General features: G+C 41.2%; 1 protein-coding gene and 1 long non-coding RNA gene across 5 annotated transcripts; one reads left to right on the top strand and one right to left on the bottom strand.

The window, feature by feature from the left end:
- Positions 1–62,200: 62,200 nt before the first annotated feature.
- On the bottom strand, positions 62,201–67,399 carry LOC103013170 (uncharacterized). The gene is made up of 3 exons (XR_451115.2): positions 67,277–67,399; positions 66,640–66,706; positions 62,201–62,297 (listed from the first exon to the last, which is right to left on the bottom strand). It is a non-coding gene; the product is annotated as an uncharacterized LOC103013170 (long non-coding RNA).
- Positions 67,400–68,261: 862 nt separating this feature from the next.
- On the top strand, positions 68,262–127,785 carry AMOT (angiomotin). 4 transcript variants are annotated; one of them, XM_057538423.1, is made up of 14 exons: positions 68,262–68,688; positions 76,826–76,903; positions 83,296–83,444; positions 85,318–86,251; positions 92,472–92,964; positions 98,186–98,330; positions 99,162–99,254; positions 101,785–101,930; positions 115,507–115,656; positions 116,391–116,581; positions 124,075–124,197; positions 124,978–125,210; positions 126,345–127,013; positions 127,366–127,785. In XM_057538423.1, the coding sequence occupies exons 4-14, from the start codon at positions 85,380–85,382 to the stop codon at positions 127,461–127,463; spliced, it is 3,213 nt and encodes a 1,070-aa protein (XP_057394406.1). In that variant the 5' UTR covers positions 68,262–68,688; positions 76,826–76,903; positions 83,296–83,444; positions 85,318–85,379; the 3' UTR covers positions 127,464–127,785. The 4 variants fall into 4 exon arrangements, with proteins under 4 accessions (XP_057394406.1, XP_057394408.1, XP_057394407.1 ...); XM_057538424.1 differs by lacking the exon at positions 68,262–68,688 and adding an exon at positions 68,725–68,770; XM_057538425.1 differs by lacking the exon at positions 83,296–83,444.
- Positions 127,786–144,179: the final 16,394 nt, after the last annotated feature.

Genomic DNA, 144,179 nt, shown 5'->3' with positions numbered 1-144,179 from the left:
ATTCAGTCTTTCACCATTAAGTATAATGTTAGCTGTAGGATTTTTGTAGATTCTCTTCATAAAGTTGAGGAAGTGCCCCTTCTGTTCCTATTTTTCTGAGAGTTTTTATCATGAATAGGTGTTGAATTTTATCAAATGCTTTTTTGGTGTCTATTGAGATGATCATGTTGTTTTTGTCCTTTATTCTAATAATGCAGTTTATTATATTGATTATTTTTGTATATTGAACCAACTTGCATTCCTGGAATGAAACTTATTTGGTCATGGTGTATAGTCCTTTTTAAATGTTGCTGGATTTGGTTACTAGTATTTTGCTGAGAATTTTTGCATCTATATTCATAGGGATATTGGTCTCTGGTTTTCTTTTCTTATAATGTCTTTGTCAAGTTTGGTATCAGGGAAATACTAACTTTATAACATGAATAGAGAAGTGTTCTGTCCTCTGTTTTCTGGAAAGGATAGTGTAGAATTGGTCTTAATTCTTTAAATATTTAATAAATTTCTCCAGTCAAACCATCTAGAACTGGAGCTTTCCTTTTGGAGAGGTGTTTTTTGTTTGTTTGTTTTTTGTTTTTTTCATGAATGTAGTACCTTTAAAGGTTGTAGGACAATTTAGATTATCTGTTTTATCTTGGTTGAGATTTTGTAGTTTGTGGTTTTCAAGGAATGGGTCTATTTTCTACCTTGTCAAATTTATGAGTGAGCACAAAGTTGTTCATAACACTCTCGTATTATCCTTTGAATGGCTGAAGAATCTTTAGTGATATCCCCAACTCATTTCTGATATTGATGATTTGTGTATTTTCTCTTCTTATTTTTGTCAGTCTTGCTAGACAGTTATCAGTTGTTTTGATTTTTTCAAGAACCAGCTTTTCATTTCATTGATTTTTCTCTATTGCTTTTCTATTTTCAATTTCATTGATCTCTGCTCTTATATTTACCATTTTCTTCCTTCTTTGTGCTGTAGGACATTTTGCTCTTCTAGTTTCTTGAGGTAGGAACTTAGATGATTAATCTTAAATCTTGCCTCTTTTTATTTAGTTCTATACCTTTTTTAAAAATAAATTTATTTATTTATTTTTGGCCGCGTTGGGTCTTCGTTGCTGTGCGCAGGCTTTCTCTAGTTGCGGTGAGCAGTGGCTACTCTTTGTTGCGGTGCGTGGGCTTCTTATTGTGGTGGCTTCTCTTTTTGTGGAGCACGGGCTCTAGGCATGCGGGCTTCAGTAGTTGTGGCACACAGACTCAGTAGTTGTGGCTCGTGGGCTCTAGAGCGCAGGCTCAGTAGTGGCGCATGGGCTTAGCTGCTCCGCAGCATGTGGGATCTTCCCGGACCAGGGCTCGAACCCATGTCCCCTGCATTGGCAGGTGGATTCTTAACCACTGTGCCACCAGGGAAGCCCCAGTTTTATACCTTTAAAACAAATTCCATTTGAGATTTCCTCTATGATCCATGGATTATTTATATTTGTGCTGCTTAATTTCTAAGTGTTTAATGATTTTATTTTGTTTTTCTGTTATTGATTTTTTATTTAAGTTTCTTGTGGTCAGAGAACATACTCTGTATAATTACAATTCTTTTACATTTCTTGAGATGGGTTTTATGACCCAGGATATCAGGCATCTTGATGAATGTTCCATGGGTGCTTGAAAAGAATGCATATTCTGCTGTTTTGAGGTAGAATACTCTCCATATATCAATTAGATTCTCTTGTTGACTGTCTTGTTTAGATCTTCTATATCCTTGCTGATTTTCTGTTTAGTATTTCTATTAGTTGCTGAGACTTGGGTTTTGAATTTCACAACTACAATTGTGGATCTGTCCATGTCTTCTTTCAGCTCTATCAGCTATTGTGTCATGTACTTTGAGGTGCTGTTGTTTGGTTCATGGACATTTAGGATCATTATATCTTCCTGGCATATTGATCTTTTTGTTATTATGCAATGCCCCTTTTTGTTTTATATATAATTTTAGCTGTTCTTAGCAGGAGGAATAGGGAATATTATGTCTAACAATTGTCCTTGGAGCAAAAAGTCTCAGAACTTACTTTTAAACATGAATAGGTTAAATTAACTTAAATTTATAGTTTATCTCAAAAAAAATCAGGAACTGTTCATTTCCATTAGTTGTTTTCAAGATAATGGGTGAAGGAAATCTACTACTACAAAAAGCAGTGCTACAGGAATATTCCCAAAGGCGCAGAAAGAGGTATGTCCAAGGTTGTCATGCACACATTGTTGTAAAGTTCTACAAAAATGAGAAATAATCTAAATGTCCATCAATAAAGGATTGATTAAATAGTTTATGGCACATTCATGGTTGATATTTAGCCAGCACGCACAAATGAAGATAAAATGCTTGGTGAGATATTAAAATATATCCAGAACAGCTTGTTAATAGTTTCTACCTTGACTCCCACACCAAGTATACCCCTCCCGCACTTTGGCCATCTTGGTCCTTTCCCCAGGACACCTCGAAGCTCTACACAATCTAACAACTAAAGGGTTAACACTTGCATAGCAGGGAGCTTCAGTGTCATGCTTTAACGCTATGATTGGTGCCTATTCTGACTGGTTTGGTCTCATGTCCTACCAGATATTAAATATTTTTTCCCTTACTCTTTGGCCCATACATATCACAGAATACCATACAGCTATTAAAAATGAACAAGGGGAGCTCCAGATAAGCATGGCAGATTTAGTGAATACATTTATCTTCACTCACTTTTGAAACCTCACTAAAATGACAGCAAAGAATTCCAAAAGGACAAAGAGAACATGAGAGGATATGACAGCAGAAGAGAAATGTCAATGCAAGTTTTGTAAGCTGGAAAGCAGATGGACAGGTGGTAACTGACTTAGCAGAGTAGATAATACTGAAACCTAAGCCTGAAACTGGGGAGAAGCCAAAAAACAAAACAAAACAGGGCAATCCATGCTCATAAAATCTTAGAATTTGGAGGCACCAAGGACCTCTAGAGTCAGGGGTGTGGGTAGGACTGAAAACAGAAAGATCATTTGGCAGTTGGTATAAAGAGTATAAAAAAAAAAGTGTATGCAACCCCTCCTCCTAAGTTCACTCTTGCACTCCATGGAGTAATTTCCCTTTGACAATGCATGCAGAAGACTGGAGGTATTTTTCTTGCTGGAAAAGTTTACATGGCTATGAACTGGAGTGAGCTGCCACACTGAAAGCAACGATGTAAAGTCTACACATTAAATAGTGCAACCTTCAGTCTCTACCCGCTCCTTTCATATATCCCAGAACATCAACAGCCAGGCTTATAACACCTTACAGGAAATTGGAATATTCCTCTCTGTGGAAACTAAATCGTCCAATACACAACACCTAAAACTACTGAAATTTTGGAGAACCCTAGTGAAAAAGCTGAATTGCGGCCTTCTCAACTTAAAGGGAAATGTACCGCATAACAGTGGCCATTCATATACAAAGAACTTCTAATCAGCTTCTTAGTCTCTTGTTATTGGATGTAAATGAGCCATCAAAAACAAGACTTTAAGGAAAGAGAGATAGAAACAACAGAACAGAAAATGTGACCGTGTAGGAAACAGATACAACGCAAGGAACAGGGAATGGAAGAAAACTTTAAAAATACTTATCTTTCAGAGAGATGAGAATATAGAGCATTCAGAACATTCAGAGAACAATGAAAATGTTTTGGGGATTAAAAATAAGATAAAATATATATATAAGTATTGGAATATAAATTGGAGGAAATCTCCTGGAAACTAGAAAAAAAGAAAATAGGGAGAAGAGATGATCTGGGGATCAATCTAGGATGTCCAACATATGGATAATAATATTTACAGAAAGGATAGAGAAATGAAAAAAGGAAATTACCAAGAAATCATGCAAGAAGATTTATGAAAACTGAAGGATATGAGTTTCCCCAACTGAAAGGGCCCATTAAGTACCTCGTATAACAAATAAAAATAGATCACACAAGGGCACATCATAGTGAAATTTCAGAACACCATGGAATGAAAGTGGCAATGTTGACTCAACAGCAGCACTGGAATCTGTACAGCAATGAACCAATGCTTTCAAAAGTTGGCGGGAAAATTATTTGCAACCTAGAACTCTATACCCTGCCAAACTTAATGGTAGAATAAAGGGATTTTCAGATATGAAAGTTCTTAATGAACAATTTCTCTCTCAAATAGTCTTGCACAGAAAGTTCTCGGAGGTTGTATTCAATCAAAATAAAGGAGTAAACCAAAAAAGAGGATGAATGTGTAGAAAATAGTATTGAGAAGGATTTTCAGGGCTTTCCCCAAGAAGCTGTAGAACCTGTACAAGGCTCCCTCCCACCAGTGGTTCAACAGGTAAAAACTATTTTAAAGAGAACATTTGGTGGGAAATGTTGAATAGGGTTGCTTTGATTAAAGGGTAAAGCACCAAGAATGCTAGGCAACAATAAGTTTTTCCAGGAAAGCTTTTCCAAAAATAGCCAGAAGACACCTAAGGAAGTTGTAAAAGGAGGAAGATGCTACAGAATTGTATTTTTGCCACCTGCGTAGGGAATATCCCATCCACGGTAGTCTTGAAAGTTACACTGGTAGATGGATGGCAGAGTGGCAACCAAGCAGTCTAACCTTATCTAGAAGTCACAGGTAAAGGCTGACTTTCAGGAAAATGGGGAATCAGGTAAAGTTGGTGTAAGCATTCTGCTATTTCTTTTTCCTGCCTGCCCTCAGATGCCTTATGCCAACATGCTTCCCTTACCTAGCTAAAACTTACCATTACTTTAAGCAGACTTGCCCCCCACTTAAACCAATATCAAATCTTGCAGCCCTGCCATTGACTTTTACCAATGTCAAATCTTGGTCTTGCTAGTCCCTTTCAGCTAATTATCAAAGGTCTGCTAAATAAATCTGTACTAAGTTGCTAATGACAGGTAATAGATTCATATGCTACCCATCCAGAGGTATTTAAATTTCAACAGACTACTCATAGAGTCCAAAAACCTTCTAATTTCAAATGATATCTTGAGGGGAATAATTTTTAAAGGTAGGAGCCCTCAAATCTCACAACATACACAACTACCTAATTAACCTATGGGCAAAACTAGCTGGAAATCTGTGTCTGAGATGATGTCAATGTATTTTCTGGGACCTGGTTATTCACATAGTCATGATGAGCCATAAACCGCCCCCCTAAAATAATAAATAGATCCAAAAAAATAGAATTGTTTTTCAGATTATCACATGGTTCTTCTGGCTTGGGGTAAGCCTTGAAATAATTGTAAACATGATCCAAGAGATGTTAGAGGTTAATGAATTTGCCACTAAAACATGCTTCAAATTTAAAATCCAATATGTTTAGGATGAAAGCACTGACAGATGATCAAGTCCACTTAAAATTGCCTTATATCAAGATGCTATATTGTAGTCTAGGACAATCAAATGTCTGAAAAGACATATAATGTTATTACAATAGAAGATACAAAGGAATTGTACGCGATCAACTCATTTATATTAGTAACCCAAATCACATAAACATGTAGACCAAGGTAACTGGCCACAGAATCATGCCCAGAATAACACTTGAGTCATATCAGGTCATTCTGAGCAAACATACTGGACAATTCCATAACTTTGGAATCTAAGGAAAGTGATAGGGGACTGAGGGCTTTCAGTAAACGCAGCAAGTACATATCTCATGTTTAGAGCTATCAAATTTGCATTGTGAACTTTAGCACAAATCTCACTGCAACTCAGGGGGCATGTTCTAATTCTGGTAGTAGCATTTACCAAAGTGTTCTACAGACTTCAACTAAATCATACCTAAGTCAAAGTATAAAATCTAAGTTAGGGCATAAGGAAGAACATGAAAATCAATACATTTGGATATATAAGGTAGGGATATTATTTAAATATTTTGCAATGTATGATGAGGCCAGGAACTCACTTTGGTATGCTGGGTACAGTGGCAAGAGCCCAATAGTCAATGCCACATTCTCTAAGGGGCAGGAGGCAACGATGCCATAAGATTCCACAAATGTCCTTTCACACGGTAAAAATATTTCTGACAGTCACTCTGCCCAAACCTTCCTATTCATAACACTGTCAGCTGGCATGTCACTCAGAGTGACAGGAAAGGAGAGGGAAAGATGATTATGGTGAAGATGGTAGGAGTTAAATCACTGCATGATGAACAAGCAAGATGCACCTTAACTGCTCACTGTCACACAGATGGCTGACACGATCCTGATCGAAAGAGATAAGGGTGAAAATATTTCACTTGCCTCATGATTGCAGTTCAAATGAAAGGCATGAAAACCAGTTAAATTAGTGTCAAAAAATGGTAAATCCTGAAGGGATCTTGCTGAAGGGGTACTTCATCCAGTGATTTTTTTTTTTTTTTTTGGCCATGATAGCCTAGCTTCAAATTGAATCTTACACAGTAGTTTGATATGTTGTTGAACAAGACAAAAAGACCTATTTCGATGGCAGTGGTGGTCTAGAACTCCCCTCTCATTTCCCATAACCACTACAGCCATCAGCCCTAAGGAATTCCAGGACTCTTCACCCTACCTTTGGATAATGACATCTCCAAGCCCCAAATTATACTGCCCAAGATCTCCTGTGGTAAGTTAGTGCTAATCCAGATTTTTCCCAATTATCCTGACTTCCGAGCCTATACAAAATTCCCAGCAATACATCATCTGCCTCATGTCATGTGGCCCTGTTAGTTTCCTCAAATGAGCACTTGGCATTGCTATCTCTAATTTACTGAGCAGCTTTAGCAAATCAGAAAAGTTTTACTCTAATAAAATATTTAGGAATATAGATTATACATAAATGTAAGTGATGTTTATTTCTTTTTTTATTGAAGTAGAGTTAATTTACAATGTTGTGTTAGTTTCAAGTATACAGCAAAGTGATTCAGTTATATAAACGTATATATATGTATATGTGTGTATGGATATATGTGTGTGTATATATATTCTTTTTAAGATACTTTTTCATTAACAGTTATTACAGGATATTGAGTATAGTGATATTTATTTCAAAGAAGTGTTCACAGTGATAGAAACCAACTATAGTCAGTGTTAAGTATAAGACATTTGCTACAGTATTTGTTTTTATGTCCTGGCTAAATTGGTTACCTGATCCAATGCAAGCTCTCAGAAAAAAACATTCTTGCTTTTTTTTGATTAGCATATAAGTTGACATTCTGTGGCATTTTCAGAAAGTATCTATGACGTGTAAACTGAAACATTGCCTTTGTTGGGTATGCATAAAATAGATGCTTTTTAGGAACTTAATTGTCTTCGTAGAAAAAAATATTACCAAAATATTTGTTGTATATTTGTTGATACTAAGCTCTGAACCATGTAAAAATATGTGTGACTAGCTGTGAAGTTTATTTTTATTTTATTTTTTTTTTAATTTATTTATTTTATTTATTTATTTATTTATTTTTGGCTGTGCTGGGTCTTCGGTTCGTGCGAGGGCTTTCTCCAGCTGCGGCAAGCGGGGGCCACTCTTCATCGCGGTGCGGGGACCGCTCTTCATCGCGGTGCGCGGGCCCCTCACTATCGCGGCCCCTCCTGCCGCGGGGCACAGGCTCCAGACGCGCAGGCTCAGCAGCCGTGGCTCACGGGCCCAGCCGCTCCGCGGCATGTGGGATCCTCCCAGACCAGGGCCCGAACCCGTGTCCCCTGCATTAGCAGGCAGACTCCCAACCACTGCGCCACCAGGGAAGCCCTAGCTGTGAAGTTTATAGTTTTTATTTACAGCAAACCCCAGAGTCTTGCATTAAGTACCTTTGTTTCAAGAGAAAAAAATGAATAGGTTTGCCTTAGGGCATCTTAATGACCAAAACAATCTCATTGTTTCATTTCAGACTCTGTTCATAAAACGTGGCAATAGATCAAATCCAGAGAGATTTTTTTCCCTTGCTATGACCATATAATAGTGGTCTCTTAAGACACAGAATCGATTTGACTGATCTTGCCTTTGCCGCTACTCTCATGTCTTCCTTCTGAATGACACTTGCTTGGCCTGTGGTCTGGAGTTTCACAACCACAGGAATTACTTTCCTCTGGAAGCTGAACTATCTTTTCTTGAGATTTGTTTTTAAGCAGCCCAAGAGAAGTTTGTGACCCTTCTGCTCTGGGTTCTTTTCTTTCATTTTTTAAAGCAGCGTTGATTTTCTGCTTTAAGTCTGTTTGGTTTTGAAGCAAGATGACAGAGGACCCAGGAGGGTATTCACATCCACAGTTGTCGGAGAGTTTTTGTTAATTCTATGCTCTCCATCTATCCCAGCTCCACTACTTCATTCTGGATGGTTTCTGCTACTTGTACGTGTCATGCAGGGTGCTTAGTTCTCTTCCCATCTATACTCCTGATGTCTGGAAAATCCTTTTACTTTGATTCAGTCCAGATAAGATTGACTCATTGTAATCAAAGCCTTTATAAGGAAAACTGAAGGAAAATAGAGCAAAATCAGAAATAGAGCAAGAAATAATATCTCAGAGCAAACATGTTATTTTTTTTTTTTAAGAGTAGCTTTTTTTTTTTTTTTTAATTTTTTTTATAGCTACTTTATTTATTTATTTATTTATTTTTGGCTGTGTTGGGTCTTCGGTTCGTGCGAGGGCTTTCTCTAGTTGCGGCAAGTGGGGGCCACTCTTCATCGCGGTGTGGGGACCGCTCTTCATCGCGGTGCGCGGGCCTTTCACTATTGCGGCCCCTCCCGTTGCGGGGCACAGGCTCCAGACGCGCAGGCTCAGTAGTTGTGGCTCACGGGCCCAGCCGCTCCGCGGCATGTGGGATCTTCCCAGACCAGGGCTCGAACCCGTGTCCCCTGCATTAGCAGGCAGATTCTCAACCACTGCGCCACCAGGGAAGCCCCAAACATGTTATTTTAACTTAAAGTCCACTTCAGCATAGTTTGGCTAGCGCAATTTTTTTAAAAAAATCTCACTTTCTTTCACCTCACTCTAGGAAAAAAACGAGTATGCTGGAATAAACTATTCAGACTTTTTTTTTTTTAATTATTATTTATTTATTTTGGCTGTGTTGGGTCTTCGTTTCTGTGCAAGGGCTTTCTCCAGTTGTGGCAAGTGGGGGCCACTCTTCATCGCGGTGCGCAGGCCTCTCACTATCGCGGCCTCTCTTGTTGCGGAGCACAGGCTCCAGACGCGCAGGCTCAGTAGTTGTGGCTCACGGGCCCAGCTGCTCTGCGGCATGTGGGATCTTCCCAGACCAGGGCTCAAACCCGTGTCCCCTGCATCGGCAGGCAGATTCTCAACCACTGAGCCACCAGGGAAGCCCATTCAGACTTTTAATCTGGAGTAGATTTGAGTTGACACCACTGTCAGATGAGCAGGATCCTTGGTTTCCCTTAGGACTTATATCCCATTCCTTTCTGGACAGTAGTCCCCTCATCGACTCTGACCCTTGCTCATGCTAGACTTCCACTTGGCAGATATCCGAACTCTCTTGAGACCTACCTCACTCAGGCCTTACCTAGTTCTTGGTGCTCTTCAAAGGAAAGTGAATTCATATTAGGTCTCAAAGATTTCTTCTTCAGCTGCATGTTGTCAATCATTGATCTTACAGTGACCTCTTTCACAGATCTCCTTAGAGATCTCTCTGTCTATAGTTTTCTGACTCATTTCTCTTCATTTAAGATGGACTCATCAACCACTTGACTTCCTCTCTTAATGGTCTAGTTGTGGTACCTCCTTCAAATTATCAGATACTATTTACCTACTTTTTTTTTGGATGGAGCTCTGTGCTCTTTTCAGGAATACCCACCAAATTCCATTTGTCCTCAACTCATTTGCAGAGTAGAGATCACTGCCGTGCCCTTGGCCCAGTAGATGGTCAGGACATTCCGGGTTAACTGGTTTCTCCATGTCCCCGGGGGCAATTTTTCAGAAACTATGACCACAATTTTATAATGACATAAATTCTTCCCACACTCATTAAATATAACACTTCCTGACAAAGCGAATGTTTCTTCGTGACTATATTTTTCATTCTACTGAAATAAGAAGTCACCTAAGCATTTGTTCATTCAAACTGTTTTGGTAACACATAAATAGCTGGATTGCAAAAAGAAGCTGGTGGAGAAAATCCACCAAGAGAGAGTTGGTTACTCTGGTTGGGGAATCACAGAAATTCCTTCTAAACTCTTTGATCCATCCTTTCCTTGAATAAGCTCTACAGAACTGAATCCAGAATGAATTCGTTAAAAAAAAAAGTACTTATTTACAAATATGCATAACCAAAATATTAATAATATGTGAACTTAGCCTTCAAAATAGAAGCTAGATAGTTAAGAAATACAACTTTCAGTAGAGTACTATGTTTAACATGTTTCATAGGCAAAAATAAGAAGCATGTTGTCACCGTTTATTAACTTGTGTAATACTATAAAAACATGTACACAAAGTCTTCAAAGAGAATGACTATGAGTGTAGTGTAGGTAAAATACAACAAAATATGGTAGTTTGAGAGCAATTTTTTTTTTTTTTTTGCCTTTCAAGGATTAATTTAGTTATTTGGGCATACTTCTCACAAGCCAGAAATTATTAGCCAACTTCTCCCGATATCCATTCTTCCCCAACTCCATCCACTGTTCACACTAAACTCAAAATGATCATTTAAAAAATGTAAATCTGATCATATTACTCCTCTAAAAACCTTTAATGGCTTTCCTTTGAATTTACAATAAAATGCAAGTTCTACAATACAGCCCTACACAATCTGGTCCCTGCCTACCATTCTCAACTCACCTCGTGCTACTGTCCTGCTCTCTCTTCAAGCTTCAGCCACACTGACATTTCAGATGCTTCAGCATGCTTTACACCTTCAAAAAGATGTTCTTTATTCATAGAACACTCTCCCGCCCACCTTCTCCATGCCTGGGTACTTCTCATTCTTCAGATCTCAGCTTAAATATTGCCTCCTCAGAGAGAGCTTCCCTTATGCTCAAACTAAATAACAAAATTAAAGTATGTAACTACAGCTATTTTCTCTCTTTGTGTACTCTGTTTCTGTCATAGAATTTATTAACATTTGTAGTTATATATCTATCTGGCCATTTAAATGCCTATTGTCTGTCTCCCCTAGACTGAAAACTTCATGAGGGCAGAGAATGTGTCTATTTTGTTGTAACAATGTAATATCTTGTATAAAACCTAGCAAATTCAATCAATAAATATTTCTCCATTAAATAAATAATAAGCAGATAATTTGTTGCCAAATTATAGTTTTCTTTACATAGGAAAAATCAGACAAAATTATCCAGCATAAAGTAAGGACCTGATTCATCCATAGTTATAAACTTGAGTACAACTGTAGAATGTTTTTGAAAAAAAAACAAATATAATTTTAGATAGCATCAACATCAAATATTTCTTGATACATTTCATTTACAAAAAGAAATATAACGTAAGGCTTTTTAAAATGCTTTGTCTTCAATTTAGTGCTTATTAGTCAGGAATAATTGCCTTTTCTTATACGGACATAATTTCATATATTGTTAATCAATTTTTTTCAAAGGCACATATTTGGTTCTATACACATTGTAGATTAAAGCAAAGGATCTGGAATTGGGATCCATTTGTGTACTTTACTTCTAAAATGAAGCCTGCCAAAAGATGACTATGATGCTACATTGTGCTGATTGGGGTAACTAATCCAAGGAAATAGAATCTTAAAATTACACTTTAAAAGATTAGATCAGAGGGTAGGAATGTGAAATACTTCGTTTTAACCTGAAACCTACAAAAAAATCAAGAGGTAGTGCTAACCTTCTAAATATTTAAGGCTGTCTGCCAAAATAAGCAATTCAACCCTTGTTGCATATACATTCACTAAAGAAGGAGAAGGAAGCATTAGAAGAAATCCTTGACCATGAAAACTATGCCCACTAACTTCCCCTAAGAGCTTACAGACTGTCAAGGACTCTGACTTTCTGGCAGTGTTCCTTTCAAAATAATCCAGGAGCGCAACATGAAAGCAACAGCTGCCACAACACAAATCCTTTCATCACTGTGTTAAAACAGGTCCAAAATAACACATACCTGAACTTGTGGTGAAACATACTAAGCTTTATTTCACTCTTTTGGGGCTCTACAGTCTGTTACATTTATTTGTTGTTTTTTTAAAAAATCTGTGTACCAGTACCATACTGTTTTAATTATTGTAGTTTTTGAACCAGTTTCTATTATTTGTCAGAGCAAGTCCTCCTCATTAGTCTTTTTCAGAATATACAATTGACCCTTGAACAAAGAGGGCATTAGGGACACCCATTCTCCCCACAGTCAAATATTCATGTATAATTTATAGTTGGCCCTCTGTATCCAGTGTTCCTCTGTATCCACTGTTTGGCCTTCTCATATTCAACCAACCATAGATCATGTAGCACTGTAGTGTGTACTATTGAAAAAAATCCGCTTGTAAGTTGTTCAAACCTGTGTTGTTCAAGGGTCAACTGTACTTATTATTCTTGACTATATACTCTTTAGGACGGAATTAGAGCCACTTCACCAAGACATGAAAATAGGGACTTCTCTGGTGGTCTGGTGGTTGGGACTTCACCTTCTAATGCAGGGGGTGTGGGTTCGATCCCTGGTTGGGGAGCTAAGATCCACATGCTTCACGGCCAAGAAACCAAAACATAGAACAGAAGCAATATTGTAACAAATTCAATAAAGACTTTAAAAAGTCTCAGAAATTAAAAATTTAAATCATAATGGTGATAGCAGTTATTTTTATCTGATTTTAATAGGAATATATCTGTGGTTTTACCATTGCATATGATGTTAGCTGTTGATTTAAGATGGTATTTACTATCCCAGTAAGGAAAATATATGATAGCCTTTGTAAATTGACGTCATCCTTCCTCTTCTAATCTTCTCCAGATTTTTTCCAAATTTAGCACATGTGTGGCATAAGAGAGAACTGTTTTACTCTTTAAATAAATCTGGCCTGTCATATTTAAATATCTTTTAAAACATTTTGAGGGGAAAGGTCAAAGCATGGTTTAAAAGCAGTCTTCATTAAACATAGGGCTAGTGAAGGTCTATGGCAGATTGGGAAATAGTAAACCTGAAGCATTATGATAATGAACCCTCTTTTTATGGACATAAGCCATTCATCTAGAAGAAGGGGAAGTCAATCGAATGAGCTGGTAACTTGGTTTCCACAGGGAGCTTTACTCTGATTAGAGGCAAGACATTTAGGAGGAAAATAAACACAAATGGGAGAGAACCAGAAAACCTTTTTTGCCATGAATATTAAAGAAAAGAAGGCAAAGAACTGCCATTGCACTCCAAATCTAATTAGCAGCACTAAAAAAGTGAATTGTTTCCAGAAAGGATAGAAAAGATAGTTGCCAGCTTTTGACACCTGTAGGACAGAGAGTGGGGCAGAGCTTGGAGATTTGACCATTGTTAGTTTGAGGATTGTTAGAATACTAGCTTAAGAAAACTGCCAGCCCTTGTCAGGATGCTGTGAAAATACAGAGTGCCGGAACTTTTCAATGCCTGGAAGCACTGTAGCTGAGAATTGTGAAAGGTTTCCTTGAACGTGGACAGAAACACCAAGCTTTATTTAATAGCAGTTGAGGCTGGTGAAAGAAAAAGCCAGCCTAAGTAGTGGTAGCATTTCTTTTTGTTTTTGTTTTTTTTAAATAAATAAATGTATTTATTTATTTATTTTTGGCTGCATCGGGTCTTTGTTGCTGTGCAGGGGTTCTCATTGTGGTGGCTTCTCTTGTTGCGGAACACAGGCTCTAGGTGCACAGGCTTCAGTAGTTGTGGCACGTGGGCTCAGCAGTTGTGGCGCACAGGCTTAGTTGCTCCGCGGCATGTGGGATCTTCCCGGACCAGGGCTCAAACCTGTGTCCCCTGCATTGGCAGGTGGATTCTTAACCACTGCACCACCAAGGAAGCCCCAGCATTTCTTTTTATTTCATACTTATTATATATCTCAGTTTATACTTACTTGTTACAATGAGTGTTAAATGTTTACCCTGCTTTTTTTCCCTTCTCGTGTACAAGATCTTTATTCATTCTAACTTAAGACATATTTCCATAAAACATAGTGGTATTTAGAAGCATTCTCTCACTCTGTATATGAACTATTGTCACTTGTAAAAGAAATAGGCATTTTAAAATATTTAACTTTAAAAGTTTAAGAACATTTATTAACATTGCCTACACTTGTATACTATTTGAATTAACACATGGGTATTATTTTTCAATTTAAAAAATGGGTCCATGGAAGGGAGATGCAAGAGGGAGGAGATATGGGGATATATGTATATGTATAGCTGATTAACTTCATTATAAAGCAGAAACTAAGACACCAATGTAAAGCAATTATACTCCAATAAAGATGTTAAAAAAAATTTTTAAAATAAAAAACGGGTCCATTTAAAAATATATTTTAAAAATAATATATATTCATTGTGACAAATTCAAAAATAGAAACGTGTATAAAGTGAAATTTAAAAGTAGCTACCATACCCTACCCAACTATCCCCAGGTAGCCACTGTTAAGGGTTTGCTGTGAATTCTTTTTCCTATGCATATGCAAACATACATACACAAGAATTTTTTTTATTTTTAATGTAGCCATACGATACAGATTTTCTGCAATTTGCTTTTTTTCCCCACGTAATTAGTATCTTTCCATATCTGCACATTAATTTTAGAAACATTCATGGTTTTGTAGAGTAAGCAAAGGAACCTAAATTCCCACATTTTTTTCTGTTTTAAGTTAGTTCTGTCTGGGTAAACTTCACAATTGTACCAAACCTATAAACCTAATCTACCACCATCACAGCTACTGGAATAGTTAGCTAAAGTCTTACAATAGTGATTCTCAAATTTTAGTATATATCAGGGTTATACCACATAACTGTCTTCTCATTCAGTCCTGGGAGGAAGGTTTATAAGTTTCTTGAGAGCAGGGCTGTGAAATTGAGAGAATAGACTCTTTCTCTTCTGAGGACTGCTGTATCTCCCAATTACACACCACAAATTGTCTATTGACAATTCACTAACACAATACAGCTGTCCTCATAAGCAGACTAGGGAGAGAACACATAAACCCTTGTCCCAAGGATAGCTCTACCAGTGGCTCTCAAACTGTAGTGTGCATCAAAAGTCACCTGGAGGGCTTGTTAAAACAGACTGCTGGGCTCCACATCCAGAGTCTTTGATTCTCAGACTGAAGCCCAAGAATCTGCATATCTAACAAGTTCTCAGATGACGCTGCTCTTCCTGGTTCCAAGATCACGTTTTGTGAACCACTGTCTCAAAGGAAATAATCAGCTTCTGTGGTGAGCATCCATTTCCCAACATATTTAACTTAAGACAAACAGACTTCACAGACCAGAATTCACCCAAAATCAGAAAAGTAGATCCAAACTAGAATTTCCCTATAAAGTGCTCCTTACTCTCCAGCTGTTAAAACCTAACTGCAGGAAGAGATGCTGAAGCCCTCATCTCTAGTCACTGGGTTGAAAATACAGTCTTTTTTTTCAGATCTTCTTACCTCCAACTTAGCTAGGTTCCCCAGTTAAGGTTGAACATATTCCATCTGAGATCCATCACTTTTTTGAAACCTATTGTAACCCTAGAGTGAACAATTTGAGCCTAAGAATGGTTAATAGCATATTTTTGTTCAGACAAAGTAGAAGATCCTAGTAAGAAATTGAGTCTTTCAAAGGAAGCCCTGCTTCACTCCCAACATTAACCCAGGCTCTTCTTCTACCCTACTGCCCAACATTCACCTGAGGAAGTGTAATGAGGGGATAAAGAGTACTGGGCCCCAGTCTTAGCATCACACTTCTTTCCTGTGTTATCTGACCTCTCTATCTCCAGTTTTCTCATCTACGAAATGGATATAATAACACCTACTTGAAAGGTTGTAAGGATTCAATGAGACAATATATGTAAATCACTTAGCCTAGTATCTGGCATATAACAAATGGTCAATGAATAGATGTTACTACTAATACTCTACTTCATAGTAAATAATTGGAATAGAGAATTGGATTCCTGGCTATATTTCTTGCTTTCAACACAAACATAACAATGTGCCGTTAAAATTCTTTTAGCTTCACAGCACTATTTACAATAGCCAAGACATGGAAACAACCTAAATGTCCATCGACAGGTGAATGGATAAAGAAGATGTGGCACACATATACAATAGAATATTACTCAGCCATAAAACAGAATGAAATAATGCCATTTGCAGCAACACGGATGGACCTAGAGATTGTCACATTAAACAAAATAAGTCAGAAAGAGAAAAATACCATATGATATCACCTATATGTGGAATCTAAAATACGACACAAATTAACATATCTACTAAACAGAAACAGACTCACAGACATAGAGAACAGACTTGTGGTTGCCAAGGGGGAGGGGGCGTGGGGGAGGGAAGTATTGGGATTTTGGGATTAGCAGATGCAAACTATAATATATAGGATAGATAAACAACAAGGTCCTATTGTATAGCATAGGGAACTATATTCAGTGTCCTGTGATAAACCATAATGGAAAAGAATATGAAAAAAGAATATATATATGTATAACTGAATCACTTTGCTATACAGCAGAAATTGATACATTTTAAATCAATTATACTTTAATAAAATTTTTTTAAAAAGAAAAAAAACTTTTCAGTGTTACATGATCAAATTTGCTTGTTGAATGATCTAATACCATTGTATTGAGAACTAAGTTTCAACATTTGAATTTTGGGGCATAAAATATTCAGTGTATAGCACCAGACATTCTGAATTTTTCATCACACTTGTAAATAGGCCTTAAAATAAATGATATTCCAATTTAGAGAGCACGCTACTCTTTCCTCACACTATTACTGAGAGAGCGATAGTTTGGCAAAGGATGTGTCCACACGTGATATCAACATCCACAAGAAAACAATGTCATCAGTAGTTCCAGCTTTCAAGAAAGACAAAATGAAACATCACTTAAAAGTAAATATCCTACAATTCCGTGACAAACTCAACATTCATCATGTGTAGGTTCCCCAACACTTTCTGAAGCAGAGATACTTTTTTGGTTGTTGTTTTCTTTTGTTTTGTTATTTTCTTAATAGGCAACATTGCCTAAGTTTTTCCACTGCTTGGTAGGTCATGTGTGAAACGTCTCAAACTCAGAGGCAGAGGGCCAGATCTTAGGGGCCTTTCCCCACTTTTGAGCAGTGGAATGGCAGTATCCCTTTGCAAACTGAAAAAGACTACTTCTGAATGGCCCATTTGGACTGGTAAAAGACTCAACAACTTTTTATGTCTGAGCACTTACAGAAACTGTTTTACTTTAGGTTCTTTCAGTTGCTTAGTTTCCATTAAACTTGCCATGCCAAATGAGGTGATTGCTTTCAGAGGCAGTCCCAGAAAATAAGTAACCCTCCATGTCGTTCTACCTTCATCCCCAGAATTGCTTCAGATGCATCACAGCAGACATGTTTTTTCTTTTTTTTTTTTCCCAGCTAACTCATGGGAGCACTTCCTTTTGAGCCAGATGCTGTATTATTAATTTGTTAGAAGACATACTATTATTAGCAAGACTGGCCTTACACAGAGATGGGGTAGGCAGCCTCTCAGTGCTATTTCAGGGACAACAGGACTTTGCTTTCTGTTTCAAAATTAGAGATAAAGATGATAAATCAGATACTCTTGGGAAAGAGAACTGGGCTCCCACAGCATTTGGCTCGTATCTTGGTAATAGCACTTAACTATGTTACTTTATAATTCATCTGTTTGCATGTCTGTCTATGCCCACGAGGTTGTGAATTCCTTGAAGGCAGTGAATATGCCTCGCTCATCTCTGACCCCTCAGGATTTTTACCAGTGTCTGACAGAAAGCAAACACACACTAAACAAAATGACAAAGGAAGGAATTAATGAATGAGCAATTTTATATTTACCATTATGTCTAAAGGACTGAAAAGAAATCATTTCCTGGAAATAGGCATGGAGGAGAAAACAAAAACACTATCAGGGCCCCAAAAGAGGTGTAGGGAGAGAATAATGAGTCATGACTATAGAATGTCCATTGTTAAAGAGACTGTTATCTTTTCCTAATTCAGGGTTGCTTCATCCATTTATTTTTCAAGGAACTACATCTGTGCTGTTTGATTTTTTTTTAAAGTTAAACCATTGTGTAACTGTTTCATTTCTCAAGAAGCCAGAAAGAGCTAGCTGAGTTTGCCCGCAAGGCTTGAGCTTTGCTGCTCCTTTAGAAAATTAGCTCTCACTGCAGGAAGTGATTTGTGAGCAGCTTGAGAGAAGACTAACATTAAAGTCAAATCCTGTATGAAATGAAAGCTTGTCCGAAGTCCAGGTCTGTGCTGGGAAAATTAAAAACCCCAGCCTGGCTGGTTCATTTTTATGTTCTGTCTTTAGAACAAGATGTGTGCTGCTCAAAATGATCCAACTGTAAAAATCAGGTAGGTTCATGAGACTAAAAATAAAAGAAAGAAAAAACCCTAACCATTAAATTTGCACCTCTTAAACATTACCAAACAACTCATGCATTTTGCAAGTATTTATTGAGCCCCTACCATGTGACAGGTTTTGTTCTAAGTGCTGGATGTACATATAATAGTGAACAAGACTAATAAGGTTGTGTCTGGACCCAGACCATATTGCCACACTTCTGATTCCCAGTCCATGAGCCTGGGTGACAAGGATGAGGTGGTGGATGGAATAAGTGCCAGGTGTGTCTGCATCATACGTTGCTTGTTAATAAAAAACAGCGTTTTTAACCCTGTTCCTTTAATAAATAGCTGCCACAAATTAGCTGTGTCATTAGGAATCAGCCTTGGTCAGGAAAAGCATAGAGGTCTTTGAGAGACTCTTTAATCCAGGCAGAAGAACCTCTGGCTCTGTGCTGGAGGTCTAGATTCTAGTCCTGGCTCTACCATTACCTTCCTGGGAGATGTAAGACAAATCGATTAAACTCCATGTACCCATTTCTTCAAAGGCAAGGTAAGAATCATCTTCATGGCTATTTCTATACCATAAGATGATTTTGATGATAATATTTATCTCAATAAATAACAGTAATAATAGTGAACGTTTGGGCAAACTTAGCATGTGCCAGACAAGTGCTAAACCCTTTGATATAGTCTCATTTAATGCTCTCAATTCTATGAGATTATTGTTACTATTTTCAATTAGTTTACAGGTGGATAACCAGCCCAGAGAGGCTACATAATTTGGTAACAGTCACACACTAAGTGAGAGATGGGATTCAAGCTCAAATCTGTCTGATTCCAGTCTGCCTAGATGTGAAAGTCTACATATGACTAGGCTATTTAACACATTAGATTGGAGTTAGATATTAACACCTTAGTATGAACTAAATTATTATATCCTGAGCTCTGGAACCTGAAGGAAGAAAATGAGTCATTTATATTCTGTTTGGTGCTCTAGACCTATACCTTATCCTTCAACTTACTCTAAGTTATCATTGGAAAAGCTCTGATCACATAATTCCCACCAAGACACTACTGCCTAATAGTTTGTAAGGGTCATTGAAATATAACAGGAGAAATGAGCAACAGGAATTGTGAAGAGGGTATTTTTAGACTTGGGAGCCTGTTTCCACACTCAATGTATTACAATCATAGGCAATCACTTACTCAGCTCATACATATAACCAACATTGCAAAGCTCCACTATAAGTATTTGTATAAGCTGGGACAAAGACTACAGATCAGAATCCAGAAGCATGGTTACAGGTCTCCTGTTCTAGAGCCATGCCTAATCTGTTTATACAGGAAACATTTCTTAAGCACCTACTATGTGCTTAAGAAACGTGTGAGGCATTTTTACAAGCAGCATTTCATTTGATGCCCAGAGCCACCCTGTGAGATAGGTATTACTATGCCCAATTTTGCAGATGCATTAACTGAGCATTAGAAAGGTTAGCTAATTTGTCCAAGGTAACACAGCTAATAAATGTACAAATCAAAATCATAGAAACTCTGGTATATGAGGTTGGTTTCCTAGCCAACAGCAATTTCTCACTCTTTCTCTCCTAACAGATTCCCAGTATTGTTCTGGCAGCAATGTGTCCAGACCTAGGGGCTGAATCCTAAATAATTTAAGCCAGCAATGGAAATCCTGTTGCCCTTTGCCAGTGACAAAAAATTGTCTGGGTCTCCTGAAAAAGGAGGAAGCTTTTTCAGTGCCACTGTTGCCCTCTTGCATCCTGCTTGTAATGCAATGATGTAATACTTGGAGCTACAGCAGCCATTTTTAAACCATGAGGGAAAATATCACTGACTCACTGAGGAAAGCAGAGTGGAAGGATCAAAGCAGCTTGGCTCCTGAATGACATTGTTATAAGATGCCAGATCAACTCTAGGGCCACCTTCTTCCTGACTGCCTTGTGGTTCAGCTTCTGTTAATTAGGTATTCTATTATTTGCAGCCCAAAGCATTTTTTTTTAATTTATGTATTTATTTATTTATTTATGGCTGCATTGGGTCTCCGTTTCTGTGCGAGGGCTTTCTCCTGTTGCGGCAAGTGGAGGCCACTCTTCATCGCGGTGCACGGGCCTCCCACTATCGCGGCCTCTCCTGCTGTGGAGCACAGGCTCCAGACGCGCAGGCTCAGCAATTGTAGCTCACGGGCCTAGCTGCTCCGCGGCATGTGGGATCCTCCCAGACCAGGGCTCGAACCCGTGTCCCCCGCATTGGCGTCCCCCGCATTGGCAGGCAGACTCTCAACCACCGCGCCACCAGGGAAGCCCAGCCCAAAGCATTTTAAACAATTGCTATAGAGTATATGATAAGAGTCAAATGAATGATGTACCAATTAAATGCTAGTTGAGAGCAAGAAGAGCTCCTGTAGGCTGAGTTTATCAGGGAGAGGTACATATAATAGGATGACTTGGAGGTGGGTCTTGAAGGATGGTGGATATTTTTAAAGATAAAGAGGAAGAAAAATGTATTTCAAGCCAGAATCACATTTGTTTTATTCACCACTGTAATTCTAATTCCTAGCACAGTTCGCAGCACACAGCAGGTGTTCAATAAACGTTTGTGAAATGACTTAATTAATAAGCAAAGACACAGGGGTAAGAAAGCATGGAGCATTTTACACAGACATGGGACAAGGAAAAGCGTATAAGACATGGGAATGGTAAAAGCTAATGTAGGTTCCAGGCCGAGGATGGAGGGTTGAGGCTGTGTGCCTTGGGAGATTTGCCTCTTCTCTTAACCATCCCTTACCTCCCCAATCCTACAATCATAACAAAATCAAACAGGAGATTTGACACGGTGACCTACAGTATATCAAGTGTACACTGGAGTGACAAAACAAACAAATTAAAAGTCATGAGTCAGAAGCATTGCTGGGTGGCCTGAGAAACCCAAATATCACGGACAGCATTAAAATAATACATTCAGCACCTGGAAAGTGACTAATTCTGCCTCTCAGCCTATATACCCAAGCCTCCACCCCAGCAACTTTTCCAAGAGACAAGAAATATGCCAGCCTTGAGAAAGGCTCTCTTTCTGCTAAGTGATTGCTTCTCTTCTGATAGCAATTTCTTGGAAAATGGAGCTCTGACACCCTTAACAGTATTCTTTTGCAGTCGCCATATCAAGTGCTCTGTTCTAAGAGACAAAATAATTTACTAGGAGCCATCACTTGCATAAATATTATAATTAACATATTAAGAATATTTTCCTCTCCGGTGCAGCCAAGAGAGCTAATTTTATAGTGTAACATGACATATAGATATAGTATAATAAACATCGTCTGGAATGAGATTTGTCCAAACTGTGGAAAAGAAAAAGTTAAGATTGAATTGGAATGCCATGAGACAGATCTAATCCTCAGAAAGTAAATTTTGTCCCTCACCATTTTCTGACCCCCAACTCTACCACACACCCTACACTGTCCTACACTATCCCTACAATCCTAGCTCAGGAAACAGTCTGAAACTTGCCTATGGCAAGAAATCAATGACTGATAATAATATTTATTGAGTGATTTTCATGGGCCAGGTACTATTCTGAGTGCTTCGTACACATTATCTTATTTAATACCTTATGAGATAGGTGTAATTATAATCTCACATTTTACAATTGAGAAAGAGAAGCTGAGATAGGGAAAGCAACTTAGCCGGTGTCACTCAGTAAGTGGCAGGGCTTATATTAGAACACAGGCACTCCAACTGGAGACCTATTAGCTCACCTACCATCTTATGCTACCTCACTCCTACATTCGTTTTGTTTTGCTTTGTTTTGTTTTTTAATGTCAGAGGTAAAACCTTAGAATAAAGAAATAAAATCCCTTAGGGTGAATTTCCAGTATCAGGTGTCGGGGAGGGTATAATTGACTTGGCATCCTAGCACCTTTCAGCTCATGCTGAGGATGCATTAACTAAAAATCCCCAGACTGAGCCCACTATTTCAGTTTTTGTTGAGTTATTTTTTTCAGAAAGATCATTTGGCTCTTTAAGTCAACCACATAATTTGGTTGGTATTGCTGGGATCCATCTTCTCACACAACCTATCAAATCGCTTACGTGTTAATTGGGTTTGAGTTTATGCTGATTTAACATGTGGTCTTCATTATCTGAGTCTCCATTATCCATGTCCCCAAAGTTAGGAGGATATGAATGAAAGCAAAATGCAAATTATTCACTAAGGAACTGATTCCCTATAAAATTATTCTCTACTCAAACATCTCTTCCTGCTTAATATGAGCCTATGTTGATCAGTATGTGGCGGATTTTCTGATATTGTCAGACAATACAATGCAAACCAGTTTCAAAGTGAAATTGCAAATCTTGCAAAGTGTTCAGGCTTGCATGCAGTTGATGAAAGTGATGCTGAAGAAGTACTCTGATCACATGCAATGCCATTGACAACTGAAGATCTGGTAGAGTAAAACCAGTGAACAAATAAAGAAAAGAAAAATAACGAGGATAATACCAAGGTAGACACAGCAAGAGAAAATGATTTGAATATCAAAGGTTTAAGAGAAGTCCTTGGAAAATTGGTCCTTGACTATTTCAGCCTTTTAAGCATTTTGTTCTAAATACAGTGTGAAACTACAAGTTTTGCCCAAGTTTTGGTACAGTTTGGTGAAAATAAACTTTATTTTTATATTTTTGTTTCCATTTCATGAAAATTGGAATACGTTGTCACTATCAAGGTTTGACTTGCACAGCCATCATTACCAGTCAAGCAGAACAGTCCTTTATTCTGCTTGGAAAATTAGCCAAACACATTGCATCTTCTAAGCCATTTTGGGAAAGAATGGTTGCATTTTGGAGGCTTCTTTGTTTATTTCAGTTTGCAAATATTCTGGCCATTTGCAGGTGCCAAATATCTGAGCTCTAAATAAGCAGGGTTGCATTCTACTTCATTTATCTCCCTCTCCAGACGCAGTACGTGGTATAATTAACTGAACATTTAGTCGGTGCTCAAAAAAAAAAAAAAGATTAACTTAATTTGAGCCCTTTCCCTGAAGATTTGCAATCGAGAAAGTGTAGCCACTTTGATTTCCCAAGCTTGAAAAATATGTCCCAATGCACTTACAACTGGACACTTGTTCAACAAAGAATAGCTAGGCTCTCTCTCAAGATGCAGTCATTCTGAAGACTTTGTGGAGGCTACAACTTGTAAGGATGGTAAGGATGGAATGAGTGATTCCTGAACAATATAACAGTTTGAGTATGTAAATGGGGATACTCTTTAGTTTCCACAGAGAGAATCATCAAGGACCAAAGCATGTAATTTGTTAATTAAGGTCAACATTATGTAGACATGGGGACTTTCCTGGTGGCGCAGTGATTAAGAATACGCCTGCCAACACAGGAGACACGGGTTGGATCCCTGGTCTGGGAAGATCCCACATGCCACGGAGCAACTAAGCCCATGCGCCACAACTACTGAGCCTGTGCTCTAGAGCCCACGAGCCACAACTACTGAGCCCACGTGCCACAACTACTGAAACCCATGCGCCTACAGCCCGTACTCCGCAACAAGAGAAGCCACTGCGATGAGAAGCCCGCGCACCACAATGAAGAGTAGCCCCTGCTCAACGCAACTAGAGAAAGCCCGGGCACAGCAATGAAGACCCAACGCAGCCAAAAATAAATAAATAAATACATTTATTTTTAAAGAATAGAATGAACGTCCTTATACATTTAAAAAAAAATCATTATGTAGACATGATCTGAATTGAAAAGAACTGAAGTGTTATAACTTCCTTTCTATCTTTCCAGGACAGTCACGTTTTTACAAATACATGGTATTTAGATGTACTGTTACTAAAGTAAATAATTTAGTACCATTGGTTAAGTACAAAAAAAATATTAATGTGGTTTTAAAAATGAAACATGTCTAAATTTATTTTACTATTCTGGATGAAGTGTCTGAAAGGACATTTTTTATCTGCAAACTTAGCACAGAGATTCATGATTACCATATTTACTTAAAAATTTCCCCCTTTGAGGATGCATTTTACCCATGATAGAGGAGACTGTGAAGGGGAATTGTGAAACCACTACTACTCCCAGAAGTATAATTTGCTCCATAGATAAATTTTTAGAAGCATGATCAAGGCAACTAAAGAGGTTTAAATAATTATTAAGTTATCTTCCTTTTGCATTCAGCAATGTTGTTTATACATTCTCAACTGCTCTGACCAAACCTTCAATGGCGCCTACCCAGGAGGTAAACCAGACAAATTAATTCATATATTTTTACTCATCACTGGGGAAAAGAAATTGTGAGGGAAGAGAATTTTATGAGAAAAAGAAATAAGGATCAAAATTGCTTATACCTTTGATAAACAATTGATGACTCCCTTCATTAAATGTATGGAGTCTTCAGGGATGTCAATATCTATGCCAGAAAGTTCTGTTAAATATAACAGTTCTCAAATTTTCTCATTCTTCAAGAAAAAACAAGCAAAACAAAGCAAAACAGTTCTTCAAGCAAAAACAAAGTCGCACCATCCATACCCATACCCATGTGCTTTTTGCATCCCCTTCAATCCATCTATATATCCACTCATGCAGCCAGCATCATTTAATGAGCTGCTTACTATTTACCTGCCATTTTAAACTGGGATCTCGAGATGGTTTAAAGATAAGTCAGTGTCCAAAAAATGTCACGTTCTCTAAGATATTCAAAACCCTTCTGATATCCAGAAAGTTCTAAGAGGTATTTCTTTCACAGGAGTTTCTTGATGCCTGACACTTTAGTTCATGTTTTACTTACTCAGAAGATATCCAAAGTAAGTGCTAATTTGAAAAAAAAGCATTAGACTCATATCTCTTTTTGGCTTTGCTGTAAAAATACAATCCTGAGAGGAATATGTACTCAGTGTACCACAAGTTGAAGAAAAGGAACATTCATCAAGTTCATTTCCTGTAGAGCAAATCCTCCCACACCATTCAGCCCAGCCACAACATCTGGATAATTGGCCCCAGCCTGGTGGGAGCCCCCAACACAGGATTCTGCATAATTCTTTTCTTTTTTTTTTCTGCCTAATTCTTGATCATTAGGCATGCAAACTCTCCTCAGTGCTCACCTTGAATGTCTTTTCTCCCTTCTGTCTCATCTACTATCCATAGTTTCAGCTGCTCACCAACAACCAAACCATCTGAAGAAATTTAGGATAGTGCTCCTTGAAATAAGCTATCTTTAATTTAAGAAAAATACAAAAACCCAGAAGTGATATGAGTTACTTTTCTTTATGGTGATGCAAATGATATTCTCTCCTCTTTCTAGGCATTACTCTTAAGGGTTTAGTTAATTCAACTCTTCCTGTACAGCTCTTTGGGGCTCCAGGAAGGAGAAAAAAATCCTAAATCCTTCTCCTACTGATCTTATAAAAAGGTAAATCCAAGGCTTATTATTTTTATATTGTCCAAATCAGTAGGATCAGAGTTTCCCATCAGCCCTGAGTACTTAACTTTCTAGATTTAAGAGGAAATTTAAGGTAGTTTCCAGCCCTCATATAATTATAGGACTAGCTTGTAAATTCCTTTAGCTCACAGGTCTTATTTTAACCAGTACTTTACACAGTGTGTGGCAATAGTAGGCTTGCAAAAAATATTTATTGAATGAATGAATGAAAGACTGACTTTAAGTGTGTAAAATTCTTCAGGATTCACCTGGTGGAAATGTATAGCTAAGGCTGATATTTAGTTGATGTGCACAGGTACGGCCTTAAAAGTTTTCAGTGCAGGGTCACCTTTGACTGTTGGTGTTCATTGTGTTCTGGTTGCTAAATATTTTGAATATCTCTCCTAGCAACAGAATGCCATAGCATAGAGAATTATATATTTTTTACTTCAAACACGTTTTCATAGAGTGTTTAGGACCCGGGCCCTTGCTTCTGAGTAACAGTGACTGGGTTTATCAGAGTTTGGAGGTGGTCAGGGATCAAGTAGAGAAATGAAACCATGAGGGAAAAAACAGGCAGGCAGTGGGGGTGAAATTATTGTATCATGCCTGGGTATTAAAAATGGAGATTAGAAGGTAGAGTTATAGTTTTCCAGAGGTGAAAGTGTCAGGGACACAGGAACTCAGAGTTTGATTACTATTTATAGGGCACGAACAAGGGAGGGCAGATATCGCTTCAAAATCTTGTTTTCATTTCCTTTGGGTATATACCCAGAAGTGGAATCGCTGAATCGTATGGCAGATCTATTTTTAATTTTTTGAGGAAGCTCCATATTGTTTTCCATGGTGGCGGGGCCAAGTTACATTCCCACCAACAGTGTAAAGGGTTCCCTCTTCTCCACAGCCTCACCTGTACCTGTTGTCTCCTGTCTTCTTGATGACAGCCATTCTAACAGGTGTGAGGTGGTATCTCACTGTGGTTTTGAGTTGCATTTCCCTGATAATTAGTGGTATTGAGCATCTTTTCAAGAACCTGTTGGATATTTTGATGTCCTTTTTGGGAAAGCATCTACTTAGTTCTTCTTCCCATTTTTTAATAGGATTATTGTATGTCCATCAACTGATGAATGCATGAAAAAGATGTAAATATATGCAGTGGAATATTATTAAGCCATGATAAAGGATATGCTGCCATCTGCGACAACACTGATGGACCTTGAGCACATTATGCTAAGTGAGATAAGTCATACAGAGAAAGACAAGTACCGTATAATATCACTTACATGTGAAATCTAAAAATTTAAACCCCTAAAAAACAGAGTATAATGGTGGTTACCAGGGATGGGGGGTGGTGGGGGATAAGATTGATGTTGTTTAAGAGTACATACTTGCAATGAGTAGTAAATAAGCCATAGAGATCTAATGCACAGCATAATGAATACAGACAACAATACTGAACTATAATTATGTAATGTAATAAATATTGCTACAATGGCAATCATATTACAATATATAAATGTATCAAAGTAACCTGTTGTACGCTTTGAATTTACACAGTTATATGTCAAATTTATTCAATCAAAAAAGAACAAGGGAGGTCAGAAGTACAGGCTAAAACTGTCCCCAGTAGAAAGTTCAGCTATGCTGATACCCAGCACCTATTCTTTATGAGCCTAAGTCAATTTAACTACTTGTTGCCCCATCAGCCTACTTGTCTTCTTGAGCCTTAATAACATCTCAAATCTAGACTGCCAGATAAATAGAAAGTTTCAGCTTGTACCCTTCAGAGGCTACTAAATTTCCTCTTCCAGGAAGCAAGTTGATGTTTCCTATGAGGTGTGTGTGTTGGGGGGAAGGGAAGGCACTCTGGTTAGTATTGTCTCTTTGCACACTCAGTGAAGTCACGTGTGCCAAGATATTCTATTTTACCATGAAATAGAGCTTTAAAATGCAGTGCCCTTGACCATTGGTAGATCGCAAACATATGCCATTTTAATACCTTTCACCTTACTAACTTCACCTGAGATCAGTATATTGTGTAAAATTCTCAAAGTACTAAGGAATCATATTTCCACCCTGGGTTCAGAAATGTACATATCAAAATCCTAATAAACAGCTCTCAGTGCTTACAACCCCAGTTGCACCATCTGATTCAATATTGCTTGATGATTTCTTAAATAATATTCTGTGGAATCACCTTGTATATGGAGGACATAGTGAAACTTTGGACTAGATTCAACTTGACATTTGTAATGGCCCAGAAAAAGCATCTAGACAGTGAAACAGCATTGCTAAATGTCTCCTAAATCAAAAAGGTAGTTACCAATATTAATCCTGCTCAAAATATGCAAACAGAGAGTTCTGACCAACTGAGTCAACATAACACAGGTGGCAGCTGTCCCCCAAAATCGACAAGTCATTTCAGATATACTAACCTTCATTCTGGCTCTGGAGAATTATATTAACACCGTGTTTACTGACTCAAGGTTATAGAGTGCAGACTCTCAAAGAGGATGGACCATTCTTGGAGTTTGCCATTCAAAATCCATTTTTCAAATGTCTTAGCAGTATCACATAATCTCACATTCCCTTACTCCAGGTAAGCATGTATGCTTCAAGATGACAAAAGACAGAAGTTGGAGCATATTCAGAGAGTTCACAGCAAGACACCTCTGAATACTGCAATACTTGCAGCGGCCATGAGTGTAAGATGGCATGCCTCTAACTTGTTAAGATACCTTCCACAACTAGGTTTCAAATAACCAGTCTCCAAGGCTATTGACCCTTCAGGAGTAAAATAATAATAGAGTCAACGTGGCTGGAAGCTTCCCCAGATATATGTAGCGTGGTTCCTCCAGAGAGATGCTTGCACCTGTAACAGTAACGGGGTGGTACAGAAACCTCTTAGGAAGTGAGTAGGAAAACTTTCATATCCTGAGAAGTGCTGGTTATAGGAGGTGATAACAAATTTCCTAAAGTGTCCTCCAGAAAACTGGGAGGTTAAAGGAAGTCCATGCTATAGACACCATTTGTATGTATTTACTTATCACCCACCTCCTTCTGCCAAGGATGTGAAGTCATAAGCATGTATAAAAGAAGGAGAAAAAACACAAATAGTTTAAAGAAACAGGGAAAATGGAAAAATAATAAAAACCAAGGGGAAGATCAGCCACCAGAAAAGTATACCTACAGTCATATGTAGTTCCTGAAAGTGAGCTTCAAATTTGGTTTTAAGCTACCTACTGGCTAAAGTGAAGAAGGAAACTTGGTCAGTTATAAAACTCACAGGATATAATTATCTGATTGCAGCCTTTGCATCTATGAGCTTGAAGGTTAAAATCGTATCTTTACACGAATAAAATGTGGTAGCATCTGAGCTTCAGGAATTCATACCCAAAGGGTTATAATAATAATGTCCATCCTAAATGTACTGAACACAAAGGACAAGTACATTAAAAAGAAATTTAAAATCCATGAAAAATAAGCTTGATAGTTGATGAATGAATTCTCAAAAATCAAAGCATCTTGCCTTAAAAAAACAAAAAGCAAAACGCCTTGAAAATCTCAGCAATCGAAGTTCAGATTTTTAACCACACATTGAAGTTTTTAAAGAATTCTACTGCTGCCAAAGAACAGAATGTAAGGGAAAAATCACGAGGAGCTGCAAGGGGAAAATATTAGCTTTTGTTATAAACTGACCAGTACAAAAGCTACACACCAACCCAGAATGGAAAGAGGAACCAACTATTAAATTTGATCCAGACCTAAAATGGCAGGACTCACAAAAATCGCTCCAAAGGAAAGAGAAGTAAAAGGAAAGAGGTCCTGAGGATGAAATATAGATGTTAAAAGCCATTGAACTCTCTATTACACTTCCTGAAAACCCTCCGAAGCCACAAAGAAAAGAAAGTCATGTTTCTCATGTGGCTGCTACAGCTGCAGAAGTAGAAACAACTAGAAATTCTTGTAACAACCTCTTGTAATAAACATCCTCCTCCATCCTTGTACTCCTCCTCCCCATCCCACACACATACACCCTTGCTGTTGTCAGGTTGCATATTTTAGAAGCCTAGTATAATTTATTTGCATGATAGAGGAGATGGGGAATACATGATTGAGCGGTTCTTAGCTGTAGTGGAGTTCAATTACTGAAATCAGCTCAGCTATTATAAAAATCCCAAAACTCTAGGGAAAATGGACCAAATCAAGTTGAAATATTTGGCTCAGATTCAGTCCTGTTGCTCCTATGCAGGCATATAGTAAATCCTTTTCTTCTGAAACAAACAAACAAAAAAAATGATGAGGCAAAAAAGTGAAAGCACAAAAACAAAACAAAAGTTACCAAAAAACTGTTTAACAAAAGGCTGATTACACTCAAACCCTGGAATCCATAGGGCTACAAATGTGATAGTGACATTTGCAAGGTGTGTGGCTATAAAACAGTAATTTACACATTTGAATTATTTCATGAAAACACTAAACCATCTCTCTGCTAGATTTAAAATGCTATTGTTTTAGTGTTTAGAAAGTACATGAAATAAAATGAATTACACTCTGCCAAGGTGGCTATTGACAATAACAAAATTCTTAGAACCCGACATCATGGTACGCCATTTTTTTAAAAGTGCTGCTTGGTTCTTAAAAGACTTATCTATATTTCTTCAAGCTTTAGCATTAGTGACTTAAACTAAATTATTACGAGTGTACAAAATTTTTTAGGAAATAATGTCAGAACCCAAGGAATACATGAAACCCTTAACCAAAGGCTAAGGCCAATCGGCCTACTCCTTCACCCCATAGATGAGAGATGGAATGTTCTGTAGAGCTGTTTTCAATCTTTCCTGTTCAAATCCCTAGGCCCACCCATCTTCTCCAACACCAAGGATACTTAAACCACCTGAAGTGATATCTCTTATGTCTCCTCTTTTCTATCTTCACATCTCACCTTTGCCACATTTTCCTAAATCACAGTATTTGTATATGGCCACCCATCCTCTCTTCCTCCCACTGGAGGATGAGGTGCCTCAATTGTACTCTATTCTTTCATCTTATTTCTCCATCCATCCTTGTTCCATCATTCACCCCTTCTCCTGGGGCCGATTCAATCTCTTTCTCTTTCATCTCTCCACCTAAAAACACGCCCCATTCCCCCATCACCTCCACATTTTTTAAAAGGCCTTTTGTTTACCCTGTGACTTCTTTCAGTTACCATCCTAATCTCCATCCTGTGTTATAACCATTTTCTCAATTGGCACCTCTCATCTTCTCATCATCCAATTTACTCTTTACATTTTGCAATCTGATTTCTGTCATGAAAACTCCATGGCAATTCCTCCTTTGGATGTCCCTTTCACTGACTCATTTAACAAGTATACATTGACCACCTACCACGAGCCAGGCAGTATGCTGGGGAAATGAATGTAAATATCAATAAAACTCAGTACTTGCTATCGAAAAGCAATCTAACCAAAATGAATAGAATTCTCAACCTAATCATCCTTGATTTCTCTGCAGAAGTATTTGAAACTCTTGACTATCCCTTCTAAAAAATATCTCTTCCCTTGAGTTTTGTGGAGGTATTCCAGCTGTACTTCTATTGGCTTTGCTAGCTCCTTCTCTGATTCCATAAATGTGAGTTTCCTCCAAGGTTGAGGCCTGAGGTCCTTTTCTCTTTCTACACTTTCCCCCAGGGTATTCTCTTTCCTCTTTTAGGTTCAGCTCTCACCTCCGTACAGCTTTCTCCTTAGTCTATTTCTCAACAATTCAATTACTATCCTAAGACACCATTGTATATTTAAAACAAATTGCTGGATGGCACTACAGAATATTTGACCAGCACATTAAACTCAATCTGCCAAAAGCAGACCCACATCTTTCCTGACAAACCAGCAGCTCTTCTTTGAGACTTCCATCTATCTGCTGATAAAATCTTTAAGATAATAATAACGGAAAAATAATAACAGAAAACATTTATTGAGTGTTTTTTCTGTGTTCCAAGCACTATTACAAAATGATTTACACTTAACATCATAATACCTCATAATAACCCTACAGAATAGATACTGTTATCATAATTTTACAGAGAAGGAAACTGAGAGATTAGAGATTAAATAACTTGCACAAAGTTAATAGCAAGTAACAGGCGTAGGCAGACTACAAGCTCAAACACAGGCTAAACTATTAAGGACCAGTTTGAATGCCAAGGACATCATGACCTAGCAGCTGGGGTTATAAGAAGTTGACTGGAGAAAGGAAGGTTATGATACTGTTTTCTTTCTTTAATGGGTACCAGTGAGGCATTCAAACATCTCCTTTATTGTACGATATAATTGCCTCTGAGTTCATCCGTTCATTCGTTTATTTACTACACATTTGTTAAGTAGCTCCGCTGAGCCTAAATTAAACTAGAATTTGAAGTCAATTTGCAATTTGCCATGAAAACGTGGAGAAGCAAACAATTGAGGAGGTGGGAGACACTTTTATGAACAGGGTGCTTTTGAATTTTCATGACCAATAAATACTTTGGCATGGTAACTCAGTGACTCTGCTTGTACCCTTTGATCATAAGGGCATTAAAGACTCCCTTTTTATGTCAATACAAGTAGTGACATATGAGCCTAACAAGAAATGTCTTCATATTTAGCCCTTTTCATACAAGGAGGAGAAGAAATACATTGAGATTTATCAAATCTATGTATATATCCCACACCCATTCTGTACTCACAAAAGCCCCAAGGGAATGGATCAGAAAGAACAAACATATCTTGACTCAGCTAAGGTGCACAATGATGATAATAATTCATATTTACATTGACACTGCAAACTTCAAAGTATGCTCACAAAGGGACATCATCTCATTTTATATAAAAGAAAATCCAAAGTCTGCCTTCAGCAAAATAATAATCTCTAGTAAGTCTATCTTTTAGGCATCTGTCCAGGCCCCCCAAGTTACACCCTCAAACTCTACCCTCACACCCTTCTGCTATGTTCTTCTCATTCGACGTATGCTTTGGATTCTTTTTTTTCTGTCCCTACGGACAATCACCCAATTCAGAAGAATAAGTCTTTAAGAGAGAACCTGTTTCAATAATTCATTCATTCAACAAACGTTTATCAAATTCCTACTTTGTGCCAGGCACTATGATAGATGTTGGAAATAAAATTGTTTGCAGAAACATACAGTACTTTCCTTACTTGGGGCTTGCTCTACCACCAACACAGAACACTACAAATTGGCCAGTGAACTGGCTCCACTTTATTGGTTCTTATCAGATTTGTCCCTTCCAACTCTGGTTTCTGTTTGTTTTTGCTCAGACTTGGAGACAGTTTCTTGACTTGGGTATCAGAGCTTGGCTCATCAGCAGCTCTACTTTTACACTACATCCAGTCTTGGTATCCTGTATCCTGTCTATAATATTCATAGAATCTGCCAATCTGGCTTTGCTATTTCTACCTCAGCAGTAAAAGTTCAACCGCTCTGCAAACCCATTATTGAAACTAAGATAGGATCCCTGCCTCCTTTCTTTGAATTCCTCCTCTTACATCTCTCTTTTGCTTTATTATCCTCTCATCCATATTGGTCTCGTTTTCCCCTTCCATCCTTCTTGCCTCACCCTCTTTGTCCTCTGGCCTGAACCCTTTAAAACCCTGGTAATCTCCCAAGTCACGCTATGAAAAGGCCTGAAAACCCATAACACATTTCTTAACGGACTGTGTATATTTTTCAGACTTCCTGGAACCCAAGGCTAACATAGCTATGATGGAATCCAGCTTGCCCAACCAAAGAAACCTAATTCAGTGAAGTCATCAGTCTCTCAAAGCCAACTGATCTTCTCTGGAATGTAGGAATCTTCTTCTGTAATCAGCTTTCCTGAAAACACCATCATCTGGATCATTTGCTCTTCATGGTCACCATTGTAGTTGGGCAAATATCCAAGCTTCCTGAATCTGTAGAAGTAAGGTTTTGGATTCTGGCTCCCTCCAAGAGGTTTTGAAAACCTTCCAAATTTCATGGCATAAGAAGATGCCCTTATTGCCTCTCTGAAATGTTGGGGACCCTAGTGCTCAAACATCTCCTAGAAACAGTGTAATGTAGTAGAATGGATACAGATTGGATGGCAGAAAATCTGGGTTCTCCTCCTAGCTATGCCACTGATTTACTTAGAGACTTTGGACAAGTCCTTTGCTGCAGGCTTCTGGTAACTCACATGCAGAACGTAGAGGCCATTCGAGGTCGTACTATGGTTGTTTCCAGCTCATCATGTCCACAAATCTATTTCTGTAGCCTCTGTAATCAATAAGAATTTCTGTAACCATTTTATTCCATTTGAAAAGCCACATGACGGCTATGGTTTCCTAGACCGTTGCGGCTGTGCTGGGTAGAGATACATAAAAACAAACAAACAAAACAAAACAGGATAAAATGTTGGCTGCAGGTGCTTCTGTTTTTCATTCAGACACAACTGAATTCCAGAAGAGCAGAGTTTGCAGTGGTCAGTGTCATGGAAACGGCCGCTTGGGAGTGTTACAAGAATACCAGTAAACTGAAAGCACCATTGCTGGTTGACGAGCTAGAAGTGGAGAGGCCTCTGCGCAGATGAGTTTCTTCTTTTAACTGATCCACCCCTGTAGCACGAACCAAACTGCAACTCCCTTAGACATTTAAATGATGTTCATATTTTAGCGCTTGAACATCAGCTCTGTGAATACCTAAAATAAGGCTAAGTGAAAACTGGATAAACATTTGCCTGACATTGTCATTGGCCTTTCTCTAATGTCAAAGATGGATTTGCATAATTATGCTGAAAGCTAAGAAACTGTACACAGCAGGAGGTTTCCTGGCTAGTGTTAGGTTTTAATCATGCTCCAGCTGTGACGCTCAAGAGGAAGAAAATCTCCTTTCAGAAATGAATAGACAGGGACTTCCCTGGTGGTCCAGTGGTCAAGACTCTGTGCTCCCAATGCAGGAGGCCCAGGTTCAATCCTTGGTCAGGGAACTAGATCCCATGTGCCGCAACTAAGATCCAGTGCAGGCAAATAGATAAATAAATATTTTTTTAAAAAGATAAATTTACTTAGAAAAAGAAATGAACAGAGTGCACACTTTCTAAGACAGTGTAGTAACAGCTTAACGACAATTTAACTTGCATACTGATTTCCAAGGTATAATTAAGATAGGCCCGATAAGCAACTGATCGACCGAACAACCTTTTGCTTGGTATCAAAAGGGCTTCAGAGAGGAGAGTACAAGCAATGTTACATCGTAAACCTCTTCTCGATTAAAATTCTTTCAAGCTGGCCAGATGCCTGATAGAAGCAAACTTCTGACGACTGCTATTGTAACAGGTGTGTGTAATTGTGCAATCCTGTCTTTCCAAGGTCACGGCAACCATAAAATGTCTCTTTTGCAAGTGTCTACAAGGGGAAAATGCTGAAGTAGGTGAGGCCTCTTTAGTTCCCAAATTTCACCCCTTCCGTGGGCGAAGTAACCTCAGGCTCTCTTTCCCCAAATGCTTTTTCATGATCCAACCCCTCTCTCACGAAAGGATTTACAGCCTCTTAGTCTAGAGGATCACTCCTTTTATACTGTCAGGAGATCATCTTTTTTTTTTTTTAATTTTCAGTTGTAAATAACAGTTCCGTTTTTTATAATCTTGAATAAGACACAAGTACTTGGAATACATTAATAAGGAAAATTTATTAGAAGAGTAAAATTCTTAAGGTCCTGGAATGAAGCGCCAACTAAAAGGGAACATGCAGATTTTTGGTCAACTAGTGGACAGACACATTTCTAAGGGCAGCAGACTCACTTGGCACCTGGGAAATCATAGCATCTGGGTAAGCAGTAAGATCAGCTTTCCAAAGGAATATTTTCATGCAGACCTAACAATATGTTGCACATTGAGATTTCGCGGGTTACAAAGTCTTACGTGCTTTTTATATAACACAATCTATATTTTTCATTATCCCATTGACTAACAGGATTTCTATGATATGTGGGTTTCACTATGCAATTGATAAATATCTAGGATTATTTCATGGGGAAAAGCAAAGGTGACAAGTAACCCTTTTTCATTCACTCGCACTTATTAGGTTCAAAACGTGATTGTTTCTTTGTTTGGTTTTCCTGCTTATATGGCATATTGAGCAGAATCTTTATATGCAGTTCTGCTCTGACCACATTATCCCGTCCCGTGCACAAGAAAACTTTTACCAGACTTCAAATGCCGCAGAGCACACCTTCTAGCTTATTTCTGGTTTGAACTGGAGGTTGCAGCTTGTGCAATTTGCTAAACCGCAATTCACCTTGGAACAACTTCATAAACAGAGTAGGCGGATAGATTGATTCAGAATTTCTGATTTTTTTAAAGGGCAAGAAGGCAAACGTCTAGCTTCTCTAAGGCAGAACAAAAGCCACATCCATTTTTTAACAGATGATTATTATTAAAACATTGCACTTTCACAACACTTTACGATTTACAGAGCCCTTTTATGACCAGTCTCTCTTTTGATATTCACGCCAACCCTGTGGGACAGGTGTTCATTAATATAGGCTTCTGAAAGATGAAGAAATTCAGGCACAAAAAGGTTAAGTGACTTACCCAAGGTTGCACTGTGAGTTGGTATGCATAAGAATGAGTTGCCTTTTGTGCAAGGTAAATGAGGAATGGAGGTATCTGAAGAACTCATAATTCTATCCCCTAAGAGTCCTGATTGTGAAGAAAATCTCACAGCAGTGTGTGCCATGCTCATCTTTATTTCGACTAGTGTTTTCAGTATGTTAAACATTGTGCAGAAGCAGCAGACAGGCAGGTCGCTCAGTGAAACTGGCATGATGCAGATGTGACAGCTCATGTTCAATAATGAGCTAGTGCTCAATATTATGTGCGAAATAATCCATGTGCAGTGTGACCTAAACACCACGAAACACCCTGATTAAGGTGTGACTTCGTTTGGATTTCATGATTGTTTATTTACCGATAAACTTGGTAAATTAAAATCTACCCCTCAAGCATGTCAGGGAGTAATTTTCTTACGGCTTGATTTTTATTAACCATCAGCCAACCCACCTAACAAATGTCAGACATTAGCCTGTTGTTGAATACTCACTCTGAGAGACACATGTCAAAACTGAGATACTCTGTGAGATCTTTTGGGACTAATTTCCAACACCTAAAATAGCCATGTTCCCCAATTTCTCTGGAGTCTCACAACAAATGCCAGTTAACAAAAATACAGGGATACCTCCTGCTCCTCTCCCTGCTGAATTTTTTTTCTAAAAAGGAAAAAAAAAATGAAATGGAGGTTCTAGCATATTCTACGAATGCAAGCTTTTAAAAATAAGAAATGGGGAGTTTGCAGCATTTGTAGCAAACTTCTCTTTCCTTAGAGATGTTTTAAAGGTAACGTGATAGTCTGTATTTTAAAGGCTATTTCTACAAGAGAAAATGAGGCTTATTTACCAAATTTTATTGTTGAAAAACAGTCACTAAACCTGCCAGCTGAAATGCGTTTATGTGAAAAGCTGCACTTTGAGGAAGGTAGTTACTACTTGTATATGTTTCCATTGCCACTGCTCATTCTCATTTTCATAGATTAAAAAGAAGAACGGGTTTAAATAATGCAATGCTTATTAGTGTATGAATATGGACCTAATTGTTCCTTTTTGACTCTCAGAAGTAATTGGTAATGTCTTCTATGCAAGTGGGTTAAGGAATGTGCTACATATGCAATTATAACTAAAAACTTTCATTTGGAAAACTGCAACCTTATCTTCATTGTCTTTTAGTAGCACAATAGCTGCCTGTCACTCTGCACTTTCCTTAGAAGATCTGTTATAAGAATATGTTCAGAACTGTAAAAACAAGTATACCCAGTATATTGAATTATAGCCGAGTCAAACAGTGCCCTGTAGCCCTGTAATCCCTCACATACTCAGGTTGCATCGAACAAAGCCAAAAGGATAGTTGAAAAGTAAAAGCAAAATGTTTATTTGGCATGAAGTAGACCTTGAGATAACCCACAGTTTTGTTTCATTTTGTTTCTTTTGGGTTCAGTTTCCTTTTCAACTGGACATACCGATTCAGGAAGTGGCATAGCCTGAATGTTCTAGAAGTTTCTCAGAAATCTTTTCAGTGACTTTTTCTAACACTCAACGAAAAACGTTTCCGCCTAACACTGCAAATTTCTCTTTCCTACCAGCTTAGAAAATGCCTGGCACATTTCAAAACATGTGCTAGAGATTGATGAGATTTTAGTTAAATTTGCTTGAAGACTATAAACACTCATTTTAAAAACACTGAGCTCATTTTCTATATATGATTGCTCAACTTGTAAAAGTGAAAAAGTCTCTCAAATAACCAGATTTCTTTTTGGTTGCATGTTGCCAAATATTAGTTAGGCTAATTGTGCTTGTTTGTTTGGTTGGTTGGATTTTTATCTGGAATGACTAATCACAAGTGCAATTTCATAGACCCCCATATACATGAATTTCAAAATAGCTTTGCTACGTACACTTTATACTCCATGAAGCCAGTTTTCAGTATATTTGTTTTATGTTATACTGACATCTATGGACTCCATAAAAGAAATTCAGCTCTTTAGAAAAATTCTGTTGGCTGCTTACAGGCAACTTAAAATGTGACTCAACTATGTAGAATAAGGGTCTCCAAGTCCACTGTGAGTAAGCAACTGGTTGATCTTTGAACCCCATCACTTAGATCGAAATCTTTACAAATCTCTTCTACCTACCTGCACTACCTACCTACAATCAAAACTTAAGGGAGAAGCACTGAGTCTCCATTAGTAAAGAATTAGCATCTCCTCTTTAATTAAGAGTGATCCTTATTAGTGAGACAATAAAGGGGATGCTGTCAGTGCATATACATTTGTTTATTATATCCTTACAATAATATCCATTGCTGTAATTATTAACACTGCACTAAATACTAGGGATAAAATAATGAATAAATAGACACCGGCCCTGACCTCAAAGAACTCACAGTCTTAATGGAGGAGACAGAGAAACAAAACAGGCAATTTATACTAGAATATGATAAGTACTATGATAGGATGAATTTGTCAGCGTAGGCTAAATACTGTAACAAACCTCAACGTATCAGTGGCTTAACTCAGTAAAGTTTTTTTGTTCATTCAAGTCAAAGTCCAATGTGATCAGGAAGAGGCAGAGGGGCCTCTACTCCAACCAGTCATTCAGGGACCTAGATTCCTTCAAGCTTATAACACCGTCATCTTCAACACATGGTCTCTAAGATCATCATGGAGGGAAAAGAAAGAGAGTGTGGAGAAAACACATCCACTCTTAGCACTTCTGCCCAGAAAAAACATCACTTCTTCCCACATTGCATGGGGGAGAACCAGTCAGGTGTCTCCATTTAGACAAAGGAAGACTGGGAAAGATAGTTCAGCTGTGTCCCTAAGAAAAGTAAACAAGCTTGGTGAACAAATATTGATAAGTAAATGTAACTAGTGGCAACTTGGTAACTTGTTAGCTAGAGGTAGCTAGAGATAACTAGATGAAAACAAGAAACTAAGAAAAAAAACCCTCTCAAATCTAATGTCTTATTTCTTACTAGAATAAGTGAGAACTATAGAAAACTAGAAAAAATAGAGGAGAAAATTAGCCAATAACTAGATACTTAATAACTAGATAACCAGAATAACTGGAGTAAGCCAAGAGGCTCAGAATGATACTTTATTCTCTCAACTCTGAATTCTCATTTCTTGCTGGAATAACTATTGGTAACTAGAAGTAACTAGTGTTGATTAGCAATAACTAGAGTAACTAGAGTAAACCAAGAAGCTCAAAAACTCATTCCTCTCCAATCTAACTTTTTATTTCTTGTTAGAACAGTAAGTGAGAACTTTAGAAAACTAGAGACAAATAGAAACATTATATAATTAGTTAACTAGTAACAAGCTAACTAATAGCTACATACTACAGACAACCAGAATAACTAGAGTGAGCCAAAGGGATCAGAAATACACATTCCACTCAATTCTAATTTCTCATTTGAATAACTATGGGTTACTAGATACAACCAGAGTAATTAGGTAAATAGTTAACTAGAGATAGCTAGAATAACTAGAGGACACACAAAAAAACCTGAAAATCACATTTCTCTCAACTTTAACTTCTTATCTTCGTGTTCTCAGTATTGCCCATGTCTGAATTTCCTCATTATCGTAATATGTTCTCTATTAGGATGCATCACTGTTTCATTGTAAACACTATTTGCTCCTACTTCACACTAACCTGACGTTGAAGAGCAATTTCTTGACTAGATGGCTACTTCCAAAATGTCTGCTCGATTACCAGTGGAGTCTAATACTGCTGGATTGGTACTCAGTGGTAAACTCAGGTATGGAGTGGGGTCCTGTTTACACAAAAGGAGAAGGAGTTGCTGGAACACAGAATATATCTGAGGTATGGAGAGAGCCAGGCAACCAGATAGACAATGGAAGTTATGAGAAAGTACATTTGCAAACGACATAAACCCAAATCAAAGTCACTTGAAGAGAAAAAGAAAATTATTGGCTCATATAACTGGGAAATCTTAGATAGATCTACACTACCTGGACCAGACACTCAAATGATGCCATCAGGGATATCTCTGTCCATCTTTTGTCTTTGTTTCCATTTGTTTGTTGGCCTCATTCTCCTCTAATGAGGTAGGTTTTTCCTTATGATAACTGCTTGTAGCTCCTTTCTTCCTCTAGATTTATGACTTAAAAAGCAAGACCATTTTTCTCTAGCTCAAAATTGAAAACCTCGAGGAAGGATTCAAATTGACTAAGCGTGGTCACATGCTCAACCCAGAACAATCGGTATGGTTAGAGGAATGGAGTTTTGTTTGGAAGGGCCTGGATCAGAAGCTAACCTTGGGGCCAGTGAGATAGGGCACTATGCTTAGCAGCTCCGTCACAAAAGTCACGTGACTGGAGAGGAGGAGGAGCGGTTCCTCAAAGGAACAGAAAAACTAAGATAAAACCACGACAGCATCCAATCACTTAAAATCTAATTTTCTGAGCAAAAGAGTCCAGATTCAGACCTCAGTTCAGATGCTCTCCAGGAATCTGACGCAGATTGGGACTGTTTGTCCTAGGATGCTGCTTGCTGAAGAATATTTGTCTGTTAGAATCTTTGTCAGTTAGTCACGTCTAACGAAGACAGCAGTGGGCATGGTTTGGAAGATACAAAGGTGAAAACCACATCTGGTATAGAATAGAGTATTCTTGATAGATATGTAATCTATGAAATATGTAATCTTACGAGAAGTCCAGTGAAGGTAGTAAGGCAACCTTACTACCTTGTATATTTTGCTATAACAGGTATAGAAATGGAGTCATTGCTCAAAGATCTGGGGATAATGTACAGGAGAGAAGTGTAATGTAATCAGTAAGCTGTCAGAGATGAACCCTCCAGATCCAGGAGATGAATTCAGGTTTCAGTTGGAGTTTTAATAGTCAAGGAAAGACAGGGAGCAGGATATTTGCCTAAGGGTGCATGTATTTGTGGATATTTTTGAGAGAATCCAGTTTCAAAACAATGAATGGCATCACAGCTCCAAAGTTGTGATACATCCATGTTCAAACCCAGAATTATGAAGGACCATGAACAAAATGGTATTGGATATATTAATTTATGCAATGCATATAAAGTACTTAGTACAATGAGCCCATATTAAGTATTCAGTCAATGGTTCTATTATTATTATTACTATGTGCATGGCATTATGCCAGGTATTTTATATACATTATGTGGCAATAGCCCTATTGAGATAGGTATTGCTATTCTATTTTAAATAATTGGTTAAGATAACAGAAGTATTCATTTTCAGAGTTGGTATTTAAATCTAGTTTATCCAACTCCAAGGTTTGTGTTCTTACCATTATGCCATAGATTTCCCATGGAATGCTGGTGATCTACCATGAAACCTGAAAAGAATAGGTAATTTATGGTATATTTTTGATACTTGGAGAGTGATGTGGACCTTGGTAGGTAGTATCTTCATTCCTTATAGGATGAGAAACCTGATGCTTAGAGGGTTGAATTGACATTTCCGGAGTTTTTTAAGTAGAATTCATGCTGTCATTAAGTCTGTCCTGAATGAGGTATTCTAGTCACTCAAGCAAGGACATTAGGGTAGATCACATTTTTGCTAAAGTAGACTGATAATCCCACACTGTTCTAGTCCTTGATGAAATACAATGTTCATAAATTTCTGGGAGAATTCAGAGCTGTTACACAGAGGAAAGTGAGCTGGTATTCACATTGACTGTATTCAGTTGGAAGGTGGTTTTCCCTTCATCTTCCTTCCAAATTTGTATCAATTTGTATGCCTTTCAGAGACCTAGGTAAGAGAAAATGTAGCCTAGGAAGTCATGGGATTATTGACAGTTACAGTTATGGAATTGGAGTGAGAAGTAGGAAGTGGTAGGCTGCCTCTGTGTAAGAGGTTTAAAGAACTTGAACTTATGGATTTGAAATTTAGTTAAACCTTTTGGAAGAAATCATCATCCTAGGCATTTTGGAGGTAGTCTAATCACATTTGAAGTTGAGGACATCTCCTTGACTTTTTGCTTATTGAGCCCAGTTCTGAATCCTGTATATCTAGGATGCTGCCTCAGGGCAGCCTTTGTCAACTCCTGTATGGTTGATATAGCCTAGCCGAGATGCTACCTAATTACTGTGCTTCTGGGGTCCATAGAATACTAGTGTCACACCAAATGTATATTCATGCTGCTAAGGAGAAAAGAAAATAAAAGCATGGTGGTCAAAATGTTTGGAAAATAGTGGTTTAAAAGTTTAACAGATCTATTATTTATTACAGGACTTCCCAGAGGTCTTAATAAGCTCATATGTGCTATCACTCTTTAGGAGAAGCATCTAGTATGAACTGTTTTCCAAATGTATTTGACTAGGGTTTTTTTGTTTGTTTCTTTTTGATAACGATATATTAACATCTTAGAAAAACCAGTATGTTTCCATGAAATACACTTTAAAGAATGCTAGTCTAGGCTAGTATAGCAATAGGTATGACATATATTAATTGATATCTATACTGGAGGACCAAGACACTGTCAGAAGTTTCTGGCAACCAAGCTAAAAGTTCTTAAGTCAACCCAGAGAAGGCTTGATAAGAACATCAACCCCACCAGGGAACATGTCTGACAAGTCTTTCAAGCTCAGGAACCAGTGTGTCCGAGGAGGGTCCTGTGAACTCCAGGCCCACCTGGGCAAATAACCTCCTCCTGCCTTGCTCTGCCCTGTTCAGTGTTGAAGGCTGGGCTTCCTTGGTTCCCAGAGTATATTCTAGTGCTCTTACTGGCACAAAAGTTCTTCTCTGCATTCTAGTCTTTATGGCACTAACACTGACTGCTTGCCTAGTTCCTGTCAGACCCCCTCTCCCTAGGGACTGAAGATGATGAAATGATAAAGTACTATGAGTAAATGAAATCACGTATGTCTTAAGAGGCAACTTAAATTACATATGTAAAGCATTCAACATAGTGTCATATGGCATACACTCGGCAAATGTTAGTTCCCAAATGGGCATCGAAAATCTCCTTAACAAAATCTACCAGCCATTCCATGCTTTTACTTTTCATTTTGCACATTTTGATGTTATTTGGAATTTTTTTAAACACAAACATGCATTTCCCTTATTTTAAAATTAAAATAACTAAATAAGCCAGTTACAAAAGGACCAAGATTTTATGATTCCACTTATATGAGGTCCCTGGAGTAGTCAAATTCACAGACAGAAAGTAGAATGGTGGTTTCCAGGGGATGGGGGGAGAAGGGGAATGAGGAGTTATTGTTTAATGGGTAAGGAGCTTCAGTTTCAGAAGATAAAAGATTTCTGGAGATCAATGGTGTTGACAGTTGCACCACCACGTAAATGTACTTAATGTCACTGAACTGTATACTTAAAAATGGTTAAGACTGTAAATTTTGTATTACGTGTATTTTACCACACTTTAAAAAAATTTTCATTAAAATTAAAATAGCTAAATGAAAATGTGTCTCTCCCTTCCTCTTGTCCTTCTTAAAAGGCCTCTGTCTCCCTTTATCTCCTATTCAATCTATTTTCCATATTGTCACTAGAATGGAGAATCTGACCACAACACTCCCCATTAACCACTATAGGATAAAATGCAGTTTTCAGCCTGACATGTAAGGCTCTTCACCTGAAGCCCCTGCCTAGTCCCATCTCCTAACGCTGCCCTATTTTGTATCTCTGGTCAAACCATACCAGGTTGCTCTTACTTTTCCAAACATGGGGAGAAGTAACATGACTTCTTGTCTCTGCTTAAAATGCCTTCTCAGAGTCCCTTATCTGCCTGATGACCACCTCATCTTTCAAGACTAGCCTTAGTGTTTGCCCTGTGGAGCTTTCTTTGACAACCTTCCCCACTCCTCAGGCCAAGCAGAACACTGCCTCTTTTGTCCCACCACCCTACCTAGTATAGCCCTCTGTCACTGCAGGTAGCATGCTGCATGGCAATGGTTTGTTTATTGGTCTGTGTCCCTTACTAGACTGGGGGAACCTCAAGGGCTCATTCATGTTTGTATCCCCAGGGTTTAGATTGAAGTGGAAAGCTACCTAGGAATTGATTAATGCATTGTTGAGTGAGTGAATGAATATAGAGAAGGGGAAGCACAGATGTGTTCATTTTGATCCCTGTTTCCACCACTATTATCAATAAAAGTCCTATATGTACATGTGTAACTGATTCACTTTGCTATACACATAAAAAATTTTTGAATTAAAAAAATAAAAGTCCTAAAAAAAAAATTCTTAAAGAGACTGTGTTGTCAGGGCAGCAGGCAGTCCAATACCTGATGATGGAAAAGAAAGGGGGTGGTGAGCCTCAATTGCCTAAAAGTCTCTGCCTTCCTTTTTCTTTCCTGCCGCTAAGGAAATCATATCAGTCTTGGAGGCAAGGATGTTTCCCCTTCACTTGGCCCGACTGATAAAGGATTCAGAGTTGGGGTCGGAGGCAGCACTAGATGGGGGGAGGGGGGTCACTAAAGAAAAGGTAAATTTATTCTGGTCTTCTCATGTTGGAACTGAACTTTTTTTTTCATAGAAATGCTATTATATATGATATACACACTACTTTACTTCAAGCACATTATGGGTTAAGTAGCTTCGGGTAGACTGGTTTGGGAATACGCCCATAATTTATAACGTTGTTCATATGGGAAAATTGTTTCTGAGTTCAAAAAAACAAACCTTTGGAACTTAACTTTGGGACTTCCTGAATTCTTTTTGGAAGTACAGTGAGTGTATCAATGGGAATCTAGAGATATATGAAAATGAAGAGTCTTAATCAGGGAGAAAATGATCATGGCCAAATTAAACCGTAACATTATAGGTATTGTGATTAGATTATACCAGTCCTATTCTGTAGTTCTCAAATTACCCATTATTGCAACTAGTATTATATTCAATAACAAAGTAATTGAAATAAAGTTGAAAAATACAAGTTTCCATTTTAACCCAGTCTCATAAAGGTCCTCCATCCAATATAACCTATGTGTGTCATGCACAATGCCTGCAACTTTGCTTCAGGACACAAGCAAGCCTGTAAAAGTGATGTACCCTCTCTCAAGCACTTTTACAGCAAAATGTCAGACCATGAAAATGACTCACTGACTTATAGTTTGTCATCAGGGTAAAATATTCCCTGAAATAAAAGTCTTCTGAAGGGACCCTCTGTGTGTAAACAGATGCATTTGAAAGCCCATATGACCTAAATGGTTATTTCTGGCCATTCCCCTGCCCACATCCAAATGTTTGTGATATATTACTACACAGTTGAAGGCTGCAAGACAACATGCATGATTTGGGAGGAAACTGTTCATTTACTGACACTACACAGAAAAGTTGAGGTTTTCTTCTTTATAAGAAAACAGAAGCAGGAATCTAAAACTGCTTTTAAAATCACCATTTTCCTGTTAGAAAAAACAATCATGGATATCTGTCAAATACTAATGACAGTCTGTCAATCACACCCCAACCCTGCCCCTCCCTGTTTTCAAGAGCTTGTCTTCTTATTGTAAAACTAGCTTTTAACTCTTTCCAAAGCAACAGAATTATATTGCTGCTTATGTGTGACTGAAATGTATGACAGGTTGTTTGGATTGTAATTCCAAGGCCCCAGTTATGACCCTACCAACGAGCACACTCGCCTCATTCAATAGAGCCTTGTGTCTACATAATGTCAAACAAATGGTAGGGCACTGAACAAATAATAAGCTGATTCAGTAACCTGGGGAGCGTCTCAGGTCGTGCCTACACTGTAGGTTGGCAACTTGAAATTATTCTGAGAGGCACAGTCAAGCCTGCCCCACGGCAACACTGTGAAGTTGGGGAATCGTCTGGGCCACCCTCCCACGTTTCGTCTTGATAAACCATCCTGAACACGTAGAACACATTCATTCACTAAATACTTAAAATGAATGAACCTTAAGGAAAAACTCATGCCATTCTGAAATGGACTAAAGTCACCCATGCAGTATTTTCTTAAATGTTCCCCCCGGGGACATCTTAGGCTAAGGCAAATGAAGGGGATTGCTCCAGTTGTCTAGTGACTCAGGGCACAGCTGGATTGAGAGGCAGCGATACATTAAGGGTGGGGCCTGTGGAGGGTAGAAGATGTAGGCAATGGGCTGAAGTGTGCAGGGAAAACGACAGAGAAGATATGGGCCGTGGGCCCTGCTATTTAAGAGGTAAACTTCTCCTCTCTACCTCTACTTTAATCTACGAATTCATCTTTTCATCCTTCCTGCCAATCTCAAAACCACAGTGCACCAGTCATTGTTCAAGCTCAGTCTTCCTGCCTTTTCTGTGATCATTTCAAGCACTTATTGTCACATTTGGTATGGACAGCTCTACTGACTAATACAGCCAGCACTGTGGCTTGTCTATACAACTGGATTATAATCTACCCGAAGAGAGGGACCTTGACTTCTACTTCTCAGGATAGCTATAGAATGCTGGGCATCTCTTCGCTCCCTGCTCCAGCTAGATGTTTTAACTTGCTCTTCTTCGCTTACTTACATGCACAGGACCTTCTGACTGTTAAAAACAACAATAGAGACATGATTCTGCCTTCCCTCAACTTTTATCACCAAACTGTTTTTCTTCTTACTCTATTATTTTCCCTAGGTGATACCATCACTCTCAGGATTTCAACTAACAAGTATGAAGATGGTTTCTAAGTGGTGGTCTCCAGCTGTGATTTTGCCTCAGAATCCCAGTCCTACCTCTCAAAAGTGACTGATGACTTTGATAACTTATTGCCATCTCATACTTGGCCGAGGAACAAAATCCCCTCCTTCCTCCCAAGCTGACTTTTTCCTCCCTGATTTCTGCTAATGGAGCAGGAGTCTCCAAACTACTCTATTAAGTTCATTTCAACAAATATTAATTGTATGCTTACCACGAAGAAGACATTGAGCCCAGAAATCATGCTGGCATCTTTAAATCTTCCTTCTTTTTCTCTGTCTTCAGTCTATCCCGAAGCTAAGTAAGCTTTTCCTTTGAAATGTCGCCCATATCCAAACCTTCTTCTCTTTTCTCTTTGTCACGCACTTTAGCAGCCCAGAACTCGTGATCTTAAGCTTGCCTTATAATAGCCTTCTATCTGGTCTCCTTGCTCGTATCTCTCCTTCCTCCATTACAGCGTTCCCAGACTTTGCTGCATATTAGGAATACCTGGAGATCTTTCAAAAATCCTAAGGCCCAGGCTACATCCCATACCATTAAATCAGAATTTCGGGGTTAGGATCGAGGCATCAGTATTTTGTAAAGCCCCCAGTTAATTTTACTGTACATCCAAGGTTGCGAACCAATGCTTATTCCATTCTACTCACTACTGCCAGGACTTATATAATGCAAACACTGCTCTCATTATGTAATTTACTGGCTCAAAACCTTTAATAAGCCTCCAATGACCAACTTCAAGGCTCCTTAAAATCTGACCCAATTCTATCTCATGAAACCTAGGCCCTCCCACCTCCATGACCATATGCTGAAATGCCTTTCTTCTGCCTGTCCAAATCTTACTCATCCTTCAAGCTCCAGTTCATCCAAGAAGCTTTCCCTAAGGAATTCAGACCATAGTGATTATCTACCCTTGGGGCACCTGTAGCACTTTTGACCTATGTAGTCAGTTACCTAAGCATTGCCTTGTATTGTAATCATTTCTGTTTCCATGTCTCATTTTCCTAATTAGTTTCTAAGTCCTGGGGACATAGTCTATATCTACCATACATTCCCCACTGTACTTAGTTCAGTGCTATGAATATTGTAGGCATTCAATAAATATGTTGATTGGTTTACGTCCATCCCATCATAAAGGAGGTTTCAATCAACCTGTAACTAACTTTATATGTTTGTGCCATGTTGAAATATTAGAAAATTAATCAGTATGTTTAACCTCTATTCTTGTCAGTAGACTGACAGAAAACAGGACAGCATTACTTTCAGGTGGCAGTACTTGTCTTGAATACCTCCTGGGTATAGCTAAGGCATGTAGATATAGATATACTATATATATAATAAACCCAAGGGAGGCTATTAACAATTCAACATTTCCTGTTCGTGTGGGAATGCTAATTCCATTTATCAAACAAGGACAGAAACATTGTTCCTTTAGACTGATCCTCCCTTTTTGGCTCCTCAGGGCTCAAGGCTATAATCACTAGCAGCCAGAGAAGGGAGAAAACCCTCCCAATGACCTTCTGACCACTGGATCAGAAAGTCAGGCTGAAAATAGTTAAAGATGTCTATGTTCAGAAATGCTGCAATCGGCCGTTTGTAATTGGAGGTAGTTGTAGCATAGTGTAAAAAGCACTAGACCTGGGGTCAGAGAAGCTGACTTCAAATGACAGCTCTGTCACATAATTGTCCTGAACTTTAAGCAAATCACTGGGCCTCTATTTTTTTTTTTTGCACTTTAAATACCATACAATTTTATTTGTCAATTATGCATCAGTAAAGTTGGGGGGGGGCATTAATTAATTAAATTATAAATTCAGTTCCTCAGTTGCATGAGTCATATTTCATGTGGCTAACAGTACCAGGTTGGATAGCAAGGATTATAGAACATTCCATCTTGGTAGAAGGTTCCTCTAGACAGCATTATCCTGAAGAGGGCAGAAACCTTATTCATATCTCTTCTGACTCTGCCCATCAGATTGCATGCCCATCCATGTTTGCAATGATATGAGAATACTTTAGGAATTTACTCTGCTCCAGCCCCTGCTGCTTCTTGAATAAACTCCCCATCTGAACCCTAACCCAGTCTGAGTAGCCTTGGGCGGCTCTCACTAACACAGGCATGCCTGTCTGTCCCCTTTGACTGGGCCTCTATTGATCTTAGTTTCTTCATCAGTAAAATGGGATTAGAAATAAATGGCATAGTGTTTGGGGGAATCATTAAATAAGATAATATATGTAACTGTTCCTAGCACATAGTAGGCACTCGATAATGTTAGCATCTTTGAATTATAAACCTAAAATATGTTATTTACTTAGCACAAAATGCAAATATTTTAACAAAGGGGAGCCATCCAGTTCCCCATACATTATGTTCTATACATAAATGTTCCATACGTTAAAAAAAATAGCTTTTTATTTAGAAATAATTTCAAACTCAGAAAAGTTGCAAGAATAAAATGGCACAGGGAATTCCCTGGCGGTCCAGTTGTTAGGACACTGCACTTTCTCTGATGTGGCCGGGGTTCAATCCTTGGTCAGGGAACTAAGATCCTGCAAGCCATGCCACACAGCCAAAAAAAAAAAAAAAAAAAAGGCACAAAGAATATCCACATACCCTTCATCCAGATGCACCTGTTGTTAGCATTTTACCGCATTTTATTTTATCTACGTATCTATCTAATCTAACTATATTCCTGAACCATTTGAGAGTAAGTTGCATGCATCGTGACCCTTTGCCCCTAAATGCTTTGGTGTACATTTCCTAGGTATAAGGATATTCTCTTACACACCACGGTACAGTTAACAACTTCAGTGATATTAACATTGGTACGGTATTTTATCCAATCTACCATCTGTTTTCTAGTTTTGTCAATTGGCCCAATAATGTCCTCTGTAGCATACTGTCCCCCTCACATACAGGACCCAGTCTAGGTAGGGTATTTAAATTAGCTGCCATGTCTTTCTGGCCTCATTTAATCTGGAATATTTCCACAGCTGTTCTTTATCTTTTATGACATTGGATGCTCCATAAATCTTAAAATGTAAACAGGGTTCTTTGACAAAATATAGTAGTTAAAAACATAGGCTCTGAAGCCAGACTGGCTAAAATAGAGTCTGAGGTCTGCCAACAATTAACTGTGCAACCTTAAGCAAGTTACTTAATGTCTCTGTGTCTCAGCTTCCTCATATGAAAAATAGGGTTGAGTATGGTACTTCATAAGGTTGTTGTGAGGATTAAATGAGCTGATACACATATAACACTTAGAATAGCACCTAGTACATGGCACCTAGTACATGGTAAGTGCTCGATAATGTTAGATACATCAATATTTCTATAACTCCAATGTCAAATCAAATGTACAGAAATTTACTGAGCATCTCTTACAAGTAATGTCTTTTTCTAAGGCCAGGTAACATTTATCTCATCAGTTACAGAACAGCAGAATGTTGGGCTTCAAAAGGCTTTAAAGAGCATTGGTTCTTTTTTCTTTAAATAAATTTATTTATTTTATTTATTTATTTTTGGCTGCATGCAGGCGCGGGCTTTCTCTAGTTGCGGCGAGTGGGGGCTACTCTTGGTTGCAGTGCGTGGGCTTCTCATTGTGGTGGTTTCTCTTGTTGTGGAGCATGGGCTCTAGGTGCATGGGCTTCAGTAGTTACGGCGCATGGGCTCAGTAGTTGGGGCGCACGGGCTTAGTTGCTCCGCAGCATGTGGGATTTTCCCAGAGCAGGGCTCGAACCCGTGTCCCCTGCATTGGCAGGCAGGTTCTTAACCACTGCACCACCAGGGAAGCCCAAAGATCACTGGTTCTTAAGGTTTCTCTGTATCACAGACACTTGAGAATCTGGTAAATTTTTTGGAACTGCCCCCCAAACAACAACAACAACGCTGTGTCCTAATCTCCAGAACCTGTGAACGTGACCTTATTTTGAAAAAGAGTCTTTGTAGATACAATTAAATTAAGGATTTTGAGATGAGGAATTTATCCTGGATTATACAGGTGGGCCCTAAATCCATTGACAAGTATCCTTATAAGAAATGCACAGAGGAGACAGAAGAGGAGGAAGCAATGTGAAGATGGAGGCAGAGATGTGGCCAGAAGTCAGGGAATGCTGGCAGTCAGCAGAAACTGGAAGCGGCAAGGAACGGAATCTCCCCTAGAGCCTTTGGAGGGAGCACGGCCCTGTTGATACCTTGATTTTGGATTTCTGGCCTCCAGAACTGTGAGAGAATAAATTTCTGTTATTTTAAGTCACCAAGTTTGTGGTAATTTGTTACATCAGCCACAGGAAACTAGTAGAAATGCACATATTCACTCACAATCTTGCAGATTTTAGTTAGTCCGTGAACCCCAGATTGAGAAACCCTGCTCTTATCCTCCTTTCTCATTTACTGATCAGGAACCAGGGACTCAGGTAAGCCCCAAGCTAGGTATTCAACTAGGAGGAGGGAGGGCTGATTACAGCAACCCGAAGGCCCTGACATGAGATAGCCATGCTAACCAGGCCTAGCAAATCAAAGGGTAGGACAGGAACTTTTTCTGTGTATTTCATCAGCATCTCGATACTTCCTGCTTCCTCAAGAGCCCTCCTTTCCCCACCCCAATATTTGCAAACCAGAGAAAATAAACACATTGTCACACTGAAAAAATTTGAACAAAGAGCACTTAAAAAAAAAGTAAACAAACCTAACACAATGGGGATGGATGTACCATTTGTGCAAGTGAATTAAGATATTAAAAACGTGGCCATTCAAAAAAGATTGTACCTATATTTTTTCCCCTTAAAAAAATCTTTGGGAGAGGAAGTGAGAGCTTGACTGTAGTAGAGATCAAGCCTGAAGCTAGGTTCAGAGAAAGATTGTGCTCTCCAAACTTAATAACCAGGAAATGCAATCAGGGACCTGGGTTCATTTGGGCCCTGTTGTGACATGAATTATGTTCCCAAAAAGATATGTTGAAATCCTGACCCCAAGTACTTGTGAATATGACCTTAGAAATAGGGTCTTTGCAGATATAATCAAGTTAAGATGAGGTCATTAGGGTGGGTCCTAATCCAACATGACTTGTATTTTTATAAGAAGAGGAGAAGAGACAGAGAGGAAAATACTGTGTAGAGACACAGTGACACACAGAAGGAAGATGGCCACGTGAACACAAAGGCAGAGATGGGAGTTGTGCTGCCAGACGTGAAAGAATGCCAGAAGCTAGAAGAGGCAAGAAAAGATCCTCCCCTAGAAGCTTCAGAGGGAGTATGGCCCTGTCAACACCTTGATTTTGGACTTCTGGTCTCCAGAACTGTGAGAGAATAAATTTCTGTTCTTTTAAGCCATTTAATTTGTGGCACTTTGCTACAGTAGCCTTAGGAAACTAAAGCACACCCTTATTTGGGTATCCATGAGACATTTACTGAATTTACTCTGTGCCAGGCACTATGCTAGGAACCAGGGAAAGACAAAGATAAGACAGGTCCTATTCTTGCTTTAAAGCAGACTTGTCTTCTGTGATGGATTAGGACATTTCCAGGGCCCCACAGGTGCTTTTCCCTACCCTGTGACCTGGCAAACACATATTTTTTGTCTTATTTGCTCATATATAGAGGGTATATAGGTGCTCTAAAGACTAGATTTCTCCTGGCATTTCTGACTATTCCATTTATCCAATGACACATTCACATAGCTCTCTGTCCCTCTGAAGTGGCCATGGGAGGAGAGTAGGGAAGTGGAAAGGGGGAAGGTTCTAGGACAGCTTTACATTTGGTTTTCTGCCCATATCTTTCCCAATGAATCCATATTCCCAATGCTCTATCTCCTGCTCTAAAATGAGGAACTTCTCACACATTTTATGAAACACTATGCAGGGACCACACTGTGGCACTGTTTCATTCCCAAAATTTAATAAAATACACAGTTCATTTAGTACACACTATGAGGCCTTCACCTCAGGGTTTATGGTGCAAACCTAAGGCCAATTAAATGTCACCCTCAGTAATAGAGCCCAAGCCAGACCTTGCTGCCTCCATGGCAAGCCTTTGACAAATTGATGAAATAGGCAGTATTTGTCTTTATTTCACTCCCATATACATAGTTACAGACCCCCATTTTTTTTTATCATGCTCCACCTTCTCCCCTCTGCCTACCCCCAGGAAGGTGCCCTTACTTGTGTCCCTGTCACGTTCTTGCTTTGCCTGGCTTTGGTAATTTTGCCCACTAAGGTACTAACTGATAACAAGTGTCAGGTTGAGTTATGACCCCCTCAGAGAAGTATTTTATTTTTAAACAGGGCTATCTTAGAGATCAAAAAGCACTCAAAACCGAAAGGACTATAGCTCTAATGATGCACTGACATGCGGTGGATGAATCCTTTGGGGCAGGGGTTCTGTAACCTCTCATATTCATGTATTCAGTTCCAACTGACATGTATTGAGCATGTGTTCTTTGCCTGATCGGACCAGGCATTTTCTTTCACTCACTCAGCTCACTGTATTCTTCACAACAACCTTGTGAAGTAGATACTGACATCTTAATTTTAAGGAAAGGGAAACTGCAGGACAGAGGATTGAAGTGACTTCTCATGGTCAGACAGCAGGAATGTGTAAAAGTTAGAACTAGTTCCCAATGTCTCTCTGACTCCCAGTCCAATACTCTTTCTTCTATACCCCACTGCCTCATTAAACATGTTATAAATTGAAAGAATACCTCCTTATGTTCAAGACTCTGCCTCGAGCCTTATGGGATGAGGCAGAAACGAGTAGAGCATGCCTATGCCCTTCAAATCATATCATGTAGTCAGTGCCTCAAGGCCAGTCCTGGCATCCCTTGAATATCTCATGGATTGTCTTACACAGGTCTAAGGAACTCTCATTCTAGAGAATCACTCAGGGGTGGGGGAGAAGGGGGAGGTGGTTGATGATGCATTCATTCAGATGCTTTCTTGTGACCAAAATCTGAAAGTCTTCTTCCTTCTATATAGCCTCCTGCTCAATCTCCCAGGAAGTCAGCTGGCTCTCCTAACTAGGCTGCACTCTCTCTCTGTTGTGACAGAAATTCCTCGATTGCCAAGGCTTGCCCTCTCCAATGATGGGCAGTTCCTATGGACCGTTCAGTATGATTTTTTTCTCTGCTCATAGCATCCCCTAATACTCCACATACCAACATTCCCCCCATATTTTCAATCCTCTGTCACCATCATGATTTCCCTGCTCTACCTATCAAAACTGCTCTCCAGAGGGATCAGGTATTGAACCTTTACATATCACTGTGAATATGGTCAAATTCATTTATTCATCCATTCCAATAATAAATACTTTGAAGGATGTACTATGTGAAGACATCATTGATAGAAAAAAATTCATGGACATTTTCCTTCAAGAAACTCATTTTCTAGTGGGAAAGACAAACAGACCATTACAATAGAGTTGAATGTCATTATTTTATATTCAAACTATAACCAGAATACTGCAGAGGCCACAGAGGAACATCTAACATACACTAGGAGAATTGAGGGAGCGTTCCCCAGGGAGGTAATAATTTCTGGAAAGAGAGAGAACGAGAGAGAGAGAGATTTTTGTAGGTCTCCTGTGATTCTGTCTTGGGTAATTAGGCAATAAGGTAGATGGTGGTGTCATTCAAGGAGATGGGTAATATAGGAAGAGGCAAATGAGAATTACGTGTAGGGATGGAGGCAGATGATATGTTTGGCTTTATACGTGTTAATTTTGAGATGCTTATGAGACATTCAGGGGATTTCAGTGTGCAGTTTGATAGCTGGGTCTTCTAAGAGATATGACAGATGGTATTGATTTTGGAATCAGTCAACATGTCCCCTTGTTGTTCTGTGAAATCATAAAAAGTCTGACTTCTGAAGGCTCAATAGCAGGTGGAAGAGACATTGTTAAGGGGGGAGAAACTTGCAGGTATCTTTGAAATACTTTTATGATCTTGGCCACCGGTTGCCCTTGTGCACCCCGCCCCCACCGCCGGGCCCAACTCAATCTGCTCTTGACCCAGGATAGGTGGATAGGTGTGTGGACTTTGGTTGTGAAATGTGATGTACGCAGTAATTAATGTATTCTTCAAAGGGTGGTAAATGACCCAAGAAAATCAAACTTGCTACCTGTCAGTCTTGGTCCCTCACTAAATAGCACTTATGCATCAAGAAGAACTTGACAGAATGAACAAGAGGTTGTATACTCCTGCTTTTGGCCTTTATTGTTCTTCATGCTCTGTAAAGTCTCCCTGATCCCAGTTTACAGACCTTCTAAACCATTCTGTACCACCACCAGGTTACTCTTCATAAAATAGCACTTTCATTAGTCTCCCAAACCTCCAAAAGAACAAGTTCCAATTGTTCTAGTTGTCATTCAAGTTCCTGAAAAATCTGGTCCAACCTTACACATCTGAACTGAAGTTTTCCTAGCCTCTACACAAACCGACAACTCACTTGTACTGAAAACAAACCAGAGTTTTTCAAATTGTAAACTCTTCTAATGCAAGAGTTAAATAGTTATTCCATGAGCTTGAAATGCCCTCTACTAACTTCTCTACGTAGCTACAGTCATTCAAGGAATCTTCATTGAACACATACAATATACCTTCTTTGCCATTCAAAGTTCATACAGCTCTCTCCCTTCTCTTCCTTATTATATAGCAAGCATGGTTACAGCAACCATATATTCAGGATAAAATGACAGTTTGACAAATAAATTTGTGTTATGAGACAATCAGGAGAGATTATCTAAAATTGAGGATATTCATTCGTCTGAATTGTATCAGAGAACCCTTCACATATTTATCTTAGCATTTTATCTTTCTAGCTACACTGGAGTTTCTGGAGGCTGAGTCCAAGTTTAGACTTCTTTGTACCCCACAGGGCACCAATCACATGCTAGGTATCTAATAGTTGTTCATTGTTCGGTAAGTATGTGTGTTTGGACTAAGTACTGATGTTCTTTGTTTGAGTCTGGTAACATTCTTTAGGTGTGGCCCACCCTCAATAACTAGGAAGGTAGTGCACAGGGAAAACCAATGAAAGGAAGATTAAATTCGGCAGAAAAATACATTTTAACAGAGGAGATTAGCCCTTCTGCTGAGTAAGCTGAGCCTTAGTAAACCGATCCTGTCTTCTTCCAAAGAGCAATGGAAATAAATCACCTTGTGGGTGAAACAGAGTTAGTCTCCATAGCAGGGGGATTTTAAGTGTCTCCATGGTTTAGTCCTCCACAGAAATCTCCCCATATTTAACATCTGCTCTGTCTTCAAATTACCTTGGGCATTTTTCTAAGATTCTGTGAAAATGAGCAAGGAGCTCTCACTTTCCAAAATGTCCACCAAAGTCAAAGGAATATTAATTAGAGGCAGGAGGGGAGGAAGCAGGGAGCTGGCCTCACCAAAGGAAGTTCATTTATTCCCTGGGAAAGAAATGAAATGTGAGTTCAGGAGGTAGAAGAGAAACCTTTTAAACTCTTCATGGCCAGGCTAGAAATTGAATGGAAGAGAGAGAGGAGATGGTTAAATGTGGCAATAAACAAGTCAGAAATTTCCTGTAGCCTTGGAAGAGAAGGTGATAGGGTCAAAACGGCTTCAAACTCTGTTTTTGGATATTGAGGAAAAGTCTAAGAGTCAGCAAACTTTTGTGTAAAGGGCCAGCTAGTAAATATTTTAGGCTTTGCAAGCTATAGACCTATAGTCTTGGTTGCAGCACATTCTCCTTTGTTTCTTTTAACAACTCTTTAAAAATGCTTTTAAAAGAATTCTTAGTAGCAGTTTGTCCACCCTTGCTCTAGAAGGTGGTGTGTGTGTAAATTTCAATTCCATTTTAGCTTGAAGAATGCTTATGGTGAAGAGGATTCTGAATGAGGGAAAGACTAAACTCAAGGCTAACTACCCAGTGATCCTCAGACCCCAAATAGGGCAACACTCCCAGCACGAAGAACTAGCTGGAGGAGGGAGCCAGATTTGAGTGAATCTAACGGTCTGTGCAAAAGCTGTTCAAAGTGGAAAAAAAATCGGTGAGTGTGATTTCAGCAGGACACTGAGCATCTGGCCAAATTAAAGCTGGGGAACTCCCCCAGGAGCTTTCAGAGCAGACCCAAACGTAGTCTGGAAGCTGGGGTCAAGGAGAGGCAAATGCTCAGGGTGTTTTTTGACCACAAAGCAGGGGAAGTCCTGGGCTTTGTAATTACCAAGCAGCTGAGGCTGCACTTTGGGAATAAGTAAAATCTCTGCAAAATGTAACTCACCTGCCTGGGATCAGTCTAAAATACCTTATGGGGTAGACCCTGATGGATATAAAGAAATTATGCCTGAAAAATTGGAGTCTGGGGACCCTGGGAGTTCTGGTGCAGGAGAGGAAGAGGTTAGAAATGTTCCCTTCCCATTCCCCCACAGGAACCACTTTTCACTAGGGAGGACAAAGCAGGCCTGAAGGTAGAAAGTACAGAGTATCTAAAGAACACCTGACAAATGCTTTTGAGAAACCAAGGGAGGGGCTCCCCCCAGATGCTGACTGAAAAGACCTGAGGGCAACAAGTCTTAAGCTGAGATCAACTTGTCAAGAAGATAGGAAGAACAATGCTTCCCCCACCCAGCTATAGCCTGGGGCTAGAGCATTTAAGACTAAATAAATGCTTGGTGCCTAATTGCAAGGAGGAAGGGTTAGTGTGGGTGGTAACCACACTAACCACAGGTGTCCTGAAAATAACCATATATTTCAGTTTCCAAGGTGTTTTCACCCCCATTGTTTGATCTGAAGCTCACAACAAGCCAGTGTGGTCCTAAAACATGACAGAGATTATTCTCCCAAGTTTTACAGATGAGGAAATTGAGGCTCAAAAGGGTTGAGCTACTTGCCCAAGTTCTCACAGCTTGTAAATAGCAGTGCCACACTCAAATCTCTCAAGAGTTCATATCCAGTGCTACTTTTACACTACTGCCAGTGTTCTTAGTGACAAAACACCAAGGTGGGAAATGGCCGGCAAAGAAGTACATCCACGGGGAGAGGTGACCCACTTGGGAGCTGGAGAGGGTGGGGACAGAAATGAAGTTAGAAGGTCAGGATGGTAGGGACTTCCCTGGCGGCGCAGTGGCTAAGAATCCGCCTGCCAATGCAGGGCTCGAGCCCTGGTCTGGGAAGATCCCACATGCCGCGGAGCAACTAAGCCGAGGCGCCACAACTACTGAGCCTACGCTCTAGAGCCCGTGAGCCACAACTACTGAAGCCTGCGTGCCTAGAACCCGTGCTCTGCAACAAGAGAAGCCACCGCAATAAGAAGCCCGCGCACTGCAATGAAGAGTAGCCCCCGCTCGCCACAACTAGAGAAAGCCCATGCGTAGCAACGAAGACCCAACGCAGCCAAAAGTAATAATTTATAAAAAAAAAAAAGGTCAGGATGGTAGAGCTGTGAAAAAACTCCAGGCTTTCAGAAGGCTGGGAATTGAAAAGGTTTTTACATTGAAATAGTTCTGAATCCAGATTCTGCATTCCAAGGAGAGATGAGTTTTTAAAATATTGAGGGTATCCCGGGAAAGCCACCAAGATAGGGTTGGAATGGCTTCAGGGGTTTTTTACCTGGGGCAGAGGGGTACACCGGAGCAATGACTTTGCCTGCTCGGTTCATCACAGATGCTGAGAAAAGTAGCTTTGATTTTGGTTTTAAACACAAAGTGAGATGGGGAATTGGAAAGGATTATAAATGACTCATTTACACAGAAAAATCTGTCAGGAAATATGTTTCCTTGACAGGACAAATATTTCCTAGGTACCCACTATGGGCCAGATACAGCGTGTGCTAGCTGTTGGGGATACAGCAGTGATTAAGACACTGTCCATGACCTTGGGGAAACCTAAAGTCTAGTTGGGAATCAAGAGAATAAATAGCTACAAGACAGTATGAAAAGTAATCTGATAGAGAGAGGAACTAGGAAGGGAACTGGAGCCTAGGGAAAGAGGGAGGGAGCTAGGGACGAGGTGCTGCTAGCCCACAGCACACCCTGACTCAATGCCTGTCCCACTCCGGAGGGAGGGGAGTGGTAATTGAAATGTTGGAAACCCTATAGTACATGAAACATGACACCTTGTGAAATGAACTACATAAACGGTGAAACAAAAGTTGTGGTTCTATTGTTCTGCAATGAGGTAAAAACTGAAAAAATTTTTTTTATCAAACTAGAAACCATGAACTGTGAAAAACTATGAGCAGCCTTCCCTTCTTTCCTCCCCCACCCCCGACACTATGCTTCTAGAAAGGGGGCTATGGGACTAGAGGCATGGGACATCAAACTTCTGTAAAAAGTTTGGTTGGTTAATGTCACCTGGGGAGGAGCATGCCAGGAGTGGTTGGAGGGGGAATATCATGATCCCAGATTTATGATCTTTGATCTCCTGGAGATAACGAAGAGGAAAGTTTATCCAAATGGAGGTTAAACCTATGGCTTAGGGTCACCCTGGGTTAAATTTTGCCACAGAGGGAACTGCTACTAAATAGTAGGAAAAAATATTGCCACTTAGGATGGAAAAACTCATACAAGCCACCTGTTATTACTAATTACATGAATCTCAAGTACTTTGTTCAAGCCATCTATTATCTCTTATGTAGAAATTACTTGGCTTCACCTGAGTTTATTTCCTTGTTTCTTTTTAACAACCCTTTGTATAGACATTTGAGTTTGTATAGAAATTACCTGGCTTCACAGATGTTGATTGCTTTACTAAAAATATAATAATAATAACTACTATTACTACTACTATTATTTATTGAGTACCTACCATGTTCCGGGACTGTGTGGACAACATTGTGGATCCTCACAGATCTTTAAATATCTGCTCACCATTCCCACATCCCTCCAAAATGTAAGCTCCGTAAGGGCAGGGATTTTGCCTGTTTTGTTCACCAATGCATTCCAAGTGGTTAGAACACTGTTGAACACATAGTGGATACTCAGTACATATTTGTCCAACCAACAAATTATAATTCAGACTTGAGAGGTTAAGTGATTTATCCAAGGTCATATAGCCACTTGAATGTGGGGATCTTTACCCGGTTCGGTCTGAATGAAAAACTGCTTTGTTTCTCCCACTATACTAGGCTGCCTTTTGGTAACACTATTCCTGGTTGACAGTTCTGATGGGAATACAGGAAGCGACACCATCCATAAAGTCATCTGGAACAATCTTCTTGCCATCAAAGGCCTTCAGCCAGCCAGTCACACTCTAATGAATGTACTCCCTAGCGCTCATACTTACACTGTCTTCCCTCTGATCTCACAGCACTTATTTGCTAGCTACCAAATAAATATACCACCTTGTGCTTAAACAGTTCACACCCACATTTCCTTGCCATACTTCAAAACTCCCCGTTATACACCAAGATCAAGGAACTGGGAGGCAGGAGGATATGGATGACACTTTTGACATAGCTTCCCACTCCAGCATTCGGCAAACTTGTCAGCATCTGACAACTGTCAGCAGTCAAGAGTTGCAAGGAACCCTAAAGATCATCTAGTTCAATGTGCCCACCTAGTACAGGAAGAACTCTAACAAATGACCAACTCAGGCCAGCCCATGTGTATCCCTAAGGAAGTAAGCAAGAGGGTGCCAGGCCATACACAAAGCTATAGGATACGCCTGAAGCTTCTTCCTGGACCAATGATTTTCTAGACTGGAAGACAAAATTAAATAATTTCCCTATTGAATAATTTAAGTATTATTTGTATACTAAAACCACTTCTGATATAGTTTATCACATAGAATTATGCAATTCACACGAATGTTTAAACAGGAGACTAGGGTAGAGGTTACTGCTTAGGGAATATTTCCCTGAAGAAGTGACATTTAAGTTGAGGCCTGAGAAATAAGATTGGGTCAGCGAGGTGAAGAACGGAGTGGAGAGAGGTATGTGTAGGGTCCTTGTCAGAAAGAATAGTATGGGCAAGGGTTCTAAGGCAGGGAAAAGTGTGGGATTCAAAGAGCTGGAGGCCTGAGTGTCCCAGGCCCACACTCCACAACAAGAATACTCTATTATCCCAGAAATCTCCTGCAACACCTCCTAGGAGTCCCTGTTTCGTTCATATCCTGCCAAAACACTGTGAAAATCTTGGGAGAGGGGAGAAGGTCCAATTGCCTGGAACTGAGATGTCTGTAGCTACTCCAGCGGCACCCCAAATTCCTTAGCCAAAACCAGGAAACCAGGAACACATCGCTGTTATTGCTTAAGGATTTTCAACACTCTTGCTAAAACCATTCACTAGTAACTGCTTGGTATAAAAGTAAACTCTAGTCAGCCATTGCACAAAATATTAGCTAATATTTGCATACGGCTGTCATTTTATCCTCATCACTCCCCCAGTGAAATAGGTGCTGTTATTACTCTTTTACAAATGAGGAAACAGGCTCCCAATGGGCCCAAAGTCACATAGCTAGTGAGTGACAGAACAAAGACTGTGACACTAGGTCCATTTGGTGCTAAAACCCATATGCTTAGTACGACACTGCCCCACTGAGCAGGGTTAGTAGGGAAGAGTGATTACCAGAGCCTTAATCCCTGTAGGCCACTAAACGAACCCATTGTCCTAACCCCTGGAATTCCCTAAGAAGATTGAACAGAGGGGCATAAAGAAACGGTGTTAAGTGACTACTAAAAGCCAGGAATCATGATAAGGCCCCTAAATATGTTATTTCATTTAATCCTTACAGCAAGCCCATCATGGTGGAGAAATTATTAGCCCTACTTTACAGACGAGGGAGCCGCGGCCCAGCATGGTTAAGTAATTTACCTCATTGGTGAGTATTTGAGCTGTGACCGAAATCCAGGCTTGAGTGACTCCAAAAGCCTACACCCTTTCCATCAGAGCACACCAAAGATGGCTTAATATTTAACCCTTCCCAGGTTACATATTTGCACTTTAACAGGGGTCTTTCCTGTGCGAATCTCACGGGACCGTGGCGAACGTGAATAGAAGGCTAATTGGGGGCTGCAAGGTGAGCCTGCCTTAAATCACACCGGAATGGCATTGACCTACCCTCTCCCTGTAGTTACTGAAGTGGGGCAGCATGCCAGAGAAGATAAATCTCTACTCCAGTCACAGCCGTCTTCTCCAACTGGGATAACAACTTTCAGACACTCTGGCAACTACAGAAACAGAGAAAGCGCCGAATCAATCAAGAGTTTATTTGCAAAGTGTAATGTCAGAGGATGAACTTCCTTTAAATCCTGCTAACTTTGTACAGTTAAACAGCTTACTGGCTCAGGGATGTGATTTGCCTCTGACTTGCTTTCAGCGATTTATTATCATTGACTAAATCGTCTTCTTCCTCTCATCCCACACCACCTTTTAGAGTGCAGACTTTGATGTGTGTTCCTCGGTCTCCCTACCTCCCTCTTGCACCAGCTAACCTAGGACTTTGCAAACAAACCCTACTGAGAAGTATGGACAGTCTGGGCCTTTCCAGAAACTCAAGCTGCTGAAGGAGATATGATATTTAGTTAAGCTGAAGTGAAGCCCTGCATAAATCATAAAGAGGCGAACCCAGGTTACTCAAACAGGACCCTAGGAGGTGCTTGGGGAATAGACTTGCAGGCAGCTTTATTTTTCTACAGCCGATTTACTTCCAAAATGCTGGGGCCCACAAGTACCCCAGGAGTAACTTGGCTCCCAAATGCTGGAGCAGGTCTTGGCCTTGGAGCACAGTTCTGGTGTTGTTTCCTGAATTCCCACATTGCTGTTTTCCACGCATGGATCAGGCTTCAAGCTTCCTGTGTCTGGACTGTGTGTGCGCACACGTTTGTGTGTGTGTTTATATGCTTGGGAAGGGTGGAAGGAGGGAGGAGGGGAACCCAAAAGGAAGAGAATTTAACTCAATGCTTGTATTGCATATGTATCCCTTTGATCCTTTCCTGTTCAGATAAAGCTGCTATTTTCTAATCAGCTGGCTTCTGTATGTGCAACGGCTAGTATCCTTGTGAATAAATAAGAGACTGACTTTAAGAGGTGTCCTGGAGAAAGCTGCTTTTCAGTGTTTGTCGAATATATTTGAAGGGTGTTTTTTTTTTTTTCTGGAGTTGGGGGGAAGAGGGAGAGTTATGTGGACCCATAAATCCTTAGGATTTATTTTCCCTGGTGTATGTGCTTGCCTCCTCTTTTGTTTCTAAATACATTTAAATGATTGAGTTGTTCACCAGGCAATTAGAGGAAGATGTGCTCATTTCACACTCCCAGTTGACTTGGTGGGTGGGGAAGAATGTCATTCCATACAAAGCACTATGGTTTTGTGGTCTTTCCTTCTAGAAAAATCTAGCCAAGGATCAAGGAATAAACTATAAACCACGTTCTCCTTTGTACTTTTCCTGTACATTGGGGAAAATATTGCATGCAAAGGGCAGATTTTTTAATTAAAATATTGATTAGTTGCCGAAATAAAAAACCAGGAGGTTTTACACTAAAACATTTGACTTCTGGTTTCCCTTGAAAAATCAGAAGTCCTGGCTACATTGGGCCTGCATTTCCTGTGGTGTTGACCAAGCTGCCCCCTTTAGAGGGGTCCTGCCTTCTTAGCAGCCTCCATAATTGGCCTTGTCTCTTGACACTGAACCTGAGGGTTGGTATCTTAAATTTTTTTTTTATTTTGGTAAAATATACATAACATAAAATTTGCCATGTTAATCATTTGTAAATATACAATTCAGTGGCATTAAATACATTCAAAATGTTGTACAACCATCATCACTATCTTGTTCCAGAATTTTTTCATCACAAACAGAAACTGTGCTCATTAAACAATAACTCCCCATTCCCCCCTCCCCTCAGGCCCTGATAACCACTTTGCTACTTTCTGCGTCTGTGAACGTGCCTATTCTAGGTAACTCAGATAGGTGGAATCACACAATATTTGTTCTTTTGTGTCTGGCTTCTTTCACTTAGCATAATATTTTTAAGAGAGACCTTGATTTTTTAATTGCCTTTTTTTTAGCACATAGACATTGAATTTTATTGCATTTTTTGGCCACGCCCCTCGGCTTGAGGGATCTTACTTCCCCAACCAGGGATTGAACCCAGGCCATGGCAGTGAAAGCACCGAGTTCTAACCACTCCCGCTTTTTATTGCATTTTAAAGGAGGAGTTGCATTTCATTGAAAAAAGAAAAAAGTCAAATAGGACAGATAGTTTAGGATGAAGATTCTTGACTTCTTTAAATGATCATTACATCCATGATCGATATGTGGAGGTTCTTAATGTACTTAGGTAGCCCTGCATCTTTACACAGGTGTTTTACAGTTAGTGGTTAATGCTCCTGGTATCCCCCAGAGGCTTCTCTATATTTTACAGTCAGGATATGAAGACACAGGGATGGTCTGGGGATTAGTTAAATGTGTGTGGCATACTTCGCTGTATAAACTCACTCTCTGGAACTAGTTTTCACTCCCTGCTCTCAACTTCCACAGCTTTTACTGTCAATCCCATTCATTTAGCACTTAGCATATGCTTGTTAGTTGTCTTTTTCTGTATATACCCTTGAAGGCAGGAGCCAAGTCTCATCCCTCTTTGTTTTTTCAGTCTTGTCCATAATAGCAGCTCCATCAATGTTTGCTGATGTTGGCCCCTCCTCCCCCTTCCTTTTAAGTAGAGCTGGCAAGGCATAGCTTTACATTCAGACTCAGTTTAAACAAACTGAAGGGTTTTCAGGGTAAAAACAGAAGGAAGTCTTGCGTGGCAGAAGAGAAGAAACACCTAAGACGCTTAGAAGACCTGAGCAAAGACGAGGTATTAAAAAACCTGTTATTAGCCACAGGCTAAGAAAGTGACTCACACGGGGCCTGATCCACCATGAAATTCAGTGCTGTGCTCTGCTCTACCCCAACAAAATTCAAAATTGGAGGAGATCAATAATGCCCAAGGCAGGATTTGAGGAGGGGGGTATTAAAAGAATTAAGTGTTTTAGGGGTTTCCATTGTAGGAAGGCCCCAGTAGCTGTGGGGAAGGCAGGTTTGGAAAAGTCTTGGGAGGGCAACTTCAAGGCTGGGGACAGGCATTCTGCAAACAGAGCCACCAGATCTTTGCTACCAGGGTTTGTTTCCCAGCATCTTCTGTAATGGCCTGAATCACCTCTCAATGGGGAAATGAGTAAAAGAATTTTGGCACATGTATGCATTGGAACACAGAACTATCATGAAAAAGAATGAGGCAAAGGAAGTTATCCTGAGATGGAAGGATATTTAAGAGACATTGCTGAGTAAAGAAATGCAAAGTGTGTGCGTGTATGCAAATAATATATTTTGAAGATTATACACAGGTATGGAGAGAAAGGGAGAAAGGGACTATGAGAACAGAGTGGTGGAGAGGAACTCTTTATGGTCCTACTTTCAGTACTGTTTTCAGTTTACCATGTGCATATTTTATTTTATTTTATTTTGCATATTTTAGTTTTAGTTTTTAAATATTTATTTATTTATATATTTTTGGCTGTGTTGGGTCTTCGTTGCTGTGCGCAGACTTTCTAGTTGCGGCAAGCGGGGGCTACTCTTCATCGCGGTGCGTGGGCTTCTCACTGCGTGGCTTCTCTTGTTGCAGAGCACGGGCTCTAGGCGCGTGGGCTTCAGTAGTTGTGGCACGTGGGCTCAGTAGTTATGGTGCACGGGCTTAGTTGCTCCGCAGCACGTGGGATCTTCCTGGACCAGGGATTGAACCTGTATCCCCTGCATTGGCAGGCAGATTCTTATCCACTGCACCACCAGGGAAGCCCGCATATTTTATTTTTCCCACTTTAATAGCAGTGTTAATTTTAGCAAGTATCCTATTGTCATTGTGATCAGTAGTCGTCTGCAGCATATACCCATCCTATCCAGCTCTGCTGTCCATCCCTCCAAACAAAGCTGGAATAATCTTCCTTTGTTTCACAAACTAGGTGTCTCCATGTCTTTAACACTCAAAACCTCACTTTCTCCAGGAAAAATCACCCAAATAACTTCATCTCACACATAAACTGAATCATATCAAGAATCCATTGTTGCCCATGCTCTGGCTTCTGAATTCTTGCAGCAGCTCTAGCAGAGCCCTTTGCACATTGAGGCTACCCCACTACTTTTCCTGTACCTGGTTATATTCTGGGACCCTGTTCACAGTGAGATGGTATTTCCTTTGAGCACATTTCCTCTTGCATGCTTTGGTCCATGGCCCCTCAGAAGCTCCCGGTAGGCAGGCTTGAATTGGGTGTCATTTTCTCATTGGCATGAGTTCATTATAATAGTTCTGCATTGTCAAGGCCTTACATACAGACTCGCTTCCTCCTTGTAGTATTTTCTAGGAAATATGGATCTGTAGAGAATGGTGGTTTCCATGGTAAATGTTCCCTCATATTTGTTTTCTTAAGTTCTCTTCAGAGATACACAGTATGATTTCCTCTTTCAGTACCAGCACCACAATAGACTTAGGTCGTGGCGCCACTGCAGAACAGTTTAAAAAAGAAATCTCACCTACCTTGGATAGAAAAGGAGTAATTTATTATTCTAACTGCAGGGAGCCACATTCATATCCGCCCTGAAATCTGTAGGAAAAGAAAGAGTTGACTTTTTAAAATAAAGCCACAAAACATACACACCTTGGCTATGAATGCTTAAAACAGATGAGAAGAATATTTGATTCCCAAACACATGTGAGAATCTCCACCATGTGACAGACACAAGTAGGAACACATACACGTGTGGAGTGCTTTGTGGTTTACAGAGTTTTCACAAACAATTCATTTTATTTTCATATACCAGTGCCAGTAAGTTAATAGGATATGTTTTATAGCCTTTATTTACAGATAGGAAAATGAAGGCTCAGAGAAGTTAAGGGACTTAACCAAAGTCGCACAACTAGCTGGTAAGTGCTTGAGTCTGAAACGAGTTCTTCCATTAGTTCCAAATTCCATCTTATTCTGCTATTTCTTTGTGCTTTCGTTTCCCGGTTGTAAAATGGTTGATTTTCAGTGTCCCAGGAGGCTGTTCTCAACCCTCTGTGTTCTTCAAGCAATATCATTTTTTTCGCAGCCGGGAAATGTGAACACCACACTGACACTTCTCATACTTTCCCCCCCTCTTGGCCTAATGAATTAAGGGGGAAGAAAAGTTACCTGTTCCCAGAGGGCCGGGCAGAGCCATAAAGGTGTACTAGAGCCGGCCGACACACTGCCGCACTCTCTTAGGAGACTGAGAAACCAAGCGTCTCATCTTTCTTTTCTCAGCAGTAGCTGGGGGAGAACCGAGAGCTAGACAATAGCCTCTTGTTTAGTTTTATTAATTTTGAGGGCGGGTGGGACAAAAGAATCGGATCGACGACTCAAGTGACCAATCGCAAAGGAACCCTAGGCCAGGATTCGCCAACCGACAGCTGCCAAAGAATGGTGGGCGGGACTTACTCCTCAGGGCTGGCTCCGCCCAGGCCGGCCCTCTCAGTCCGCCCCATAGGCGGAGGCTTGGCAGAGCTCCGCCCACGCCACCCCTGCCGCCAGCGCGGCCTGCCAGCGGGAGGGGGGCCGGGACGCAGGGTGGCGCGGGGGAGGAATGGGGTGGCTAGAGGGAGTGGAGGAAGAAAGGAGGGTGTCTCGCCGAGTTGCGACCTGGGTGGGGGCTTGCTGGTCATAGGAAGCAAGAGGGGAAGGAAAACGAAGGATCGCTGCTCCTTCCTGAATTATTTTAAGCAACCTTTGCGAGAAGCTGCTTTTCAGCATTTCTATTATTTGTTTTTCTTCCTCCCTCTGTGGAGCGGGGAGCTGCACTAGCTCTCCCACGCGACTCCGCTCCGCTGTTGCCGTACACTATTATTGGAGTCTTTGCAAAACCCTTTCGTTCCTCCCAGCCAGTCCTTGCTTAGACTCTCAGGGCTACTGTAACCGAGTCGTACCACTTTAGTGGGAGGACCAGAGTGAGGGCACCCCCACGCTTTCGCCGGAGCGGCCGGACCCCGCCGTTCAATTGTTTGAACTTCCCCGCCCCCTAGCCCCGCCTCTCTTCCGCCCCCCCCCCCCGCCCCGAGGGTACAGGCCGACTCCCTCCCTTCTTTCCCCGCCCTCTATTCCGCCCCACTCCCCAATCCACCGCCCCCCGGCTCCTGGGCGGTCCTAGCCGCTCACCGCAAGAAGAAAAGCCACCCGTTCGTCCCCCTTCCCCTACCTCCAATCCTTTGCCCAGGAGCTGCCTTCATCGCAGTCACGCCCCTTCCTTCCGAGGAGCTTTCTGGCTGCCTAAGCTGGTAGACCCCCTGATTTATTCCTCCATCTCCGCTCCCTTTCGCCTCATCTTCTCTTAGTTCTCACAGCCCCCTCCACCCCCACCTCCAGTCTGTCTCGCCTCGGACCATCCGCTGCTCCACCCTCCGGCCCGGTATCCTGCCTGTGCACTGCCACCAAGGAGAGCCCGGACGGAGCAGCGAGGAGGGGAGCAGCCGGGAGTTGGGGCTTCCCTCCTGCCTATCCCTGGCCTCTGGCCCGGGACCGAAGCCACTTGAGCGAGCAGAGTCGTCACCTTGTCTTCGTTGCCTTCAGGGGTAGGAGACGCGTGGTTACTTTTCGCGGGGAACTGGGGCAGGAATCCATGGTGGCATGAACTTGATCGTAACCTCGGCGTGAGTGAGTCAATCTAGATGCGTGTGGGGATGCCTGTGTTCTACTTTGCTGGCCGAGAGTTTTCTGGGATGTGCAGCAAGTTAAATAGGTTAAAGAGTCTGCGCACCTTTCCCCGTCCTACAGAGATGCTAATGGGTACCACTACTAGATGGTACTTTTACTTTCTTGCCTCCTGGGGTCCTTGTAGGTCTCTAGGTCATTAAGCACAAAAGGAATTAAAGACCAAAGGAAACTTGAGCTACGTTTAGCTCATCTGGAATGTACGCGCTTATCTCAGATTGTTAGATGCGTTACTCCTAATGCTTGGGGTTGGGGTGGGGGCTTACACTCGCCTCCGCCAGGGGCTGTGAATTCTTGAAGCCTTAGCCTGGAGTGATCTGCAGTGCTACACTCTTTTAGGTATATGTGTGTGTGTGTGGTCGTGAGGAGAGGGTTGCCCCTTATTTGCTTTATGGATGTTAGTAACTAGTTTTGCCTGATCATGCAGGTGTGTTGAGGGTCCCAAGCCTGGGTCACTGTACGTAGGTGCTTCAACAGCAAGATGGACTTATCAGTATATGCAAATGAAGAGAAGGAAAAGTGAGAGGGAAAGTGACAGTCTTTGCAGACTGAGCAATCCCTGGTAAATTGCCACTAATAATAATATAATATCAATAGTAATTTGCAGCAAGGGACTAAGTACAATTAAATGAGAGAGGAAAGGGCAGTTTGTGAAAAACGGCATTTCCAATCTCTAGCATGTATTTTAGAATTTTCTGACACCTTGTGTATCAAGTATCTAATTTAGTTTTCCTTCATCCTCCCTGTCCTCCCCCATCCCCATGAAGAGTGGAAGTCGGGAGGCAGATTAAAGCTTTTAAAAATATAACCCTCTTCTCCCATTCAGAGAGGAAGATAATTAGTCACCATAATCTTCAATAATGGAGGGCTAAGTGTGTGTAAGTCTCCTTGAACTAGGCTGTGTGAAAAGTCCTTTCTCAGGACAGTCTTTGTGAAGCTTTCCCAGTTAGACCTTTCAGCACCCTCATTTACTAGCTAAGAACAGTTTGAAATACCATTTTGGCTGTGGGATAAATCTTCACCCATCTCCCACCTACCTCCAATTGAGCAAGTGTGGCAAACTTATAAGAATGGTAGTGTTCAAAAACCAGTTACAAAGATGTCCCCAACACATTGCTTATTTGGGAACAAATTATTTACTTATATTTTTACCTAATTTCATTAGTTAGTTTTAATGGAGGAAAAGAAAGCAGGAAGGAGAGAAGGAACACTACAGGGTGACAATTTTAAAGGCTATCATATTTCAGATCAGCTGGAAAGGAAAAGTTGGCCTGACCAAACTACATTTTATAACTGGCCTGGGACATTTTAATAGCCAGGTGGTTGTAGAGTAGTTGCATCTATTTACAGATGATAACTCAGGTTCCAGCTATTCTGTATGGGTTTATCCGGTGTCATTTACAGACACTTTCTGGCACTACATCATACTTCATTTTAAGATACTTCTTTCTTTGGAAAAGTCTATGGCTCCGTAAAATTGAAAGTGCTTTTTCTTACTTCATAGTCTAGATATGAAGTAAACCTCTGACCATGCTTATATGTAGAGTAACTTTTACGTGAAAGTTGTGGATCTGTTTACCTATTTAAAAGATTTTAGAAGGGAATTTAAAAATTCACATTCAATACTGTTTTGGATTTGGAAATTGAAATCTCATTTCTGGTTTATGAAGTAGGATTTATTAGACTAATGCATTAGTAAGGCGTTTTGTGGAGTTGCTTTTTCTGAAGTTTTGTAAAGAACGAATCAGTCTCTTTCTAGAATGCCTTAAGAACAGTTTATTCAGAAAGCAGAGGGATGGATGCTATGACCTTGAGGTCCCACTGAGTGCCAGAATTCTAAGTGGGTACATCGGCTTCTGTGCCTCTCCTAAGAGCCCTCTCCCAGGGCCTGTGCCTTCTTTAAAAGGGTGTCTTTGTAATTAAGCAGTCCTTCTCCCCCATCCCCCTTTCTTCCTCTGATCCAACTTTTTAAGGGCTTTTTTCCATTTGGAGACAAGAGGAGTTTCTCACATTCTCCTACTTTCCTCTTAAGGTTTCTTTTCCTTTCTCCCCCCAAAAGTGCCCCAAAGTTCTCAGGATGGTTAGAAATTGTGTTTTGTTGGGGTGAGGGGGTGTTACCAATGAGGAAGTGTTGAGGATATATTCCTTCTTGAGAAATGTTTGTGACCAGGTAGCCTCCTCCATGGAGACTGAGCATTTGGAATGCATGAGAACAGTCTATTCTTAGGGACTGTCTGGAAGAAATTGTCCTTTGCACCCATTAAGCCCAGCTTAAACCCACTGAAAGGAGTGGAGAGAGGTGTGTGTGGTCGTGGCTGAGCCTTTTAGGATGGTAAATGGGTAAATGTTCCCAAATCTCCTATTACATCACCTCTTTCCCCCATGGACTGAGTGGGTTTGGAGATCTGCTTGACAAGTTAATTAGCTTGGGACTAAACCAATTTGTTTAGAATTGTGCTCCATTGATTTCCTGTCTCCAGGAATTTTCGTTGGTGGTTTACTATGATGTGTTGTCTTTAGTCTTGCTTACTTCTTCGTTTCTTGCTGCCTTTTGTGGACTTTGGTCCAAAATCTAGGGTCCCACCCCCAAGTCAAAGGTTAGAATTTGGTCTCAGGAACTAAGGGGGCATTAAACAAGCTGCCCATACTGCTTTACTCTCCTCCATGGTGGGCTTCTGACCCCTTTTAAAACAGAGAAAGGAGGGATGTCTCCCCTTCCACACACAACACACAAAATCTGAACCAGAAAAAAGGAAAAAAGCAGGAAAATAGGAGGTCATTTGCTTTATAAAAGAATTCACTACAGTTTTCTTTGAAAGAAATAGCTTTCCTAGTTAGTGCCTTTGAACTCTGACTTGATATATAAAAATTCACTATAACTGAGACTGCTCAGAAACATATTTATTGCATAAAGGAAGGCATTAGAATTTTGTTGTCATGATTATTTCTTGAATTAAGTGAGGCCATTATTTGGCCTTTGAAATCTTTTAGTTACATGGCATGGAGTTAATTGTCTAAATCATTCTGGCTTGTAATAATGCTGGCCACGTTTAGCCCCAGCCTACATCTACTTGTAGAAGAGAGCTAGTATGATTTTCTGGAAATATATCAGACTTCATGGATTTTGGTAAGTCTAAGGATGGGACTCTATCCCATATAGGTAAAAGATTTAAATTCTAGTTGTTGTATTTGAATAACCCAAGGATCCAGAAAATTTTTTCTGGTATTCTGTTCATGTATCTAGCAAGGCTGTCGAAAATAATAGCAACTGATGCCATTTTTAATCAAAGAATCCACAATAAGCTTTCCTAGTGAGCCTATTGGTGAGAGGGACTTGGCTCTGGGCCCAACTCTAAATCAGTTTACCACCCTTAGCAAGTTTCCTCCTCTGTAAATTGTGGGGGATTGGACAGCGTGATTTTGAGAACCAGTTATCAAAAGCTTATGGTTCTCTTCTTAGGCCTCGATTTCTGGTGTGAATGTGAATGATTCCTACTAGAATGAGGTGCAACGGTTGTTAGAAGTGCAATCATGTAGTCACCTGGATGTAAAAAAAAAAACAAGCAAAAAAGACCTCTAAGGAGGTATCAATAATCAATATATCAATATAAATGCATTGTGTTTTGTATTTTAACAACATATCAAATTAAAAAGCTAAGACCCTGCCCAGAACTTCATCAAGAATCCCATCATCCTAACAGATCACCTGTTTTCATTTTTCCTAGTTCCTTTCAAGTCCTTGTTTCTGTACTTGTATGAATTTTACAGAGTGAAGGTCATAGAAATGTACAATGCTGCTTTTAAATTTTAAAAAGAGCTCACCTAAGACTTAGCTTTGTAAACCTATGTGGAGGAATGAAGTCAGAACCTGACTGAGTACATATGAGGAATCACACACGTTTGTTCCTCCAATGCCAGAAGAAACTAACAGATTTAGTAAGTAATCCCTAAACCATTTCTGTAATTTAGGGTGTTCATGTATGTAGCAAGGCTTTTAATTCTACTCCCTTGACCTCATTACCCTTCCTCCACTCTTTTTAAGCAGAAAGAAAACTAGGATTCACTGTTTACTTTGTCTAAATCATTGGCAATGATTCTTAAATCACTGTATCATGATATCCCATCAAGAGAGTACAAATTTGGGTAGACTATGAAATCTCCCGAATGAGAAAGGAAAAGCGGGAAAGCACAAAAATTTTTAATAGCTTTGAAAATAATATGTTTAAATTAGAATAAATAATAGTAAGGAAACTAAGGGCTTTAGATAATAAATAAAAGACATGTAGGTGTAGCAGGATGACCCACACATAAGAGGTTCTTCATTTGAGGCTTTACCATATAATGAAAGTTCAGTTACACGGTCCTTTAATTTTCCTTTGATAATGAAGGTATAGTAAACATATGATCTCCAATTTTGGATGGACTCATTCCTGGAAACCAATGGCTCTTCATAAATTAGATTAAATTTCATTAGCCAGGATAGGAAAGTAAAGTATGGGTTTTAGTACTTAGAAAGTACCAAGTTAAGTACAGGAACATTTTTTATGATATGTGTTCATGGGGAAAATGCAGATGGATATATCTGCTAACATCTCCTAAGGTGATTTTTGAAAATCTACTTTTTTTTTAACTGTATAGGCTGCCCTTGACATTTGTTAAGTCACTTTCACTATTGCCCCAACTCCATGAAATATCATTAGACTGCGTGACTTGAAGCCAGGCTCTGGGTTTCTCTGCCCAACCCTTTCTGACTTGACATGTGACCAAGGGTAAATGAATTAGATGCTCTGAGCTTCAGTTACCCTTCTGGGAAGCAAGGATATTAATATTTCACAGAGGTGTTTAGGCATGCTTCATATTAGGCACATGCTTTGAGGTCATTGGATGAAAGGTGTCTGCATGATGGCGGAGCAGGCTTATTATAGGGTTCTGAGCAGGTGTTCACTTTTAATGAGCTTTGCTCTCTTATACAGTGCCCTTTGGTGCCTCAAATGCCCTACTGACTATAATTGATTGTCCCAACATTTGTATTATTGACCCTCTTGGCTTTTATAAAAAATTAAGCATTGTCATTCTATGTGGTAAGTTGAAGTTCTAATAAGAGGACTCTGGCATCTGCTGGGGTGATGAAATATAGCTTCAAAAAGAGACATTAGTTGGTATGTGCCACAGAGATCAGTGAGTTCTTCAAAGCTCTTCCAAAAGATTAAAAAGAGTAAAAAAAAAATTCTGCATGTATCTGTGTGTGTGTGTGTGTGTGTGTGTGTGTTTTAAGGGGGAAAGTTTTGAGTAACATTTGCTTGTGACACATACTGATGATAGCCAGTAACTGAAACCCAGCCATTGTAGTGTTTTATACACAGCTGGTTTTTATTAATGATGGAATATTTATGCTTGCTGTACAATTCGTGGCTCATTTCCATGTGTATGTCAGAACTTAAATACCCCCCAAAGCAACATTAAGATAACATTAAGTATAAATGTGGCCAAGCTAGAAAGGGTGGATTGGGGGAGTCCTCTTTATTCTTTTTGGTGTTGCTTCAGATCACAATAACTGCCCCCCAACTTTAGGCATTGATGCTGATCTTTTTTTTTTTTCCTTTATATATCCCATAGCAAACTTCACATGTTGATCCTTTTGATATGGACAAATGATCCCCCCCCTTTCATAATGCAGATGAAACTGATGTATGTGTTTTTTAAGAGCATATTTTCCCTGCACATGCTTCTCATTATCCGAGAGGCCTGGACTCAATCAGTAAAGGAGCAGAGAAACCACATAATTGAAAGGAGAATGACGGTGGTGCATACTTGGAATATTTGTGGGAAGGAGATTGCTGACATCAGAAAATGTAGTGGCCTGAGTGTTAACAGCATTGAAGAGAAATAAGCTTTCCGTGTTTCTGTGCATTGAGAATTATTTTTAAGGGGATAAAAATATGGGCCAGGTTTGACATCCTTTTATGAAGTTGCCCTGGAAACTTTGATGAAGGTTGTTATAGAATGGTTCAATTAAAACCTTCCCCATTAGGAAGCTAATTAGTACATCACTTACTCATTTTGGTTGTTTTCAAGGGGCATGGATTTGCATTGTATTAATGACATTCTTTTCCATGTGATAGCAAACTAAGATAAAAATCACAGATGGGGAAAATTATTTAGATTGCCTATTTTGAAGAAATCTAATCTCCTCTTTATTACATTTAGGTTTTCAGTTCAGATTTTTCTTTCACTCTGTTTATATACAGTGATCACATTTTAGTTTAGTAGCCAGTTTTACTTTCTGGATCATGGGCTGTAAACCAAAGCTTGTTAATTTGAGTTTCCCATATGAATTGAAGAAATATGACAAATGACAATAAACCATTCTATTAAAATAACATTTGGGGTTTTTTTCCTTCTACAATTAGTTTCTCTTTGGTGTGTGTGTGTGTGTGTGTGTGTGTGTGTGTGTGTGTGTGTGTTTGGTGAAGGCAAATTGCTTTTTTTAAAAATAAATGTATTTATTATTAATTAATTTATTTATTTATTATTTTTGGCTGCGTTGGGTCTTTGTTGCTGCGCGTGGGCTTTCTCTAGTTGCAGCGAGCAGGGGCTACTCTTCGTTGCGGTGCACAGGCTTCTCATTGCGGTGGCTTCTCTTGCTGCAGAGCACGGGCTCTAGGTGCGCGGGCTTCAGTAGTTGTGGCGCACGGGTTTAGTTGCTCCGTGGCATGTGGGATCTTCCAGGACCAGGGATTGAACCCTTGTCCCCTGCATTGGCAGGCGGATTCTTAACCACTGCGCCACCAGGGAAGCCCCTGCTTTCTTTTTAAAACAAAAATTTTTGGAGCTAAGAAAAATTTGATGACCCCCCCCCCCTTTACCCCCTAGAACATTCTGTCTGCCTCAGGCTCTCAGTTAGGCTTCCATTAGGACAACGTGATGACTTTTCTGTCCTGGTACTTTTTGTGACTACACTGAGTGGTTCTCCCTTGGCAGCCTGAAGGAGAGTGGTTATGATGGGAACTGGAGTGCAGGATTTCTAGCATGTTCTTTCTACTGTACTCCATCTTATTTAGGGAAATGAATACTTGCTCCTGAGGGTTCAAGGCCATTTGCAATAGAATAAGTGCTCTGTAGCTATATATGTAATATGGGTCTGCTGTAGTCTTCCTTTCCCCCGTAACTAGTAAGGGACAGTCATTCTGTACATGTATTCCCTGATGCTATGCCTGCGGCATATGCCTGCACTAGTTCTGGAGAGTAAGTGAGGGAGTTGGCTGAGTTATCTAATTTGTAGTTTAACTGATTTCACCCTACCCCTTCCTGAGAAGTCAGGGTCTAGATTTAGTTTTGCAGTGGCAACTCAGTCAAGACAGGCTCCTGGGGCTTGCAAGTCAGAGGGAGGAGGAGCAGCTGCCTTTGGGGAGTGACTCAGGCCCTTTGGTATGAAGATATGAAATGCTGGCTTCTGTCCATGCACCTGCTGGATGCCACACCTGCAATCAGCACCTGAGCCCCACTCAGACACAAAAACCAGACTGAAGGCAGATGGAGCTCCCTTCAAAAGGGGTACAACAAAACGGGGAGCTCCCAATTATGTTAGTGGAGCACGACTGTGAACGATTACATCCAGCCGTTCTAGTGTTGGTATGGGGAAATGTCTTAGATATTTTCTTACAGGTGCAGTGCACTGGCTTGCGAGAGAGAGAGAGAGAGAGAGAGAGAGAGAGAGAGAGACAGACTGACTGTTGGAGTCCCTAGGGAATTTGCTTTCCTAATGAATTTCTCTTGTGAACTGTCCTCTTAATAACTGGAGAGTCAGTTCTGTAGAAGTTTGTGTCTAGTAACCCAGCACAGGGCAGGAAGTCACAAGACCTGGGTTCTGATCCTGACCTCACCAGTTAGCCAGAGTGAAACCTTGGTCAAATTAATTATCATGAGCTATCTGTCCTGGACTTAAGCTTCTCCAGTTGTAAAATGGAATTAATCACATCGGCCTTTATTTCCTCACAGAGCTGCGGAGAAGGACAAATAAGATAACAGAAGTGAAAGAGCTCTTGTCTCCTTAGAAGAAAGGCTGAGAAACTTAAGGTAAGAGTGTTATTGTTATTGCTATTCTATGTCTTTCATTCCTTTTCTTCTCTTTCTGTTGCCTCTAGCAAAGTCTTTGGAAAGTTATAGGCAATTATTAAGTATGCTTTATGTACCAGTTGATATTTTAGGTGTTGGGAAGGATACAGAGGAAAATCATGCACCCGGTCCATGCCCTCTAAGATTGCAATTTCCATTTCTGGCTCAGCCTATTATAATGGTTTCTACCTGGGTACTTAGAAGCATAAAAGACAAGAATTAACTTCATTTTTTCTCTCTGCATTGTAACTGGGGACTTCTGTCCCTGGAGCGGTGTACTACAAGGTCTAGATTGAAGGTATGTGGGGGAAAACCCATGCAGTGTAAATAAAGGAATTTCTCTCTCACTCCCACATTTGCAAAGTACCTGACCCTTGAATGATCACTTTTTTTCAGGCGTCTATCCTTAGCTTCATCCTTGGTTCTGTTCTGCTCCTACTCTATATGTATGATCCAGCCCACTCTTTGACCTTACCTGTTATCCATATGCTAATAACTCTCCAAGATGTATATCAACCTATCTTTGACTCCTCCCCTTTCAGCTTCCCCAACATTGGTTATCAGATTCTATGTCTCCTACTCAGCTCATGAGTTTTTTCCTCTAGGAAGTTTTGTTCAGGTGGCCCAGAGTTTTTTTGCAGGGTCCTCTGCATTGCCTGAGCTATCTGCTCGTACCTCTGGTTTCCCATTGGATTGTGACCCCTCTGCTTGACTGGGAGCTCCTTGAGGACCGAACTCTTTTTTATTTCTCCTTTTTATCCATCCTAGGGCCTATACAGTACCTGGCTATAGTAAGTGCTCAATAAAGTTTGTGGAAAATATGGTGATAAATGTTGTGATAGAGATGTGTGTCCAAAGTCCCGTAGGAAGACTGAGAAGAGAGAATTAAATTTCCACATTGAGCAGAGCTGGGGGCAGGGGGAAGATGGAGAAGGACTAGGGAAAAGTCTTCAAGGAGAAGGTGGAGAGCGGAACTGCCCTCTTCTGAGAGTTCTGACAAAGCAGCCCAGGAAAGAAATGCTTGTTGTGTCTGCTCTTGCTAAGCCGGGGGCATCTCTGGCCAGTTGCCTCCCCTGCCTTAGGACTGGATGACTTTTATGGTCGGATCTGCAAATAAACCTCTGTCTATAACACATTGACCATGTAAGACAGGTGCCACTTAGTCATATAATATTAAACAAGGCTGACCTTAAATGTGCCTCTTTAACCGTGGTTGAAAATAGAGGTACACATACAGGCTCATGGGTCATGGATGCTTAGTTCTATACAGCAAAATACCCTTTAAAATATATTGAAGATTGGTTCTGAAAATTAACAGATTTAAGTCTCAGAATGTAGCACATTGGGTCACTAGAACTGAATGTCTTTGAGCTGACTGTCAGATCTTTCCAAGGGCAAAAATGAAACATGATATCAGCCATTACAGGCCATGAACCTGTTCTCACCCACCTGATGCTTTTACTAATTAGCTTCTTGGCTGGGTGGCAATTTGGGGCAAGTGCATGCAAGCTGGATTCACAGGGGAGCCCACATTCCACTCTGCCATTTCGCAAGCCACTGGGATACTACATTGCTCCTCTTGGCTTCTTTCCCTCCCAGGAGTCCTGCTCTGCCCTGGTGGAAAAATGGGAGCAGGAGAACTTTTCATTAAATGGAGAGATTTCATGGGGCTTTGGTGTTTTGTTAGTTTTATTTATTTATTTTTTTAGTGGGTTGTCTGAAAACATTCATGTTCCTTGACCCATTAATTTCACTTCCGGGATACTATCATTAGGAAACAATCCAAAATATTGAAAAAAAGGCTAAATCACAAAGATGTTTTTGTAACATGATTTAGACTAGCAGAAAATGAAAAGCAATTTAAATCTCTTAATAATTGGAGAATGGGTCGGTGAATCTTGATACACTGGTTTAATGGACTATTACACACAATGTTTGTTAAGAAGTCTATGCCACAGCATGGAGAAAGTGCTGATGACCAAGTGAAATGTAGGACCCAAACTGATATGTACATTAATATTCCACTGCTTTGTAAGAATACAAAAACACATAGGAAAAAATCTAAAGGAAATATTCTATAATGCTAACAATGCTTGGGTTGAGGTGCTGGGATTATGAGTGGTTTTTTTCTCTTTGTTTTCAATATTTGCATGTTGTGCTTATATTACTTGTAAAACAAAGTAAAAATAAAAGTGGGTAGTATGCCAGTGAAGACAGGAGATTGGTAAAGCAGGCAGCTTGTAGGTATATTCTTAAACTTTTCTCAGTTTATGCTCAATCTGATTTCATGGACTGTTTATACTTTTTCTGAGGCAAGAAGAAATAGGACATGATGGTGTGATCTGTTCCTCCCTTGGAATGGGTGTGTGTGGAGGGAGGTGGAGGGGTGGTGGCAACAAGGATTCTCCTTGTTACTCAGTGTTTCACTGCTCATGTACACTTTAGGGTTAATCACCTTTGTTGCCTATTACCATGTTCAAGCTAATTGTTTTAGAGTTCAGAAGAGTAAAACTACCAAATTGACCACGCCTTGAGTTATCATCTGCGAAACAGATAACTGACACTGATCCAAGATTTGGAAATGCCAAGGACTTATTGTGGTTCTTAAAATAATTTTCCAACCTAATCTAGATAGAAGTAGAGATAGGAGCAAAGAGGTGGGGCCGACTCAAAGCCTGTTCTTAAGCTAGCGCTGAACTTAAATAACAGCAAGTGCCAAGTTGGTATGATGTTGACAAGACCTAGAACAGGGTCCTGGAAACATTGATCCGTGGAGATTCCTGTTGCTCTCCAACCTACCTGCATATCGTGGCCTAAAGAGGAGAGATTTTGCAGGGTCCTTCTGCCATACTTCTGGCTAAACGCTTTCCTCTTACATCTTTGAATTTTCCCTCCTGCCATTAACATTTTACTTACAATGGAATTGGAAAATTGAATGTAGCATTAAGCCAGGTTTATAATCTGTTAAAACCAGAGTCGATTCAATTTAATTAATATTTATTAAGCATCTTCTATGTACGAGCTAATATGCTAGATAATATATTGTAGTGGAAGTGCTATTACCCTAGGAGTAATAAAACCTGCACTCTGGTCCTGGCTCTGTCCACTTTTAAGCTCTGGCGGCTTCATCTATAGAAAGAGAGGGTTGAAGCACTAGGTGGTCTCCCAAGAGTCTTTCTACTTCTAGCCTTCACTTATCTAAGGACACCTGCACAAAAGACTGAGTTGCAAATAAAGGGTTTAAAAGAAAAAACCCTTACTTCATAAAATTGCTGTACCCTTCTAGAAGAAGACCCCTTTGAAATAATAATATTCATAGATAATGTTTTTTGAGCCTTTACTATGTACCAGGCTCTGAGCTTAGCACTTTACATAGATTACTTCCCTTAATCTTTATAACAACCCTTTGAGGTATGAGCACCGTTAGCCCTATTTTGCAGATGATGAAATTGAGACTTAGGGAGATCAAGAGACATGTATGAATTCAGTTAGTAAGTCATAGATCCAGGATTTGGACTTGGGCAGTGTGACTCTAGACCCAGGCTTTTAACCATGGTATTTATACTGCCTGCCTATTACCCAGTGAAAGTTTAGGGATAACCTGCAAAGGGACCATTGTTTCTTACCTCCCAAAGGAAGCAATTAGTATCTTGCATTGCAGGACTCTTGGGAAAGCTGTTCTCTAGGACACTTCAGGCCACAATATGGACCAACATGAGAGGACATGAGAGAATTCAGTGGGCTGTTTTGCATCTTTGTGTGGGAGGTTGTGTGTGGGGGGGGGTGTGTGGGTGTGTGTGGGTGGGTGGAGGCTGTGTGTGTGTTTTATGCACAAATACATGCACGTAGGTATAGGGGAAACTTTGAACTGGCTTCTTTCCATTTAGCTGGAAGTAAAATGGTATGAAACAAGTTGACCAAGATTTAGCAGAGAAACAGGTTTCCTAGACTTAGATTCTTTATCCTGGTTGGTGGAGTGAGGGGTGGGGGCAGAATAGGAGGAGGAGGTAGAAGGGATAGAAAGAAGATCTTATAGGCAGATTTCAAAATTAATTGAAGGGTAGGAATTCGGTCTGCCCTGCCCACCTTGTAATGTTGATTTTCTGGGTCTTGGCTTGGGAAATATCTGGGCTCTCACTAATGTGTTTCATTTTGGCTCAGCCCCTCAGGTATACTGGGAGTGGCCGATGACTGCAAATGGAGTAAGAATTTAGCTTGGCCTTGCTGCCCTGTTGTTGTTACAAAAGAGTTGAATATATAGATTCAAATTGCATTTTTAAAGAGAGAACCATGGATATCCTTTCTTCCCCTATCAAGTATCCTCAGGGACAGTCTGTTTGTCCAGGGGAAACAAGGTTATTTTATTGATTGAAGATGATGTCAGACCCCTGGCAGTGGCATGATTAAAGCTGTGGGCAGATTAAAGGTTGCAGAGTTCATAACTATTTTAATTCTTGCGCATGAGACAAGGAATCTTTTCCTTTCCTTTCTCTAGTAAATAAATGGAGTAGTGTTCCCCTTCTTATGTGACTCTTATCATGTAGATGAACATAAGTTCTTTAAGGAAAAAAAATCAGTAAACTGGAGAGGAATCAGCAAAGCTTTTTTCTTAGACGGATTTCTTTTCCTCTTTTAAACAGAAACAAAAAAGGCCAGGGGGCGGGGTGGTGGGGAGGGACAATCTGTGTCCGGTTGACATAAAGTGGTTTGGGTTTTGAAAAGGATATGGAGGAGAGGGGACAAAATTAAAGGAAGAGAGTAAGATTTTGGATATGTAAAGTTTTCTTGGTGAGGAGCTGGGTGTCAGGAGCAAGCCAGTCAAAATCAGCTTGAAGAATCTAAATAGTACTGGAGAAGAATTTTAGTGGTTTCTCACCAGGGGCTCAAGTTTAAAAGCCTTGGGCTGTTTTCTGCGTGTTTCAGTTGAAGAAAAAAAAAGACAACTGTTTTGTTCAAAATTGGACAATAGAAGCACGGCGGTTATTTACCATAGCTCTGTTAATAGCCCAGCTTTGATTCCAATTAGAAGTTGTTCCTCTGTTTTGAAATTAGGGGAGACACCCAAAAATAATTACCTTGCATATTGGAGATGATTTTGCTTTTTGCTTGTGATTATACATTGGACCAAAACAAGATGGAAAGACAAATTTCCATGTTTGTTCACTGTATATCTGTTCATTTTATTTTTGGCAACATTGCAAGGAAATAATGTTAAATTAATCACTGTGTGGTTTTGTGGATTTTTTTTTTTAAACTTGGATGTTTTGGACATGCTCCCAAAATACAGGGACGCTTGTGTGCTTCCTTTGCATTGCTTTGCTCCTCAAATGGTGTCCCTGGTGCGGATTAAAGGCTTTCCTTTAAGCGATATGAGTGAGTCATGGCTAGGCCAGGGCAGAAAATAGGAATGTAGAACATGTGCCTCTCACCTAAACACAAACCCTTCAGTTTCATAACCATTTTGGTTGGACCTGCAGGGCTTTTCTGAGGGTCAAAGGAGTAATTCGAAATGAGGACTATGTCAGATCCATATCTGGTGGGCGTTTGCATCTAGTCTCTATAACGTGAGTCCAGTAGTTTCCTTTTGTGGAGATACCGGGGCAGTGGAAGTGCTGAGAAAGCAAGTTGAGGCATCTTCTTGGAGAAGAGTTGCTGCTATGTGTGGAGCAGGGCAATCACTTTTGCTACTCCAGTAAGAATGGATGGGCCATTGATCAGATTGTAAGCTCTGTGAGGGCAGGAACTATGTGTTGTGCGTCTTTTGTATCCCTCATTGTGTTTAGCACAAGGTTGGCAAATGTGTGGAATAGCCAGGATGCAAGACGTACTTAATGACTTGGTTGAAAAGAAGCTTGGGTTTTCTTCTGCCCCTCTGAGGCTGTAGCAGTTAAATCAGGAGCTTCACTGAGTGTTCTTTTTTTGTCTAAATTCTACCTTTTGATGACTGCCTTCCCTTCTGGGATGTGGGCCAGTGAGCCTCACTCACCTTTCCTGCTACTGATAGCAGTTTAAATGTTGCACCCAAAAGGTGACAGTGGTTATAGCTTTTGTCGTCACCTACCATTCCAAGTCAGAATGGAAGCAGCTGCTCCTGGGGGCTGTGAGGCTAGAGCAGAGCAATCCTGAACATTTCCATCCCCTGGAGACTGGACGACCCCCTGAACACAGCCGCTGGAGAGTGAGGTTTCTTTTTGTCCTTGTGGAAATGGACTCTGCCACTCACGTAAAAGGCAAGCACACGGGAGGTAAAGTCATCCCCTTGGAAGGACTGGTTTGGTTAACTGTTGGCCATTGGTGGCAAAATAGAAACGACGTTTTTATTTCTCCCTCCCTCCCCCTCCTGACCATTTCAGAGTGACCAGTGGTTGGACTCTTGGCGGCGCTTACCCTGAACCTGAGTGTTAGGGGAGAGGGAATCTGCCGTTGCGGTTTCTGGAGCTGCTCATAAGCAAGAATTCCCTATCCTGAGCAAGGCTTTAAGCCTAAAAGAAAGCAGAAATAGGTATGGACCATCGGTGTGAGTGGGTGCCGGTGTGTGCGTGCAAGCCCGGGTGTGTGCAGGGCGGGGCGGGTGTGGGGTGGGAGGGGGTGGCGCGCTCTTCAGAGTCTGCATTTCCCTGCCTTTCAGGAAGGCTTTCTAAGTGATTTTGTTTGAACCATGCATGCTCCCATTTCTGTTTTTCGGAGAGAAGAGAAGTAGTTTTCTAGTCATCTTTCCAGTTTCAGGCACCAGCAGAAATTTATATGCTATACCTGTCAGCCTAATAGAAAATTGCAATCTGACAGTTTAAGTACAGGAGTCCCAGGGGGTCACTGCGAGAGAGGGAAAGTGGACTTAAGGGCAGGTTGCTCAGCCCCTTGGTGCGTACTTCCCCCCCAAAATATGATGAATGGGATTTAAAAGGGGCCTTTGGAAGGTTAACTGTGGGGTGAAACTGCTCAATAGAACAATTAGAAACCAGGTAGCAGTAATCATGCAAGAAGTGCAAAAGGAGGGGGGATGACCTCTTTCCATCTACCACACGCATCTTCTGGGTCAATCCCTGCAAGACTAAAGGAAAGGGGGTCATGTTTCCAGAGAGACTGGAGACTATTTCAAATCATAGAAGTCAGGGCCTGGGAGCCAGGACTCCAAAGTTCTCATCTAGGAACCCGAGGCTGGTTAGGTTGACCTATGTGACTTTTTGTGTGACATCATGTCTATTCTGCAACACTACTTAAGATCCTTGAAGTGAAAGTTTCACTATTGAATATTAGTATTGAATTGCAGGACTTAACATGACAGACAGATTCTGTCCAAAGATTTTATGAGCCTCTAATGAATTTGCGTAGACTATGCTGTGCAGAGAGAGAGAGAAGAGAGAGGTCACCTACTACCATTTTTCAGGTGGGAAAACGGAAGACAAGAAAAGAGGAATCAATTGCTTAGGTTAACCTGTAAACCCATAGCATGATTAGAATTTGAGTCTTAATTTGTCTTTACTACTGATATCCATTTCACTCAGCCCATATTATTTCCCTAAGAAGAACTGGGGTGGGGGAAGGGATATGGTAATCATACCCTTTCCAGAAGGATGACCTTTTAGTTTTTCAATTTCTAACTGCTGTCAGTGGCACACTTCAAATAAAGAGGGCTTCCCCTTTAAGCTCCTCCTACCCAACAACAACAACAAATTCTCAATGACTATTTCTGGATGGCTGAAAGAGAAACTTTGTCAATAACAATTATCCCAAGCCCTTCTCTTACTAAGCCAAGGAGTATCCAAAATGGACAATACCAAAAGGATTTAAAAAAATATGTTTCAGAGTTTTATGAGATCAGAGAAAAAGATTTGCATCAAGCAGAGATCATTTCTATCTGGTGCAAGCCAAGCTCTCTTCACTTTTTATTTATTTGAGTTATTATTTGGCATTTTGTAGCTCCCTCCACATGCTGAACAGCTTTACAGATCCTGCCTATGGGGTAATTTCCCTCACGGTCCTTCCCCCGCTGCCACAACCATAAGAGTTGGATTTTTCATTTCAGTAGAATACAGAGAGATGAACTTTGTAAGGACCTAGGAAAATTGCCCTCTCTGATCACCCTACTTGGCTGCTTCACGTTTCCCCAGTGCTTTTAAGAGTTAAGTCAAGATTGAGTACTTAACCCAGGCTAAAAGTAAAAGAGGAAACAGAGGGCTCTTATGCCTCCAAGTTCCTCGTCATGTCCATGTTAGAGCCAGAAGCCGCCAACAATTAACCGATTAAAACCTAGATTCAGTTCTCTACTTTGTCTCTGCAGTGGAATCCTCACCCCCAAATACTCATTTTCTTCCCCTTTAGAGGACTGATTTATCCATCACCTGGATGTTAAGCTTCCTGTTTCCCCTTCCCAGGTCAAGGGCAGCCCAGGTGCCCAATTTCTCTCTCTCTTCACAAGGCACCACCAGCAATAGAGATGAGAAATTCTGAAGAACAGCCAAGCGGAGGAACCACGGTATTGCAGCGTCTGCTACAAGAGCAGCTCCGCTATGGCAATCCTAATGAGAATCGCAACCTGCTTGCCATACACCAGCAAGCCACAGGCAACGGCCCTCCTTTCCCCAGTGGCAGTGGGAACCCAGGCCCTCAGAATGATGTGTTGAGTCCCCAAGACCACCACCAACAGCTTGTGGCTCATGCTGCTCGACAAGAACCCCAGGGGCAGGAAATCCAGTCAGAAAACCTCATCATGGAGAAGCAGCTTTCCCCTCGAATGCAGAATAATGAAGAACTCCCGACCTATGAGGAGGCCAAGGTCCAATCCCAGTACTTTCGGGGCCAACAGCATGCCAGTGTCGGAGCTGCCTTCTATGTCACTGGAGTGACCAACCAGAAGATGAGGACTGAGGGACGCCCGTCAGTTCAGCGGCTCAATCCTGGAAAGATGCATCAGGATGAAGGACTCAGAGACCTTAAGCAAGGACATGTTCGCTCCTTGAGTGAACGACTAATGCAGATGTCACTGGCCACCAGCGGAGTTAAGGCCCATCCGCCTGTTACCAGCGCTCCCCTCTCCCCACCACAACCCAATGACCTCTACAAGAATCCCACAAGTTCCAGTGAATTCTACAAGGCCCAAGGGCCACCTCCCAGCCAGCATAGCCTGAAGGGCATGGAACACCGAGGCCCCCCACCAGAGTATCCCTTCAAGGGCATGCCACCCCAATCTGTAGTGTGCAAGCCCCAAGAGCCAGGGCACGTCTATAGTGAGCATCGTCTGAACCAGCCAGGGAGGACAGAGGGGCAACTGATGAGGTATCAGCATCCCCCTGAGTATGGAGCTGCCAGGTAAGAGAGTTCCCTTTCTGTCATTCCCTGACCTCATCCCCAACCAGCTTCTGCTGTGTGTTGGGAATCTTAAGGGAAGGAACGGGCAGGTGTTTGGTATAACAAACTCTGCAGTGCATGGCTGGCCCCTGGCTTAGCAAATTTCCTGCCAACCTGAATTTCTAGCCTCTTCAGCCGTCACTAGCCCTGTATTAACATACCCTTGACTTTATAGGTTGAGCATGGCCCCAACTGCCTAGTGGCTGAACAGGAGCACAAGTCTTGATTTCAGCAGCTTTTCGCTGTCCGGTCTCCTCAGATATTGAAGGAAGAGTCAGTGTTCCTCTTCTTGTGAGTTATTAAGCCCTTCTTTGAGGGGAAGTAAATTATCTTGCGCTTGAGTCTGGAATATCCTATCACTTTCATTTATTCTCCTCCACAAAGCTCTCTTCACTAATTTTTGCAAACAAATCTTTCTGCAGAATTTGTATGATTTTCTCAGACACTAAACAAACATCCAGATATTATTGTTGGGAGAACTATATACGTGCAGGTTCAGAATGTGACTTGCCTTGTACTTCCTTGCAGTTCATGAAGTCTGGACTGCTTCATCTTTCTTCTGTAGAGAGTTTGTTAGCTGCCGGTGACGTTTTTAAACATCTAAGTTAAATTCATCTCATATCATATAGATGCTAAAATGCGGAAGGAAAAATATTCCCATGGCTTCTGTACAACTTGCCATTAGTTCAGGACGACTGTTTTGTATATTCATTAATTCCTAAATGTACTTCTGAATTATTCAGGGACCCATTGACTCATTGCTGTATCAACCAGACCTTATGATTCTATGATTCTGTTCATTGTTCCTATTGTTCCTGTTGGGGCCATGTCTCCAGTCAGGAGTATTTAAGCATATGGGACAGAGGGAAGGTTTCAACCTTGGGCGAAAATGATGGCAGTTATGTGTGGTATTCCTGCCTTGTTACCATGGGTAGTTATGGGTGGCTTTTTTCTATAGGCAGCCCCTAGACGAGGCCTGTGATCTCTTTGATGCCTAACTTTTTGCCTCCTGTCCCCTCTTACTCATTTGGGAAAGAGTCTCTTGGCTTGAAGTATAGTGGGTGACTCAAGAAAGAAGGCAGTCAGGGGTGGAGTAGGGTGAAGGTAAGAGAATGCACCTGGCATTTCCTGGTATTTCATTTTTTTCACCTCTAGGTCCTGTTTTTTAGCCAGAGGCAATTCACTTTGGGCTCCACCCCTAACTTTGCCAGTTTAGGATTTTTTTAATTCCTTAACCCAGGCTGATTTCCTAACCTTTTTCAACCTCCTCTGTGCAGCTTTCAAAGGGCAGGAGCCTAACGTCTGATAAGTGGCTTGAAACAGGAAATGGGGTAATGGACAGGGCCCTTCCGGTTTAAATGAGCAAGAACCCAATTCCCATCTGCCCAACGAAACCGAAGACCCAGGGAGGGGTTGGTCCATTGGACTGCTTAGCTTAATGGAAACCCATCCAAACCAGCAACATGGCAGTGAAGCTGGGGGGTTTTATTTTGCTCTTCTCATCAGCATGGAAGAGTGTGTGGGCCTCCCTCCTGTATGTGAGTGGGCTGTAAGTGTATTGCCTTGTGGGAGGGGAGAGTGTTGGCTGGGGTGTGGAGCAGAATCCAAGCCCCGCTCAACACATGGCCCGCCTTCCCAGGAAAGCTATTTTCAGAACTCATTCACCAGCATTGTTTGTGATCTGAAATGACTCCCACAGTGTTTGAAGCTAGATAGAAAAGCCCTTTGATCTGCCTAAATAAATATTAAGGAGCCCAAAGAGAGATTTTTTTTTTCCTCCCCATACTGATTAAACCACCAGAGAAACTTAGCTGCATATATTTAACCGGAAGGTATTTGTATTTTCTCCTCCCTCCTATGTTATCTGTGGCTCTCTCGCTCTATTCCCCAAAGCGGTAGGTTCCACGCTGATTACCCTCTCTTGAGCGGTATTTTAATACACAGGTTTGCTGGAACAGTTTTTTTTTTTCCTCTATGGGAGAGGAATAGGGTGCTTGATATGCTCAAAGAATAATCAAGCCTAAGACAATCCTAACCAGAAGATGCTCTTTGTGAGCTTTGGGTCTGCAGCAGACAAACTCTGGCAATAAAATTTTTGCAGAGCCTGGGGTGAGGGTGTGGCACCTATTGACAAATTACTGGCAAGGGGAGGTCCTTGAATTGCTTTCCGTAATTATACCACTTTTAGGTGGTGGCACATTTTTCCTCCTTTATTTCCTTTAACCAACTAGCTGGACAGTTTGTGAGTACCTTTCCAAGTAACTGCCGCTAGCACCAAACGATTAGAAGACAAAATCCTTAGTTCTTAATCCACAAATTACAGATCAAGATTCAGAGTAAGCTCTTTGAACAAATTGTTGTTCAAAAAACCTTTGTTGGCCTTTAGAGGTGCGGTGAAATGCTAGAGATTTGCTGTTAAAATGAACAAAACGTGATAAACAGACTTTTTTATTACTTCATCTTCGCTATGCCCTCCTCCCCACTTAAAAAATAAATATCCTGAATGCCCAGAACTCCAGATGGGAAACAAGGCCAAGCCATCTGAAGAATTAAAACTTTTCTGAATCTTTGTCTTTCTAAGCGCTGAGCCTTTTCTGCATCCGGGGTTTATACGTTTATCAACTGCTTTTAAAAATTAAATCCTTTCTGTTTGTAAAGCAGCCACCTCCTTTCAATTGTTGAAATCGTGCCCAGATCTGAGGTTTCTTGAAATCCTTTTTTAGTGGAATCTAAGGGTGACCTAACTCTGTAGTTCAGAGCGGAGCTGGTTGTGCAAGAGAAACAATCAGGAATTTGCAGCCCTCTCCAGGATTCAGAGAGTAACCATCACAGAGCCTGGGAAAGGCACAGTTTCTGTGGGGAGAATAAATTGGGTTCCAGGCTGTTGGCACCTGCTCTGGTGAGAGTGTGCATGTGCGGGCTTGCACACGTGTAGGCCAGGAGTGTATGGTGTGCGTTGGGGGTGTGTGTGGGGGGCTGTGTGTCTGGGAAGGGCAGGGGCTCCAGTCAGAGAGGTCGCAGGGTGGAAGTTGCTGTGTCAGCTCAATGGATCTGCTTTTGCTTTCCCTTTGTGTCCTCACAAGCTGTCTCTGGGAGAGATTTCCCCCGGCTTTGAGGAGATGCTGATTTTGGTCACTGGCCTCTGTCCTGCGTGTATGTCGGGTCTCCTTTTCCGCAGAGCACCTGGGGCCCAGGTTGTCTTAGGAAGGAGAAGGATGAAGGGAGGGAAGGGGCGGGGAGGCAGGTCAGGGCGTCCATGGGATCATGTGATTGTGTTGTCTACAGGCGGCTTGTTGTTCCTGGTTAATGTGTCAGTGGGGAGAGATTCCTGCTGCTGTGCAGTGGAAGGACCTGGGGAGTGTGCCGCTCACCCAGCTGCCACCTTTATTATTACTATTACTCTGATTATTTTTTAACCTTGAGTGTAGTTTTGCTTCCTCTGACATTCCCCCAGCTCGCTCCCACTCCCGTCATTCCTCAGCCCCCTTCTCTCAGGGGGGAATTCACAGGAGTGTTAATACTGTCCTACTTTTTCATGGTGGGCGGATGCCGGAGTCCAGATGGAGTTCGTTGGCTGGAGGGCTTTCTCTCCTTTTGCGACGGCCCAAACCTTGCTTCGTGTTTGCAAACCTGCCAGGGGCGGACTGCGTTGGTTTTCCCAACATCACGGTGCACTGAAGTCTGCTCCCTTTTCCAGCCTGGGGAACCCAAGGGGCAGCTGCCTTTTCTCCACTTATCTTTAGGCAGAGCCCAGAGTCGTGGCCGGGGCCACTGCTATCCTGGGCTTATCCTACTCTGGAGACCTCCTCCCAGAGACCTTGTGGTCTCTCCTTTCCCGAGGCCCCTGGGAGGCCATGTTCTGTCCAGGGCACGGAGGGGCCTTTCAGGAGGGAGGCCAGGGCAGGAGGGAGGCCAGTGGCCAGTCTGTTTGAGAGAGAGGTCTGGGTTGCTGATGGGACCCAGGGGAGCTGTGGGAAGGAGGCCCAGTTCACAACTGGGCATTCAGTCTTTAAAAGAGAACACCTCCCAGGCCTTGGGTTTCCAAATCGTGGCACTGAGGATGAAGGTTAATATGGTCATTTACCCCTTAAAATTTGAAAGCTGGATTGAAGAACATGAAATTTAAGCCCCTCTTTTCTGCGCAAGATATACAAAAGCCCCAACAAATCCCAGGACATCATGCTTTAACTCTAGGGATATATATAAATTATAATAGCTCTTACTAGAAGTGGAAGGAGAGCACATAGTCCATTTTACTTCTGAGGAAACTGAAGATCCACAGCATGAAAAATGCAGGAAGACTCTCCCCCAAATAAGTTTATAAACAGCTCCCAGGCTTTTGATTGAATGAGTGCTTTGAGCTCCTCGACATAACGGTTATGTATGGTAGCAACTTTCCAGTTGTAATCATAAAAACCATGTAAATTCTTCTGTCTACAAAAACTTTTCCCTCTTCAATATTCAACAATTATTTATAGTGACAGATGTGTGAAATTGGAAGAATGTGGGTACACCAGACGCATTGATGGGGCTGAGAGACAACCTTCGGCTTGAGCAGGTTTGAGGGCTCTGGCGAACATCTGGGTTATTGGATATCTGTGAGCAAGTGTTTGGAATGGTTTTGTAGCTGTAAAAATCCCTCATAGTGAGGATCTCTTGTAGAGAGAGATAAATGAACAGTAATGACAACTGGAGTATGTGTGGGAGGGATGTGCTTTAGCATCTGGAATGCCTGTTAAAAGTTAATTGCTCCTGGTGATTCGTCCCAGTTTCACCACAAATTTTATGCAATTTAGTGCAAAGATTAAGTGGATATCCCATAAGTAAAATCACTAACAGGGTCAACCATTCTCATTGGGAGGTAGATATGAGACTCTTTGTAATTCCTATGGAGATCAAAACTGAGAAGAGTCCAGTATTTTTGTAATTCATTTGTGACCTCGGGAACAAAATAGGTTCATGCAGATGAAGTAACTTGAGCAAGGTTACACAGCTAGTAAGCAGTAGGAAAGGTCTCCAAACTCTCTTGGGATCCAAATCCTGTGCTCTTAGCCATCTGTCTTCCCTGGATTGAGAAATATCAACTGTAGGACAGGCATCCACAGGATGTGGGAGTATATGAGGGTAGCTGGGCATGGGCTGGGGGGTGAACAAGTTTTTTTGTTTTCAGTGTATACCGACATATTCTTCCTGGTCGTGGTGATGGTAGAAGTGATCCATCTGCATACTCTGATTGTTTCCCTTAATGGCTGAGAGTCCAGTATTAGGTACAAAAATGGAAGAGTCACATTAAACCATGTACCAAAGTTCTCTTTCTAGAACTTTCTATAAGCAATAGGCTGGGAATCTGAACATCGGTGGAAATCAGTGCATTATAGTAGTGGAAAGAACCAGAAAATGGGACTTAGGTTCTACCCTGGAACTGCCACTTACTCACTCTGTAATATTTGGCAGATCACTTCCACTCTCTGTACCTCAGTTTCTCCCTCTGTCCAATGACAGAGTTGGACTAAAGGATTTCTTTAAGGCCTTTCCAGTCCTTACATTTTGTGATTCAGTTAAGTCAAAAATAGTATGGTAGTGTTGCCTGTAATCCCCTCCAAATCTTGGGATTATTGCTGCTAAAAGGCATCATTCAATTATTAACTGTAATCAACAATAATTATTTGGTGTCTCTAATGTAATAAGTATCTATATATCCTCAAGTAATTTTTTGTGACTATATGAATTATCCAAGAGAGTTGCAGATAATACGATGAAGGGTTGTTTTGGCGACGGTTTGCCGTTTCCTTCTGCGCAAGTGGAATGAACTTTCTAACTGTGACTCTTTCTGTGTGCTGGGCCACATATAGAATGCCAGCAAAGGGTTAGTTTAAAATCCTGAGGTGACAGTTACCTAGTTGAAGACGAATTTGAAATGCTTACCCTTGAGTAACCAGTGTACAAGGATGCATCACTTAGATTTTCACCAAGCAACCTTTGAGATCATCTGGTTCCATCCTGCACGGGATCACACCTCTGTCGGTCAGGTATTCACAGGACCCCGTAGTCTGACCCTTCCTGCTCCTCATTTCTCAGCTGCCTGGGGGCCCTGGGAGCCTCCTCGTCTCCCTTTCTTGTGCCCCTCTCCCCAGTGCCTTTAGAGGGAGCTTAACCTGAGCACACCCTCCGTGTTTTCCAGGCCGACGCAGGACATCTCATTGCCGTTGTCAGCCCGGAACTCTCAGCCTCACAGCCCTACTTCTTCCCTCACGTCTGGGGGTTCCTTACCCTTGCTGCAGTCTCCACCGTCCACTAGATTGTCTCCTGCCCAACACCCCTTGGTCCCAAACCAAGGAGACCACTCAGCTCACCTGCCTAGGCCGCAGCAGCATTTCCTTGCTAACCAGGCTCACCAGGGGGATCATTACCGTCTCCCCCAGCCTGGCCTGAGTCAGCAGCCGCCGCCGCCGCCACACCATCACCACCATCACCAGCAGCAGCAGCAGCCAGGAGAAGCCTATTCAGCTATGCCTCGGGCTCAGCAGTCGTCTGCTTCGTATCAGCCAATGCCAGCCGACCCTTTTGCCATTGTTTCCAGAGCCCAGCAGATGGTTGAGATTCTCTCAGATGAGAACCGGAACTTGCGGCAGGAGTTGGAAGGATGCTACGAGAAGGTGGCGAGACTGCAGAAGGTGAGGCCCCCCTATGGGGATATTTGAGTCTTTTGGGGGATATTTGAGTCTTTTTGAAATCTTATTGGTTTAATATCGATGTAAAAGTCTCCACTTGTGGGTCCCTGCATGACTTATGGGCGCATCTTCAGGATTCTTATATTTCAAGGTTATAGATGGAGCAAACTTTGGACAAGCCTTCTGCCTGTCTTTCTAGCAGAAGTAACATTTCACAGACACCATAGCCCTCAAGAAAGCTTAATTGAGTGTTTGAGAATTACAAAAGGCAGAGAAACTGCTTCAGAAGGTCAAGAACACTAGAGAGGTCTGTGTAGGTGAAGGACCTGCCAGCATAAAGACTTTTCCTTTTGATTATATTTTCCCAAATACTGATTTTGAATGTTCAATATAAACCCATAGTTCCCAGAAAAATCTCACCACTGAAGTTAGATCCTGCCCTGCCTTGTTCTGGAAAGGGCTTAGAGCACTTTTCCGAGTGGCAGTTCTCACAGTAACCCTTTTTCAACACCCTTTCCTTTTCCCTCTTCTTGCTTTGGTCCTTCCCTGCAGATCAAATTCAACATCTGCTCTCTTTCTCTGGTGTGTGTGTGGGGAAGGAGGGGCTTAGCACCACAGCTGGGTGACAGGTGACAGCCCTAGGCTGAGGAAGTAGCAAAAGGAGTGTATGTCCCAAGTTCACATTCTTTCCTGGGCCCCTCCTGAGTCTACTGCAGCTGGGACTTTAGCTCTTGAGTGCCCTAAGCTAGGAACCTTAGCTCTTGGCTTCCAGTGGCTGTTGGTGAATGGGGTTATGCCTTTGGCAGCCTCTTTACAGCTTTTGTCATTGTGGAGCTCCTGTGGTTTGATCTCCCCGACAATGCAGACTGTTCAGGGAGGTGAGGGTGAAGGTGGAGGAGGGAAGGAATGTTGCCTGGTATTGTTCAGCAACTCTGTCCTTAGGAGACACCCAGGAGTGGAAATTTCAGGGGCCTGAATGAAGCTGGCAATATGTAAACACCAGATGTGGGTCCTAATGAAGAGGGCGGCTTACTATCAGCTAAGTATTTTTATGTAGCAAAATATGCTTACCACCTACCCAATGTTCCCAAGTCTGGATGGGGGTTGTTGGATAAGAAATGTTTCTTCCCAGCTTTGCCCACAATTTAAAATTTTCTCCCTCCTCTCATACCTGACCCCCATCACATTGGTACAATAAATTAATCATACTCACACACTAGAAGCAGACTGGCCCTTTGGCTGATTAGGTTTAACAGTTGACACCGCTCCCTAAACTCTCTATTCATGGTGGCCCTGGCCCCATCTTTGATGCAGTAAACAAAGGATGGACCCAGATCTTCTGCAGGCGCTCTTTGCCAGAGGATGGTGAATTTTTTTTGAGGGGGAGGGTGGGTGGCAGGGAAGTGGAGCAGAATAGGATTTGGGTTGTTGTTTTGTTCCCCAGTATGGGGAAAGATGCCTCAACCAGGTGTAATCGGGACAGCTTGAGTGCTGGGAGAAGTGAAGGCCGACCCAGTGCTGCAGTGCATTAGAGGCACAGGGGGGGGAGAAGAAGACAAGGAAAGTGGGGAGAATAAGGTAGATATCAGCTAGTACTAGAAAAAAGAAGAAGGTCCGAGGCTCATGAGGGGAATAAGTAGACTGAATAAGTCTGGAAACCCACCACCATCCTCCCTCTCCCCTGCCCACAGACCAAACCAATGGATATGCCCTTCTGTGACTTCTTTTCCTGGAAGGTCCTGTTGACAGATGTACAACTTGCCCTTTTGGAGGGAACAGTATCTACAAAGAGGGTAGGGAAAGGATCGGTACAACATCTTGAAAGAGTCCTCTGAACAGCTTGAGTAAAGGGACAGCCTTCCACGAGGATGAGGAGAAAAGGGGACCCTTGTGCACTATTAGTGGGAATGTAAATTGGTGTAGCTACCGTGGAAAACAGCATGGAGGTTTCTCAAAAAACTAAAACTAGAACTACCATATGACCCAGCAACTCCACTCCTCGGTATATATCCAAAAGAAACAAAAACATGAATTCAAAAAGATACATGCATCCCAATGTTCATAGCAAGATTGTTTACAATGGCCAAGATATGGAGGCCACCTAACTGTCCATCAACAGATGAATGGATAAAGAAGATGTGGTATGTATACACACACACACACACACACACACACACACACACACACACACACACACACACACACACAGAGACTGGAATACTCCTCAGCCATAAAAAAGAATGAAACTTTACCATTTGCAGCAACATGGATGGACTTGGAGGGCTTTATGCTTAGTGAAATCAGTCAGACAGAGAAAGACAAATACTGTACATTATCACTTATATGTGGAATCTAAAAGCAAAACAAACTAGTGAATATAACAAAAAAGAAGCAGACTCAAAGATATAGAGAACAAACTAGGTTTAAGAGTGGGGAGAGGGGAAGGGGGAGCGGAGAGATAGAGGTAGGGGATTAGGAGGTACAAACTATTGTGTATAAAATAAGCTACAGGGCTTCCCTGGTGGTGCAGTGGTTAAGAATCTGCCTGCTACCGCAGGGGACACGGGTTCGAGCCCTGGTCCGGGAAGATCCCACATGCCGCGGAGCAACTAAGCCCATGCACCACAACTACTGAGCCTGCACTCTAGAGCCCGCAAGCCATAACTACTGAAGCTCACGTGCCTAGAGCCCATGCTCTGCAACAAGAGAAGCCACCGCAGTGAGAAGCCCACGCACCGCAAAGAAGAGTAGCCCCTGCTCGCCACAACTAGAGAAAGCCACGCATAGCAACGAAGACCCAGTGCAGCCAAAAATAAATTAAATAAATAAATAAATAAATAAAGCTACAAGGATATATTGTACACCACAGGGAATACAGCCAATATTTTATAGTAACTATAAATGGAGTATAACCTTTAAAAATTGGGAATCAGGACTTCCCTGGTGGCACAGTGGTTAAGAATCCACCCACTAATGCAGGGGACACGGGTTCGATCCCTTGTCCGGGAAGATCCCACATGCCGCGGACCAACTAAGCCCGTGCGCCACAACTACTGAGCCTGTGCTCTAGAGCCCGTGAGCCACAACTGCCGAGCCCACGTGCCACAACTACTGAAGCCTGCACACCTAGAGACCGTGCTCCACAGCAGGAGAAGCCACCACAACGAGAAGCCCTTGCACCACAACAAAGAGTAGCCCCCGCTCGCCGCAACTAGAGAAAGCCCGCGAACAGCAACGAAGACCCAACACAGCCAAAAATAAAAATAAATAAATAAGTAAATACAATTTAAAAAAAAAAAAAAAAAAAAAAAAAATTGGGAATCACTATATTGTACACCTGTAACGTATAATATTGTACATCAAATATACTTCAATAAAAAACCATAAACAAACAAACAAAAAATGGGGACTGCCTTCCAGGTGTGGCATTCTGTGGGGCACTGGAAAGCCTTGTACCCTAAAGGCTGCCCAGAGCAGACCAATACCAAGCCTGCTCTTTCAAATGGAAATGTGTATTTTCTCTACTGAGCACTTGAATTTCATGCAAAAGCTTTATCAGGCTCAGGCCTTGCAGATCTTGTCTCTAAATGCCATTCACCAGTTTTCACCTTCTGTGCTGCTATCTTGGTGCCATCTGCAAGGAGAAAAACACTCTCAAGTCTGCTCTTTTCTGTGTTGTAATCCTCATTTGTTTGCAGGCAGTCCTGCCTCAGGCATCATTTTGGAGCTGGGACAGGTGGAATCTAAGTTGTTTGGTAACCCCACCTTTCTCCGAGTCTCCCACGGGGGGCCTGATATTTCTCCCCATGAAGTACCCTGAGCTTTGTTAAGGAGGATAGTGGAAAGCTGAGAAGGAATGCAGAATGGTTGCAGGAGTCAAATTTTATTTGAAAATTGCTTAATAGGCCATGAGGTTTACTTGTCTTATACAAATCATATGCAAATATCTCTGTGGTTGTGATATGTGCAATGAAACTCTACTGGTTCCAGAAAGACTCTGGAGTCTAATTTCTTATTTTCTTCCTGATTTGGGCTGATTCAGGGCAGGACCCTTTCTCTTTGAGGTTTTGTGTGTGTGTGTGTGTGTGTGTTTTTCTCTTTTACAAGATTTGCTGGGGTGTCATAAAACACAACTCTGATCATGAGTTTCTGTTAACAACTCTGATCGTGAGTTTCTGTTAAAAAATCTGTTCTGGTTTCCCACTGACTACGGGATAAAGTCCAAATGCCTGGCATTAAAGCCCTTTTATGATCTGACTCCAATCTGTCTTTGCAGCCAGATCTCACCAGCTTCCCCCTGTGTACCCCACAGTGTCCAGCCAAACGAGACTACTGGTCATTCTGGGAATGCATTCGCTCACTCAGAATAGAATACCCTTCCCCTCACCTCTGCTCATTGAAATCTGACCCAGCTTTCAGGATCCGACTCTAAATGCCACCTCCTCCCTGAAATTCTTCTCCTCTCACTTCACCCCCAAGCAGGAATAACCTCTTCCTCCCCTACACTTTATAACTTTACTCCTACTTTTCTTAATAATGTATCTTTCCCTATATTCTTTTACTTGATTAGACTGAAAGCTTCTTGAGGGCAGTTATAATGTCCTCATTCATATTTACACACCCTACAGTGCTTTAAAGAGTTCTTGTAATACTTGGCCCCTGGTAAATGTTTGTTAAATTGAACTGAACTAACTACATGAGGCTGAGGCTTAGGGTTTTTAGGGTTCACCTCTGCCACTGACTTGCTCTAGAAAAGGCCATTGAAGTCTTCTCTCTGCTAAAATGGGGAGAGGTACCCTTGTGTAGGCCAATATCATCCCGGATTGAAATAAACATATGAAAGCCCTTCGAACGCTCTGCAATAACTATATACATTATTATTAATATTTTCAAAATTAAGAAATTCTTATTTGGAAAGGAAAATCATTTATAACTATACTTATGAAATTTATCCTCTCCTACCACCTTCTCTGAAGGCAGAAACATGTATTTGTTTTTAACCTGAGGAAATCTCGTGACCCGGTGAGTTAATTACTGAGCTCAAAGTTGAACTTAGAAATTCTTCCAGGAAACTTTTCTCATCTGACTGTGTTATGCTTGCCTCCTGGCCATCTGTAAAGCCCTGGGAGAAGTTCTCATTAAGGATTTACATATATGTTTTCAGATCGTCTTCCCCATCAACTTCCTATCATCATCACTATCTTTCATTTTTGTTGTTGTTCAGGTGGAGACAGAAATCCAGCGTGTCTCAGAGGCATATGAGAACCTTGTGAAGTCATCCTCCAAAAGAGAGGCCCTGGAGAAAGCCATGAGAAACAAGCTTGAGGGCGAGATTCGGAGGATGCATGACTTCAACAGGGATCTGAGAGGTGAGGGAATCACTTCTGAAGCATCAGTCAAGATGGTGAAGGGACCAATAAGGTCCTACTGTAAACAACAAGGTCCTACTGTATAGCATAGAGAAGTATATTCAATATCCTGTGATAAACCATAATGGAAAAGAATATAAAAAATGAATGTATATATATAAATATGTATAACTGAATCACTTTGCTGTGCAGCAGAAATTAACACAACATTGTAAATCAACTATACTTCAATTTTTAAAAAAAGGATGGTGAAGGGAAGGGCTAAGCTAAGGAGCACATGGCGAGGCTTCTAGGTCTTGTCCAGCCCACTAGGATAGTCAGCAAATTACAGAGCATAGACCAGGCTAGGTTTTTGTGACTACAATAGTGTGTGGTCCTAAGCTTTCTTAATCAAAGTGGGGTGAACTGATGTGTGAATCAGACAGTATCCCTCCTGGGTCTCCTGGACCCACTTGGCCTGTCCCCATAGTCTGTGTTACCTCTCTTCCTTTCCAGGTTTAAAGATTTTGTAATAACTTTGATGCTTTTTTTTTTCCTGGTGAATGAAAGCTATCATATATTCAGGGATGGATTCCTTGGTTGGAATTTAGAAATCTGCACTAAGGTTTTCTCAGTGAGGAGTGAAAGTATTAAAGTACTCACCTCCTCCTTCCCCGTCATGGTCTAGTATTGTTTTGGGATCCACATTTGCAAACCTATATCTGTGTCACCCCTTCTTGTGTAACAAGAAGAGACATGCTTGTTTTGCCCAAGATCACTGTTTAGAGGGCAAATAGCATGTGCTTGGAAGTTTGTCCTTAGGGCCCTGTTGATTGTCTCCAAATTCCACAGAGCGTCTAGAGACGGCCAACAAGCAGCTTGCAGAGAAGGAATATGAGGGGTCAGAAGATACCAGAAAAACCATCTCTCAGCTCTTTGCAAAAAGTAAGTCTGAAAGCTTCAGCAGCAGGTATTAATATGTGGGTGGGAGTGAGGTGTATGAAAAGGTTACACAGTTCTATTTAGCCTTCTCGAACAGCCAGGGCAGAGTGAATGTCATCTAAGGATTCTTTTTCCTGTTCAAGCATGAAGTTGGGAGATTGTGTTCTTTTCCTTCCTGCCAAGAAGGCTGCTTGCTGCAACATCTAGTCACATCAACATAACTCCTTCTGTATTGAAACAGAGAAGCCCCTTGGAATCCCTGCTTTTTGTCATGCTAGCTGAAAAGGACCTTGATAAACTTGGGGTCCCTTAATATTGAAGGGATTTATCATTGAAGGCTCCATGTGTTGGCTCTGGAAGAGATGGGATTAACATGCAGGATGGATGATTAGTGCTTAGAATACCCAACTTGTACCTGGGGCTCCCTTAAACACCCTGTATATCATATCATTCCATGTTGAGGGTTTGCAAGGGTAGCTGGACGGAGACCACTGCTAAGGCCTCAACTAGTGACTCTGGTGTGGAGTTGGAGGGTGTGGGGGAGGGCAGAGCTATGTCTTCCTCCTAAATAGTGTTTCCTTTGTCTGGAAATACTCTTAGGACCCTGACAATGAATTAATCCTCTTCTTTATTGGGTCCCTAATGGACTCCACCCAGCTAGACAATGCCTCATTCTTTCCAATTGCCACAGTAAAACCAGCAATAAAAACTACACAGTGGATTGAGTCCATAGGGAGAGTGAATTTCGGGGGAAACAGATGATCTACCCTGACTCCTGCAGATGCCCATAGTTGGTGTCCCCTACCCCTGGCCTCCACCAGTGCGGTTCCCAGCTGGAGGAGCGCTTGATGGGGACTTGTCAGGCCCCATCTTTGCTGGGCCTCCACATGACCCTTTCAAGTCATTCCATGCGGCTTCCAGTCAGCTTTTACAAGTTGTTTGATCTTCACTTAACAATATCTCCCTCCCTTCCTGGGTTGCTCTCTTGTGCTTTGGCTTTAGAACTAGGGCTTTTTTTTTTTTCTTCCTCATTTCCCTGAGCCTCCTGTTCCTTTGTCAGTATGTCTTAGAGAAAGGAATGTAGTTTTTCTGGTGTCATCAGTGCTTAGTGTAAATTGTTGTGAAGTTGCCAGTGTCACAGTTACCTTGGAAGCTACTTCACTGGTGGAGAGCGTGGCAGCCTCCCAGTATAAAACTAAACAGAAAATGCATGGATTCTTGGCCCTGGATCTGCTACTTCACACTTCTCCCTGCATGGAGATGGCATTTCAGGTGTCCTAGGAGTTCTGCTGCTGGTTTATAAAATGTGGTAATTTAGTAGGTCAAATTGTATTCACAGCAGGGTGAAAGACTGTCAAATGGTTCTAGAAGGGAAAAGTGAACTCTACCTAGTAGGCAGGGAAGAGGACATGACTTTAATTTCTTTTGCCTTTGGGCGTCAACAGGGCGCCACATGGTTGGAAGTATGTCAGGAGCCAAGAAAGCCCTCTTGAAAAGGCCCCCTAGAGAGGCCAGACCAACGCAATCCTAGGAGAAGGCGGTGTGGTACAGTACAAAAAGCTTAGAACAACCTGGCCTTAAGTGTGGGCTCCACTACTTACTCTCCAATTGTGGGACCTGGTGCAAGTTACTCAAGCCCTCAGAGGCTCTGTTTTCTCATATGCACGATGGAGAAGAGAATAATACAACACCTGCTGTGTGTGGTTGTTCTGAGGATTAAGTTAGTACAATACTCGGTATGCAATAAGTATTCAACAGATGTTTATTTCTTCCCAAGGTACATCTGAATAGATATGTAAAGTCAGAGTGGGAAGGAAGGTGAGGCTGTCCTATTAAAGTCTTTCCTACAAACTTATGTATCAATGTCTTGAGAGGAAGGGCACTCTACCTCCCAATGAGAATCAAAACCGCTCATTTGAGTTTCTGGTATGAGGTCTGTCCTAGTTAAAAGGGGAGGGACCTAGAAAGGCATGAGGCATAACTACATGTGTCATGGTCATCTGTAGCTACAATGTGATCGTGGATTGACCTCAGTTAGAAAATCATGTTAGTGAGTAAAGGGTGGGATTTGCGGTTTCATGCATTTTATGAAATACCATTTTTATATTGATTTAATATACTGTCATGAGGAAACAATGGGGAAAATTTGTGGAGGCTCAACTGCTCATTGGCCAAGACAAGACTGTTTGAAGAAAGAAAATTGAGGAGACAAGCCTACCTGTTCTTCTGACATATGTGTGTGTGTGTATGTGTATGTGTGTATATTCTTCTTTGTATAATACTTTCCACAACACTTTTTACATCTACTTTCTCACTGCTTCTGCACAACCACCATTGTTAAGTGACTTCTGAATTTACACAGCAAGTTAGTGGTAGAGCCAGTGATAAGAGTCCAGATCTTGGTGTCCTGGTTCTTGCGGCTGTGTGTGAGAACACTTAGAACGTCTAGTAATGGGTATGATTGTCAGTTTTGCTCAGGTAAGGTTTTGAGCTAGCTCTGGAATGGCAGTATTGATATTTCATGTCCTGATAGATAAGGAGAGCCAGCGGGAGAAGGAGAAACTGGAAGCGGAGCTGGCCACTGCCCGTTCTACCAACGAGGACCAAAGGCGACACATCGAAATCCGAGACCAGGCCCTGAGCAACGCCCAGGCCAAGGTGGTAAAGCTGGAGGAAGAGGTATGTGTAGTTTCCTCGGGTAGCGTATGAGCCTGAGGGTAGAAGAGCTGGGGAACCAAGGGCACTGGGGACCCCCCCACTTTGGCGAACTGTGCTGATGTGAGTAGACTTTGATTTCTTTTTTCTTCTCTTCAAGTTCCTTCCTTTTGCTCCAGCATAGAAAGTCACCAAGGTCAAGGATAAATTTTCATTTGCTCATTCATATAATAAGCTAACCACCCGCCTTCCCTAAGTTCTGACTGTGTACCTAGCCCTGCCTTAAATTAAGCCTATGACAGATTTTATATATATATATACACACTTACATATGTATATGTACACGTGTGTGTATGTATACACACACACACACACACACACACACACACATATATATGTATGTATATATAGTCCTGCTCTTACAGGGCTTTAAAGCTTTATTTTGGAAGGGCTAGAAAATGATTCCGGATATTTTAAGGTACCCCAAGGATGTTGAAATCAGAATGGTCCTTGTCTCCCCATGCTCAGTGGGAAGTTGGTCCTCTCAGGCAAAAAAATGAATCTTGAGGGCTATGCCTCTTGTTGTTGGATTTATTTTGCAGATTGATTTTTGAATAGAAGCAATCTTGGGGTGCCTGGGACAGGATGGGATCCAAGGACCATTTACAGTTTATGGTAGGCCAAGAGCTCTGCCCTGGCTCTTACTGGCTAGGTTCTGGAATGTAGGTATGTGGTAGGGTGAAGTTCTCAGTTATTTGTGTGCAAGGATAGAGCCTTTCCTTGACAAATGCAAGGGCCCCCAAACTACTAAGCATCTGATTAATATGTATCTGATTACTCTCAATGTAGATGTTACTCAATTGCAACACTAAGCTGTGATTATATGAAATAGAGGGAACTTTGCTGCTGGCCTGTCAGTTGTCATTGTATTGGAGTACTACTAGGTCTTAGATGTTTTGCACTTCAGGGAATGGGTATATTCCAGCAAAAAAATGATGCTAAAATGTAACTTGGTAAAGAAAATTTCACATCTCACTGACTTGTCTATTCTAAAATTGGAATTGTTTTAAAAGAAAAAAAAGTAGCCTCCATTATAAGATGCTGAAATCTTTATAAACTTGAGATTAAAAAAGTGTTTAGTGACCAAACCTTCTTGAGCATTCTGGCTATTGCAGGTGAGGTATCTTTCCTACTTTCATTCATTGCCTGCTTCCTCTCCCTTAGTAAGAATGTCTAGTTCTTAAAGATCTCCTGACTTACAGATATCCTTTGATTTCTTTTGTGGGTGTTATTAACACAGTTGTTGGAGCTATATTGTGGGCTCATGCTTTTCTAGTAGGTGATGCCATCTAACCTATGATGTCTTTTAACCTGAATTGCTTAATTGTTAAACTTCAGGTTGTATAAAGTCATGCTGATGTTCTGCTTCATCAGTTGTCTAGATCAGAAATACTGCCAAGTTGCTTTATTGAAAGTGAGGGATACTTGTACATGCTTGGTGTCCAGGTCTTAAGAGCTTAGCACACCCTTTAGCCAGCCCTTCGCCATACCTCATATATTCCCTTCTTTTCCCTTTTTGCAAGGAAATGACAGAGTAAATTACAGGACCGGGGATAAGACTGTATTCTTTTAGAGAAGGGAAAACTGAGAGACCCGCTGAGAAGTAGTTTGCTGGTGGTCACATGGCAAGTCTTGGGCAGAGCCAGGAATAAAACTGGAATCTCATGACTCTTCATTCCCTAGACCCTGCTGCCTGTCTCCCCGTCTGAATCATCCTTTGGTTCCACTCCCAAAAAGAAAATGTGGGCGCCTGTTCAGATTTAGTAACCTCTGCATCTTTTAATTTGAAAAGAAATTGCTTTACCCATTGGACCCCTGTTTTTCAACAGACTATGAGAAGCTTGTCTGGACTGCTTTGAGATTGGGGTATATATACAGCCCCACTGCCCCTCCTGGAAGGGAGATAAATGGAGATATCATCCAGTTGGAGATAAATGGATACAAAGATTCTGCAACCATCTTGGTTTGCAGTGTCTGAGGGCTCAGTGGTATACTATTTCCATGATTAACAACCAGTTAGTCTGTAGTTCCCACCGGGCAGCCCTCACTGAAACAGTTGCCTGACATATATTTCTGGCTTCAGACTTCTGAGGCTTTTCTGGGAATTTGTTCCAGAGATTTTTAGTCATTTTCCAAGGCCCTGCTCCAAAATATGTAGATTTACAATTTAAAGAAGAAGCTCTAAATATTGGGCTAGGATTGAATGATGGCATCTAGTGGTCAGAGATATCTCACATGAACTCATCAATTATTGTTAATTTTTTAGTCCTCATCCAACCTTTTCTTTTGCACGGAGTCTAGTTGTTGGGAAATTCTGAGCTGCTGTTGCTAAAGGAGGCGGAACCTTTGATGGGGAGAGCAAGCTTCTACCCGGTGGAATCAGAGGCAGAGGCCATGTAATGCCTTCCAGACTCTCAAGCCAGATCGCCTCTAGCACATATAGGGGCTTGAAACCACATCTCAGGGAAAATCCACAGATTCCTATTTTCCTTTTCATTTTAGTAGCCTATCAGAGCTGAGTCTGCTCCTGGGTGGTATTTGTCCTATCTCCTCCATAATATTCAAAGGAAAACATTCCTTTCCCTTATCTTCAAAGACAGGAATTGATAACTGAAGTTTTGCTTTTTTGCTGTGACTCAACCCCCACTAGGTCTCATTTTTCCTGGGGTAAAATTTTTAAGTGCAGAACATTTAGGAGGTACTTAAGGTGAGTAGGTTAGCCCTGGAACTAATCTAGTAAGGATTCTTCATTGTGATTCCTTCACAAAATTAGGGAGCATTTCTAAATCAATAAGAGTATTCACAAGTAGAAAATATATCCCTCTATCTGTTGGAGATGGCTCAAGTCAGGTCATGTTGGAAGGCAGAGCGATATGTCAGATGCCTGCCTATGTCTCATAGAAACATGCACCATGCATTTTCCTTAGAAGTTCTTCTAGGGAAAACCTCTCTAGTCTACTTAGCAAATGAGAATTAGGGGAACTTTCCCAAATTAAGCCTTTTTTCTAGGGAGTATTTTCTTAGCCTACTAAGTGCAAGGCCACTCAGGTTTAACTATTTTGCGTTGCATCAAGATGGTCAGGTTGACACATATATTGACTCATTATGTTGTACACCCGAAACTCATGTAATGTTACAAGTCATTTATACCTCAATTAAAAAAAAAAGATGGTTAGGGAACGATTATGACTACTTTAATGGTCTGAAGACTCTTGCATATATTTATGTCTTTCTCCTTACAACGTCCTCATTTAGATACTTTCCCTAAAATCCATTCCATCTTTCTAATCTTATTAAGTCTTTTGCCCATGACACTCAACATTCACTGTGCCCTAAGCTCTATACAGAAATGGTGCCTCAGGCTTACAGAGAACTTTCTCCTGCAATCACAACTTCCTTCCTCTTCCAAGTTCAGCACAGATTCTCTCACGGACCCTGCTCTGCTGACATCGAGAGATACGGTATCTTGCCGGGAAGGGGATAGCACTCTAAAGAGCAGACCTGTTTTTTGGTGATTCACTATAATCCAGGTCTTGCCACCACCAATCTACAGCTTATGCAGCAGGCAGCTGGCTGGCGTAAATGGTGCCTTTCCATCCCTGCCCTTATCTTTCGGGACACGTAGGTCCTGTTGAAGTGGAGGTTCATTAAACTCCAAGTCAAAAGAATTCTGTGTCCTACAGCAACCATGGTATTCTCCCATTCAAAGAGACCTCCCTCTGCCCCCCACTAATTTGACCTCACTGGAGAGTTTTGACAGATGCCTGGCATATCCACTCACAAGGCTCAAGGCAGCCCAGGCTTCTGGCCGGCTGCTGTCTTATGATGATCCAGAGCCGAGCCACTGCTTGGGTAATTGTTTCAGGGATGGTGGGAAAAAGGCCCTGGCAAGATCAAAGAGGGAAGATGCTGCGGGTGGGCTGCTTACTGAGCAGAGTGCATAGGAAGGGATAGAGCGGAATGTGGGAGGGCTGGCAGAAAGAGCCAGTGAGCCTTGTTCTTTGGCTTTAGGCTAGATTGACAGCCACAGAGATTCAGGGGGAAAAAAGGACCCAAGTGTTAACCTTTTCTCAACTGCAATGTCTGGTGCAGACATTTAGACATTGCAGTGAAAACTCTTAGTGGAGGTGCATTTTCCAGAGTTATTTTGCCACTCCTCTCAATTCTCCAAAACTAAATTCATATTGTTTCACTTCATTTCCACCATTATTCTTCATGGTTCATACTTTCTCTTAATTCTAGATCTCTTGCCATTTATTTGATTTGTCTCTTTGGTTTTAGAGATACATCATTTTCTGCTATCACACCTATCCACACAGCACCGTAACTAGTCTCCTTCTTTCCCAATATTAGAGGAAGATGTCCTAGGCATAGACATTTATATGTCTAATCCAAAATAATCCTCAAACAGTAGGATTTTGTTGGTATAGGTAAAACTCATACAATAGTTATGATGGATTATAAATGTGATAGAAGATCTGACGGTATGAATTATGTGTGCCTTGAGAGTATTGATAGGAATTCAGATAAAATACATATCTACCCAGGAATCTTCCAGAGTGTTCTGTTGACTTATTTGAAGGGCATTTCATCTAAGGATGACTTTTCCCATATTTATGGCAGCATATTTTCTTTGAAGTAGGTATTGCTCCACTCAGTATAAGAAATTATGTTCCCCACCCCCAATAGAGGTGGAGCTACTTCTCAAAGCTTGATTTTCTCAGTTTTTCCTATGATTTTGACTTTTGAAATTCCCAAATTGAAAGTCTTGTGTATTTTTCTTTAGCCTCCTTAAGAGAATGAACTCCATTCCCTTGGTAGCAAGTTTCTAGGCGTGGTTTTTTTTTTACTCTTCAATTCTTTTAATATCTACCAGTGGACCACAGCTTCTTGGCAATGGATACAGGCAACTTGCTAATACCAGGGTAGTGTTACCAAATTGCTTCAGAGGGAACTCTTACTTGGAGCCATGGGCTCCTGGGCAAGGCTAAATAAGATCAAATGGAAATCACTGAAGGCTCATGGAGTAACATATAACTTAGTTGTATGAAGGAGAGGAGCAAAGAAAGTACACTTTGGTTGTGACATTTGTGACACCATGAGTGTTTGGAGTTCTGGGCGATAGAAGGGAAGATGAAAATCAGACATAATGAAGGATGGCCTCTGTGACACTGGATTTAGTTCTGTATTATTAGTCTCAATGTCCTTTAGTCATCAGAGTGTGTGTATATATTGGTGTTCATCTACCTAATAATAGTAGCCCACCCCCTCTATCCATATTATATTTTTTATTATTTATTAAGACTTTACTTTTTTAGGGCAGTTTTATGTTCACAGCAAAATTGAGGGACAGGTACAGAGACTTCCCTATATACTCATTGCTGCCACATATGTACAGCATTACCCATGCTCCCCTGTTATCACCTTCCCCCACCAGAGGGGTACATTTGTTACAGCTGATGAACCTACATTGACACATAATCACCCGAAGTCTGTAGTGCATATTAGGGTTCATTCTTGGTAGTATACATTCTGTGGGTTTGGTAAATGTATGTAATTATATGTATCCATCATTATGGTATCATACAGAATATTTTCACTGTGCTAAAAATCCTCTGTGTTCTGCCTATTCATTCCTACCATGTATTTTTAACCTTTCAAAAGTATTTCCAAATACTTACTACATCCCCACTATGAAGCTTGGAAGTTTCAGTAGAGTAGGAAATTAAAGTGCAGACAGTTTATACAGTTAGTAATACATCTAGAAGAAAACCCAGATCTCTTAATTCCAAAATATCCCATACTATGCTTTGTCCACCAGTGAATTAATGGAGAAGGTTGATGATTAAATCACTTCCTTACAAATGGCTGAGACAAATGGGTAGCTTTAGGGGCCCTAGAGGTAATTTTGTATATAGCCATCCTTGAAAAAATAAATTTGAAAGACATCTGCAGTTGTTGGAAGGAGGGAAGAGATGCCATCACGTGGTATTCATTTGCAGGGATCAGATTTTCCTGAGTCAGAAGGGGGTTAAGAGATCTGCCAAATGCTTGGGAATGGGCTCAAATTATTGCAGAAGTGCAATGGAAAAACATGATTGATTGAGCTCAAGAGTATTTGCTCTATTCTTCAATAGGTTGCCTTCCTGCTGTTCTTCCTCCCAATTTTATGACTCCCCTTTAAAAACTTATCTCTTAATAGGAATGATCTGAAACCCTTATCTTGACTTTCCAAGCAAAGTGAATACATTTATGAATGTGTGTGTTTATTATTTTTATATTTTCAGTGTTATAGCTAAGCTATGCTTTGCTCATCTTTGTTTTTGTATTTGACAGTTATTTAATATTAACTGGTCACCAAGAGTGTAGTGAAAAATGAACTAGATCTAGAACCTAAGAGAGATATGAAGGAAAATAGAGGGCCCTACCCTTAAGTGGCTTATGGGATACTGCCCTCCAATGGGGCAGAGACTTTGTCTTGCCTCCCATTGCATCACTACTGCTCTCAGATGTAGAATAGGGCCTGGTGTGTGATAAACATTCAGTAAATATCTGTTGAATGAATGAATGAATGAATCCACACTTGAACAAAATCTTATAAAATGACTGCTAATAGAGTGCACGTTATAAGAGGCTCTAGGGAAAAGCAGCGATCAAGGTCAGGTAAGATTATTCAGGAAGAACTCCTAGAGAGTTTACTGATATGGTGAGGAAGGATGAAGAAATGATCAGACTAATACAAAGGTTGATCACTTGCATAGTAGGCCTGGTAGAATTGTAAGGCAGTAGGAGCCTAGAACATTGATAAAGGCATTTCTAAGAGGCATATCTAGGACGGACAGGGGACAATGAGACAGTAGATCGGGGGGTGAATTGAAAAATACCAAGTGGTTTAAAATATAGATGAGAAAGAATAGCTGTGGTCTAAAGAAGTGAGAGGAGGTGTAAAGTTGCCTTCGATATATAGTAGGTACCTAATCAATAGTAGTTCAATGGATGTGCTAGCAGTAGATTGCTCTTGTTCTTAAATAAGGCAGTGCCATAATGTTCTACTTGAGCAAGTCTGTTATAGCAATTGTATGTCAGATGGACTGATTGTGCGTGTGTGTGTGTGTGTATTCATCTGTGCATATGTGCTTGTGTGTAGATGGGAGAGGGCAACAAAGTAAGAAGATCTATTAGGTTATTATTCTAATTATTTAGTTGTGAAATAAGGACTTAAACTATGTAGGCTATGAAAATATAAGGAAATGAAAGAATATGAGAGATGTTATTTAAAATTAAGATATAGTGACAGATTGGATATGGTGGTCAAAGGAAAGAGGGAAGAAAGGACGATAATTCCAAGATTTGGAGACTGGAAAAACAGGATAAATGTTTATAATGGCTGAACTATTGAAGGGATATCATTTTGGATAAAGATGAAAGCAGTCTGGGGCACATTGTGTCAGAGTGAGAAATCTTGCCCTCAGCTAGGGGTCTGTGACTAAAGAGAGCATAATAACATTAAAATATGAATATAAGCAGTTGTGAGAATTGTGGCATGAAGGAAATCTCCAGTAGTGCTGAAGTGGAGAGCAAGGTTTCTCAACCTCAGCATTATTGACATTTGGGGCCAGATAATTCTTTGGTGGTAGTGATGGAGGAGGCTGCCCTGTGCACGGTGGGGTGTTGAGCAGTATCCCTGGCTTCCAGTCACAAGATGCCAATAGCAACCTACCCCCAGATGTAACAACCAAAAATGTCTCCACACATTGCTAAATGTTCCCTGGGGGTAAAATCACCCCCAGTTAAGAACCATCAGTATAGAGGTAAAAGAGTAAACTACCATAGATTGGACCTTTGGGGTATAGCAGGAGATGGGGATGAAATTGGAAGGGAAGGTGGGTCTAAAAGATCAAGACAGAAAGTAAGAATGATTTAAGGAACGATGTTAGGAGAACACAGGTTTAGGGAAAGCTAGGGAAGGGGGGTTTTGAACAGGTTTTTGAAAATTGGCATTTGGTAAGAAAATTTAAATGGATGGAATGAGTTCCCCCATTCACTGAGTATCTAGAGGGAATTTGGTTCTGGCTTCTTCTGGAGATCTGTGGGTACTCGTCTCTACACCAGAACCACTACCGTGGCTTTAGAAACTTTTCCAGTGAACTTTCACTTCCTTGAACACTAAACACATAGAAAAATAAATCATCTAGGATCCTATGGAGAGTACACACCTTATATGATCTGTCTCTTACATGTACATACACACAAACGAAGGCAGGACTTTTATGGGTTTTTTTTTACCTCCAAGAATATGCCTATACAGATTTCTAGGATCCCATTTTGTCCAGTCCCCTTAGTTACTGGTCAGTGTTGAAGATGAAAAGGGGAAGCTTAGATTCATAAAATATTTGTGAATTGAAAGACTGTTAGATAGACATCTGTCTATCCTACTGTTGCTGTTTTTTGTTTTTGTTTTTGTTTTTTAAACTTCTTAAAACCTAGTGGGCAAGGCGTTCCTAAGAGAGAGAATGCCATATCCAAAGGCAATGAGGGCTAAAATACGAGGGGGTCCTCGGGAACCTAAAGTTATTTAACCATGCTGAAGTGTCAAGTGTGAAAAGATGATGGAGTGAGGTAAGATGGGAAGCCCATTCTTTAGGGCAAACAGACAAAGCACAAGAACATACATACAGTGGACCCTTGAACAACACTGGTTTGAACTGTGTGAATCCACTTATATGCAGACATTTTCAGTAGTAAATACTATAGTACTACACGATCTGCCATTGGCTGAATCCCTGGATATGGAACTGTGGATAGGGAGGAACCGCATATATGGAGGGCTGACTATAAAGTTATACATGGATTTTCGACTGCAGGGAGGGTCAGCACCCCTAACCCCCATGCTGTTCAAGGGTCAACTGGATATTCATATGTATCTTCAAAGATGTAACAGTCTTTTTTTTGAAATTAAGTTTTATGTAGAACCCTCATTGTAAAACACATAAAAGAGGAGCCACTTGATACAACTCACCCATTGTAGTGGCTTCTGAAGCACTCCTTAGAACACTAGGACTGTGGAACACAGTTTGAAAATCACTCCAAGGGCCGGCACTTTATCTATTAAAGGACCAGATAGTACATATTTTCAGTTTTGTGGACCGTAGAGTTTCTTTTGCAACTGCAACTGCTCAACTCTACCATTATGGCAGGAAGGCAGCCCTAGCCAATACATAAATGAATGGGCATGGCTGGATTTGGCCCACTGCTGACCATCTTGGTTTGCTGACCCCCCAAAACCCCCCTCATTTTTTTTTACAAATGGGGACTCTGAGGCTGAGAACAGGGAAGCAAATTACTATTAAAAACAGAGCTAGGACTAGAACCCAAGTCTCCTGATTGCCACCTTGTTCCTTTACCTTTCAATTTGCTGTCAAATAGAAATTCCTGGTGTGTGCATGCATGTGTGTGCGTGTGTGTGGCAGGGAATGAGCTCTGCCTAAGTGTCTTTAGTTAAACAGTACCTTTGACTATAGGTAAAGTATCTCTCACAAAGTGGAGGTGCCCTCTAAATCGTGTCATTTTGAGAGAATATGGTGTCCTTGCAGCTACTCAGTACTCTCTTCTAATTGTATCTCCAATGAAAGGCCTTGCCCTATAAAGATATCTGAAGCTCTGTTGCATGAAGGGTTTGAGGCCTAGTGTTATATGTCTTCCTGGGGAAAAATGGCTGTGTTTTTAATGTCTTGATTGATGTGTTAATTAGAGTTATTGAGATAATGAGAACCACGTCAAGGCTATCTGGAATGAATGTTCAAAGTTGAGAGGACTAGAGTATGTGTGAATTGGGATTAACTTTTTCTTTAAAAAAGAAAAACAACTCTGTGTACTTTTTGTGCCAGACACTCTACTAAGCACTTCATTTGTTATCTCATTTGCTCCTTTTAGAGGTATATCAAATTATCATCATCTCTATGTTATGTATGAATGAGTGAAGGGAAGTTCAGGGAGATTAAGTAGCTTTCCTCAGGTTGCATACCTAGTAAGTGGGAGAGCCAACATTTGGACTGGGGTAGCCTGAGGCCAGAGCTCATGACCTTAACCATTTTACTGTATGGCCTCTCTCTTTACCTAGAAGGAACCATTGACATTTCTGATGGCATTGAAAGGTGAAGTTGGGGATCTAGGATGTCTTAATTACTGAGGTAACATTTGAGGAGCTTAGCACAGGAGATAAGTTTATAGAAGAGAGGCAGAAAAGGGGATTTACCATAATGAAGGAAAAAGTAAAGCATATAAAGTTCAGGATAGTAGAGGAGTTAATAAGCCGCATAGACCTTTGTTCCTTTCTATGTATAGATGAGATCTAGAAAACATAGAATATGTAACTTAGAAGATAGCTGACTTTGTGGATTGCATCTTTATAGGGTCTTGTACTGGTAGCATCCAACAGTTGTCCTTTTGTACCCTAAATTACCTAGGTATTAAGCATTTACTAGGTGATCTTGGTGTTTATGGCTGAGCTGCACTTTTTCTTGGTCCTGTATATGGGTATTGTGATTTCATAATTGGTCGTAAAGTTAAGAGATTCGTTAGGGAAGATGTAAAAGTTTTCCTCAGAGAAAACTATGATAGGCAAAGGGTTTGGAGAATTTTGAAATTATCTGGAAAAATTCCTGGGGATTTAGATATTATGCTGTAAAATTTTTTCTCTTATTAAAATAGTTATTTTGGGGACTTTAATGTCTGTGACTCTTGGTTTTAATATCTGCAAATGTCCTTGATTTTCCATATTACTAGATTGTTATTTGGATCTGCTGACATAATATATTGGCACTTTGCACAATAAAAAAAAGATATGCAAAAAAAAAAAGGAAGTAGAAGAATTATGCCAACAATAGAGGTCCTGGTACCTTGTGGAAAATCATCCCAGTGGCAAAGCATAATGGGATTTTCCTTGGCCTGGTTTGTGGAAGTTGTCTGACTTGTGTGACTATCTTCAGCCAACTCAGAAAACTCTCTGGGCCTTTATTGCTTTTCCCTTCCAGACAGTTGGCTCAGTGACTTCCACTGCTGGGGATTCCTTAGCTAAGACATTGAGGATTCCTTTCTCAAGAAAGGCAGGGCATAGAGAAATACACCTAGTCCTGACTGCTTATTTTTCAGTTGTCTGAGCTTACATTGCAGTACTTTACCATCAAGGCAATAACTGCATACTATCTAACTTTAATTGCCTTTAAGTATAACTGCTGTAAGCCTCAGTAATTATAGTTAACACTCTCTGCATTAACATTGCACTGCTCCCCTAGGGTTTTCAGAGCGATTCACAAATAAATGCATTCAACTTTAAATAGCTCATCAGGATTATAGAACCCAAAAGGCAAAGGATAGAGGATATTTCCTGCTCTCCAATTATTCAAAAGCTTAGCAAATAGGAAGGCAGCGGCATCCATGGCCTAAAGGTCTTGACTGCCCTAGTCAGTGTTATTACAAATAGTCGCATATCCCAGGAAAGAAAGGTTTAAGCTTATGGAGAGGATGAGAATTTCTTTTATTTCCTAGGGAAAGGTCTAATGGATAAAAACATTTAGACTTATAACTCACCTCAACTGGTTTACAAGGCTAGATTGAACTAGGCCTTGGAATGAAAGGAAATGTCAAGAAGTGTAGCACGAATATTTAAAGTTTTCCCTGTCACCTAGGCAAGGCATAATGCAAGTCTGGTAGGAAAATACAAGTTTTCTTCCACCTAGAGAAAGTTCAGCAATTCTAATTTGGAGAAAGAGCAGTTATAAGACAAGGAGAGTTTCCCCATTAGCACATGCCATTGCTGTCTGACTGGACATTCTAGAGAGCAGTGATTTGGACACATTACCACGAAGGTCTTACCTGGTTTCTGCAATGAGGGTGTCAGGTTGGTTCTGCTGGTCTGGCCCCAGCTAAATGGATGTGGGCAGTGCTGGTAAAGTGGGTAACCTCTTACATTGCAACTGTCTATCTAGGTATCTCAAGGGCTTGGGAATTTGTTGGAAAGTTAGAGTTGAGCTGAATTCTTGAATTTCCTTTGGACCATGTTATCAATAATATTTTCACATTTAAATCTTAATAATGAGAGTATCCCTAACCGCAGGTTTCACGAAAATAATAATAACAGATGTGACCAGCTTGGAAGAACTTCTACTTTAGAAAGAGTCCATGCGTTGATTTTATTAGCAAGAGAGGCACCCGCACAAGTACTATAGGTATGAAGACACACCATCTGCTCATTCCTAACAATTTGGGAAGGCTGCACTTTCCCCTATCTTCTTAGGTGTTGAGGGTATGTACGCCTTCTTTAAAAAGCTCTGAAATTCTCTTCATTCCTTCATTTCAATGGAGTCAGGGATTTACCATGATGGGATTTGCCTTGGAAGTTACAAGGGTACAAAGAACTCAAACTCTTAGTCCCAACCTGCTTCTACCTTTGTTTTTGGTTATGGTTCATAAGCTTGCAAAGAGGAAGAATCATATTTGATCTCATTTAGTCTTAGATTTGATTCATTAGTTTGCATCTTTAGATATCTTTAAAGGTCCCAGAGTGATAGTTGAGAGATTACGGTCCAATGTTATCAACTCAGGCTCATGAGTGAGGCAGAAATCGCAAGTGACCTGTGTTCTTTTAATAAAGAACTGAGGTGGGGGCAGTGCTGGTCAATGAAGAGACTAAAGATGAACCATTGCATGGCAGCTTCACTTTCTTTTTTTTTTTTTTTTTTTTTTTTTTTTGGCTATACCGGGTCTTAGTTGCGGCATGGGGGATCTTCATTGCGGCACGCGGGATCATTAGTTGCGGCGTGTGGGATCTAGTTCCCTGACCAGGGATCGAACCCGTGCCCCCCACATTGGGAGCGCAGAGTCTTAACCACTGGACCACCAGGGGAGTCCCAGCAGCTTCACTTTTGAGGAGCAGAAACATTCCACGAGAGCAGTGATGATTACATGGAGTAATTATCAGGACTGTAGAGTTCAGAAAGACAATTCTGGCCTCCCTCTACGTGCAGCAGCTGACCACCCTTTTTCTCTCACTTGGAGAGGAGACAGCTATATAAAGTGGGTAGGCTTCCTCTCCATTCCGAATTAAACTCTTCTCCCTGGAGAGCCCCCCTTTTATTTTTTTAGCATTCCCCTACTATAATGACCAAAGTAAGATACACCCTCCCCCAGAATGTTACAGTTTAGAGTGAAGAAGAGCAGAGGTGAGGACATCCATAAATGGGCATCTTAAGAGCTTGCCATCTAAGACAGACTCTACTGATAGAAATAGACTTGGGGAAAACTTAGAGAGGGGGAAGGAGGGAGAGATGAAAAAGGAGCTCCTAATTCCTATCCCTTGAGACATTCTCTGTATGGTAAATACAAGGCAGCCCGATACTCATGAAGGACCTTCTTGCCATTCATGCTTTTCTGGAGCTGGACAGGAAGAGATCTAAACACAGGGCTGGATTTGGGGGCTGTATAACTGACCCTGTTGTTCTCTTTCCTTCTATCTTGTAATTCTCCCAACCTGGATTTACAGCTGAAAAAGAAGCAAGTGTACGTAGATAAGGTGGAAAAGATGCAGCAAGCTCTTGTACAGCTCCAGGCAGCATGTGAAAAACGAGAGCAGCTGGAGCACCGTCTCCGGACACGACTGGAGAGAGAACTGGAATCCCTCCGAATCCAGCAGGTATAGAGAACGTCAAGAAAATGAGATTGCTCCTGATTGCTTATTTGTCAGACAGTGTCTGACATGAGAATCAAAAAAACCACACTCTTGCTCATCTTCAGGTTTTTTGCCCCAACTGATCTTACTGCAGAGCGCCTCCCAATTGTAAAGACGAAGTTGGCTTCCTTAGCTTCCTATCGCAGCAAAATCCTTAATGCCTATTATCTTGCACTTTTTGTTTTCATGTGAACCCCAGAAACAGTAGGCCCTATAAGAAGTGAAGACGCTATACAAATAGACTCCTGGACATTTTAGGGTTAGAAATGGTCTTTAGAATCATTTGGCCATACACCTCCTCACTTTTAGATGAGAGAAAATCAAGACCCAGGAAAGGTGGCATGACTCCCTTAAGGTCACACAACAAGTTTAGGGGCAAGGCAGAGACCAAATCCTAGATTTTTCATTTCCGTTTCTATGGAGAACCATGCTGGCCGGCAGGGCTAGTGATTTTTAAACCATTGATCCACTTTCTGAGCAGCATGACCATTTGACATGGCAGGCTCCTTTCGTGATCGAGAGTCTCATACTCAAGCCCGAGGTAGAGAGCCTATGAATTCCCCTTGCTTCTGAATCAGAATCCAAACTGAAGTGACTTGGGCAGTAATCCTTTCCAAAAATAAGGGCTCTTCAGATGGGACTCAGCCACTATGGTTCTAACTCATTAACATCAGGGGTCTCGGTATCTCCTCCAACAGCGCCAGGGCAACTCTCAGCCCACCAATGTTTCAGAATACAATGCCGCTGCACTGATGGAGCTCCTTCGTGAGAAGGAGGAGAGAATCCTGGCCCTGGAAGCTGACATGACTAAGTGGGAGCAGAAGTATTTAGAGGAGAATGTGATGAGACATTTTGCTCTGGATGCTGCTGCCACCGTAGCTGCTCAGAGGTAAGTAGCTGGCTGGTAGAGTCCCTGAATGAAGGGCAGGGGTGGTGTGGAGAACAGAAAAGTGACTGATTAATAGATTCTCCAGTGTTTTTTTTTTCCCATAATGTTCTGTTTCTTTTTTCTCAGTTTCTGCTTAAGTGTGTGGTTTTTGTTTTCTTCAATCTGGTTATGCAGAGACTGAACAACTGTGGGGCAGAGGGTCTGAGATTTGTAAATTAAAATTACTGACGAACTTACTGGAATCATAGTTCAGCTTTCTTCAGGAGCCAGAACAATTGCAGATGGGATCAACTGAACGTCCGCACACCTCCTTCCCCAAAAGCCTCAGGTTCTTTCAGCCACATGTGTAGGTTTCTTTGTTTAGCCCCAGGACTGGAATGAAAGCTTCTCCAGAGAAATTCCACTCAGAAACTAAATGTCACTCAGGAGTGGCTACTGCCATTTGATAGCTCTGGCTTGTCCAAGGTATGCCAAAGGCTGTGCTGAACATAAATCCATCCCTGCCCTTTGAGAAGGTCTATATTTGAAGCCCACATTCTCTGTGCCTCCAAGTTCATCACATGTAAGCAGTCACATTCCATTTGGTAAGGGAGAGAAAGTGGCAGGAGGCGTTTTCATTTTTTGCCCTTTATGCGTTCCCCTTTTCTCATTATAAACATTTATTATTGCTCTTTGGAGGACACAGTGCTCTTATCCAGTTTGTCTCGCTGCTGTTTGTAATCATCAGTTGGGAAAGAAACAAAAACTAAATTCAAATCAGGAGATGATGTGGATTGTTGGAGATACAGACAGAGCCATGGTCTGGAGTTGGGTATCTAAGGCAGGCTATACCATATTGCACCCAGATAGGTCTCTATCCAGAAAGTTATTAAAAATCATGGCGTTGTTTTTAGCATTCTCCTAAATGTGGTGAGCCGGCAGCGTCTGGCAGCACTTGCCACACTTTGGGTTGGAATATGTGTGTGGAGGGGACAGTGGATACATTTATTCTCGAGTCCTTCTCATGCCAAATCAGAGGGAGGTCAATGCTTAAAAGCTGGACTGGTGGTTTGTAAACCTATTCCCAATTCTTCAGGAAGACATCTTACGTTTCTCTAACATGCTCTGTCCATCTCCAGATACCCCCTATAAACCTTAAACAGATTGAAATTGCCTGTGCCTTGATTTTGAGGTCCTCATGGGCTTAAGCTTACCTGTCTTTTTTTTTTTTTTTTGTCTGAGAATGGTGTGCTTGGTCCATGCCAGTGTAGTAATAGAGTGCAGAGAAGCCCCAGCTGGGCTGGAAGATGGTTGAGAAGTTTGTAGGCAGCTTAGAAGCAGAATGAAGTGTAATTTTAGCTGCTGGTTCCCAAGAAAACACCTGTGCCCAGTGCTTGCTCAGAGGTTATTCAGGAAACCCTAACACTGACAGAGAGGTGCAGGACATTCCTGTCATCTTTGGGCAGAAACTTAGAAAGATACAGCTCATGAAGGTGTGCGGTGTGAGAAAATGTTGGAAAGCCAGGGTTCTCGGTGCTGGGAAGTTCACTGTTGAAACTGATTTCAGAATAGATCCAGGTCAAAATGCAGGAAAGCTAGGAGGTTGTCATTTGGGGGCCTTGTATAAAGAAACTACCCCTTTCCTTCCTCCCTGGAAAGTTTTGAATATTGGGAGAATCCCCTTTCAGATGGATTTCTTTCCAGAATCTGTTGGCTCCCATAAAACAGATTTAATTTAAATTGAATTCCTTTAAATCACCAGGTAGAAAGTTTCCATGCAATCACTGTTTTCAGTAAAATGTGCATGCTTATCACTTAATATGGTAAAAAGCAGCCAGTTCCCACCTAATAGGAACACTTTGTAATAGTTCCCCGGACAAACATTCCATATCTGGACTGTGTACCTTTTGCATGCCTATTAATACAACCCACAGAAGAGACTGAGAGATTGTATTTGAATTCCTGTAAAATGAGAGAATTGGACTAGGTGATTGCTCCAGACCCTTCTATTGCTAAGATTATACTATTTTTCCAAAGATTTGCTTCTTATGCTCTGCCACGGAGATTAGTTTCCTTCTCCTCCTCTCTTTCTTTCTTTATGAGATTTCAAATTTGGAAAGTAACATTCAGAAAACTTTGTTTCAGAACCTGTGGGCTCTTCTGCCTTCCCTTCCAACATCTCTTCTTGCCATTTCTTTTCTGTCCAGTGATTTCACTTTCCCTCCTCCCAACCCTAAATGTACTGACCAAGGTTCTGCTCTTCACCCCTTTCTGTAGTAAAGGCTTTATATTCTATTTTCTTCCAAAATATTTTTTTTAATTTTTTAAAGTTTATTTATTTATTTTTATTTATGGCTGTGTTGGGTCTTCATTCCTGTGCGAGGGCTTTTCTCCAGTTGTGGCAAGTGGGGGCCACTCTTCATCGCAGTGCGCGGGCCTCTCACTATCGTGGCCTCTCTTGTTGCGGAGCACAGGCTCCAGACGCGCAGGCTCAGTAATTGTGGCTCACGGGCCCAGCTGCTCCGCGGCATGTGGGATCTTCCCAGACCAGGGCTCGAACCCGTGTCCCCTGCATTGGCAGGTGGATTCTTAACCACTGTGCCACCAGGGAAGCCCCCCAAAATAATTTTTAAGTGCCTAGGATATTGGCTGCAGATGGAAAGTGCTCAACATATGTTTGAGTAATGAAGGAAGGAAAAAAAAGGAGAAAAAAGAAAGAGGGAGAAAGGAAGAAGTAAAAGAAGAAAGGAAATGCTTTCTAACTCTATACAAGTTAAATCCTTAAATCTAGTGCCATATTGTACCAGCCTGCTCGGTTTCTGTGTATTCTGCTTATGAGATATTAAATATCTCAAACTTAATATATTTGTAAAATAATAGCTCATACATAAATAATAAGTTGCGCAATTAGGAAGTGTTGCTGGGGTCATACAATGGTAGTTGTAGAATTTTTTCAATTGAAGTATTATTCACATATTTAAAAACCGTTTATTTTAAGTGTCTGGTTTGGTGAATGTTGGTAATTGTATATAATAATGTAGCCACTACTACCATCAAGATAGAGGACACATTCTAAAGTGCCCTTATGCCCCTTTAACTTGATCCCTTCCTCTCATGCCTGACCCCAGACAACATCTGTTGTCATTGTAATTTTGCCTTTTCTAGAACGTCATATAAAAAGAGCCGTATAATATGTACTTTTTTTGTTTGATTTCTTTCACTCAGCATGGTTACTTTGAGCTTGCTCTAAGTTAATGCGTATATCAATCGTTTATTCCTTTTTATTGCTGAGTAGTGCTCCATAGCATGGATGTACCACAGTTTATGCATTCACTTGATGATGGATATTCGGATTTTTTCCAGTGTTTGGCCACTGTGAATAATAAAATATAGATTTTTAATATAAGAATAGACATCTGTCTTTTCTCAGGTGAGAAAACATATTGGGTTATCTGTTTTATACCCATTCCGGCATTTTGATTCTGTGAAGCATCTCTTGTCAAAGGGAAGGCTGTCAATGCAAGAAATCACATGTAGTGTTTACTATATAAGGTACGCTTCTAAGCGCTTTACAATTATTGCTTATCTTCACAATAATTCTTTGAGAGAAGTACTGGTATCCATTCTACAGATGAGGAAACTGAGGCACAGACAGATTAAAGAATTCCCCTAAGATCACACAGCTACTAAGAGGCAGAAGAACCAGGACTTCTTAAATCTACATTTTTGACACCTTAAGTGCTATATATACTCTGCTGCCTCCCAGATAGGATGATTTCAAAGATGGTGAGATAGGGAGTATTACCTGTTCAAGAGTTACTATTTGAGGCTTATTATTTAGTTTCTTAGACTATTATAAATAATCACAAAAACATGGCCTATATTATAACTTCATATTATTGTGTTCCTAGAGATTCCTCTCCAGATGCTTAATGTAGATGAGGGAGATTGCTACCAAGTAGGAGTTCACCTCAGAAGAACTGATTTGGCAGTGCAGATTTTTAGTTTCAGCTCACAAATGGTGATTTATTTCTGAATAGCAGCAAAAAGATAAAAAGATAACACACCCGATCAACCAGTAATTTATTTCTTTGCACTTACTGAATCAGGTTGTTACCTTTCTCTGAATGTGCAATGTTTCACTTTTATTTGGGACAAAGTAAATCTGGGAAAGAAGGAAGTAAAGGAAGGGAAAGCAGAAGGTAGAAACTGGTCACACATGTGACACATGTCTACCTAGTCTTGCGTTGTGGAGGCCTTTCTCAGGTTCCGTTCTCTGCTTTCTTCTCATTCTACCTTCTGTCTTAGTTACCTTGTTCTCTACTATAGCTTCAAATAGTAACTCTGACATCTCTAGATTAAAGATTAAAGTTAGAATTTTCAGCAACTTGTTGGATGGATATTGTTACATGGCTATTCATAAGACACTTTAAGTCCACTGTAACTAAAATCAAAACCCATTATAGGCATTTTCCAAAAAGAAAAAAAGTTCTCCTTGGTTTCCTATCACAGAAAACGAGCAGTATGCCATCTTTTCTAGTCATTTGAATTATAGAAACAACAAAGTCCTCATTCATTCTTCCCTCTCCCTAACACCCACATTTCAATAGTCTCCCAAGTTCTAGCAATTCTGCTTCCTGTAGCCTGTTTCCATTTCCCTTGCCACTTCGCCGGGTCCTGTTTTCAATATCTCTTGCTGGGATTATAACCTTTCTGACTGGTCCATTACATTTCAGCAGAGATAATGCTGTCTTCCTGAACCACAGCTTGGATCATTTCATTCCCTTTGAAAAGCTCTAATAAGCTTCAGTGCCTATTGGAATAAAGTCCAAACTCATTTCTGTAATAGTTAATTATTTACTTTTTTCCCCTCCCCTTGCAAGTTCCCTACAGTCGGGGACTAGTCTTACCCACGTCCCTCCACTCTCCAGCCTCCCAGGAACTTCAAACGCAGTGCTCCACTCATGGTTGAGTTCCCATTTTAAATAAACAAAAGGGTGCTACCGATAGGAAAAAGATGGCCTTGAAGTTTAAAAGGCCGCTAGATGTTTTAATTAGGAGGAGGTCATGGGTGACATTCTAGAAAGCAATGTAAGTAATATGACGGGGATAACTTCATCAGAGGAAGGAGAGAGAAGATGACTGGAGGAATAGTTGCCAGAAACCATTTCCTTAAGAATTTGAGGTGCAGGATAGTAATTCAGGGATATGCGGTTTGGGGTCTGTAGGTTGTTTTCAAGCCCAGCATCTCTCTACGGATGTGCTTAAGGGTAGGCTCAGAGTATTGGAAGTTAGCAGGTCAAGTTGCTCCCTCCAATGCTGTGCCTGCTTGCTTTTGCTTAAGCCATTGCTCAGTAGCCCCAGTCTTCTAGAAGGAAGATTGATGTCGAAGGCCGTCCTGGCAGCTCTGTAGGAATTCACTAAGTGCCCCACATTTTCAGGCTCCATTCCTGAGGAGTTCACAGTGTCCATATCAATTAGCTGGCAGGGCTCTGTGTCCCCAGAATGGTCTTTTATGCAATGAAAGTGGCTCCCCCAGGGACAAACCGTACGTTCAAGTCCCCAGTGTCCATAGACACTATGCACTTTTAAAAGAGGCCCGGCTCTGAAGCCTCTGCCATCACATTGGAACTCTGCACTTCAGGGATCGCCTCCAGGATCATACCAAGAGCTGGAATTCATTCAACTCATACTCTCTTGCATGTTATTCTCTTTCTACCTGCACTTTTCTCTCTTAATAATAACTTGTTGAGTGTTTTTACTGTGCCTGGCACTGCATGTTTTTCATGCACACTTTCATTTCATCCCCCCCAAAATCCCATGAGATATAAGTATAATTATTATCTCAATTTTGCAAACAAGGAGCCTGAGGCTTAGAGCAGTTAACCCAATCCCTGAGCTCATAAAGTTTGTTAGTGGCAGAGGACTAGGGAAAGTGGAACTTGACCCTGGCGTGGCCTGTAGTCAGGGCCTGTGCTCTCAACACTACACAATGCTGCTTCCTCTTGGGTACTTTGGAACACAGGGGCCATTCCCAGTAGGACTACAAGCAAGTGAACTGCACTAGAGCAAGTGTAGAATTCCGAGATACTAAAATATTTTGAATTTAGCAAATGATGAAAGCCACTGTGGTCCTTTCCCTTCTTGTTCTCCAATTATTTCACCATTCAAATGAATTGTTTCCGCCTCGCATATAAGGTGCAAGCATTTTGGGGAACAGTAGTTTTGCAGAAGCTCACCAAACTTCCCCAACTTTAATACCAGCTTTCTGCCTCTTCATTCCCCTGCTCCTTCACAGCCATCTGCACTGGTCACAATCTCTATGCTAACAGGACATAACCAGCTGCCAGCAGAAAAGATGCCTGGAGTTCTCCCACAGACCCTCATTCTCAGAGGAAGTATAACGCAGCAGTGCCAGTTCATTGTTTCCCCAGCCTATAGTCTGGTTTTCTTTAAGACCAATATAATTACATCAACATTCTTCCGAAACTCGTTTTCTTTCCCTCCAAGTTACTCAAATACGATCCAGTTTTCTTTCTTCCCTTCCCTCTTTTCTCTACCACTAGTTCTAAATGAACTAAAGAAAGATGCATGACATCACTTATCAGGAGGGTATAGGATTCCCATTATGTCTTTGACTTGTGCTGTTTAAACATCAGCCTTGTCCATGGGTTACATCCTTTCCCCTCCTCTCCTCTCCTCTCCTTTCCTCACTTCTCTTCTCTCTCTCTCTCTCTCTCACACACACACACACACACACACACACTTTTCTCCTTATTAATTACCCCTTGAGTTAATGGCCTGAGACACTTTCAGATGGAACATGATGGTCCCTCATGCAGCTGGGACTCTGGCAAGAGATTAGTCACTTAGTTGGGGGAGACTCATTGATTCGGCACTTGAATGTTTCAGATATAGCTTGGATAGGAATCGAGGGGCACGGACTCAAAGGCCCTGCTTCTCACTCAGCTCCCATGCCCTACCTGAACTTGGCTGTTGACATGTCTAGAGTTCATTTCTAGCAAACACTCAGGTGGAGTTACTGCTGTTGAATGTAGCAATAGCTCTTTGGTACTTTCTCTGACTTCCTTCAAAGTCTAGCCTTTTCCCCTTCATGACTGTCATGAGAATAAAGTGGGCATATCTCATATGTAATATAAATAATCATATAAAGTGGAAATATGAATATCTTCCTATTGCCTGGTCATGATCTACAAACTTGAAGGGACTTTCTGCCAGAGGTTTTGGGAGGGTGTCTCTCTAGTTCTGAAGGCAAGCCTGTGCACTTCTCATAGAATCCATCACTGACTTTTGCAGTTATGTCTGTCAATAACCTCTTCTAGCTCTGAAAGCTGAACCTTCCCATCTTGGAGATTCTTATCAGTAAGTCACCCAGAAACCAACCATTCCTAATAAGTTTGATTTCAGTGTAGGGCTTTCCAGCCTAAGGCTTTTGACTTAGGACAGAGATTTTGTTGCCCTCCCATCATTATCACTGCCATTTTCCTTCCCAGGGACACAACAGTCATCAGCCACTCTCCTAACACCAGCTATGACACAGCTCTAGAAGCTCGCATCCAGAAGGAGGAAGAAGAAATCTTGATGGCCAACAAGCGTTGCCTTGACATGGAGGGCAGGTAAAATGTTGATCTGGACTCTGGTGGATCTGAGAAGTTGTTATGGAGACCAGATAGGTCAGTAGGGAAGGGCAAGCATCTTCATTCACAACAGGGGAACCTGATAATGCAGCCACCCCCGACCCCTGCACCCCTGCCAGCCTGTTATTTAGGATTTGAGATGCAATGACCTTTACCTTGATCATTCCCACTAACTCTGGAATTCCAAGTAACATTGCTTTCCCCATTGTCCTTGGTAAATTGCTTCCATATGCCCTCTGCCAGAACTGAATTGTTGGTATTTGCACTCTGAGGTATTCTTTCTAGCATTGCACCTCAACTCTGTGGTACAGCAGAGTGCTTGGTAAAAGAACATCCACTCAAACTCGGAGACAGGGCATCTGATGTCTCTTACAAGCACATGATCATTTACTTATTAGCCAAAGTAGCCCATTCTTAGAAGTTCTCATCTTCTCACTGACTGACTCATCATTTCCATTGACTCAGATTCTTCACTAAGGTCCCCACTACATCAGTTTACTCTCTCATATACAGCCCTTCTTTTCACAGATACTTTTCTTTGGCTTCCTAAGGTTTAAGTGACAACTCCTGGATGTTCCTCTGTGCCCATATGGGTGTGCATTAAAAATTGTTGCACACTGTCTCTTGCCTTACAACTCAGAAATAAGTAGACCGCCCCCTAGTCAGAAAGATAACGGAAGCTCAAGTCCATGCAGGTAGTGAGACCAGAAACTGGAGGTGGCAACAATGTTTTATATGTTCTTTGTCTTTGGCTCCTAGGATTAAGACCCTCCATGCCCAGATTATTGAGAAGGATGCCATGATCAAGGTACTCCAGCAGCGTTCCCGGAAGGAGCCAAGTAAGACAGAGCAGCTGTCATCCATGCGGCCGGCAAAGTCTCTGATGTCCATTTCCAATGCTGGATCAGGCTTACTCTCCCATTCTTCCACCCTGACCGGCACCCCCATCATGGAAGAGAAGCGGGATGACAAGAGCTGGAAGGGGAGCCTAGGTAATAACAGTAAATAAGGAAGATTAAAGTGACACGTTTAAAGAGAGCCCTGACTTGGATACGTGCCCACGTGGCAATGAGAAGGAGTAATGGTCCCACTTCTAGAGAGGAAGATATACCGGGTTGGGTTTTGTCCTCCTGAGAGGCTGACTGCATATTTAGGAGACGCCATGAAGTCTCACTGAGAGAACACTGGTTGAAGCCACAGCCCTAGACGATAAGAATCCTGAGTTCTGTCTGGGTGGGAAAGAAGATAACTTCAATTTCCTCTTAAAAATTCTCAGCTTTGGCCTTTGCCCTGCGGAACGTTTTGTCTTTGTCCAAAGCCCATGTGGCTTTCGTGTCATTGAAAATTTCAAAATTCCAGCTTTTTCTGTGTTCTTTCCTCCCATATAATAGGAGGACGCAGAGTTCTAGTTAAGCTAAATGGAGCTGGGTGGCAGGTTTCTGTTACCAGAATATTCTGAGATGAGAACAGAATGTACTTTTTCATTCCATTCCTGTCCATTCCTTCCCCTCTAATCAAAACCCCAGAAGTATTGTGGATACCACGAGGCACATTTTTGGAGCCTGAGGAAACAAGCTATATATATTTGTATTTTAGCTCTCTTTGTTGCTTCTAATACCTTTCTTGGTCCTCTGACACTTGCAGTGTCCTTTGGTTAGAGTAGGTATTTGGGGGACCCTGGTCATGGTTAGAACCTTAGATCACACAATTACTATCACACTCCTCTGCGACCACAGACTTCTTTCCCTGATCCTTTCCAGCTGTTTGGTAATGGCTGGTGTTGGTTATAAGTGGAACCAAGTAGAAGCATTCTGACAGCTCGTTGGAAATCAATCACCATTGGAAAAATAAATCAGAACAGATACCCAGGACACTTAAAGGTTTAATACGTTTCGCTGGGGGATTAGAGAATGAGAACCAGAAGGGATCTGCCAAGTCTGAAAGAAGCTTTTAGCCACGGTGGGAGGTGCCTGACAAACTGATTCCTGGGTTCACTGGAGGCAAAAGTAGAGAATTTGGGACCATCCCTATTCCTCCTGAACCTCCTGCAAGGAAGAAGAGGTAATCAGATGTCTATATTGGAATAGCCTGTAGTTTTCTAAGCTCCTTCCCTCTCTCCTTTGTAGGTATCCTCCTGGGTGGAGACTACCGTGCCGAGTCTGTCCCTTCCACCCCCTCGCCTGTGCCGCCCTCGACTCCGCTACTGTCAGCTCACTCCAAGACAGGCAGCCGGGACTGCAGCACGCAAACAGAACGGGGAACGGAACCCAACAAAACCGCAGCTGTCGCTCCCATCTCTGTTCCTGCTCCAGTTGCCGCTGCCGCCACTGCTGCCGCCATCACTGCCACCGCCGCCACCAACACCGCCACCGCTGCCACCAACACCACCACCATGGTAGCTGCTGCTCCAGTGGCTGTCGCTGCTGCCGTGCCCACCGCCGCCACCGCCGCCCCGTCTCCGGCGACCGCTGCTGCTGCTGCTCTTGCTGCCGCTGTTTCTCCAGCTGCTGCCGCTGCTGTTGCTGCTGCTGTTGTTGCTCCTGCTGCTGCTGCCGCTGCTGCTGCGGTTCAGCTTGCTCCAGCTGCCCCGGCTGCGGTTCCAGCTCCGGCTCCAACTCCAGTTCTGGCTTCAGCAGCGGCTCAGGCTTCTGCTCCAGCTCAGACTCAGGCACCAGCTCCAGCTCCAGCTCCAGCTCCAGCTCTGGCTCAGGCTGAGGCTCCTGCAAGTCCAGCTGCCGGGTCTGGACCACGTCGTTTGTCTATACCAAGTTTGAGCTGCAATCCAGATAAGACAGGTAATAATAATTCTCTGGATCAGGTAGCCCTGGGTTCTGCCCTCAGTGACAGGTTGGGTGGTTGGCCTGTTGTTTAGGCACAGCTGGTCATATGGGCAGGGCTTTTCAAGTTCTAAAGCGGATTAATCAGAGGAGATAAGGGCAGTGAGTCTGTAAATGACTTCTCCAGGATAGAGCGGGGATGAGTCAAGGTCATTTTCCCAGTAAAAGTAAATGCTCAGGTGAACAAGACGGGGAGTGTAGTGGGCCAGTGTCACTTTGCCATAGGCTTAATGGGGGCTCTAAAGCCACTTCTAAAATCTGAGTTCTCGCCTTGTCCCTAAGTGTTTTCTAACCCCTTATTTCCATTTAGATGGCCCTGTTTTCCACTCCAGTACTCTGGAAAGAAAAGCTCCCATTCAGATCCTGGGACAAGAGCCTGATGCCGAAATGGTGGAATATCTCATCTAAATGGCCTAATCAAGAGCTGCAGTTTATCAGCAAGAATGCTTTTAATCATTTTTCCCTTTTGTTTGTTCTTATTTTGAGGGTGAGGACAAGGGTTGGGTGGGGGGATGTTTTTTAAAGGGACTTTTTATTGAAACAACATAGTACTTAGGTAATACCATATGAACTCCAGTCTGTTCTGGTACACTTAGAGAGTACCTCTAAAGCCAGATCAATCAGAATGTGCTCTAAAGTTTATTGTTTGGATTTATACAAATTCTGGGACTGTTAATAGCTGGATATACATCAATGTTTTCAATGTGCTGAAATTTGTTTAGCATTTCCATATTCTGGATCATTCTTTTACCGAAGAGCACAGTATGTTTGGAAGACAGTGTGTAACATGTAGTTCAGAAGTCGAAGCCAGAGAGGATTTGGGTGTGTGCTGTTTTGTATAGTTTCCATCTAGGCAGCATCCAGAGAGAGCTCTCGCCTCGGGCGCATGAAAGGGAATAGTTTTAAGAGCTATGTAAACTGGAGAAAAGGTAGGGAGTATTGGGGTGTGGAAGGGTGCTGGAGCTAATTTTCCCTCCCAATTTCCCAGCTACCCTGGGCCAGGAGATTGTGTTTATCTTTATTTCAGTGGTGCTTTGGAAGTGGATTCTTTTGGTTCCCTCGTGGAGGTTCATACATTCATATATATACTGTGGAGTAATTTATGCATTTGGATAATTAATATATTGCTTTCAGATGCTAGGAGAGTAAATTAGCTGAGTGATGTACAACTTCTTCTCTCGTAGGGAGTTAGACCATCCGAGGCCTTGATGGAGAGTTGCATGAGGTGCTGTATGCAGACTTGTGTGGTCTGTGTGTAGCCAGGAACATAGCTCGCTTGCCTTTCCCGAGACCAACCTGCTTGGTGTTTATTTCTTCTCCAGCACAAACTCACTGGCTGTGTCACCAGTCTCAAATTGCCAATCATTTGCAAAATGAGGAAGCGTTTTTGTTGACAGGTTGAATGCTTTGAATTTCTGGTGACTACTTTGAAATAACTCATGTTGTTTTCCCAAATTCTTAGCATACGTCTTAAAAGGCATATATGACTATCACCTCCAAGGGAATAGCATCAGAAGCCCAAAGTACTATGCTGCAGTCAGGGGAGAGGAGGGCTGCAGCAGTACCCTCAGCTACCTCTTCTCACTGCCAGTGACTCCATCTTGGAATACCTTTGGAGAGCAGCAGGAAACGCACATGTGGGCAGGGACCAAGGAGGCCATGGCTGCAAGCTTTGCCTTAGGTCTGCCTCCAGGGACACAGAAGGGCTGCCTATTGCCACAGGTCTCTGCCCTGTGTCGCCTCTCTGCCCTTCATTAAGGTGACAAATCCATAGACAATGTCATTAAGATCAGTTTTCAGGGGTATTGGGGGGGTGAGGGGAGTGGGGGGGTATTAGGTAAGGGTGGGGGGGTAGAGGTTTGGGGATGTGTTAGTTAGAAACCAAATTCATAGAAGAGTAGGCCTGATATATTACATTGTGAGGCATAGTGGCTGGAAGGAACTTTAGCAATATAGCCATACCCCCTCATTTTAGTAATGAGGAATCTGAGACCTGGAGAGGTTAAGTGACTTTTTCAAGATCACACAACACAGCTTTCCACTCTGCCGATTACCATGCTTAATTTGGGAAACGCTTATATACAAAAAGCCCCATTTTAAGAAAAGACACTGACACGGCCCAGGGCACATGCATTTTGGAAAATGTCCCTGGCTTGAGTAATTTGTCCAAGGTTTTGAATTCCTACCTTGCCTCTCCTGCGGTGCCTTTTGCAAGGTTTTCCCTTTCCTGATCCTTATTTCAACACTGAGTCACATGAAACAAACATCCCCCTAAGAAATCAACCTCACTTTTCTTGCTATGGGATTGGCTATCTCGGATCATCTTACAGGGTTCCTCTGCGAGTGTAGGAATGGTATATTTAACAATATTTTTTTGGTCATTCCTAAAAGGAATTATTTTGTATGTGGTGAGGGAGAGACAGGAGGGAAGGTGATGTGATTTTTCAGCCAGTCTTGACATTTTCAAAGAATGAAGTGATCATCCTACACGAGTCCTCAGTCATCAAGTGAATCCCAAATAGAAATTAAAAGTGCAGTTGTGCTAATACTCATACTACCCTATAGTCACAGGGGAAAAAAATCCTTCAGATAGTAGGAGCAACAAGTAGCAAACTTCAGGACTGCTACTTTCTATTCAAATAAATAAAAAATAAATAAAAAGAAACCTTTCATCTACTCCTTTCATGGTTATGACACATTGCCAGAATTTCTGCTAGCTCTGGGAGCCGTCGTTTTAATCACATTCTGTAAGGTGACAAATGTCATACATTCCACACTGTGGGGCAGCCATCTCTTTAGACTCATATATTTTGGGGAAAGGAGGAAGTTCTCGGCCAACTACTATTTTGAACTTTCCACAACTTCTCTGCCCCCTCACACCAGAGGCAGTTCCTTTTGGCTCAATTTTTTATCGCAGGTAATTTGCTAAAATAATATGGAACATCTAAGAGGTGGAAGAAGTCCATGTCAGTGTATTATGTTTACGAGGAGGATAGATCCAGCCTTTTCAGAAAATCTCTAATAGGTGTCATTTAAAAAATTCAGGTTTCTGGGAGAAATCTCAAGTTAGCCACCTTATCATGATTGTGTGGATGTAATAACATTTGGGGGATCTTTCTGGACTCCCATCTATCTATGCATTTTACTGGCACCTCAGGACAGGAGGGTGACCTTGTTGTCTTAACTTGTACTGCCTGGTGGTCTCTGGGGACCTTCTAAGTCAGTTGTACACCAATGTCCCATGTACAGAAAAACTTCATTAGAACAAACTTTACTTGATATAAAATTCCTATTAATTTTTTTTTATTAAATAAAACTAGCTTGAGCTGTCTTTTAAGATCATGTATCTTGATTGCTGTTTTAATGAAGGATTTATTCTCAATGCTGCTTTTGAGCTTCAGGATGACAGGATAGCAGGAACCTGAAATATCTGCCGTCATCTGCCATAGGAAACACACCGAGAGCCCCGTCGTGCATTCTTTTTCTTGTTACACAGTTGGGTTGGGGACACCAATTGGAAAATGGAACAAACTGATTGTGCAGACTACTTTTTATGAAGAGCCTAAACACTCATAATGCGGCAGCTTCAAGTGTATACATATGCACTAACTTTTATAAATGATATTCTCATGTCTGTTAGCCATACCATCTCCTGTTATCTCAATTGCTCATTCACATATGGAATGTGTTACTTAAAATGTGTGCATTCTTACTGAACATGTTTTCAAAGGAAGGCATCAGCTATGGGCTAATTGCCACCAATTTTAGCCCGCCATGATCCTTGGAAATATAGCTTCCAAGTACCATCCATCATCAGTTGGACAAGTGTTGGGAGTTTGTTTATTTTTTTCCGGTAGCAACGATGGAGCCATCAAACCTCCTTCTGGCCTCCCTTGTGATTGATGGCATGTGTTTGTAAAATGGATAGCTGGGGTTGGCAGATGGCTAGACAGGGATCACCTTTGGTTTAAAATGTATGTGACCCCATTCTGTAATTGACTGAGCTAGTTCCAATAAAGTTAAGCAGGTTTGAATCCACTTTGTGCCTATCTTTTCACTGACAATAAACTTAGCTATTTTAAAATGCAATACTGTGTGGAAAATGCTTTGGTGTTTACCCAACAGAGGCTTTATTTACGCTGTGTCAGTGATTACTTTCAATTCAGTATGCAGTGAAATGGCCTTTCAAGGGCAGCATGTGGCAGAATTTGCATTTGCTTAAAGTATGGAATGTGATTATAAAGTATTAAGACAACACCACCACGGGCCACATGGTCTAATCAGTTCCTTTATATACTCGGGCAGCATATATTAAAAGCTTTGCATCTTTTTATCTCCTGGTTCCAAGGGATAAAATGATGGCCACCCAAAGCAGAGAATTCATCCTTTGGTTAGCATTTTGGAAGGCCCCTTGATGTTCCTTTTGTACCCTTGTTCTTATGCCAATTCATCAGTTTTGGTTGAGGGAGCTTGTTATTAAAAGCAAATCAAAACCACAAACAAGTTGGCTCTTTTCACTGAAAATGTTAAAGCTGCCTTTACACTGCCCTCTCTGTGCCTCCTGTTTACCACTGAGTCCCAGCCTGACCCGGGAGGATAAGATCCCCACAGGCTTTGAAATGACACTTTTCACAGTGAAATTGGGCTTGATGGGTGTTGCAGAATGGATAGGGAGAAGGTATAGAATTCATTCCATTCTAAATTTGATTTTTTTTATTAAATTGGGCTAAATTCCCTCCATATTTATGATGAGTGCTTTGAAAACTGTACGTGTGAAAGCCCACTCCTGTTTTTCAGGACAAAGAAGACAGCATTAAGTTAACCACACCTTCTTACAAAGCTTTGTGAAGCATTTCTTTCAGAAATATATTGTACCTAGTTCTTAATGAGCAGTCACTTGTGGAGAGAAAAAGCAAGCATTCCTTCAAAAGTGACAAAGATCACATTGTAGGAGCATTTCTATATATTATCCAGTGTTATAACCAATCTTCTTATCTCTGTGGTACTGCACCTCCCATCCTGTGGGCCTCCCCTGCCATGATAAGCGATCTGCTCAGTCTGTATGAGTTACACGTTGCAGGAAAAAACACCTCTTGCTTCTCACCTTCTCCACCTCCATCTGATCCTGAAGGAAGGTTTTATTGGAGGAAAAAAGTGTAAGTCATTTGGTCTTAGAATAGCTTCCACATTGACTGGCAATCACTGTGGTATTTGAGTGAAGACACCTGAATGACAGGACTTAGTTTCCAAAAAGAGAAATGTTCTCCAGAGCACCAAAATTTCATACCACATCCAAGTACTCACTCCTCAGATACACAATTTGGCCAAGTCCAGGGTATTTATTTTGGCTCTCATGTTTTTTCATTAGCCTATTGCCTCTATCAATGGTTTTAGTTGGTGGGAGTTGTTGAATAACTCCATATTAGATGTTGCCATTATGTACGAGGCAAAGGAGGGAATGATTGTTGGAATGGAACAGAGAGTGTATGTGTGTGGGAAAAACTAAATTGAGTTTTGAAGGATGCACAGGTGTTAACCTGGTGAACTAGGGGATGGGAACAAACATTCCATGCAAAAGAAATAGCATGTGCAAGGGCAATCTCACTTTGTCAGACCTGCAACCAAATGAAGACTGTTTCCAAGATCAAAGTCCCTAGATAACTACTCTAAATTTTAACAACCTCTTAATGGAAACTTAAAAACTCACTCAAGTAGGTGGTAGAACATACTGGTCCAGACGTCAAAAGAACATGGAGTTCTAGTCCTAAATCTGCCGCTTAACAGATGTTTACCTTTGGACAAATCCCTTAACAGGATCAGAGAAGTTTATCAGTAAAATGGGGATAAATAGTTATCCCTGTGAACCTCATGGAGAGGGGATAAGAGAGCTTCACAAAGTGAGAATATAAAAAATGCAAGTCAAAACGATAGGCTGGATCTATAAAGATGAAGTGGTTTATTTAACTTTTATCAAAGAAAAATTCAAACTTGCACGAAACAGAACAGTGCAAGGCACTTCCATGTCACCATTACTGGGCTTCAGCAATTCTCAACACAGGCCAAATCTTGCTTCATTTTTAGCTCCCACCCATCCATCCTATATTATTTTGAAGCACATCCCAGACATCATAGCATTTCTTCCAGAAATATTTTTGTATGCATAAAGATGAAATTTTTAATAGTGAAAAGTTTAAAGTGCTACTCCTGGAACCAAAATGTAGAACTCACCAACCAAACAAAATGATATCACATTTGTGCTTCGTTGCTTGCAAAACTTGTTTGTTTGATACCACAACTCCTGCCTTAAACTGCAACTTAAAGTCTCAAAAATGGAGGAGTTCATTTTCCCACAATTCACATATCAAAGGGGAAGGTATTTTCTTTAAAGGCTTCCCAGTGCAGGTTCTAAGCTGTTATTTCTCTGCCACTCGTATAAAAAGCTCCGGCTCCTTTAAAGTCCCTGTCATCCAGCTGGTCCTTGTTTACTCTCATCTAACAATTTGGTCACTATCCTAAGTGCGATGATGATTTTGGCCCCCAATCACAGTTGTCCTCTCCAGGCTCAAAGGCCCAGTTAGCGCCCTGGCCTGTTAGCTCGCTGCCCTCTCCAGCTCCACAGACCCCCCACATCCATTCCACTTGAGTCCTCTGTGCCCATGGCTAACACAGACCTTGGCATCACGCAGAACCGCTCCACCGTAGAAATCACAGACACCCGTACCCCACTCTCTGGCCACAGTCTCCCACCCTCCCAGTTCTCCTACTCCTACTCTATCTGCCCTTTGACTTCTGAGAGACTTAAAGGCCTCTGACGTCCCCATTTCCTCATAGGCTTTTAGCCTTGACCTACCTGATCTGAACCTCACGCTCGATCACCTGAACCCTCAAATCATTCATACCCCTTAAAATGTCAATCATTCATCACAAGCCAGGAACTCATGAGTCATCCTTGACACCTCCCTCTCCTTCATAGCTGACATACGATCCATCACTGATCCTAACAAAATAAATAACAAAACCCATTCACTGCTCTCCAACTCTACTGTCAGCAACCTATTTTAAGCTATCATTATCTTTCCCTAGACTATTTCAATAGCATATTAACTGATCTGCCATGCCTGCTCTTGTTCTACTCTCTTATCTGTTTAGCACAAATATTTATATTTTTTCAGCAACAAATATAATTCATGTCACTCCCCTGCTTAAAATCTTTCAAAAGCTTCCATTGCAAAGTGAATAAAATGAGACCGTGAGAGTTAAACAACTAACCCCAAATTTTACAGTTGATGGTTGTGAAACTAAAACGCAGATATCTTGGACTCTTATTCCAGTAGAATGATTATCATGCTTTATTCTGAGTACCTTCTTTTTCTTATGCTTATAGGACACTACTGTTATGGCTTCATTATTTTCTCTGATACTAATCTAGAAGAGTACTTCTTGAAGTCCTCTCCAAACAATCTGTATCAGAATCACCTCAGGCAGGCGTTTATTCAATGCACACTCCCTGGCTTTGCCCCCAGAGAACTGACCCTGTAGTTCTAGCATAAGACGCAGGAATTTGCAATTTAACAAGCTTCCCAGGAGACTTTGATGTAGTTTGTCCTGAGACTACAGAACTTTGAGAAACATTGGCTGAAGATTTCCTGGCATTTATCTTACTTCCCTTCCCCTCTTCAGTTCCTCAAAGTCCAGTTTGAACATTAGCTATCACACACCGTTACTTCAGTAGGCAGCCATTTTATTTTCTTCATTCACCCTTAGTACCTATGGTGAAATAGCTGCCTATTCTCCCCAGATATAACTCTTAAGTGGTTGGATTCACTGCTCTGATCAAACAAGACATGTTGGTTGCTTTTGTTATTGGTTTACATGGTTTCTAGTCCTTGAGACAACCACCAACATATTTATGATCTTGGTTAGCACATTTAGCTCCAATGACTATTCTATAATATAAAGTCACTGGATTACGATCTCTAATGTCCCTTTTGATTCTTCTATTCCTTGATTCCGTAAGACTAAATACTACCTCCCAGGTTATAAATTCTCTCACATGGATCCAAAATTGGCTATGTGGCACAGATAAAAGACTTTCAATTCTAAATATATTGAAAATATTCTACGGGCCTAAAATCTGTTAATCAAACTTCAATTTTTTTTTTCCCACTGGTTCTGCCCACACTTGACATTTTATTCCCCCATCTTGGCTATACCTACTTCGTTCTCCTACTATACATGTCATTTTCCAAAGAAGACACATCCACAAAAATAAATTTTCCAGAAAAATCTGAGAAGATCAAAACAGAGGGAAGGAAGGATAGTTTACATTTCTTTCAAGCCATGAGTCTATGGTAATTCACATTTATCCAGTTGTAGGGGGCTGAGTCACACAAACAAGAGAGGGTAAAAGGGGAAGTAATCAAGGCATGTGTCATGTTGCTGTAGATGGCCAAGAGAAGGATGGTATTTGCTGAGCCACCGTGATACCCATGGAACTAACTAGAGCTAGGAAAAGGGGAAAGGGAAATAAAATTTTTGTAACCTGCTAGGTGTTAAAAACTAGTTCTGTGACAAAAATGTAACATATGTATTCTTCCCAACAAGCAAAGTTAAAAGATCCAAAAAGCAAAAACAAATGTACCTTTTAAAACTCTTTTCTTTCTCTCACACCCAGGGGCTAATCCACATCTTGTGAATTGTGAAACTTAGACAGCTTGGAGGCCCTCTTTAAGAAAGAGAATTTTTTTTTAAATTATAAATACACAACCAGATATTAAAGTACTTATTTAGAATGAGAAATCACAACTAACTACAAAATTTTAAAAGCTGACAAATACCACATACATAACAATAAAAAAGAAAACCAACGCAATATTTTTTTTATGAATTAACTGCCCAACACACCTCTATAATACTTTTTTCCTACACTCTTGGCTTTATATTTTTGTTGGCTTCTTCATATAACAGTGGTTTTGTAATATCGTTTCCTATCTAGAGAATAGGAAGATAATTTACTCTTTCCACTAGCATAGTTGATCAAAATGTATTATTATTGATAGTTGGAAAGCTGAAGCATGCAACTTCACACACTTGAAGTAGAACTGATACTTGTAGAACTGATTCAGGTTTGTGCTCTATACACAGAAGAATTCTGATAAATTATATTTTATGCAACTCCCATCGCAGAATAAATAAAAGTACTATGCATAGTTGTATACATTGTATTATTGAGTACATTTCTGACAGAAGAAAACTTCCTCTGTTTTCAGGCATTAGTGAGAACCGAATACTCTGCATACCATTTTGCACACCAGGGGATTGAAGAAATTTTCCTCAGATTAGCTTCTGAATCCATACATTTCAAACCTTATTTCAGTACCCACACACTTTCAGTGCCAAGGACTGTAAGATGCATTCATACAGTGATAAGACCTCTGGCTTTGCACCTTTGTATTACCATGCTGGATAAGTCAGCAGAGTGAGCGCTGGAGGTATTTCTGGAAGTCATTCCTTTACCAGGATGGTTTAGCAATGATTTATCTATACACAGGACTGACTGCAAACCACATAAATATGTCACTGAACACAAACTAAATATATCTCCCGCTGAACTTCCCCTTTGCTGGATCTCAAACATGAGAGAAAGTGTAAGGGAGGGAAATGAGAGTGGAATGAGATAGCAGTTATACAAGTCAGGGTTCTCCAAAAAAGCAAAATATAAGGGAGGGGAGAAAGGGAGGGAGGGAGAGAGAGAGAGAGAGAGAGAGAGAGAGAGAGAGAGAGAGAGAGAGAGAGAGAAAGAGAAAGAGAAAGACTGAGAAGTTAACAAGTTTGAAATATTGAGGCAGAGCTGTTTTTACTCTGGGAAACTTCAGTCTTTGCTCTTAAGGCCTTCAACTGATTGGTGGGAACTACCCATATAATGAAGGGCAATCTGCTTTACACAGTCTACTGATTTCAGTGTTAATCACATCTAAAAAAATATCTTCATAGAAACATCTAGACTGGTGTTTGACCAAACAACTGGCCACCATAGGCAAGTTGGCACATAAAATTGACAATCATAGCAGTCTTAACCAATTTTAACCAAAAGGTTAAGCTCTCCTATGTTTGTAAATATTATAGAAACACACTACCATGTGAACCCATTGCTAGGAACTCTCCTAGGGCATTGGAATTCATATCCCACATCCAAGCCATCAGTAAATCCCATCAGTTCCATCTTCAAAATATACCCAGAATCTGATCACTTCCCTTGAGTTCTGCTAGTTTCACCTTCTGTTATATCACTATCTCTTCCAGAATTTGTTCATCTCTGTTTTGTGTTCTTCATTCAGAGAGTTGGTTACCTCATTGTTTTTTAAATATATGGAGGAATTTTTGGAAACAATTTTCATCTACTCAGTGGCAAAATTGTTTATGGTGTTTTGTTTTTGTTGCACATTTCCACCTTTTAAAAGATAATATACTTTTTTAAAACTAAATTTATTTATTTTTGGCTGCATTGGGTTTTAATTGCTGCATGCAGGCTTTAGTTGAGTCAAGTGGGGGATACTCTTCATTGCGGTGTGTGGCCTTCTCATTGTGGTGGCTTCTCTTGTTGTGGAGCATGGGCTCTAGGCACGTGGGTTTCAGTAGTTGTGGCACACGGGCTCAGTAGTTGTGGCACGCGGGCTCTAGAACGCAGGCTCAGTAGTTGTGGCGCACAGGCTTAGTTGCTCCACGGCATGTGGGATCGTCCCAGACCAGGGCTCGAACCCATGTCCCCTGCATTGGCAGGCGGATTCTTAACCACTGTGCCACCAGGGAAGCCCAGATAATATACTTTTATCAATACTATGTCAGCTCCCTTTTTATTATCCATCCTTGAATGATTTGGATTATCCTGTCTCAGCTATTTGCAGGAGATTCCAGGGATGGAAAATGGGCCAGAGTAGCCTTCCATGTTTCACTACCCCAAAGCTCTATCCCCTGCAGGCAAAGAGATGGATATCTTACAGCAAATATGGCTCCTCTGTGAGGTTCTTTCTCTAGTCTCATTTTGTCAGCTTCTCTGAGTCAAACGTAGTCTAGGAGGATATCTGCCCCTGCTGTACTCATCCTAGTCCTTGGACCTGTTGTTGCCAACTAGGGAATTAGCTTTCATACCTCAGGATGTACCGGTCACCTTCAGGAAGTATACTTTTGTTGAAGCTTCCTAAGATCTTCTGTGTTCTTTCTACACTCTCAGTGCTTCTTCACTTCCCATGCCTTCTTTCCATTCCTCCCCTATCTCAAATACTTTCGGCAGCTGCAGTTTGGAGTCTGGAGATTATATCTGTCTTGGTAGATAAGTGGAGCTTGGAGAGTTTTTTTCCATTCTCCTTGTTGTTCTTGCATAATTTCCAGGAAGTGAAAGGGAAAATGCTGACCTATGCAGACATATTGATACTGTAAATGACCCTATTTTTGTTCATTATTATATCCTCAGAGCCTAGAATACTGCCTGATATAAAGTAGGTGCTCACTAAATTTTTTTTTTTGGATAAATGAATGAATGAATGAAACTGCATTCTCCATTCCTGTATCTGAGCTGTTGTGGTTGCTGAAGAAAGATAATGAAAAGATAAAGAAAAATTGGTGCCACTACACAGCCAGAGGCTCGAATTCCAGCTGAGAACTTGTTTTTGCCCTCGGCCAGTTTCCTGTTCCCCTCAGGAAGTATTCCACACATAGCACTCTTCTCCCGAAGCCTGCAATTACACGCCTGCCTCCCTCCCTCACAGATAGCCTCAACTCCCACTTCAGTGTGAAAGCAGAGTTTTCATTTGGGAACCCAAGGTTATTATTAAAAATATATGAAGAGTGGCCCTCGCTTGCCGCAACTAGAGAAAGCCCTCGCACAGAAACGAAGACCCAACACAGCCAAAAAATATATATATATAACAATAGGTATAGGGATGTATTGTGCAACCTGATAAAGATAATGAACACTGCTGTGTGTTATATATGAAAGTTGTTAAGAGAGGAAATCCAAAGAGTTCTCATCACAAGGAAAGCAATTTTTTCTATTTCTTTAATGTTGTATCTGTATGAAAAGATGGATGTTCACTAAACCGACTGTGGTAATCGTTTCATGATGTATGTAAGTGAAATCATCATGTTGTACACCTTAAACTTACACAGTGCTGTATGTCAATTATATCTCACTGAATCTGGAAGAAAATATATAACAATAGGTAAAGGACTACCCCTGCCCACTCAGAAAGCACTTCAGCTTTAACAGGTGATGTCACCATGTTGGTGTTAACCAGGTCAAAATCAGCCTCAGGATCAATTTCAACTCCCAGCCCTCTCCAACAGCAGACTTATCGACAGCTCCGCTCAGCTCACCATTTTCCTTCAGTCTCTGTGGATAAGGCATCCTTCTTCCAGATCAAGATCAATCCCATCATCTCCACCTTTGCTCTGGACTTCATCCTTATCTCCTCAAGCACTTTGGTCCACCCACGAAATCCCCTCTTTTCCCTTATCAGTTCCTCCTCCCCTTTAATTAAAGTGCTCAAGCTGCAGGTTCATCTCTTGCTTTACAAACTAGGGCACAGGTGGGGAAGAAGCTGGGATTCAGAAACTACCAGAACGAGGAGAGTGCCCTAATGCAGAGCCTCAGTGATTGGAATTTGGAATGGAGGAGGCTCAGGCTGGCCACTTGAGTGCTTCTGGCCTCAAGCGTCTGTTGCTCTGGAAACTGGGAAAGGGCTGAGTCCTTGGGGGTAAATCAGTGGGCCCAGCTGTCGGAGAGCCAGGGCACGCAGAGCCAGAGACAGGGAAGCTTAGGATGGGGTGGCTGATGATACCAGGTGCCTTCAAATATTTGGAAGTTTGTCAAGTGAAAAGGAAAATTTATATTGTGTGGCCCCAGGGCTAGGTCTAAGAGCAAAGGGATGCAAGCAAAGGAGATACAAGGTAAGGAAGAGCTTTGTACCAGAACTATCTGGAAAATAAAATGAGATAAGCTACTTAGAAGATAATTAGATCCTCATCACTAGAGCAGTACAGTTCAGAAGCCAAATGATCACTAACAGGCATTCATCAAACGGCATTATTTATTTATTCAGGAGACTCCTTCAGGGTGGGGACACATGATTTATTTTTGTATTCTCAGCATTAGGCCCAGTTCCATGCCTGTTACACAGTAGGTGCTCAATCAGTGTTAGTTATTCATGATAAAAATAATGGTAAGTTCTCAGTGAATATTTCATAAAATGAATGCATTAAAATAAGCACCATGAGAATGAGAAGACAAAATGACTTTTCCTAAAGTGATATTCTGGTGGTTGTCATAAAGATGAAATAAAATAGTATATGTGAGAGCACTTTGCAAACGGTAAAGTGCTATACCAACAGTTAAGTATTTTCAATGATTTCATTCTCTTGGCCCAGCCCTATGCTAAGCCTTATGGGCAATTCGATAATATACAAACCTAGGTCTCTGATTTTGAGAAACTCACAATTCAAGGAGACCAGATAAATGTATATGAAAGAATAGGAAAGAAATTCAGTGCTAAATTGTGTGGTGCTGTCCTCATAACAGCACTTTGGTGCCCAGGGGGCCAGTGTGGCCCTGTTAATTTATCAATGACTGCTTACATTCTTTAAGAGTGCAGTATCCGGTTCAACTTGGTCTGTGACCTTGGGCACTGTCATAGGTCATTTGTACTTGTTTCCTCATCTGTCAAATGGGACTAATAACTCCTGACTTACTTTGATCAAATAGGTAACGTACCGGAATGTACTTAGTCAAAGTAAACCACACTCTACAAATGCAATTATGATCATCATTATGCAAGCCTTTCATGTCTCTGCTCTTGTGAAACCTAGTTAGTATTCATTTTTCTTACTTATCATGCTGATAATTGGTACCCAATATATCCAACTTCCCCTTCTCCTTAGAGGGAGAATAATTGAGCCTTAGAGAGTATAAGTGCTCTGGCCGGGGGTCCCTGTTGAAATGGGGGTTAAAGCCGATACGCCTTGGCAGAGTGTACACATCTGGCCATCAGGGATGGCCACAGGGTGGTGTGGGGGGGGGGAGGGTGGGATTTGGGGAGTGCAGACTGACCAGCTTGGTGTCAGTTGAGTTTGGGCTCCTTCCCTCATCTGATATGTGCTTTTCTTTCCCGGTTGAGCCTTTCCAGAAGGTGCTTGCAGGCCGGTCTAGGTGTCTCTTTGCAGTTTTCCTACACTGCCTTCTTGCTATGAACTGAATCGTGTCCCCCGCCATCCCCAAATTCATATGTTAAAACCCTAACCCCCAATATTTGGCGATAGGACTTTTAGGAAGCAATTCAAGTTGAATGAGGTCATAAGAATGGGATCCTAATCTGATCAAATTTGTGGCTTTACAAAAAGAGGAAGAGAGAGAAATGTCTCTTCTCATGGGCGAACACTGAGGAGAGGCCATGTGAGCACACAGTGAGAAGGGGGCTGTCCGCAAGCTAGGAAGAGAGCTCTCACCAGAAACTAAACCCGGCTGAACCTTGCTCTTGGACTCCCCAGCCTCCAGAACTGTGAGAAAATAAATGTCTGCTGTTGAAGCCACCCAGTCTATGGTATTTGCTATGGTATTTGGTAGTCCGTGCCGACTAAGATACTTGCCAACACACTTCAGGCACATGCAGATGTGCACACAGCGGCCATGGAGGGAAGGGCTACAAATCAAGAGGAAACTCCACCCTGATCTGAGGCCCCTAAACGTGGGAAGCAGTGGTGTGTGGTGTGTGAATGAGTGGTGCCCGCCTTCCCAGGCAAGGAGCACCACAACTGTTTTCCAGCAGGGGGTCGTTTGTGTTTTAAACTAAAGCCACATTTCTGAGCAAATCCCTGAATCCTTTCGTGGTACCATTGTCTCAGCTGAACCCTGAGAGGCTGAGTTGTTGAAGCAAGGAACAGTCTGTTTCTTTTTTTAGTGGTCAAGTTCTGTAGAGGCCTTCTGTAGCAGATGGGATTATTTCTGCACCTTCTTTTGCTGTGCTTTCCACCCCCCCCCCTTGTTTCTTTAGAACTAGAAATATTAAAAATTGAAGTCGATTTACAAATTAAACTCTTTTTCTTTTTCTTTCATTTTTAAAGAAAACAAAATTGCTGCTTCTGATTCTGTGCTCCATTTAACAGATCTATTTATTTCCAGGCACCCAAAGGAACAGTGGCTCCTTCAGACTATATCACTTTAGCAGTCAATGCATCAAGATGGAATGAAAAACCACAGGCTTGGGGACTGCTTCCTGCACAGGCTTCACCAAGCTTGCTCTACCAAGCTGCCCAGGAAAACATTTGGTTTCCAGATGCTATGTATGACAGGGCCCTTGTTCTCTCTCATGGTCCATGTGACCTGAGCTATGGATGCCTCTGGGATATGGTCAGAGCTACTTGCTGTAGACAGTTTTCCAAGTAAGTATGTAAAAGTTAAGACAACAGGACAGGTAGGTGATAGAGCCTAGGAAGGATTCAGTGACATCTACTGGTCAATCTTGACTACCCTTAAGGCACTGCTTTAGAGTAAGGGCAGATTTTTAAAAGTGCAAGGCCCTGGACCTCTGTTCCCGGAGGATATGATTGAGTAGTTCTGTTAAAGGACCTGGGTATCTGCATATTTAATAAACTCCCAAGTTACTCTGATGCACAGTCAGGATTGAAAACCCTTGCCTTCGAGGGCCTCCAAAATTAACAGGTGGACATATCCACAAAAGCCAACCTCAGCTTTCCTTAGCTAGATCAGTTGCAGACCCTCAGGCTGCCATGATTTGAAAAAAGGAAGCTTTTTCGTTCTGATGCTTTATATGTAAGGCAAAATGAATGATCTGTCATGTTTTCTTTCAAATGAAGGACTATGAGGCAGCACATTGAGCTAAATGAAATGGAATATGCCATTTGCATGTTGCTATTTAAGTGCCATTTATTAAATATTTATTAAGTCCCCAGAGTGGGCAGGAAGGAATTTTCCATTCTACTGTTTGGTCAGAAAAATTGGTCCAACCTGCTGATATTATATCAGCCCCAGAACGTCAACCCAATTTTTCATTCTTCTGTTTGTTTATTTATTCATATTTTTCTTCAGACCCATTCATTCATTTATTCATTGACTCATCAGACCATGCTCCAGAGACTATACTGGCTTTGGGGATATATTGAAAAAGTCAATTCTCTGCCTTTAAGGACACTAATGATTTTTTAACATCTTTATTGGAGTATAATTGCTTTACATTGCTGTGTTAGTTGCTGCTGTATAACAAAGTGAATCAGCTATACATATACATATATCCCCATATCCCCTCCCTCTTGCATCTCCCTCCCACCCTCCCTACCCCACCCTTCTAGGTGGTCACAAAGCACTGAGCTGATCTCCCTGTGCTATGCAGCTGCTTCCCACTAGCTATCTATTTTACGCTTGGTAGTGTATATAGGTCCATGCCACTCTCTCACTTTGTCCCAGCTTACCCTTCCCCCTCCCCGTGTCCTCAAGTCCATTCTATACGAAGGACACTAATGATTTTTAAAAAACCAGTAGCCATCTGGTACAGATGTTACCAAAACAAAGATGCATATAGGGTGGTCCATACACATGGGCAGAAGAGGCAAGGGCCTCAAGGGAATCATAACCCAACAGTTATGTAGGCACTGTTCTAAAAGTTTTACATCTATTAACTCATTTCATCTTCAAAATAATTTTAAGAAATAGATACTATTATTATCCCATTTAATAGATGAAGAAACTGAGACACAGAAAGATTACATAATTTGCCTAAGATCACTCAGTTATCAAGAGGCAGAGCTAGAAGTCAAAGTCCTTTTCTTAACCACTTTTCTATATTCCCTTCTCTTTGATATCTGAAATCACCATTAGAGTCATTGTTTTTATTCACTATAACAATCAACAATGGTAGTATTTATTAAAGACTTAATATGTATCAAGTTCTGGTCTACGCATTCGCAAATATTGCTTATCTCATTTAACGTTTACAATAACTATCCTTATTTTACAGAGAGGAAGCTGAGAATCAGAGAGGTTAATTCACTTGTTCAAGGTCAAATGGCGAGTAAGTGGCAGAGCTTCGATTTGAAACAAGTTCTGGCTGAAGAGCCCAT

The sequence above is a fragment of the Balaenoptera acutorostrata genome, chromosome X (assembly GCF_949987535.1).
Source record: "Balaenoptera acutorostrata chromosome X, mBalAcu1.1, whole genome shotgun sequence".
NCBI classification, from domain to species: domain Eukaryota; kingdom Metazoa; phylum Chordata; class Mammalia; order Artiodactyla; family Balaenopteridae; genus Balaenoptera; species Balaenoptera acutorostrata.
Note: the sequence above shows the minus strand (reverse complement) of the source record. Positions and strands in the feature narration are given on the sequence as shown.

What these genes read in the sequence shown, in the direction of transcription:
- AMOT (XM_057538425.1), top strand. Translation starts at nt 85,380, where the DNA reads ATGAGAAATTCTGAAGAACAGCCAAGCGGAGGAACCACGGTATTGCAG. An exon ending in AGGTGGCGAGACTGCAGAAG is followed by an intron (nt 92,965 to 98,185) that starts GTGAGGCCCCCC and finishes GTTGTTGTTCAG; the next exon opens with GTGGAGACAGAAATCCAGCG. An exon ending in AATCCCTCCGAATCCAGCAG is followed by an intron (nt 115,657 to 116,390) that starts GTATAGAGAACG and finishes CTCCTCCAACAG; the next exon opens with CGCCAGGGCAACTCTCAGCC.